Source organism: Poecile atricapillus, chromosome 5 (assembly GCF_030490865.1).
Source record: "Poecile atricapillus isolate bPoeAtr1 chromosome 5, bPoeAtr1.hap1, whole genome shotgun sequence".
Lineage (NCBI taxonomy): Eukaryota > Metazoa > Chordata > Aves > Passeriformes > Paridae > Poecile > Poecile atricapillus.
This window is the reverse complement of record NC_081253.1, coordinates 40,412,408-40,552,775: the sequence shown is the minus strand read 5'-3', so window position 1 is coordinate 40,552,775 and position 140,368 is coordinate 40,412,408. Positions and strand designations below refer to the sequence as shown.

The window sequence follows — 140,368 nt, the reverse complement described above, 5'->3', positions numbered from 1 at the left end:
TGGTTTATTCCTCTTTTCCATCTCTGGTGTGATTCCCCATCCTTTGGATACCAGAAAGTCTAAAATTATTCCTGTCTTGGGCTGCTTTGGGGACAAAAGTGTAATTTCCAATGGGCTGGAGGAGGTGTACAAGAATCTGCAGCTCCAACTCAGCATCCTGATGTTCCCTTGGGAAAAACCACATCTCCAGGTGGGAAAACTGTGCCTGGACTCCATTAAAAATCAGCAACTTGTGGGTGACAACAGCTGCTTGTCCTGGGAGCAGCTTTCCCAGCACCCAGGCTGTGCCTTGGGCTTGTTGCTGGTGCCGAGCCTGGGATGGAGGGGTGAGAATTCCATCTGCATCCGTCCCTCCTCTCTGTTTTCTGAGCAGTTTGCTATGCCCAGGAGCAGCTCAGAGCAAGGAAGCGATAGCGGGGAGCAATTAGCCCTGGACAAAACACCCTAACGAGGCCAGGCTCCTCTGTGGTGCTGGGATTCCCTCTTGCAGGAATTCCACGGTAAAGTTCATTTCTCTGTGCAATCCCCTCTGTGGTGTTTCTCAGGCACAAATCTGGGTGGAAATGGTTGGCCTGAGCAGTTGTTAGGAACAGGGCTGGTTCGGGATGACATTCCCATGGGTCAGGTATGTGAGTGTAGCCAGCTTTTTTTTGGGAAGATAGCAACTCCTTTTTGCTCCTTGGGAATTGCAGACTGGAGCTGAACATCCAGACCTGAGTCTGATGAGTCCCAAACTCAGCAACCAGCATGGCTGGAGCACGGATCCTCCTCACCAGGAGCATCCTGGAATCACAGAATCATGGAATGGTTTAGCACCCAGCTCATCCCCATCCCTGCAGGGGCAGGGGCGCTGTCACGGACACAGCAGCAGCTCAGCCACAAACCCTGAGCTCCCAAAACCTTCCAGAAGGGAGCGTCCCCAAACCTGAACCTGATAAAACCCGCTTCCATGGTTATTCCACAATATTCCTTGGAATATCAGAACACCCCAGCCCTCAGTTGGAGCACCCAAGCTCCGTGTTTGCTGCAGCCGTGATCCTGCAGGTTTGATATCGGGATTTGGAGACAGACAAGACCACTGGGAGACTTCTTAAAGTGTGATTTCTTCTTCTTCTTCTTCTTCTACAGTCTTGTGAAGGAGTGTCTCCTCCACGTTCACCAGATGTTCATGGTCAGTGCTCACAAGACCACAGGTTACAGGGTTTTTTAAAGGTTAATGAGCCAATAAACTTCTGCCACAAAAGAATCTTTCTACTTTCTCACCAAAAGTTAATTATTTTGTTTTATACGTCTTTGCCGCAGTGCAAATCTCTTTCTTAGCCAATCATATAATGACACACAAAACTATTTGCTACGCTTTAAAACTTCTTATTACTTTTATAACTACTTCTATATCTTAACTTTAAAACCTTAAAACTTTTCGCTAGTAAGCTGAATGTCTTTCTATCTAAACTACAAAACCCACATTCTTGCCCATGGTCTCTAAATCCAGAGGCCTTTTCCAAGGTCTCAGGTCAAACCCTGCACTCATCTCCAAGCTTGGGCCTGCATGCACAGGATTTTGAGAATTTTCTGTGCTTGGAACTCCCACATTTTGGTAGGAGCCCAGCGAATCCCCGGGCTCACAGCATGCTATGGATGGCTTTCCGGAGCTGGGGAAGCGCGCGCTTGGCTGCCAAGGTAGGTTTAATAACGCTTGGTTAATACAGCACTCCCAGCAAACTCCCTGGGGCGAGCTCTGCTCAGGCCAATCTTCCCCTCGCTGTGAATTAATTACAGCCCTGATGGTTAATGACGAAGGAAAGGGATAGCTGGCAGGGTTTGATGTCCCTCTTCTCCTATGGAAGCTGAGTTATTGACTCCTTCCCGGGAAGCAGCAGCTCTTTGTTTGCATCCTGAGGCAGGGATCGAGGCTCTGGAGTGTTGCTGCTACAGGCAGCGCTTCCAGGTGTTTGCTCAAAGGTACTTGGGGTTTAGGAGCTGGGTGAAGCCAATAAATTCCAACGAGATTTATTCTGTAGGTATAACATTCCTGCTTCAAAGCCAATTACCCACACAAGTGGCTCACCACATTTGGAACTGGCAAACAAAGCACTGTCGTCCCTCTGCCAGGCTCCCCAAATGGATTATTTCTGCTTCGTTTTCGGAATTCCATTATGCCAGGCTGGAATTAAAGCAGGGTGGATTTGCTCCTCCACCATTCATCTCCACAGGCATCCACCTGATTTCCTCTTGTGCCTGGGAGTCCAGAAGATTTATTCCTGTTCCATCCATCCAGCGCAATGGCTGAAGGCAGCAATTCCCTACATGATATTTTTTGCAAGCCTGGCCTCTACTTTTGCCAGAGGGTGAGATGGGATACTGGGAGGAAATCCTTCCCTGGGAGGGTGGGGAGCTGCTGGCACAGGGTGCCCAGAGAAGCTGGGGCTGCCCCTGGATCCTTGGAAATGTCCAAGGCCAGGCTGGACAGGGCTTGGAGCAATCTGGGATAGTGGAAGATGTCCCTGCCTGTGGTAGGGGTTGGAATGAGCCTGAAGGTCCCTTTCCAACCCAAATCATTCCATGATTCCATGATTCATAAATCTGTGGCTGTGTTGGTGCCAAAGGGGAAGAAAAGCTGTGGGAAGGGGGGCTGAAATCACCTGTGATCACTCCTGGATGGGGTTTGTGAGGTGACAGGAAGACACGGCCAGGTAACAGCCACCTCCCACTAATAACAAGGATTAGTTTTTTAAGCCTGATGAGGATGTGCAGAGAGCAAAGGACAGAGCTTCCGGAAAGGCTTTTAATACCTTTGGCTGCCTGACATCAGCTGGGAGAATGAATGAACAAAGGACAGCAGAGAGGTGTAGTGGAGAGGTGAAAGAGCTACAGGGATGGGTCTTGCACCTTCTCTACTCCTCAGTGTAAATCCTGCAGTGACCTTGCCCTGCTGCCCTCAGCTTTTCACACAGATCCTGCCCCCATCACATCCCTCATCCCTGCTGGGGTACAAATCCCACCTGCTGCTCACCCTGTCCTGTGGGAAGGGGTGGGTTTTGGAGAGCTTTGCACCAGCCTCCCTCCCCCTGGAGGGAGGAAGATCACTCCACATGGCAAAGTCTTTTATTATAACCAAAATCCTAGAATTCTGGAATGGTTTGGGTGGGAAGGGACCTTAAAGCCCATCCTATTCCACCCCCTACCACAGGCAGAGACAACTTCCACTACTACAGTTTGCTCCAAGCCCCATCCAGCCTGGCCTGGAACGCTTCCAGGGATCCAGGGGCAGCCCCAGCTTCTCTGGGCACCCTGTTCCAGGGCCTGCCCACCCTCATAGGGAAGAATTTCTTCCCAATATCCCATCCATCCCTGCCCTCTGGCAATGGGAAGCCATTCCCTGTCCTTTCTGGCCTTTGTTCAAAGCCCCTCTCCAGCTCTCTTGAAGCCTCTTCAGGTTTTTGGGGTTTTTTGGGTAACCAAAATCCTCCCTTTTAAGCCACCATTCCCAGTCAATCGCCCACTTCATTTTTCCTCGTCACCCTTTAGAAGCCAAGGAATCCCTGTCCTCACCTCCCACGCTGCCTGGCTGCTCACAGCAGCAAGACCCACAGAGTTAACACTGCCCTTCCCCTTTTTCTCTTCCCTCCCCGAGTCCCATCCCACGAAATAAAACAGCTTTTGTTCCCCCTGGAGAATCTCCTGGCAACAGAAGCACGGAAGCTGAAAAAAAAAAGAAATTTAAAAAAAAAAATTCCCAGCCTCAATGACAGCTCTATCTAAAACCAACCAGCAGGATGAGGCTGTTTCATCATCGTTAGGGGAGAGAGCGCCGGGATAATGGGAACAGGGAAATCATTGCTGGTTCTGATGGCTTCCCAGATGGATAAATATCCCTGGCTAGCAGAGGGGGGACGCAAAGGGGGGTTCAGTTGTTGATGCATCCTTGGGAATCCTGACATGAGAGTGACATGGCTCCAGCCTCCCCCCTTCATGTAGCAACAGATTCCAGATTGTGGGATTTCTACAGTCAGCAAAGAGGCTCCAGCAGAGTTCTGTGGGCCTGGAAAAGGCCCAGGGATTGCAGGAGGGAGTTAGAGGAGCAGAAAGTCCTGTTTCTCAGCCAAGAATACTTTTGTCTTTAGCTAAACATCCTCCTAAGCTGCCTTTCCATGCCCCTCAGAGGCTCAGAGCTGCCCTTTCTTCACCTCTTTTGGGCTGCTGATTCCCAAATTTTCCTTTCACATCTAAAGATTCTCTGGGGTAAAGGCATGGGGAGCAAGAGCCATTTAATGGTGCTGCCAAGGCATGCACCTTTATTTATTATGATCATTTGTTCCCTTCCCTCAGATCACTGCCAGAGCCTTTCCACCTTCCAGACAGCTCTGTGATAAAACAGGGGAAAAGTTTCCTTCCTTAAGCAGCGTAAGACACTGTAATTCCCCATGTTCAGTGACAAACAGCCTGGTTTTATGGCCATTGCTGAGCTCCTGCGTTAATCAGTGGGGTTAATTGAATTGATGACTGTGCTGGCTTTTGTCCAGAGCAGCTGCTTCACATCATTAACCCCATTTAACGAGAGGATCTGCCTGTGGTCATTTCCACCTGGATTTCTACCCTGGGTGTCACTGCTAGACACCAGTGTGGCTTGGGACAGGGACAGGCATTTGGAAGATGCTGCTACAAATGCAGGGCAAGCTCAAAACAAGCAGCATTTCCTACAAATTCATCCCATGAATACTGGGTGGAAGTGCCCCAGGATAAAAGCAGAGGATAAAAGTATCTGCACCCTCGCCTACCTGCTATCCACATTGGAAAAGGGCTCAGGACTCAAAAGATAGAGGAGAAAATAAGAATTCCCTGGTTTTTAGAGGCAGAGGAATGGGGGAGAGAGGAATTAGACCAGGTTGGGCAGGGATTCGAACCACCTGATCTAGTGGAAGATGTCCCTGCCCATGGCAGGGGGGTGGAAGAAGATGAGCTTTAAGATGCCTTTCCAAACTATCCTGTGATTCTCTGATCAGCCCCGTGTAGCACAGCAAGAGCACAGTGCTGAAATTTGCCAGCATGCCCATAATTCAGGGTATTTCCAGTGATTCCAGGTGATCTCAAGCCTAGCTTGAGAGGCTGAAAAGTCTTTCAAGCCCAAAACTGTGCAGAGATAAAACTGGGGACATTTATTGCCAGGACCAGGGGGACAAAGCAGTAATGCTGATGCTCAGATTTCCCTCGTTTCCCCTGGCAGGGTTTGAAATCCGTAACCACTTTCCCTACTTCACCAGGCATCCTGGAGCAGCCTCCAAGGACGAGGACAGGGTGGCTGCTTTGCCACACAGGTGCCTGTCCTGGGTGGTTTTTCCACCCTGCCAAGGACGAAGAGCATCCCAAGTGAGTTTTGTCATTCTAAAATGATGTTGAATATCCAGGTACAGCGCCACACACTGCCCTGCCCGGGGCTCTCCTGACAAAGCCTGGCTTGTCCCAAGCTCTGCCTGGCTGAGATTTAAGCCAGTCAGAGATAACCACTTGGCTGTTCCTTCCCTCAATGCCTCCTCTGGCCTGGTGGAACACACTTCCTTTCTGTGTTGCCGGATTTGCTTTTCAATGCCCCATTATGTCCCAAGGTCACGGCGGATCGAGGAGTTTGCTCGGCTGCCCTGCAAAGAAACCGAGTCACAAGAATTATATTTCTTTTTATTCCCCCTGCCCCCAACTTAATAACTGCGTGTGCTGAGCCTGAATTGCTTTCTTTAAGCATGTGAGGGAGAGCAGTGAGAACCCAGCTCTGCGTTTTTCTTGGCACTCCCTCTTTTCTAAGCCCATTATTCGCTCTCCTTTTCTCCAGCAAAGAAATGCCCAGTTCTCTTCTTTTCAAGCTGGCAAGTGCCAGGATCACATTCCCAGTGCCATGGGATTATTAGCATGGATGTTGAGACCCTCCCTGCAATAACAGCGACCGCAAACCCATAAGCTGAGCTTGCCACCAGTGCAAATGGCACGATTCCCATTTTAAAAGTGGGAAAATTGGAGCGAGGTAGCTTTTATCAGGCTGCTTCCCTTGTGGTGGGCACCCTGCGGAAAAGATTTGGGATTTGTGTGGTCCGTCCGTGCCGGGGATGGAACAGCAGATGGGAGCAGCAGGGTTTTGGGGCAAAATGTTGGTTTCTTTGAAGGCAGCAGTGAAACGCCCGCTGGCTTTAACCAGCAGCCACACACGGCCAGGGCTGTGCTGATGGTCAGAGCCAGAGCTGGAGCCTGTCTGGTGGCGTCCCCTTGCCAGCTTCTTTGTGCTATTAATTATGGCCTTGAGTCTGCAGGGTTTCCAAGCTCTGTGGCTCCAGTTTGCCATGTGGCAAGGAGCTGGGATGCAAACTCTGTTCCCCCTGTCACGCTTCCCGACAGGTCCTGCATTATTTATGCCTCTGACAGCGCCCAGATCCATTCAGGGTGGTGCTGGAGCTCTCACAAAACATCCTCAGAGCAGCTTTTTTGTGGGACACAGCATCTCATGGGGTGCAGAAAGCTTCTTCCCTCTGAACATGGTGTTCCCACTCCTGCCAAGGCTCCAGCTGCAAAGCCAAGCAGCCTGACCGGTTTTCCACCTGCGAATTTTTGGCAGATCTCCTGACACAAAGCCGAGGGCAAGCAGTTCTTGGGCCCTGGCAGCCCCCAGATATCCCTGGAAACCTCTCTGCAATCTTCCAGAGGTGAGGTTTATGCAATTCCTTCTCCGTTACAAATCTCACCTCCCTGGCTCTGAGTTTTCATCACGTCTCCATGCTGATGTTTGCTGAAGGTGAGGTCCAAGCCACCACACTTCCTGAGGAGCCTTCAAGGGTTGGAATTGAGCATCATGGAGGTCCTGTCCAGCCCTCATGATTCAGTGGTTCTATTTACAATCAGATCTGACACAAGGATAAATCTGCACTGGCAAAAATTTATATGGAAAAACATCTGTAAATGTCTTGGCAAGGAACATGAGGTGCTCATACCTCATTAAACACCAGAAAACCCACATCAACGGAGATGTAAAAGTTAAAAACATCCCCAAATCCATTGCTGGGTGAGTTTTTTGGAGACTTTGAGACATGGAAGGAGCAAGTAAACAAGCTGGGATTTTCCCTTCTGGATGCAGGAACGTCTCGAGGGCAGCAGAAAGTGCGATCAATAATTGAGTGAGAAGCCACGCGGCTCAGAGCTCTCACAACGCACAGCCTGAGCATCCAATATTTATTTTCAAGCCTTAAATAATGCATTTGCAAATGCTTCTAACTGGATATTTTAAGGCAAACAAATTTATGTCATGAAAAGTTAATTGGCAAAAGCATCTCCAAAGGAAAATCTCTGACAACCATGGGAAACACCCCTCAGCTCCTCAATGCACTGGTCCTGTTCTTCCTCGTAAATTAGGGGGCAATTCCATAATTTCTAATTAAGGAATCATTTGCTATCAATTAGCCCATGTAAGTAGATTTCACTCGTTCCCCAAGCTAAATCACTTAAGCCCTGGCATTTCCTCCTTGCTGCTGCAGCGCCGGCGGCCAGCGGAGCGGTGTGGGAATGGGAGGCAAGGGCTGCTTCTGATTCCCATTTCCCATGGGAGCTGGGTGGGATGGGTCCATCCCCATGGGTCAATTCACTCTGAAGATGTGTGGCAGCTGCTGTAGGCAAGCAGGGGGAAAAAAAATCACCCATTGTCCAGGGAAGTGGAATGGGCTGGACTTCGGTGATCCAAGTGGTTCTCTTGCAGCTGGGAATGTTCTGCAATTCTGTGGTGGGAGTTGCAAGGCATGGAGGGGAGGGATATGTCCAGGACAGTCACAGGTGGCCCTCAGAGGGGTCCTGGGGCTCAGACAGGTGGAGGTGAAGGCAATGAAGCTGCTTCACTGCCTGCTCCCAGGCACTGCTGCATCCCAAGACACTGCTCAGAGTGGGCAACAGCTCTGGAGAAATGACCTTGGCCAGAGCTGGCACCTTCCCACGGGTGTTTGCTTCCACCTTGGCAGCAGATGGAGGGTTTGCTGTTAAATCCACCACAGCTCCAATGCTGACCTGTTCCCTCCCCACCTTGTCCTTCAGCCCTGCTGTTCCAGAGAGTGAGTAAACATGGCCAGGGACACGAGGACCACGGCTTCCAGTTTTCCTGCCCCAGCCTCATCCCACATTACAAACTTGGGGAGCAGAGCTGGCTGCAGCCCCCCCAGCCACCCCAACACCCAGCTCGGGGATGAGCTGCTGCCACGTCAGGCTTCTCCTTATGAAACCCAAAGAGATAAAGGTGAGATAAGAAAGGTTCATAACCTCTCATTACAGGACAAGATTTCTCATCTCCAGCCAGATCTCCTGCCTCTGATGTTTATTTGCTGTCCAATCCAGCATCCAGCAGGAGATGAATTTCCTCCACTGGGATTTCAACTCGGTCTGATCAGAAGAAATTTGTTTTGACAGCTTTGTGATAGAAACACCTTGGGCCAAACTCACCCCTGGTTGAAGCTCTCTGGGGTCCCTGGGGCTGCATTTGGCTCTGGCTGACTGGGAAAATTAAAACCAGGAATTAAAAGCCTAGAAACAGAGTAACCTGGATCCAAAAACAGGTAACAAGGGATGGCTTAGCCCACAACAGCCTCAAGCTGTTGGGAGCTTAGAGGGTAATGGGGGGAGAGCCAGAAGGAGGGAGAGGCTGGCTGTAGCTGCATGGGCTGTGTGACATTGGTGTTATCCCCTCCAGGGCTTAGGCTGGCACAAACACAGCCTTAAAAAATCATAAACTAATCCCAAATGCTCCTGTGCAAAACGAGCTGACCTGGAAGAACCAGTGCTACCACTTCTCCAGGAGCTGTTTCTTCCTGGGCTTTAGAGAGAACCAGGGTCATGCTGACACAGAGCCCTGAACATCCAAGTGTTGCTCCTCAATTTCTTTCTCATGGCAAAATGTTTGGACTGAGGGAGGTTTCCCCACCCTGCAAGGTTTGCAGGAGGTGGGAAGAGTGGGGAAGCACAAATGTGCTTTTCGTGCCTTGCTGCCCTCAGTTCAAAAGGCTTTCACCTCCCCAGGAACACGTTCACCACTCCTATCTAGTCCCAGCAGCTCTCGTGCTCGTCAGGAGCTGGGACAAACAGGAAAGCATGGAATTACTTTGATCACAGCCTTTAATACCTCAAGGCTTTATGTTACTCATGGATTGTGGGAGCTGGATGCTGTCAACCCAAGCTCAAGGATTTTTCCTAGGAGCCTGGTTGAGGTAACAGGCCCATTTGGATCCAGCTCCACCAACCCTTTTGATTTGGGTCCAAAACTCTTTTTTCCTCCTTGGAGGGTGGGGAATGGATGACATATAAACATTCCTATGGCAAAACTGCTCAGTTTTGCTGCATGGCTTTATCTTCAAGTAGGCCCACACAAGTGCTAGCAGAGTCCTGTATCCCTATATCCATCCCAACCCATCCCAGATGGATAACCGGGCTGTGGAAGTGGCAAAAGTAGCCTGGATGTTGGAGCAGCTGGAATGAGATAGGGTTGTCTCAGATTTTTTTCAACAACACAAACTAAATTTGGGATGAAAACACCACTTAAAAATGTTTATCAGGAATTACATACAAGCATCATAAAACTTGAGGAAAGCATAAATCTAACAGGAGTTTATAGGTTACAAAAATACTCACATCTCACTCTCCTTTTCATCCCTGTTTTTCTGCCCATAACTCACCCACTCAGGCTTCATTAATGACTCCAGTAAATCATTCCCAGGGTCGGAATATTGCCAACTTGCCTACAGCTTAATGGAACCTTCCACTTGACTCTCGTATTCATTATTTGCTTCACACTGCGGGGAAATACTCAAGTCTGACGTAATATCAGAGGGAGAAGCGCAGATAATGGGAATGGGAAGTTTAGCCCTGGTCCATTTGTAATTACCACACTGAGGGCTCATGGACTTTTAGGATATGCTTATTAAGACATATATAAATTGGTATTTGTTATATGGTGGATATATTATGCCCAGAGAAGCTGTGGATGCTCCATATGTGGAATTGTTCCTGGCCAAGTTGGACAGGGTTTGGAGCAACCTGGTCCAGTGGAAGGTGTCCCTGCCCATGGTAGGGGTGGAACTGGGTCAGCTTTGGGGTCCCTTCCCACCCAAACCATGCTGGGATGATTTTTATGCACTCTTATTTTAAGGCACATTAGATCCTCCCTGTCCCCCACCAAACCCAATTGAACTTTTTCTCTTTGGGGTCACTGGTCACTCCCCAGATCTCATCCAACACCTCTGGGACCTGCTGGAGCTCCAGTTCAACAAATACACATCTCCTGGTGGATTTTCCCAGCCCTGGAAAGGAGCTGTGACCCTCATGGACAGGAGGGAATGAGTCCCTTTGAGATCTGGGAAAGATCATGATGGGCTTTCAGGTGCCCGTATCACTCACTTTGAGGCTTTCACTTGGTCCTGAAAAAGCAATCCAGCTCCTTGTTTTCCATCCCTACAGACCATCTCTTGCTCGAGTGGGATTTTCATTCAGGCTTTGTGAAAGGAGAGAGCCACCAGAGCTGCCAAACCCTCAGCAATGCTCAGCCTCCCTCCCTCTTGCAGGCTCTGCTGCACCAGCCCGGGGGAGCAGCAAATTCAGGTGATTCAGGGGCAGTCACAGATTTTAAGCAGAGCATGATCACCTTTCCTGATTAGTGTCACGCTTCACTGGCCTTTCTGACTAATTCACCATTAACATTCCCGTCATTATCCTGAAAATGCCTGGCTCTTTGGTACGCAGACCTGGTGTATCATTTACTGAGTTCATAAAACTCTCCTGGGCTCTTCCCAAGTTTTTGGGAGTGGGAAAAGGGCTGATTGTGCAACCCCAAGGGAGATCATGACATCCTGTGACAGAGATGACACCTGAACAAGGAACAGGAATGGCATCTCCACTGGATTAAAAGTGTCTTGGTGCAGTGGGGTGCTCTTCCTCCACTGGTTTAAGAGAATCTCCCAAGAAAATCAGGATTGCTCCCATTCCCTCTGTGACAGTGTGGCTCCAAAACTTTGTGGCTCGAAGGGGAGAAGTTGTGGCTACACCTGGAGTCTGCTTCCTCTCTGCCCTTGTTTCCAGAAGCCTGCATAGCTCCTTTTCCAGGGATAAAGGCTTCCAGCCTCCATTTCTGCTACCCCTGTCACTTTCATGCAGCTCAAAGGGCAATTCTCAGTTTACAAACACTCGCTCACTCCCGATGGACCCTGAAACGGGGCACGTTCATTGTTCAACGCACGTGGGCGGCAACAGGAATGCAGAAGAAATTGCAGCATGGACCCAGGATCATGAAAACTCATTAATTCTTGGCTCCTTTACAGCTGCGCAGTCCGGATGCTTTTTGGTTCAGTTTAATCTAATCTGGATTGGAAGAGCTGCCCTTGAGGACGGGAGGATCATGAACAACTGTTCTTCCAACTCTGTTTGGATTGTGATTTCTCAGAGCAGTGAGAAGCCTTTTCCAAAGTGCTCTTAAAAACCATCAAGGGTGTGAGTGAATTTGTGATCTGAGCCCTGAGGCTCAGGTGAATCTGCTCTAATGACAGTAAAACTCCTTTTCCCAGAAGGGGCAGGTACTAATGTTGCTTGACAAGCAGTAAAGTTTTACAAGTTGCTGTAAAAGGAGGCACAGAGATTGGTTTTTTTCCCCCAAAAAAATTCCCCATTAGGTAATCAGGGGGAGATATCCCCCTGGACTCCCACCCACATTTGTGCCTTAAAAACCCCTCTCCTTGAGGATTCCCCATCCATACCTGAGTGCCCTGGACATGATCACAGACTCATTAGGCTTAAATTCCTAATGTGGACCAGAGCCAGGAGAGACAAAAAACTCATTTGGGATCCCCTCATCATGTCAGGAAAGGAAAGAAAGCATCAACCTGTTGTTTTGCCCTTGCCAAGAGCCCCTTTCCTGCAGGCTCCGAGTTCCAGTCTGCCTGCGGAGAAAGGCCAAGGAGTTTTGGGATGCTGAGTGGGATGTTATCCTGCCAGCTGTTCTCCTCAGGTGGTTTTGGGGTAGGAATTTTTGTGTAGGAATCAAATGATCCTTAGACTGTATTAACTGGAAAAGGGCAGAGCAGACCAAGACCCCCAGAGAGGGTGAACTGAGCCAGCAACAGCCCCATCTGATCTATCCCTGCTCAGCAAGTCCCTTTCTAATGCTAATATCCTGCGGAGAAATCCTGCCAAAGAATTGCTCGCATTCCTCCCTGCAACAACAAACCCACAAGAGCCAAACCCCCGGCCCCCCACATTCATCCTGAGCCTGTGCTTGCTTCAGGCTCTGCCTTCTGCTGGCTGTGTTCCCTTTCTCTCCCAAACTCACAGCCTGGCAGCCCAGCTCCTGGGGCAGTTTTTCTGTGGAATTCGGTGCAGGCACTGGGTGTGCACACCCATGCTCCTTAAATCCCAGCTCCCTCAACCTCCCTTCCCCTCCACCTCACCTGCAAAGCCTCAGGTTGATATGGGTCTGGAATTCTCACAAGGAAAAAGGTTCTGAGGGGGTTTCAGAGGTCTGAAGCAGGAGGAGGTCCATGTCCTCCTTCCCCAACAAGGCTGGATTGATCAGCAAGGGATGGGACCAGCCAAAGAGCAGCCTGGGAGCAGAGCAGAGACCCAGGCAAGCCAGAGCAGTTCAGGGCTAGAATCACAGAATATCCCACAGGGATCATCCAGTCCAACCCCTGGCCCTGCACAGAAACCCCAACAATCCCCCCTGTGTATCCCTGAGAGCTTTGGCCAAACGCTCCTGGAGCTCTGGCAGGATTGGAGCTGTGGTCGCTTGGATTTGGCCTAGGTGGCAGAGGAGGAAGGTGACCTGGGCAGCCCTGCCCTGCCTCCTGCCAACATCACCTCCATGAGGACCCTGCCTTAGGGGGCTCTCCCTTCAGCTATCACTGCTTCCCACGATCAGTTAGGAAGGCCTGGACTCCTTCCTGTGAGCAATTAACTGTAATTAACACACAATTAGAGGGCTTTCCTCCATTGTATCCAACCAGTGGGACTGGGGCCACTAATCATGGCAACCCCAGGAGATTGCAAGCCTGGGGTGAAGTTCTTTTGCGAGTCCTACCAAATTCCAGCTCCTGATCCACAATTCCCTTCTCTAATTAGGGTCCAGACACACAAAGAGACTGAACATCGAGTGGCTACAGTGAAAGCTCCCTTTTAATATGTCTACTTTTCCAAAGGGAGCCATTCCTTGGCGGGCTGGAGCGTGCTCTGGATTCAGATGAGCAAATTCCCACACGAGGAACAATTACAAGACGAGCCCATGAGGACAATGCCATGGTCTGGGAGTGAGAGTGAGACACTGCACGTGGGCTCTCCATTGTAGCTTGATGGAAAAGCAGGAACAAAACCCAAGTCCTACTGAGCCTGTGTTCCTGTACAACTCCAAAAATAATTGTTCTGGAGGCAGATGAGAACATAAAGCAGAATGAAAACACTTTTATGTTGTTCAGGCACTTAATCCCAAGGAAGAGTCCATTGACAGAGCATGGCAGGGTGCACGGTGCTTATCAGCCCCTCCATTTTCTTTGGCATCAGGACCATAAACAAGAACAGAGCAGCACTGAGTCTCTGAAGTCCAGAAGAAGTCTCCTGGCTTTGGGAGGACTCTGTAAACATCAGGGCAGACGCTATCTTAAAAGGCTCAATGCCTTTGATTATGTTCCCGTGTCAAGTTTCCTCCATTTATTTTTGTCTCATCGTCTCTAAAGTTGGACTGTGTTGCCTATAGAGAAGGTTGTGAACTGAAACACCACCATGAGTTTCTTCTGATGGAGCCTGAGCTCCAGCAGAGAAATTGGCACCTAGTTTGGATTTTGTCAGTATTCCCAGCCACAGGCTCAAAAAATGATTTTTTTCCTAATGGCAGAGCTTTTGTGGCTCTGATAGTCCAAGGTCATGCCTAAAGGCAAGATCTGTGAGCAGAGTTAATATATTTTTTAACCCAGCAAAACCCTCAAGCCCTCAAGAACAAGTAAAAAATTTAGACAGGCTGGGCTTTCACAGGATCTGTCTTACTATGAGGGAGTAAAGTTTTCCCAAAAAGACTTTTAGACTTTGAAAAATGAGAGTGGAGATTGTTCCTTGTTCATGTGACTTCACAATCTGGAGCTTCCAGTGAACTTCAGGTCAGGCTGGGCATGCAGCAAAGCCATGTGAGGTGATGATACCCATGTGACTCTGATGATGGCTGTGGGACTTGTGGACTGGATAGAGAAGGACCTGTAGGTTGGGATAGTGTTGGACCTGTGGGCTGGACGGAGGAGGATCTGTAGGTTAGGAAGGTGTTGGACCTGTGGGTTGGGTGGCATAGGATGCGTAGTTTGGGTGGAGTTGAACCTGTAGGCTGGGATGGTGTAGAATCCGTGGGTTGGGATGATGTCAGACTTGTGGGTTGGATGGAGAACGACCTTAGGTTGGGGTGGTGTAGGACCTGTGAGTTGGATGAAGGAGGATCTGTAGGTTAGTAAGGTGTAGGGCATGTAGGCTGGGATGGCATTGGACCTGTGGGTTGGATAGAGAGAGACCTGAAGTTTGGGATGGTGTTGGACCTGTGGGTTGGGCAGTGCAGAATGTGTAGGTGGGTGGAGAACCTGTAGCATTGGATGGTGTAGAATCTGTGGGTTGGAATAGAGAAGGTTCTCTAGATAGGGATGGTGTAGGATGTGTGAGTTGGATGGAGGAGAAACTGTAAGTTGGGAAGGTGTAGGATCTGTAGGCTGGGATGGCATTGGATCTGTGGGTTGGATGGAGAAGGACCTGCAGTTTGGGATGGTGTTGGATCTGTGGGTTGGATGGAGAAGGATCTGAAGTCTGGGATGGTGTAGGATGTGTGGGTTGGATGGAAGAGGATCTGTAGGTCTGGATAGTGTAGGACATGTGGGTTGGGTGGCGCAGGATGTGTGGGTTGGAATGGAGAGGGACCTGTAGGCTGGGACAACCTTGTTGCTGCAGCTCTGGCTCTGACCAGCTCATTGACGCTGGTCTGGGAGCTCCTGTGCTTTGCTGTGACCTCTCTGGGCAGGTGACCTCTCTCGCTGTCCCACAGGCCACCACACAGAGGGTGGGTTTGGCCGTGTGTCCCCAAGAGGGAATGTGCCCGCCACCCCAAGACCAAGAGGACTGTCCCAGGGCCCTGCTGGTCTGATCACCTTCTCTCCAGACCGTGGCAGAGTTCCCATTGCCCTCAGGGAGAGTGGGGACCCAGCCATTGTCCAACGCCTTTGATATTTTCTGTGACTGACAGGAGCTATTTTTGGGCCAGGAAGGTCAAAGTCAGAGCAGGCCCAGGGGAGGAGGGTGGACAACTTCAAAGCCCAGCTCTGAAGTCTCTATGGGCAGGAATCCATGTGGAGACATCCAAAACACCGCTGAGCAACCTCACTTTAAAGGAGGTTCCTGAACTCTGTTTTTATGGTGGAAAGATCTTTCCAGAAGAAGGTTTCATAACCCCCCCAGAAGGCCTCAGCCACTTGGCTTGGTCCTTCTTTGCTGTCAACTCAGCCCCATCTCCTCACTCCAGGCTGTGCAATGTCCCCTGCCTGCTCTGAGGGTATTTGGGATATCAAGGCCATTAAACTCTTTCCCAAGGAAAGTCACAGCCTGTCCCACTGGCTCAACCCTGCCACTCGCGATCTCTTGCATTAATTAATGTTTGCCATTAAGCACACACTTGATAAGTTAACAGAGGGAGGAAAACGTCCCTCGCAGCCATCAACCCCGCAGCTGAGATGTCTGCTCGGCTGAGCTCTCTTTATTCCATCCAAGAAATGATTATTAGCAACATAAATTTGCCTGGAACATCAAAAGCCACCCCTCCCTCCCGTTCGCTATTGGCACCTGGATGAGTCACACTGGCAATCTGAGATCTCTAAAGGAGCTGGCAAGGCAGGAGGGAAGGGGGAAGGGAAGATGTTGCTTTCCCTATTTTTTTGTGCAAGAGAGATGTCAAAGAGTGGTTTTTTCTACTGAGGAGCGTCTGTCAGCTGTGAAGTGCTGATGTTTGGGGTGGATGTGCCAAATACCTGCTAAAACCCAGGGCTCAGTTTGTGAGGGCTGATCTTGGTGGAAATGGAAAGGAAACAAGGAGACTGAGCATCTTCCTTGGGCAGCAAAATTCCACGAATCTGTCCAATATTTACCAGCAGCAGCAGACCTTTCTGCCTGGAAGATAAATAGAAAAACAAGTGAGAGGTCCTATTGAAAACTTGTCACTTTGGTGCTGCTGTGTTGAAGGTTTGGGCTCCAGAACCAGAACACCACCACTGCCCATCCTTGTTTCCACAGCTGACACACCCCTGTGCCTCTTCTCCCTCCAAAAATATCCTTATCCCTTTGGCGTTACCGAAATAAAGTCTCACATTTGCCAGATATATTTGACCCTCCATGAACAGTTACCCAGGCATAGCTTTGGGAAATAGTAATAGCCAGAATTTTTCCCTTGGGAACTTAATTCTTAGGAAAATTAATTCCCCTGACTCTACTTTAAGCACACGATTACCCTCATCCAACAAAGGCAAGGCAAAGACCACACAGTGCTTCCTGGAGCTCCCCAGATCCCACCCAGAGCATCCAGGACCTACATCTGCTCAGGGAATGCCGGGACATTGTGCTGGGGGAGCCTCCTGGACCCTGCTCTGGTGGTGAACATTGGGTGGGAAGCACACATGGCCATCAAACAGGATGTGGGAGTGGGGTGAACAAGAGCTGGATTATCTGGATGGAATGAATTTTATTAGAATGGATTAATAGAAGCTCAGAATCATGGAATGGTTTAGGTTGGAAGGGATCTTAAAGCTCATCTCATTCCAGGGCAAGGACACCTTCCACTGTCTCAGGTTGCTCCAAGCCCCAATGTCCAGCCTGGCCTGGGACACTTCCAGGGATCCAGGGGCAGCCAGAGCTGCTCTGGGCACCCTGTGCCAGGGCCTGCCCACCCTCACAGGGAAAAATTCTTTCCCAATATCCCATCTAACTTTACCATCCCTCAGTATGAAGCTTTTCCCCCTTGTCCTGTCTCTCCCTGCCCATGTCTAAAGTCCCTCTCCAGCTTTCTTTGGAACACCTTTGGATGCTTATCTCAGTTTTCAGCTGTCTCTCCTGACATCCATAAATCCTGTGAGCTCAGCCTTGACTGAAGGCAAGGCTCTCTTCCAAAACCTCTCTGAGATGCCTGGTGAGCAAGAGGATGAGGAAAGTGAAATTCTCTCCAGCCTCAGGAAAAGCAGGGCTGAGCTTGGCCTGATTTTCACCGAGCTCTTTCCTGCTGTTCAGGCATCACTACAACAGGATTTTTGCCTTGGTCTGGACACAGACATGAAGCCTTCCCTGAAAAATCTCTCCTGGGAGGTGTAAACTGGGAATTGGGTGGTGAATTAATGGTTTGACTCAATGATTTTAGAGGGCTTTTCCAACTGCAACAATTTCATGATTCTCTGGATGGCCCAGGCCGCAGCATGGTTGGACCTCCAGGGACAAATTCACCTTTCATGGGCATCCTGGCTTTGTCCTGGCTTTGAAGCAAGAAAACAAAGAGCTTTTGGGCTGTGGAAAAAAAAAAAAAATTCTGATAAGCACAACTCTTGTTAGAAACATGGAAAACTACTCGGCACAAAAGTGGTGAAATGGGGTTCCCCGCCCCATATCTCATCTTCCTGATGGCACTGTAATCCCATGGGATAACTCACATTCCTCAGTGATTTGCTGAGCTGTGGAGTGGACTTGTTTCCTGAAGGATTCACATGCTTGGCAAGGGAGGTTTAGGAGCAGTTTCTTCTTTTATTGCATTTTTTCGCTTATTGTTCTTTAGCTCGCTAATAAATAAGTGCATTCCAGGGGTTTGAGGTCACGTAAGGGAGAAGGAATGAAGGTAGGAAATGAAAATACAAAGGGGAGCAGAGCCACAGGCAGAGGCTTTGCTCCCTGGCTTATTTTGTGGCCAATTTCCCAAATTCCAGGCTCTTTCAGGATTATCTGTATCGTGACTCAAGCAAACATCTTTCCAGTGTGTGGGTCTTGAGCAGGTAAAATATCTCAATGTCACAGCAAGCAAAGGTGAAAAATATATTTGAATAAAACATTTTTTTCTATTATAAAAAGAATAAACTTTTCAAATATTAAATAACAAGTAATGGAATTTCTTAGGAGACATCAGTGCTCCATTTCTGGCTTTAGTAAGAAGGGGTGGAGAGCTGGCAGCAGTTCTCAATTCCAGCATCTCTGATGTACAAACCTGGGTTTGGTTGTAACACAAAAAAAAAAGAAAAAAAAAGGGAAACTTTTAGAAATCGAGGCTTTGAAATCCTAACAGGCTGCAGAATGGAGGGCAGGTGTATTAGAGTTTAAATTTAAAAGTATTCTATGGCTTTTATCCATGGAAAAATCCTTTACCAACGTAAAGGAGAAGTGAACCATCACCTTCTTAGAGGTCGGAGATTAAGCTCTAAATGAGTTTTTAAAACAAGGTAAACTCCCTTGCTCCAGGGCACGAACCAGTGAAGACCTGGAAGAAACCTCAGCCAAGCACAGTCATTCCCTGCCTGCTTCCAAGATCCTTATCCCTCTTTTGCAGGCTGGCGATGCCAACGAGCTCCAGGGATTGAAGAGGTATCAAACTACGGATTGTTGTGTGTCTGTTTCTAAAGATTCCTCAGAAAGGATGATGGAAAAGCACACCTCACTGAGTTTTTTGTCTGCTGCTCCTCTCATGTATCAGCTGATGAGCTGCCACAGCCCCAGAACAGGGCCAGGCAGTTATATTTCAGTTAAATGGGACGTGAGAGCGGCGTTCTGGCACCTCCACCTCCAAACCAACAGCAAGCTATTGATCGCTGAAGGAAATCAGCTAAGTTTGGGCTTGGAATTGGCAGTGCATTCAAATCTCTAATAGCAGCAGGGTTATTCCTAAACTGAAAAGGAGGTGAAGGCTTAATTACGTGGCTGAATCCAGGGCTGCCAGCGTGGAGAACTCTGGTGTTGAATGTCAGCACGGAGGCAGATTCCTATGGCCGGTTACAAATCACTGGGATTTATAATCACTTTATAGTCAAGGAATGCTGACAGCTTTAAATATAGTGCCATGCCTGTGATAAATTGCTGGCATTTTTTTCTTGTTAGCCTTTTGTAACTAAATTTAAGGTATCCATTTCAGCGTGATCCAATTATGGAAGCGTAATCGGGAACGGCTCCCCCTGCAAGAGGCCACATCTATTTTTGCCTGCAAAGCTTAAGTCTGCATTTCTGAGCTCATGATTTATGGCAGGCTTTAAATTAATAATGAGGCATCCATCCACAGGCAAATATTTGTATTTGGAGAGCCATTCAGGCCCCAGCCAAGGCTTCCCAAGCAGCCAAGGATCAGTTACAACAATGCCCACACAGATCCTATTTCAAACATCACCTGGCCTTGCACAATTAGCATCAACTCCTCCTTGCTAACAAGAGCCTGAAATTAATGGCATGTCAGCCGAAACTATTGAACCCCCAAAGATTCATTCCTAAGACCAAGAAAAAGGCCATATTTCAGCTAAATTTCTGCCAGGCTGCACCCTCGCCTCCGTTACTGATGGATAAATTTCCATAAATATTTCCAGGGACACAATGCAGGTGTCCTGCAGACGCTGTGGGATCAAGCAGGCAGCTGAGCAGGCACAGATGTGACCACACAGAGAGACCCCAGGGGGGTGCAAAGCTGAGAGGGAAGGGATAAACCTTCCCCAGGCTGTTTCCTGGCAAAGACATGAGTTTGGGGATGTTTTGAGCTGTCACTTCTCCTGCATTAATCTATGGAAAATACACTGATTTCATCTGGAAAGTGCCTGGAGACCTGCTGGTGGCAGAAGCCCAGAGCCAAATGCTGTTACCATGGTCAGAGTTCAAGAAACCTCCTGCAATTAGTCCTGACTAGAGCAGCTTGTCCTGGAGACAAGGATTTATTTATTTTTAAACAGTTGGGGCTGTTGCAGCCTCAGGTTACCTGTGGAAATTGCAGCTCAGTTTTCTTTCTCTCAAGTCACCATAGAATAGTTTGGCTTGGAAGGGACCTTTAAAGGAGTTGGACGATGCCATGAGGAGTCACAGCAATATCCATGGATAACCTTTCCTGGTTGGCTTTGTGAGTAGAGGCTTGTGTTGCCTGCTTGGTGATCAGATATTGGGAAAAATTTCATTGTGAAAAGAGTTGTCAATCCCTGGCATGGGCTGCCGGGGGCGGTGGTGGAGTCAAGATCCCTGGAAGGATTTAAAACATGTGTGGATGTGGCTCCTGGGGACATGGGTTAGTGGTGGCCTTGGCAGTGCTGGGGGAGTGGTTGGACTCGATCTCAGAGGGTTCTTCCAACTGAGATGTCTGGAACTGTCTGAGCTGGGCTGCCTTTATGGCTGAGGACAGGACAGGAGGCCTGAAAACGCTCCCTGATCAATCTGTCCCAAAGGAGACACAGGACAAGTGCTTGCTGAATGTCCCACCACGGTCAGTGGCAGCATGGGGAGCAGGATCTGGGTGTCCCACACTAATCCCTGTGCCATTCTTCTTCTCAAAAAGTCCATTTACTCCATGGCTTGGCTCAGCCTCCACCTGGAGTACAGCTCCTGGTGCTCACCTTGAGCAGCAGCACCATCACTGGTGGACATTTTTATCAGTAGTTAATTTAATGATACTTTGAATCACATCTGTGTGTTTCTCTCTCATTGGGACGATGGAAGAGTTCATTCACTTTATTCCTGATTTTTCTCTGGGAATGACCAGCTTCCTTTAAGATACTTTTCCATGCATGCATGGCAGGAGGTTCTTTGGGAAAAATGATGTCATCCATAGAGGTTCTGCCTTGTTTGCCAGGCAGCCCAGTGGGAATATGAGCACCACACAGCCCCAGCTGAGCCTCTCCAGGCTCTTCAGGCTGCAGCAGAGATTAATTGAGTGGTGAGTAAACACCTCTTCCCTGCCTGGCAGCCAGAGCGGAAAGCTGAGCTTAGCAGGGAAGGACAGCGAAGCTGTGAGTGATTTGGATCATACGGAATCACAGAATCCCAGAGTGGGTTGGGTTGGAAGGGACCACAAAGCTCATCTGGTTCCACCCCTGCCATGGGCAGGGATACCTTCCACTGTCCCAGGCTGCTCCAAGTCCTGTCCAGCCTGGTCTAGATTGGATATTATGGAAAATTTATTCTCTGAAAGGGTGGTCAAGCACTTGACCAGACCTTCCAGGGTGGTGGTGGTGGAGCCTCCATCCCTGGAGGGATTTAAAAGCCGTGTGGATGTGGCACTTGGGGACATGGTTGGTGATGGCCTTGGCAGTGCTGAGGGAATAGTTGGACTCTGACCTTGGAAAGCTTCTCCAGCCTTCATGATTCTGTGATTCAATGATTAAAGGTCCCTTGCTCTGCCCTGAGCTCATGACCCCCAGCACCCATCAGGGTGAGACAACAGCAGTGCTGAAAGCCACTGGCCTGGGTTGGAAGATCCATGAGGAAGGGATTTCCAGCAGATCCCAGCCTGGCTGTGGCTGTGTACCATTCTCCGTGGAGGAGCACACCCTTGAGGCACCTGCAAACGCAGCCCTGCCCTCCAGTGCTCATCTCCTACACCTTACATCCCTCAAAGCCTGCTCTGAGGTGTCCTGCACCTGGGAAAACTCAGGAGAGCACCGTGTTCCCAAAGAGCCTGGAGCCAGCCCCTCTGGAGAGGGCTGCATTTTCCTCTCCCTGTGTTTCACCCAGGGAAGGGTAACAGCCACTTCAGCCAGGCAGGGATTTTATCCAGAGTCTGGGAAAGACTTCCCCGCTCCAAGAAATGCAGCTGGGTGGTGTGGAGAGACCCATTTGCCCAAAAGTCCATTCCTGTCTGCAAAGCAGGGGTAGCGCTGCCCTGGACTGTCCCCAGCTGACCCCAATCCATTGGATATAATTCATTAATCACTCCTCACTGCTTATTAACATCATTAATGCAGCAGAGTCCGCCAGTCTTCGCCACTTCACCCTCCCATCTGTTCACGGATTGCTCCCTGGTTTTCACACTGCCTCATTCCCATGGCGCTGAACCGAATGTTCTTCCCTCCCCTCCGTTCTCAGCCTGTCTGCTGACAGCCCCAAACAGCCAGGCTGATCTGCAGCAAGGTCAAAATTATCTGACAGACTTGAAAAGATGGGTGAGCCTTTGCTACAAGACAGCCTGGCACTGCTGGGGGGGACGGATGACAGCAGCAATTTGTTTCTTTCACATAGGAAACTGAAATATAGGATTTTTTCCTAATTTTTTTTTTTGTCATTCCTGAGGTGCTCCTGAGGTGATGTTTTCCCTCCCCAGCTTGTTTGAGAGTTCAACCAGAAGCTCACTTGGTGGCCCTGCCCCAATTTCTGATGGGCCCATCCCCAGTGAAAAGTCATGTCAAACCAAGTGTGATGCTTTTCCTTCCCCTTAAGGATGATCTGAGGGCTTCTCGCCTCTGCCCAGAGCCTAAACTCAGCAGCACTGAAAGAACGTGCCCAGAACAAGCTGCAAACTCTGCAGGGCCAATATTAAAGAGCAGAAAACCAAAGACACCTGAAGGCAGGAGAGATCCCAGAGCTCCCTGACTCTGGGGCACAGGCAGTGGCTTGGAGCTGCAGCGCTGAGCCCCGCTGTGATTTTCAAGTAGCTCATTTATTCTGTCCTCACTGACTGCTCAGCTCTGCAATTATTTGTCCTTGGTTTTGCCAGCTCGGGACATGCAGCCTTTGCTTTTCCCCTCTCACAAATCTTGCTGTGCAAGGGGCAGAACGAGCCCTGGCAGCAGGGATGGCTGTTGAGAGGAATCCAAGGCTTCAGGGGGAATTTACAGAACCCTGCTTGCTTTTCAAATGGTCTTTTTCCTGACCCTTTGTGGCTCCTGGTCGGACAAACCGCCCCATAAAACCCAGGCACCAGTCCAAGGCAGTCTGCAGCACAGACCCAGACTGGGCTTAATTCTCAACATGCAAAGCCAGGAAACAGGAAAAATCATGGAACCCTTTCCTTTGGGGAGGAGATTTCCCACAGACATGGCTCAGGCTCCTGCTGGAGCCCCAGTGAAGCCCTGCTAAGAGCATCCCAGGGCACCTGCAGCACAGCCAAGCAGGTTTGCAAGGACTGGGGAAGAGCAGGGATCTGTCAGCATTGGGTCTTCCCAGCTCAGGGATGCAAATCCTTCCCCACTGCATGCTCAGAGCGTTGAATTTGACCCAGGGAGCATTTATGAGACAGCCCCAGGGCTCTGTGGTGAGATGATGCATGAATGCTGATAACCCAGGCCAGTTCCATGGAATGGGGCCAAAGGAGCCCTTCCAGGGGCTGCAGGAGAAGCTTAACCTTGAATATGGGCTGAGACAATGGCACGAGAGCTCACAATGCCCCCTCCTCATGATAAAATCAGCTTTTCCCAATCAACAGCAGCTTCAAGGAAGAAGAAACCCCACAGAACAATTTCTACCCCAAGATCCCCCAAATTTCCGTAATTTCAGCATCAAGAAAGATTTCGGTGACATCTAGTTTTGGAATAACATCTGCCCCTGGGGACCAAACCCTTTCAAACTACTACAAGAAACTGCAGTATTCCAACAAATCTAACCCTGAAAAAATCCCAGCTTCCTTGGCATCTGGACAGTTGGGGGTGGGGGGGAACCCCAGCAGATGGAGAAAGCAAGCAATCAGGGCAGAGTTTATTTTAATAAACTCTTGTGACTGCAATAATCTCAGCTCTGATTAGCACTGGAGATTAAAAAATGTAAATATTTACCAGAACATCTTCACTATCCTCGTGGAGTCAAAAGGGCAGTTTCTGCGTGCGGCGTGTCAGAACCCCTTGCTCTGGCAAACTCTCTCAGACAACTGCAGAATTATGCAAAGAGCTTCAGCATAATTAATTATATTCATTACAAAGCCAAAATATTGGAGTTTTATTTGCTTTCTGTTCCAGCTCTGAGTTCTCTCTGCTTTCTGCCTCTTGTGTGAGACTTGGAAGTCTCCTTTAACAAAAGCTGTGATTCCCACTTGGCTCGAGGAGCTGCATTTAATGAAAACTAACGAGTTGCATGATGCCTGCAGTAAATTTGGGCTGCCAGACCTCCTCTAAGTCCCTTCAGGAAGGATGTCTTTGCTTCTCCTTCATTTCAGCAGCCCAGAGAAGCCGTGGCTGCCCCATCCCTGGAAGTGTCCAAGGCCAGGTTGGATGGGGCTTGGAGCAACCTGGGCTAGTGGAAGGTGTTCCTAGGCAGGGGGGTGGAACGAGATAGGCTTTAAGGTCCTCTCCCATCCAGGCCATTCCATAATTCCATGATTTTGTAAGGCTAGGACGCAGTGTGGCTCACTCTGCAGTGGGGAAACATCTCTGCCCCGAGTTGCTGGTGACCCTGGTTCCCAGTAAGCTCTGGCTGGAGCCCATCAAAAGCAAACCAGAGGCCTGGCTCCTTCCCCAGCTTGCCAGGCACCTTGTTGGAAGAGGCTTAGAGCTGGTCTTAATTAACAGAGGTGCTGTGAATGGGCTGGTGCCTGTCCTGCCCTCAGTGATAGGATTACATCCCAATTAACCCACCCTGGGCATGGAGCCCTGCTGTGCATGTTTGGGGCAGGCTGGGAATTTGAGGTGAGGCACAAGGAGCAGCGTCCCCCTGCTGGCACATTCCCATCCTCTGCTGTCTTCCCACCTTTCTGATGTGATCCCACCTTTCTTCTGCTGTCTTACCACCTTTCTGATGTGATCCCACCTTTCTTCTGCTGTCTTCCCACCTTTCTGCTGTGATCCCACATCTCCCTCAAGGCACAGTTCCCAGTTTTGGTAATGAGCAAGAGCAGGAGACAAAGATGCCACAGGTGCCACCTGCCCTTTGTTCCAGGTCTCCAAACCCACCTTCCAGGGCCATTCACACCTGCCCAGGATGGAGGGCTTGGAGCTGCTGCTTTTGCTGCTGGGGTTGGGTCACTCTGGATCTTGGATCCAGCCTGGGCATGCAGCACACATAAAGATAACGAGGCAAAAAGCAGCATCCTTCTGCCCTTAAACCTGAATTTTCTCTTCCTTGTCCCCCTTGTGCCCCCATGGCTCAGTCTACAACACCAGGTTTAAAATCTCAATGGGATTTGGTCTGTTGCTGATGCAGAGACTAAGGAGGAATGGAAGCTGTGCACTGAGGGAGTGACACAGAACAATAAATCCAAAGAGGCTTTTTATTGCTTAAAAAAAACCCAACAGATGCCATGGACTTGGGTGAGGGGAAGGAGGGAAACTTCCCTCCCTCTCAGAGGGTGAGAAATGCCAGCAAGGGCCTTTCCTGGATGCAGGGTCAATCCAACCTTGTAATTGGGGTTGTTAAATCACGCTGTGAACAAAGATGTGGTGATGACTTTGCACAGGAGATGCCTCATTGCTTTCCCTGCCTCCAATGAATGCTTTTTGAGGCAGCAAAGGTGCTTGGAGGGGGGACAGCAAGATGCAGATCTCGTGACATGGCTTTGCTCTTACGGAGTGAGAGTAAAAATCGAGTCAGACAGGGTGCAATTCTTAATAAGTGGTAAAAGCCACCAGCTTGCTGGGTTTGAGGCAGAAGCTGAGGGGCAGCCTGCAAATCTTCCTGCTGAAGATCTCACCACCTGAAAAGAGTGGGGCTGGCAGAGTTTAAAAGAAAGAGGAGGAATCACTACCTCTTCCTGACATCCTTAACGCATCCAAAAAGATCCTTGGAAATACATTTTTTTTCAGGTTGCATAAAAATCTGGTTTGAGTTGAGCTTGTTTCAAGGCAAGCAGAACAAGAAGAGGCCAAGCATGATGAGTTCACACAGTCACTGCTAAAAATGGGGGGTTATAGCTGTTAGAAACCGTGGAGCAAGAAGCCAAGCGGGATTTTTTGACCTGCTCTGTCCCTGGATCCCTTCCCACTCCAAGCCTCGGGCTGAGCCTCACAGCAAGCCAACCATTTGATTTGGACTCCGTGCTGGGGCCAGGCCCTCCTTTTAAGTAGTGCTGAGCTGCTAAAAAAGAAAATACACAGCTCCACAAAAGAAAAGGAGCAGCTGCTCTTGAACAGCAGTCAAGAAGGACAATGAGTCTCCTCACGCCGAGAGGAATCGGCTTTTCCTTCCCACCCAGCCAGCGAAGGAAGGGACAGGCCTGCCACAGGCGCTCAGAGTAAACAGAGGTGAGCTGCGAAGCTGTCCCTGGAGCCCTCAAACAATGGGGCCCAGAGGGAAATGGAAAAGCAAATATTAATGTTTTGCCATGGCCCCGGAGAAAAGAGAATGCCTTCGGGTTGGACACCACCTTGATGACTTCCTCCTCCTCCCCTCATGCTCTAAAATGTCATCTCAGGAGCTGTGATTTCTTTGGATGGAGCAAGGGAGAGCTGAGGGCACTCTGCTGCCTGCTGTTCCCATGTCAGAGGGAAGGATGGCTTGATTATAAACTTATTTCTTCATTATAAACTTATTTCTGTGCCCCCCACTCCAAGCCAGGCTCCTCCTCGTGAAGTAAAAATCAAAAGCACATGAGGGCCCCTTTGACCAGCAATGAATCCCAGCAGCTCGGTGAGAGCAGGACAAGGAAACACAGGCACACAACTCCTCTTAAACCTGGCAGAAAGCGTGAGCAAAATCCCAGGGAATAAAAAACCAGGAATGTTTCCCCAGGGAGAAGCAGAGATGAGAGCCTGGATTGTTATTTTCTTTCTTTATCTCTCCACTGGGGACAGGCTGGCAGAGCTGGAGGTGCTCACCTGGAGAAGAGAAGGCTCCAGGGAGAGCTCAGAGCCCCTTCCAGGGCCTAAAGGGGCTCCAGGAGAGCTGGAGAGGGACTGGGGACAAGGGATGGAGGGACAGGACCCAGGGAATGGCTTCCCACTGCCAGAGGGCAGGGATGGATGGGATATTGGGAAGGAATTGTTCCCTGGGAGGGTGGGGAGGCCCTGGCACAGGGTGCCCAGAGCAGCTGTGGCTGCCCCTGGATCACCAAGGCCAGGTTGGACACCAGCGTTTGGAGCAGCCTGGGACAGTGAGAGGTGTCTCTGCCTGTGGCAGGGGTGGGACTGGATGGGCTTTAAGGTCCCTTCCAATCCAAAGTATTCCGTGACTCCATGAGGTAAATGCCTCTCCTGACTTCCCCAACAGCCCCTGGCAGGATCTCTCGGCCAGGCAGGTGACCAGAAATTGCAGTGGAAATTCAGGCCAGGCTCCTCGGGCCCCTCAGGGCTGGGGGAGAAAGGCTCCGGCTCCTTCTGTGCCTGCCCGGAGCTGTGCAGCACAGCTCAGCTCTCATCCTGGCCTAATTGCTCCAGAGGCAAACGAGAGCAAGGAGGAGAGCAGAGAGCCCTTGTGCTCGGCCATTTGATTGGGGAGGTTGCCATGGCAATGTAATTAAAGCCTCCCTCTCTGCTCTTGGAGGCTTTGGTCATGCAGGAGGCTGGGCTGCAGCATTTGGGGCTTTTCAGCTCTTGCTGGCTCCAAAGTGAGGTGTCCTCTTGGAATGAAGCTGTTTCAGCAGCGGGACCTCGCCCTGGGAGAGATGTGCCATGGATAAATGTTTGTTGTCTTCAAACAGCAGCAGTTTTTGTGGCTGGGCAGCTGCCAGGGCTGTCCTGCCCTGTCCTTTAGTCCCTCTTCTCCAGGGCAGCAGGGATGAGGGCTGGCAGCCTCCCAGGACACAGTGCCGTGGAATAATGGGACAGTTTATGCTGGAAAAATCTCCCAGATGATCAAGTCCAACCTTTAACCCGCTGAATCCCATGGCCACATCCATTCGCTCTTTGGATATTGCAGGGATGGTGGCTCCACCACTGCCCCAAAGCCTGACTGTTCCTCCAGTGAAGAAATTCATCCAAGCTGAAGCATTTGAGGCCATTTCCCCTCGTCCTATTGGTAGCTTTTCCTGGGAGAAGAGGCCAGGGACATCAGGTGGAGAGAGGCTGGGATGTGCACAGCTATCTCTGCTCCTCATAGCACACTGGGTTTGAGTCCTTCTGTCTGGCACAGAAGGAATCTCTTAACACACAATTGTTTTTTCCTTCCTTTTTATACACCTAGCTGAAAGGTCAGGTTTTTGCTGGTTTGGTTTTTTTTTGTTGTTGTTGGTTTTCTTTTAATAAACCTCCCAGCGTGGGATGAATTGCTGTTTTATCATTCCATCTCTCACATTCTTCCCCCAAATGGCACAAGATAAGTTGTAACTTATTAAAATCAGACGAATAGACTGAAAAGCCTCACCAGCAGTGAGGGTTTCTTTCCCTGTGTAGCAGCCAGTAAATTATGCTCTACACTGCAACGGAGCAGGTTCATTAAATTGTACCACTTTGATGTTATCTCTTGGGCTGAGTTGCGGGAAAGTCTGGGGAAACACGTGACACTTCTGGGGGGAAAACACTTGTTTTGTTCATTAGTATGCATTAAAGCCTGGCTGCCTGGGAGCCAGGCATCACCAAGTCAATAAAGCAGCTCTGATTTCAGGTGAAAAGCAATATCCACCCTAACAAGGCAGCTGTGAGCCACCCTCAAGCTCAGGGTTTTTTTGCAGAGACCTCCAGCAATAACCTTCATGCCCAAGTGCTGCAGCCCAGGGGCAAAAATTCATCCCAGCAGCTGCTGAAAGAGCTTTGTGTGACACAAAGTGCTGCAGGTACCGGCCCGGGGAAGCCCTAGAGTGAGGATGCTGTGGTGGGAATAATGTGGTGGCACACCAAGGGAAACAGCCTTGACCACCTCCTGAAATGTCAGGCCAAGGCTGAATTGAGAAATGATGTCTTTGAGGCAAAGACTTTGGGGAAAAATGCTGCAAACCCACTCCTTCCTGAGGTGTGGAAAGGAGCTCATCCCTCTGGGGCAGGCAGGCACTAAAGGATCCTGTTTTCATAGGGATGGGAGTGTTGGCATTTAAAAAAACAGCCTACATCCCACTGATACTCATTGCAGTGGAGAAGTCTGATCTCACCTTGAAATAATTGAACTTGTCTCTTGATATCTCAATTCCAGAGCAGGGTGGGGAGAAAAGCTGGAGCTGGCTGTGATGAGCAGCTCCAGCCTTCCCCCACTCTTGGTCAGAACCAGAGGAGAGTTAATTTTTAATGACACCGTGCAGGTAGACAAGATAATTTAGCTCAAACAGGGAAGGTGGTGAGGAGAGGAGCACAGAGGGTCAGCATCTTGGATGAAATTCTCACCTGGCAAAGGCGAGGGGACAGGGGAAGGTCCTGTGAGAGAGAACAAGGAGGCAAATGGGAGAGGTAAATGGGGAAATGATGGGGCTCTCTGCCACTGCACATCCAGGGTGCAGGGTGAGGATGGGGCTGATATTTCCCCCCTCCCCAAACACTGTGCTCAGCTCCAGCATGTCTCCTTGTGTTCCCAGAAAATGCAGATGTGCCTGTTCTCTGATGGATATCTCTCATCCCTGCAGAACACTGCAGACTGCTTCAATAACAAACATGAAAAAAAGGCAGCTCCATTACCATTCCCCTCTCTCTATATAACAATTTGTTTTGCAGCCTGATTGCCAGCAGCAGAGGCAATTTTGCCATCAGCTTTACGGAGCCTCCCTGCTGGAAAAAAAAAAAAATAATATATATATATATAAAAAACAACAGCAAAAAGAACACTGGGAGGTTGCACAGTCAAGTGCTCTGATATTAAATTGTGCTGAGGCAGAGATTGCCAGCAGCAGAATTCTGGGAGTTTTACGTGGATCCTCAGCATTTCACAGAAGCAGAGACAGGAAGGTGGTGGCAGCACCCCCAGCACACCCATCCCTCCCCAGGCTCCTGCCCAAGACGGTTTTGTCCTTGCCCTGATCTCTGCAGGGCCACGGAGGTCGCTGCACCTTTTGGGCACAAGCCCTTCACACATCCCATGGAAAATGTGGAAGAAGCACATATCCAGAGCTGGAAAACTGCTGAAGCCTGGAGAGCAGCAAATGGAGATGATGTGGCTGATCCTCATGGGAGATGGCTGTAATCAGGCTGTACTGGCTTCCCTGGGAAAAGTTGGGATGCAGGCACAGTTCCTCTTACCCTCCAAGTGTGCTATCCCAAAGGAATAGAGCTCAGTTGATCAGGCTGTGCTTTTCCTTTGCAAAGCCACCCACAGCTCCTCTGGGGAGAGGTGATGGTGGAGGCTTGTCCCAGATTATCTCCTCCCACCTCACAGCTTCCCCAAACCTCTGGCAAACCCAGCTCTCTATTGCACACAAGAGAGATTAAAAACAAAAAATATTTTAATTATAATAAAATTAAATAATAATTTTATTTTAAATATTTAAATTTGTAAATTTATTTTATTTAAAATTATCATTTTGTTTTATTATAATAAAAATGTGATAAAAGAAAAGCCTTATAAAATATGGTTTAGGCCCAGCTGCTCTAGCTAAGATAGCAGTTGGCTTGTAACTTCCCATGTAAAAAAATGGTAAGAATGAAAGCAGTTAGCATAACAAACTATTCTTGTAGAAAATAAACCAGTCTACACCTGCAAAACCAAGAAATCTGTCCCATGAGAATCAGTGAGCAAAATATGTAAACTAAGCAAAAATAGAGAAGTTTAATAGATGAGTAAAATTCTGTTTACTGACCAATGAACAAATGCAACAATGACAGTGCATTGTCAGCCAGTTAAATCTAACACAGTACCTTCTGATAATCCCATAAAATAAGACCCTATAAAATAAAGTTTTGGCTTTTCTGCTTAAGGAAACTGAGCTTGCTGAAATGTAACAGCTCTCCATCTCCAAAGGGTTAAAATCAACAGAGCTCAGAGCCCCTTCTGGGGCCTAAAGGGGCTCCAGGAGAGCTGCAGAGGGACTGGGGACAAGGGATGGAGGGACAGGACACAGGGAATGGCTCCCACTGCCAGAGAGCAGGGATGGATGGGATATTGGGAAGGAATTGTTCCCTGGGAAGGTGGAAAGTGCCCAGAGCAGCTGTGGCTGCCCCTGGGTCCCTGGAAGGGTCCAAGGCCAGGCTGGACACTGGGGCTTGGAGCACCCTGGGACAGTGGAAGGTGTCCCTGCTCACATGGAACAAGATGCTTTTGAAGGTCCCTTCTTACCCAAACTATTTTGGGATTCTGTGAGTCTATTTCAGTGCAAAGGCACCAGAGATCCAAGCTTTTGGAAACCTCTGCAGATTCCCAAATCCCAGCTGGGACAGCTGACAAGGTAATTTTTGTTTTAATGCTTTGGAAACGAGGGAATGCAGCCCAGAACTTGGCTGGGTGACAGTCATTGGTGCTGGCGAGCAGGTCACAGTAGAAGTGTTTTTAAAGAGAAATGTGATTCTCTGGGTATTTCCCCGTGGGTGTTCCTGCCATTCCCTGTTATTTCCGGATTGCAGCAGATGAGTCACTGCTGGCTCTGGAGGGCTGAGAAAGTTCAGGAGGAAAACCATCAGGTCCTTGGGTCCCTGGTGACCTCTACAGAAAGTCAGAGCTGGAGTTTTGCACATGGGATGGTGAGCAGAAGGAATTTGTCAAAGACCTGAAAGTGGTCTGAGATTGATGGGAATTAACAGCAGAAAGGCTCAGAGCAGGGGTGGGAAGTGAAGGCAGAGTTGGGAGAAAGGTGGAGTGGTTCTTTCCTGTTAAAAAAGGTGTAAAAAGTGAGGGTTTTTTTGGTTTTCCACAAAAACTTGAAGCGTCTGTCCCTTTATTTTGCTTAGTCTTTAAAAACAGTTGGTGGGTGAAATTTGTGGGGAGAAGCTCCCAGTTTGAAGCTTGGAGTCAGTCCCTCAGGAAATGTGGAGCTGCTCAGGTGGAGCAGCTTTGGGGTTAAGCAGCAGTGCCTGACCCTGTCAGCTGAACAGATGCCAAAGGCAAATTCAAAAAAGGCAAATTTAAAACACAAGAAGCCCCCAAGTCGTGGTTTTCCAAGCACCAGCTTTGGAAGAGGAGAGGCTGATGGGGGCACCTCAGAAAGAAGGAGCTGCCCCAAGTCCTGAGGCTGCTGCGGCTCCAGGCCTCAGACCCAGCCAAGCCTTTCCTGTGTTATCCCATAAATCCTGAGCAATCCCAACCTGCCCATGATGTGTCCTCTACCAGCAGGCAGGGAGTCCCCAGGGTCACCGACTCATCTGATGGGTGTCATATCAAATGCTGGGACAGCTCCTGGAGGGTCCCAGGCAGGGCTTTGGTCACAGAAGCTGAGGCAGATCTGTGTCTCCTTCAGAGGGAAGGCAGGGAAAGCAGCAGGGAGTTCAGGACGTCTCTGTATTATTTTCCTTCCCAGCCCAGGCTCGGTGCCAACAGTGCTGGTATAAATAATGGAGCGTGATGACAGGGACATTTTTAAAGGAGAACAAATCACCTGACTCCTTTTCCCAGCTTCTTTGCTCTAGTCTAAAGTGATGCTAATGAGGGAGGTCAAGCCGTTTCCATCTCTCCCTGCTACACAAGCTGGGACATTTATCTCTTTTGACAAAATAAAAAATAATAATAATAAAAAAAAAATCAGAACTCCTACAGTAGATTTTTTTTTCAGCTTGCATGGCTGGTGTGTCACTTCCCAGGGAGGAGAACTCTCCCAGGAGCTGGATGATGCCCTGGGGGATGCACCAGTCTTTCCCCACTGCCCTTGCTGCCTGCAGGGATCAGCTGGAATGTTGGATCCCGTGAGGTGCTGCCTCCAGGGTCACCTGGGGGTGTGCTGGGGACATCCCAGCAGCACTGGTGACAGGGCCAGCTGTCCCCAGGGAGGGCTTGGAGCTTAGCAGGACATGGAGGGGGGATGCCAGCAGTGTCTTCCTGCAGGGATATCTGCATCCTTCTTGTAAGAGGATGGCTTGGAGTGACAGCACCTTGCCAACCCTGACCTCATATCCCAAACGTCCCCTTTTCCCGTGTGATCCAAGCGGGAAGCACTCCCATTTCCAGAGCAGCAGATGCCAGACCACACACACACCGGACTCTGCTGAGTATTTGGGTAAAACTCGATGTATATTCACATCCCTGAAGTTTGGGAGACAACCCAAATTCCTAGGAGAGTGTTGCCTTTCCTTCCTGCTGTAGCTGGAAGTGGCTCAGAAGTTCCCAGCTTCCCTGGGCTCCCAGCTCCTCCTCTCCAGGCAATCTGGATGTGTCCAAAGGGCTGGGACACAGCTGGGACACAGCCCTCAGGGGAAGATGGTCCCTCCTCCAGACAGACTGGATGTTCTCAGGGAGGATTCCAAAGGAGCAAAGCTCAAGCATGAGGAGTTGGCTCCTCCAGGGTGCAGCTCCTCATGGAAGTAGTCGATGAATATTGAAATGTTGAAATGTGGGAAGCTGAAAATGGTAGGAGAAGCAATTCTTGGGAGATCAGAAATCCCAGAATGGTTTGGGTTGAAGGAGACCTGAAAAAACATTCGGTTCAACCCCTGCCATGGCAGGGACACCTTCCACTATCCCAGGGTGCTCCAAGCCCCAGTGTCCAACCTGGCCTTGAACACTTCCAGGGATCCAGGGGCAGCCACAGCTGCTCTGAGCACCCTGTGCCAGGGCCTCAGGGATTTCTCTGGCTGTCGGGTGGAGCAGTTCAGGACAGGTGTAAAATGGCTTTTGTCACCCGTGAAAAGCTTCATTAGGAAAGAGCAGCCACTTCCAATTATCCGTGCTGAGCCCTGGTAAAATTGTCAGGGTGAAGTGAGAGCCTGGAAAATGAGGATTGGCTCCTGTTGGGCACCTCAGCATCGCTCCCCATCACCAAAACCTCTCCTCCGTGACCAATAAACCTCTTGCAGGTGGGAGTGGCTCTGGGCAAGCTGGTGGAATCCCAGAATGGGTTGGGTTGGGATGGGTTGGGTTGGGTTGGACCTTGAAGCTCATCCCATTCCACCCCCTGCGACGAGCAGAGACACCTCCCACTGGAGCAGGCTGTTCCTGGGGTCCAGACCTGCTTACAGTCATGGTTCACACTGGAATATTGCTGTACTTAATGAGAGAGCGGTGATTTTGTTCTGTTCTAACAAAATATATCCCCATGGACTGGTTTGTGTCCTCTTTCAGTGCAAATTCCAGACCAAACCATCCTGAAAATGCCATCCTCTATCCCTCCTACAGGGCCAGCAACACTGGCAACCTCTAATACCCCCAGACCCTGGCTCAGTTCCTTAAAAATGATGGAAGATTATTTTCTTACCTCTCAAATCTGCAACTCTACAAGCTCTACAAGGCTCTACAAGCCTAATTTTTTTTATTTTTTTTATTTTTTTTTAACAAGGAAAGCCAAAATTAACAATTAATCAACCTCCCCCAGGGCTTCAACAGAATAATTTAAAATATCTTAGGAAATGCAGACAGAAATAGTGGTGACACTGTCTGTCTCTCAGAAGACCTGACTTCTTGCTTTATTCTCACAGATTTCTGGCTGATAACAAACCTCTAAGAAATATTAATCTTTTCAAAGACTAAGACAGAAAAAAAAAAGCCTGAAACTAGTCTAAATTCCCTGGAGCCTTCCCATTTGGTGAATGGGATCCGTGTGCTTGACACTAATTAATTAATTTCCTCAATTTAAATTGCTTCTTCTGCACCCCCAGTCTACAGGAAAACTTACAGCAGACCTGAATGCATAAGAGGGGAAGCAGAGTTTATTTAAGGTACTGTTTAATAGCAGCATTTTTTATTTTTTTAATTTTTTTAATTTTTTTTTGGCTTTGGGGTTTTTTGTCTGTTTTGTCTCCCAGATTGGGTCTGGTGTCCCGGGATGCAGCAGCTTGGGAAATAGTTCAGCTATTTTTGACCCACCTGGAGTTGGGGATGTGCTGGGAACGAGTCTGAAGCTGCCAGAGGAGCAGCAGCCTGGGACACGGAGGTGCTGCTGCCTCTGCTGAACCACGCTGGGGTGATGGGAGCCACGCAGGAATCACACAATTCCAGCCCGGCTGAGGTGGGAAAGGACATTAAAATCCATCCACTTCATGGGCTGGGACACCTTCCACTGCCACAAGTTGCTCCAAGCCCTGTCTAACCTGACCTTGGACAATTCCAGGGATCCAGGGTCAGCCAATGCCCCATCATTCCGATATCTATAATGATTTTTAAGGGGATCTGATCCAGGATTGACCCCTAAAATGAGGCAGAAAAGCGCGTGGAGGTCGGGAGCTTTGAGGCCGGCCGTGCCCAGCGAGCCGGGGCTGCCACCACCCGGGCGGGGACAGCGGGGACACCTCGGGCTCGGCTCCATCCAGCGATCCAAGGCTTCCCTCTAGCGCCACGACAGCCAAAGAGCAGGAGCCCCGCCGAGGAGGAATTCCAGCATCCGTCGGGAATCCTGTGCTTGCACCCGGCATTGGATTGGTTTGGGATTGTCACCCTTAAAAACCTTTAAAACCCGGGTTCTGTAGGTGGAACCCCGCGTTCTCCCGCTTGTGCTCCCACAGCACCCATGGGGTGGAACGGGATGGGCTTTAAGGAGATTTTCAACCCATTCTGATTCCATTAAATTCCTGATTTGCGCCCTGGTTGTGGCAGCGTAGGGTGAACAAGAAAAAACCCCACCAAACTCCCCATGGGTCAGCTCACACCGCTCCGTGTTATTTACTTTACTTATTCTGCACACCAGCTTTTTACTGAGTGAAAATGGGAATAAAGGCATCCAGAACCCAAAGGGCACGCATTAAATGGGGACAGCGTGGAAACACACGGGGTCCCAAGAGAAAAAACCTCGGATCAGGCTCAGATTCTGAGGGAAGAGAAGGGCCGGTGCTTTGCCAGACTTCAGAGCTGCCAGGGACTTCTTCGGGTTCCCGAAATCCCAGAGCAAGGTTTGTCCCTGCGCCATCACCAGGTGGCCCTAGAAAACAGCTTTTGCCTGTCTTGCCGAGCCTCCCGAGGCTGATTAAACTCCACTGCTTTTGGATTTTTTTGGCTTAAAGGAGGTAAATGTCATCTGCATCTGCCAAGACCTCGGAGGGCAAATTTCGGCCCTGACCCTCTGGGGCTGGTTTGGACTCGGCTGCCGAGCGCAGGGGGAGGTTTCTGCACCACGGGGAATTTGTTTGGTATCAAAGTCCCTTTGGTGGTGATTTGTGGCCACGGGTGACACCCCTGGGAGGTCACAGGGGTGTCCAGCACTGCTGCCTGCCTGGCACGTGGGGAACATCCCAAGGGACAATTCATTCCAGGGAGACACGGATTGCAAGGAGAGGGGTCGCTTTTCAAACCCTTCCCTGGCCAGGGAGCACAAGCACGGCCTCTCCCCTCCTCCTCGGGAATATCCCATGGGAAAAACACCCCGCAGCTGTGCCCTTGGAGGAGTTTGCCCCCGAGGGGGGGCATCCAGGCCAGCCCATGGATCTCAGCTGACCTCGGGTGGTGAAGTGCAGGATGCTTTAAAGAAATTCCTGCTCCAGCCCTTAATGCGCTTGTCCAGCCAGCCAGAGAAACTTCTGACAACACAAAAGGCCAAAAGAGGGCAGGCAGCTTGTAGCTCAGATTGCTTTCCCTGCCCAGCAGGCAGGGATGTGCAGCTGGGAACAGGGACACCTTCCACTATCCCATCTGAACAATTCATCATTTGAACAATTCCAGGGATCCAGGGGCAGCCACAGCTTCTCTGGGTACCCTGTGGCAGGGTTTCCCAAACCTCACATGGAGGAATTCCTTCCCAATATCCCATCTATCCCTGCCTGTGGCACTGGGAAGCCATTGCCCCTTATCCTGTCACTCCAGGACTTTCTCACAAACCCAAAGTCCATCTCCAGCTTTCTTGGAGCCTCTTTAGGCGCTGGGATGTACTGGGACAAGGTTTAGCCAGTATTTGATGCTGCAGTCACAGCTCTGCTTCTCTGAAGAAAGGAAGGATCAGGCAGCCCTTCCCTCCCACCTGGCTGAGCCCGGATACCAGATCCCCTCTGCCTGCAGGGGGATAACCCTTCCCCTCCCCAGCTGGGTAAATAACTGCTCTGAAAAGCTTGAAATTGAGCTGTCCCACCCCCGGGACACTGCCCACAGCACCCTGGGGACAGCAGGGATTCTCCCTGTCCCCAGACAGCCCTGGACAAGCCTCATCCTTCCTCCTTCAAGGCTTTCTTTTTCCTCAAGCCGCTGCTGCAGGCGGAATTTGGGGATTCCTTGCATTGGTCAGATGTGGATTAGAAGCTGAGAGCTGACTTTCTCTTTGGTCCTGGTGCATTTCTTCCCCCTAAATCAGACCCCAGCTGAGCAAAGTAGCTGCAAACAACCCTGAACCTGCCAAAGAGCAGGATTTCACCCCTCTGCTCCCCCCATGGAGCAGCTCCTTTAAGGCAGAAAAAATAAAATCCAACCCATCAGCCAAGAAATAATAAAAAAAAGGGCAGGCAGCAAATAAAGTGCTCTGACATTTTGGGGGGCTAAGCAGAAATTTGTGGTGCAAATCACCTGAGGAGGCAATTTGAGATGCTGGCGAGCCCCGGGTGATTCATGAGCCCTAAATCTCCACCAGCCTTGTGCTTTCCCTCTCTCCGCAGTGCTTGCAGCTTGGAAGGAAGATTTACTGCCCTGGGAATGGGTGCTGGGAAAATGAGGGTTTTTCTAAGTCTCCTCTGCTTATCACTGGCAGCAGGGCTAATCCACTTTCCTTCTTTTTTTATTTATTTTTTTTTCTTTTTTTTGGCTTGGGACAGAGTGTCACAGAAAAATTACAGGGTGAAATCTGCGTGGCTGACTCCTTCCCCAGGCAAGACTGCTTCGGTCAGGAATTTTGCCGCGGTAGGAAGGAGCAATTATTATCCAGAATTGTTCGGGACAGGAATGAGGGCGGGGCCAGGTTGGATGAGACTTGGAGCAGCCTGGGACAGCGGGAGGTGTCTCTGCCCGTGGCAGGGGGTGGAACGAGGTGATTTTAAGGATGGTTTGGGTTGGAAGAGACCTGAAAAAACATCTTGATCCACATGGAACACCTTCCACTATCCCAGGCTGCTCCAGTGTCCAACCTGGCCTTGGACACTTCCAGGGAACCAAGGGGTCCCCATCCTCACAGGGAAGGATTTCAGCCTGTCGTGGTTGAACTCAATGATCTTAGAAATCTTTTCCAGCCTAAAAGACTCTGATTCCTTGGCACTCTTCTGAGGGCAGCAGGGATTTGGGGAGCGTGGAGTCCCAGATGCAGCAGATAAACCCAAAAAGCTGCCAACACCTCAACCCCTGCAACGCTCACAGGAGGAAATCCTGCTGTCCTCGCTCTCCACACCACAGGATTTTGTTCCAAGGAGCTGGTTAGGACATCCAAACCTGAGCACAGGTGTTCAGGGGAGAACCAGAACTGAGGTTTGGCTGGACCTGGAGTGTGAGGCAGCTCCGTGTCCCCTCCTGGTGCCCTCAGCAGCAGCGGCGGTGCCAAATTGACTCCTGACATCTCTGCAAATCTCAGGAGCTCTGTCCCTGCCTGCTCCAGTCAAAGACACAGTTTGTTCCTCCTGCCCAATTTCATGGCTTGGTGAAGGGAAAAGGGACGGGCAGAGTTGGGGCTGCAGTGAAAGGAAAGCACAAGAAAAGAGATTTCTGGTGAAAATCACAGCCATGGGTTAACTGCGAGGCTGCGCTTGGTTTGCAGAGGACATTTCCAGGCTGATTTCACACCTCTTTATCCAGCAAAAATCAGAGAGTCACGGCATTCTGCCCCAGGATGCTGAGAAGGATAAAAGCTTGTAAAGCTTCAGCATGGGTGCGAATTCATGAAATTAAAAAAAAAAAAATACCATAATAATAATAATAATAATAAAAAAACTTCTAATACATGCCTGTCCTGGTCCTGTACTCCCCCAGCTGCCTCCACTCCTGGCTGCTGGACTACCTGGCTTTTGGGCTGCCTTGGAAAGGCTTTTTTGACACCAATTCGTTCGGAGGAAGAGTTCGTTCCCCCTAGGTATGTGGCTGTTTTGGTGTTTCCTGGGGGCAAAGCTGTAAAAGTCAGCTCCGTGCTGGTCCTTGGAGGACTTTGCTTGGCCTGAGGAGGCATCTGAGGTCATGAAAAGGAGCTGAGCTGCTGCTGTGCTGCAGATGAACGGATTATTTCCCACTCCTGCATTAGGAGCTCTGTGGATTTAGTAATTTTTCCACTATGACGCTGCTTTTATCATCCCTCCAGCCCTTTTCCCACACATCCTTCCATCCTCCATCCACCCGGGAGCACCTGGAGACGCCTCTGAGCCACCAGACCTTGGTGTTTATCCCAGGCGCTCTGGGAAGGAGCGGGTGGGGATGGAGGGGAGCTCCCAGAGCAGGGTCGAAGGCTGCAGGGTGAGACAAAGCACAGGAAAACACCCACGGGAGGCTGTCTCCAGAAGCCACTGGAGAAACTTGTGCAGAGGTGTGAAGGGAGCGCTCAGAGGGATCACCTGGTGTTAAATGTGTCCTTCTGTCTCTCCTCGTTCCCCTGCCCTCCCCCATTAACCCTTTCAGGGAGGTGCCGGGCTGTGTCCCCCAGCCCTCAGGAATCCAACTCTGCCTTTCCCAGCAGGAAAGAGTCCCGTTAAATCCACGCTGCCCTTTTCCTTCGGAGTTAATATCCCACGGGAATCCCAGGCTCCTCAGCCCTTAAATGATCCCCACAGCACCTGGTCTCCTTACTCAGCGAGTGGGAAATCCTTGGAAAGGAAAGAATGGATGCTGACTACGACAAAGCTTCCCCATGGTCTTTCCCCCTCCATCAGGGCTCGAAATCTGGGATGGGCGTTCCCTACACGGTATTTCCCATTGCTGCCTCTCCCAGCTCGCTCTGTCCCGGGAACGCAGCTCCTTGGACAGAGCAGATCCCTGAAAAGCTGGGAGAAGAGGGGAAGAGCCCCCCAGAGCAGCTGGAGACCCCGATCCCGTGCCTTGTCCTCCTCCAGAAGCGCCGCAGCTCAAGCGCTGTTCCCGCATCCCAGGCATTAGATGCCATTAATTATCCCCAGGAATGGGGACAGCCCTAATTACAGCCCCGGCCCGTTCGCTTTGTTTGGGCTGGTGATTGCCTTGAACAGACAGCAGCAGATCGGGACAAGTGATGCCACAAAAAAGGAAGGAGCAGGGGAGGGAGAGAGGATCCTGCGTGCTCCAAGAGTTGGGATGCTCCCTGCAAACCCATTTCCCCCCCTCTCCGGCTCACGAGAAAGCTCCGGCAGAAGCTGCTGCTCCCAGGTTTCGCTTTGCCCGGGTGATGAAGGGCTAATTGGATGCAGATTAAAAATCACTATTAGGGATAATCCCTGCGCGGCCGTGGAAGCGCGGGGAGCATCCCTCCCTTAGCTCCGGGACTCAGGGGCCCTTTATAGTTCCCTCACCCCCGGAAAAAAAAAGAAAAAAAAAAATTAAAAGAAAGATAGTTGGAAGCCCATGATGAGCTGGGGGAAGGGAGATGGGATGGGGGAAATCTGGGAAGAAATAATTGCCGTGTCTGAAAACAGTTACTATGGCAGCGACAGCCTTGGCGCGCCTGAGCGAAATGTTGGGAACCAGCAGCGGTCCCTTTGTCACATCCTCAGCCGCACATTTAGATGCTAATGCTGCCTTTAACCTTGGCTGCTTAACCTTGATAGAAGGGGAAGGGAGGCCATGGGGGAGAAAAAGCAGCGAGAGGCGGGGTGGTTTATGGAAAAGATGGGTTTCCTCTCCCTAAATTCGCCACCGAATGGGCTTGGCAGGCTCCTCTCAGCTGCGATTAACGCTGTCATTTCTGCGTTTAATATTCCGCCGAGGTTTCACCAGCTTATTTTATGGATAGCTGGCATTAGCCGCAGCATAATTCACCGCTGAGACGCTCCCGTTTATGTCCATCCCCTGGGGATTGTCTCATCTGAGGCCGGTTTGGAGAACATCCTCAGGTTTGATCAGCCTGGCTATCTAATCTCGCCTTTATTTAGAACCGGCGCGGAAACAAAGGAGGGAAAACTCCCCGTTAGACTTTGGATGGCGGGGAAAGGAATTTTGGTGGCCTGTGTGGTTTTTCTTGAGGCTCCAAGCCGTCTCCAGCAGCGGGATGAGGGAAGAGGGAGGGGAGAGAGGGAGGGAAGGAGAATTCCCTGGGGAGCGCTACCTGGCTGAAACAGCATCTCCTGCACTCCCGGCCCCGAGCTCGGGCTCACAGCCCAAAGGGAAATCGCTAAATCCCAGCCCTATTGCACACAGATCAGCCACTAATTCTGGGAGCAGCCCGGGATGGCCTCGCTTTGGGATTATCCTTCACAGCAGCCTTTAAGGAAGCTTTTGCTGGAGCGATTCAGGCAGAAGAGATGAGAGCGGTGCCAGTGCCGGATCCGCCACTCACAGATATGACCCTGTTCTTCTCTTTCTGGCTTATTTAAAAATATTCTTCTTTAATGCTCCGGGTCCTGGACTCAGGTGATCACTTACAGCTTTCTCCACGTGCTCTCCGAACCTCATTTCTTCGGCGTGGTGGCAGTGAAGCCTGAGCTCAAAGATCACTCTGGGACAGCCCGGCTGCACAAAATATTTCCATTTTCCAGCCCATCCAGTGCCTGTGGCTCGATTTTGGATTGGCAGTGCCGCCTCACTCGTGCCAAGGAGGTTTTCTACCACCTGCATGATGCCGGGCACAGAGTTCCCTGCTTTATTTCCCGGCTGTCACCACATGGTGATTGCCACAAAACCGTGCCCAGTGTCACCTCCGAGGGCCGCAAAAGCAAGCTGCCTGCATTTTTAATGATGGCATGTGCTAATAGATAGCCTTAACTCCACACAAAGCATCCACACAAAGCATCCTCGGGAGGAAATACGAATGTGAGGAATGATCCCACTCCAGCCCGACAAATCCTCACTGCACACTGAGGGGTGAAAGCACCTTAAATTAAAAGCAGTATCTGTCTTCTGCAGTGCACTTCTTTCTCTGGGGCTTTCTGGCTAAGCTGTTGCATAAAGTCGATATTTATTTTACAATGCAAAAGATTGCAAAATATGTAAATATTTAATTTATTTTTTATTTAATAAAATAAAATAAATTTAATAAAAAATGAATAAATTTAATTTATAGATATAAATATATAACTAATATATTATATATATAAATATATTCAATTATATTATCTATTATATGTTATAGGTTATCTATTATATATTATCTATTATCTATGTTATATTATCTATTATCTATGATATAATATCTATTATCTATTATGTATGACATATATATTATATATAGATATAAATAATATCTATAGATATATAAATATAAATATATAAATATATAAAGGATAGATATATTAAATATATTTTTATATATTTATATACTGTAAATATATAAAGGATAAATTATAAATATATAATTATAAGTCATATAAAAATAAATATATAAAATACATAAACTGTAAAATTGCTGTAAAAGAGGCAATGGGTAACATTGTAGCAAAACCAGCCTGCTGCTGCTTTTTGGCTCGGGAGTAAGAGCAGAAATAAAAGTAACAGCTGGACGGGATTTGGAAGAGCCTGGGGTAGTGGAAGGTGTCCCTGCCCGTGGCAGGGGGATGGAATTAGTTCTTTAGCTGGAAGTGGATCTTGAAGGTCCCTTCTGGAATAACTGGGACAGAAGTTCCATGGCTCAGCAATCAAGCCGTGGAGACCTCAGGAGCTTTAACAGGGGTTGAGGGCACTCACAGAAAAACCCAAAAACTTTACAGAATACGAGACCCAAAAAGGCATTAACAGCGGTGATCAACATCAGTGCCAGCCCTGCCCTGGATCCAGCACGGGTTTTCCCCTCGTGGCATCACTCTGCTTTGGGATGCTGTGCCAGCTGCAGGGGACACAGATGTTCTGCTGCTTTCCAGTTCCAACCATCGCTGGTGCCAGGTGTCCCTCAAGAGCTGTGCCTGAACAGCTTCTGCTGCGGTGGAAAGTCCCTCCTGGTGCCTCACGTGCAATGAATAATCCCAGAAACCCACAATGGTTTGGGTTGGAAGGGACCTGAAAAAAAATCCCGCTCCACACTCTGCCACGGGCAGGGACACCTTCCATTATCCCAGGTTGCTCCAAGCCCGGTCCAGCCTGGCCTTGGGACACTTCCAGGGATCCAGGAGCAGCCACACCTTGGCTTGGTTACTGTTTTTAAGGGGTTTTTTTTACTGCTTGCTGCTGTCGGTCACAAACAGAGGGATAACCAAGCTTCCAGCAGAAGGGGATGGCGCTCCCGGGAGCTCCCGAGGAGCAGGACCGCAGCCAGGGCCAGGTGAAGCTCGGCCAGGGGCGGTGCAGGCAGGGCTGATCGGGCAGGACTCGGGGCGGAGCGGGAGGAAGGCGGCGGCGCGGCCCCTCCTCCTCCTCCTCTTCTCCTCCTCTTTCCCTTCCTCCTCCTCCTTTCCCTCCTCCTCCTCTCCCTCCGCCTCCTCCTCCTCCTCCTCCTGCCGGGCGGGGCGGGGGTCGGCAGTCCCGGCGCGCTGCCGCCGCGTGGAGCCGTGCTGCGTGTTCCCGATCCCGGCTCCCTGGTCCTGGATCCCTGATCCCTGATCCCGGCTCCCTGGTCCCGGCTCCCTGATCCCGGCTCTCTGATCCCGGCTCTCTGATCCCGGCTCCCTCCGCCGCCCCGAGCCGTGCCCCCGCTGCGGGCCGGCGGCGCGGGGATGGGCGCGGGGCTGTGAGCGCGGCCGTGAGCCGTGGCCATGGGGAACATCTCCTCCAACATCTCCGCCTTCCAGTCCCTGCACATCGTCATGCTGGGCCTGGATTCGGCGGGCAAGACCACGGTACTCTACCGCCTCAAGTTCAACGAGTTCGTCAACACCGTGCCCACCATCGGCTTCAACACCGAGAAGATCCGGCTCAGCAACGGGACTGCCAAGGGCATCAGCTGCCACTTCTGGGACGTGGGCGGCCAGGAGAAGCTGCGCCCGCTCTGGAAGTCCTACAGCCGCTGCACCGATGGCATCATCTACGTGGTGGACTCAGTGGACGTGGACCGGCTGGAGGAAGCCAAAACGGAGCTGCACAAGGTGACCAAGTTCGCGGAAAACCAGGGCACCCCGCTGCTGGTCATCGCCAACAAGCAGGACCTGCCCAAATCGCTGCCGGTGGCCGAGATCGAGAAGCAGCTGGCCCTCCACGAGCTGACCCCTTCCACCACCTACCACATCCAGCCCGCCTGCGCCATCATCGGCGAGGGGCTGACGGAGGGCATGGACAAGCTCTACGAGATGATCCTCAAGCGCAGGAAGTCCCTCAAGCAGAAGAAGAAGCGGTAGAAGCCCAGCCGAGGCGGGGAGGGATGGGGGAGCAGACAAAGGAACCGAGGGGGAGACAGAACCAAAGCGATTCTTTTGGGTTTAATAGTTCTTTTTTATTTTCTTTCTTTTTTTTTTTTTTTTTCCTCTTCATTTTTTTCCCCTTCCCCAAAGGACAGACAATAGTGGTGATAACAAAGCAGCTCCCGCCAGCCGAGCCCAGATCCCGGAGCTCCCCTCTCCCACCGCCCCGTGCTCCTGAGGGTCTGATCCGGACTCCTTTGGGCTGGAAACATGGAAAAACGGGATGAATCCCCCCTCTCCATCCTCCGGGACCACCGAGCCTTTGTGTGCCGGGGAACCAACAGGGCAGGACCCTGTTGAAGTGCGTTCGAGCGGAGCCCAGCGTGCTTTTGGATCTTTAACCTGGGCATTTTGGGGCGGGGGGCGTCGTTGCCGGCCCCCCACATGCATTTTGGGGCGGGGGGTGCAGATTCACCGTGGCTTGGCAAGGTCAGCGGGGAGGGGGCTTGCAGCCCTTATCCCTGCATCCCCGCATCCCTGGATTCCTCCCCCGCGGGTGGCGGTGGGAAAAGGTGTTGAAAGCTTGGAGGGGGGGTTTGGACCTGCAGAAAATGTCTTGGAGGGGTGGGTGTGATGGGTAAGGGGACATCCACACCCACCCTGGCTCGTGTTTTAGGGTGCAGAGCAAGGACGGGCAGCCTTTGGGGTTGGGGGGAGGGGGGGAGGATGCGACACTGGGGTGCTGAGCAGCTGCTGAATGGGGCAGAGCTTTAAGCTCTTGGCTCAAAAAAAGGGTGAAAGAAGGAAAAAAAAATACCCAAGGGTTTAGGGTGAACGCTGCTGGAAGCATTGGGGGTGGTTTGTGAGGCACCCCCATTTCTCAAAGGCTCGGTGGTGTCACCTTGTGCACCAAAGCTCCCCGCAGGTGTGCATGGTCCCCGTGCTCAGGCTGCTCCCAGGTGCGGCTTTGGAGGTGATCCAAACTAGGGGTTACTTGCTAAAACCCCCACAGAAAAAGGCAGAGTTTGGGGTTCTGGCCACTGTGCTGCTCTGCAGTGGGGCAGGAGGCCAAGTCGGGGTGGGGGGGGTGGTGGTTCATGGCAGGGCTGGATGGATGGATGGACAAACAGAGGTGGCCAGAGCCTGCAAAAAAATCTCTGCTGGAAAGGGAGAATGTTTTGCAGGGGGTGAAGAGGCATGGGGGAGTTGTGGTAGGTTTTTAATAAAGATTCAAAGCCAATTAAAAGCCCCTCACTTTCCCTGGTAGCCACATGGGCAAGCTCTGCCTGCAGAGCAGCCTGAGCACCCAGGCAGGGTCGGGCCTGGCCACCTCCTCCTCCTGCAGGTGAACATTTTGGTACCTGCATGGGGCTGGCCACCAAAATCCACTTGCTGTCTGTGTTTCAGCTGGATCTGGCTCTCCGGGGTCCTGCCTTCCCACAGAGCTGAAGCAGGCAGCCCTCAGGGGACAAATATCCTGAATTTGGAGGCAGGCAGAATTTTCTGGTGATTTTGCACCAGATTTCCCATTTGCAAACCCCTTCCCAGAGCAGCCAAGGGGAAAGCACCAAGCAACCAAAAGCAAAATGCCCTTCGGGTTTTGGGGAGTTGATCCTCCCCTTGCAGTGACGAGCACCTTCCAAACAGCATTTTTTGGGGGCGGGTTTGTTAGGGAACAAATGTTGCAGCTGAGTTGTTTCTTCTCCTCTTGCGGGGTTTCAGTTCCCGGCGCGAGTCCCGACTTGTGTGGGCTGGTCCCATCCGTTCAGGTGGTTCTCTTCCCGCTTCCTCGGGTTTCCCTGCTTTGTCTTCACCTCCAACACTTTGGTACTTGCTGTCGAGAGAGAGAAAAGAATTATTTATTTTTGATGCCACAGAAGCCACATGTATTAACGCTTTTTTGGGAGAGCGACCCGTTTGAAATGTAAAAGCTGTGTTGACCCCAGCAGCTCCAGAGGGATCAGGTTTTAGGAATGACACGTGCAGGATGTTAGTGGGGGGTTATTTTTTTTTAAACCTCCTGGCTGGTCTCGGTTTAGCAAATGCCAGCATTGGAAAAGGCTGTTTTTGCAGAGCTGGGTCTTTCCTGGGAGCTTCCAGCTGAGCATCCCCTTGGAGAGATGCTGGAAGGTTCGGCTGGGCCGGGTGGGATGCTGTGCCCGTGCCTTTGCCAGCCACTCTGCTTTCTGCAATAATTAAATGACTTTTCCAACGAGTAGCTCCTGGCTTCCGTGGTGTTTCCGTTCCACCACCACCTGATTTTACCCCCAACCCCATGTGCCGATGAGCGTCACCCTCAGTGGGCTGCAAGAAGAGGGCCCTCAGCAGAGCAGCTCCCAAGGGGAGCTGTCTGGGCTCTTTGCAAGGTTGTGCATCTTCTCAGATTAGAGAATTACAATGACGTGGGTTATTTTGGCAGGTCTCGTTCCCCCAGGTCCATTTGCTGTGTTCCCATCGTGATATCCCGCTGCCCGTGTCCTGCCCTCGCCTTTGTCCGTCACTCTCTGTTCCTCCCGTCTTTCCTTTTTTTTCTTTTTCTGTTTTTTTTTTTTTTTAAAGATGCAGACATAATGCTGTGAACTGAAATAAATTATTTATACAATGAAAGGGCCTGATAAAAAAAAAAAAAAACAACAAAAAAACAACCAAAACCCAGTGTTCTGCTCATTTCTCAGTATCAGTGCTGCGTTTTGCGTGGATTGAGGGAGGTTCTTGCTGCCTCCCCAAGGAGAGAGGACAAGGGGACAGAGAAGTGACCTGCTGAGGATCCAGTGTCATGGGTCTGTCACGTGGCAGCCTGCTAGGACATGGGGGACATCCATAATTTCCTGGTTAATGAAATCTGAGCTCTTTTGCAGGTCACTTAATGTCTCTGCATCTCTGCAGCTGTCTTGGGAGAAAGGAGGATACTTTTTGGTGGGGGGGAGGGTTTTGTTCCACCACCTCCTCTGATTTTAAATCCATGTTAGGGAAGCAATCACACAGAGAGAAAGTTTCCATTTTTGCTCAGCGTAGCTTTTTTTAAACGGGTGGCCTCGGGCAAGCGGTGTCGGTGGCAGAGAGCCAGGTCTGCAGGGGTTAAAACACCACTTGGGAGCAGGATGCTGCAGACAGAGCTCGAGGCTGCCTCTGCTCCTGGGTGGCTGCTGACACAGGAAACCCAGGGTGACATTTTGGAGGGGAGTGGAGCTGGGTGGCAAGTTACTTTTTCTTTTTTTTTCTTTCTTTTTTTTTTTTTTTTTTTTGTTGGTTTGTTTTTTTGGGTTTTTTTTTGTTTTTTTTTTTTGTAAGTGCTGATGAGGCAGCTGGAGGGGAAATGACGATCCTGGCTTGTGAAAGTGAGATTTAGAAGGGTTTGGGGTGATCTCACCCTGCCCGAGTGGGGTGTGCAGTGCCTGGGTGAGGGGATGTGGTGTCTGCTCTGCAGGATCAGGGATGGGGGCTCTGGGGGGTGACAGGACACCAGGGAATGGCTGGAGCTGTGTCAGGGCAGGCTCAGGCTGGATTTAGGGAAAGGTTCTTCCCCCAGAGGGTGCTGGCACTGCCCAGGCTCCCCAGGGAATGGGCACAGCCCTGAGATTACCAGAGCTCCAGGGGCTCCCAGGGATGCCCAGGGTGGGATTGTTGGGGTGTCTGGGCAGGGCCAGGGGTTGGACTTTGTAGACCTCTTCCAACTCAGGACATTCCATGATTCTTTGAACCTTAAAGGCTTATCCAGCGCTGCAGCTGCTGAGCTGCTGTCGAGGCTCAGCAATCCCTTGGAGCTGGGCTGGACCGTGGCATTCCAGCGCTGAGTTATGGATTGCTCAGCTGCCCCCTGACCCTGTGGAGAGCTTGTGGAAGGTGCAGCTCCCCACGGCCCCTTCCTCACACAGAGCATGGTCTCTGTCCCTCTGCCACACGGTCCAGCGCTCCTGAAGATGCTCCTGACCATCCTCTGGCCCCATTTTCTGTGGGACACCGTGTGCTCCTCCTGGTTTCACGGATCTGAAAGCCCAGCAGTGGATGCTGCAGTGTCCGCACCTTCCTGAGCCTGAAGGGGCTTGTCCTCACGGATCCCACCTGGCAGAAGCTGATTTTTGGGGGTTTTCCAGCTGCCCTGGAGGTGTGGGTGCTGCCATTGTGTCCCTGGGCTTATCTGTGTGCCAGGGGAGCTGGACTTCAGTCCCTTGGGGACCTCATGGAGCTGGGGGCAGCTCTCCTCCTGGCTTGAAGAGGGAACCATCCCTTTCCCTACGATGGGGGAGGAGAAGCAGCTGCCAGGCTTTGGGCTGTGGCTTTTGAGAGGCTGTGAGTGACCCTGGCTGGCTCTGCCCCGTCCCACAGAGCCGTACTGGGGGCCGAGCTGGGATTTCTCCCAGGCTTTGCGGGAAGGGCGGGAGGGGCTGTGCCGGCAGAGCTCCTTGTGCTTCCAGCGGCAAGGACGGAAAATCCTCCTCGGAGCAGCCTGTCCTGCTGGCCAAAGAGTGCTTCTGTCAGCAGGGGGGAGGCGGTGTTTGGGCCATGTTGTCATGAAAACACGGCACAAGGGGCTGCTGACCTTGCGGCGCCCCGAGGCAGCGCATGATGGATGGGGCTGAGCCACCTCCCCGGGCGGGCAGAGCGAACACGAGGGACGGTGCTGCGGGGTTTGGGGGGTTTGCGAAGTTTGGGGTGGCACACAGAGCGGTGCCCAAGGATGCTGCCCAGGGAGCAGCTGGGTTGTGGACTGCACCAGCTGAGAAGGACCTGGAACATTCCAAGAGGATGGATCAGGGCTGGGAGCAGCGGGAGATGGGGTCAGGACAGGAAGAAGCAGAGATGAGCCACCAGCGTTGCTCCCCTGCTGGTTCAAGGCCACCGAGGAGAGCTGCTGGGTGATCTCCGAGCATTCCAGTGGACAAGGGAGCCTCTCCAGCCTGGAGTATCCCACTTTTCCATGCATGCAGCTTCCTGATAGCTCCTCTACCCTGGGAGCCCCTGTGCTGCAGGTTCTGCCTTGCCTCATGCTGTATCAGCCACACAGGTCCTTCTGCCTCTTTTCCCTGCCTTTGCCTCGTTAAGCTAAATCCCTCTGCTTTATTTCAAATGGGATTTGCTTCCCCAAGCAAGGATCTTTAAAAGGATCATCCTGGTTAATGCAATCCGGAGGGCGCTGGATCCTTGGAGCGTGGTGTAGTGCACTGGCAGCTATTGCACAGCACCAGGTGCTTCTGGCCAGATTTTGGAGTGGGCTGAGGATGGGCAGCACTTTAAAATAGGCACTACCAGAAGTAAAAATAAAATATATTAAAAAAAAATCCCACAGTGATTCAAATGTTGTTTGCTTTGTTTTAGGCAGCTCCATCCTGGAGCTTCTTCCATTGGGAATTACCCCCAAATCACCAGAACTTTTTGTCTGAGCAGCAAAAGGCTGCTGCTGTGAGTTACTTCAAGCACTTTGCACACACACCATGCAAAAAAAAAGCCTCGTGCTGGCCTGGCAGAGCAAAATTGAGACATTTCAGCACGAAGATGTTTGAATATGGGGAGCTCAGCCTGGGAATATTTGCTCTAATAAACCATTCTGTTTATTTCAGCTTAGCCTGTGTTTGCTTCCCTCAGACACTCGTGTGAGATTTCAGGGAGGAAAGCTCACAAAGCCCATCAAACTTTCCAGCAACGACATTAAAACACTGCTGGAAGGTGAGTTATGGAGCCTGGACACCCCCTGGGTGACCAGAAGGAATCCCACGTGTCCCATGACCCCCCGTCCTCCCTCCCTGACAGCCCTGACTGATGGCATCCCACAGCTTCCCAAAACGCTGGAAGCACGACGGGAATTTGTGAGAAGGGCAGAGAGCTCTTCATCAGCCCACAGATTAGAAGATTAGATTCTTCTCATTTATTATCAGCCATCCTTATTTATTGCTGTGAATGATAAAATAATAGGAATTCAAATTATTATTATTATTAATAATAATATTAGCAATATTATAATACATGCATTTATTAATAAATAGTTATAAAAACAATAAATAAATAGGTGGTGAGGCATAGGGTACCCAGAGAAGCTGTGGCTGCCCCATCTCTGGAATTGTTCCAGGCTGAGTTGGATGGGGCTTGGAGCAGCCTGGGATAGTGGAAGGTGTCCCTGCCATGGCAGGGGGGTGGAATGGGATGGTCTTTAAGACCTTTTCCAACCCAAATAATTCTGAGATTCTGGGATTATTTTTATTGCTCAGCCTAAATTTTGTAGCTGGGGTGAGCTTCTCTCAGCTGACAAAGGTTTTCATGATCCTGTGGTGCTGGAGCATTCCCAAAAGATGGGGACTGGGGAAACAGGCACTCCCAAAGCTCCTGATCCCACCTGGCATTGCTTTCAAGTATTTTGCTGCCAGGAAGAGAGCAGGACACAAAGCTGGGTCTAAATGCAGGTTTTTTAGACTCCCACCTAACCTTGGTCACATCACTCAACTTGCCCCAGACTTGTTTTCCACAAGGATAAAATTAAATTTCCAGCATTTTTCCTACTCCCTAGGCTTCAGAAGAAAATTGGGGCATGTATAATTCTCAAATCCCCATGCATGGTAAAGATGCTAAACCTGCAGGATTGTCCCTTTCCTGGTGGGGAAAGGGGTCGAAATGTGAGGGTGGGGGGAGATTCCTGCAGGAGGTTCCTGCAAATCCAAGTCCTCCTGCTGTGCTGTGGGCACCAGAGCTGCACCAGTGCCTCTGCTCAGCTCCCAGCAGCTCCAGGCCACACTGGCATCATTTCTGAGCTCTCTGAAGCCCTCCAGCCGTGTCCTCCGGGCAATGGCTGAGAAAGTTGTGTTAAGAAGCCACCCTCATCCCCTGACCCCCTGACGCTGCAGGGACGGCGGTGTTGGCACCCTATGGGCAGAGGGGCTGGCACAGAAACTCCTGTCACCAGCACAGCACCATGCCAGGCCACATCTCCAGGGCTGGGAGCAGCTCAGGACTCTGCAATCCACCCAGCCAGAGGTGAAGGCCTGGCGTGAGGCTGGGAAGTGCAAACACAGGGCGATTGTTGCGCTGGTTAATGTTTAAATAGCCCTGGAAAGCCCCCCTTGTGCTGCCTTTCCAGCTCTTTGGCAGCTTCCCCACCCTTCTGCTGCCTGGGGAAAATGTCCAGGGGCTGGAGAGGGAATGGCAGTGCTGCAGGTTTCCATCCTCCCAGGACGGGCCATGCTCTTCCCAACCATCCTTGGGAAACACCTGGTTGCTTAGGAGGGAGCTGCTCAAGGGGACAGGGGGTGCTGGGGAGAAATAAATACCAAAAGTAACAACTCACCACCCACACACCCTTCTTCACAGAATCCCAGAATTGTTTGGTTTGGAAAAGCCTTAAAGCTCATCCCTTCCCACCCCCTGCTGTGGACAGGGACACCTCCCACCAGAGGTGGGACCAGGTTCCTCCAGCCTGGCCTTGGGCATTGCCAGGGATCCAGGGGCAGCCACAGCTGCTCTGGGCACCCTGTGCCAGGGCCTCCCCATCCTCAGAGCCAGGAATTCCTTCCTAAATTTTTCTCCTTGGAGCCTGTGCTTGGTTGTTCCCCATCCACAGCCACATCTCCAGAACAAATGGCCTTCAGCCTTCCCTGTGCCTCAACAGGGCCTTCTCTGCCAGGAATGGCCAAGGGGTAGCACCTGATGGTCCCAAGAGAGGTGGGGAGACTTCTGCTGCCTCAGCCCAGCCCTGGGACCTGCTGTGTTCCTTCTGGGACTTCCAGCAGCTCCAGGGTAGCACAGACTGGGAATGAGGTGGTAAGGAATGTACAAAATCATCCTCTGCCAGTTTTCCCTGCAGATTCTGGCACCAAACATCTTCCCAGCCAGGCCGGCCTCTCTGGAGGTGCTGCCCATTTTTCATCACAGGGCTGGGATGCCAAGAGTCCAAAGAGCTGTGAATTCGTCCCTCATCAGCTGCAGAACCTCCTGCAGCACAAATAACCCACCTGGGGCCCTGTCCTTCTTCCCCTATGAGGGCAAAGCAGCAGGGGGGAGGGCTAAAACTCTTTATTACACCTGAGCATCAGCATTTTTTGTGTCCCAGGGAGCTGCTGGGGTGTAGTGGGGGAAATCCAAGCATTTTTGCTGGTGAGGAAGTCCTGGTGTGACAATGTGGAGCATGAGGGGGCCATAAACCCATCAGGAGGACTGGGGGGGTTGAAAAAAGAAGAGTCCTGCTGGAGTTTTATCAGTGTGGCCTGAGGGTTTATAACCTCTGAGGTTATATCCTTAGCTCTGGATGACGGAAAGCCTGGGAGAAGAGGATTTGGGGTCCATGGGGTCCAACACCCTCATCCCACAGCGTGGGGCTGGAGTCTCTGGAAGCAGAAGGACACAGGCTGGGGAGGGGTTGCTTACACCAAGGCTTACACCAGTGGCCCATGGGAGACTTGGGTGCTCAAAGCTCCTTCATTTTTAGCTGGATCATGGAGAGCGTCCCCTGGGAGGAGGGGAGGGAGAAGGCAGGGCTGTGTCCTCTGAGACCAGGGAGGTATTCGAGCTCTTTCTTTGTAATTCCTGGCAAAGAAGTTCTGGATATCGGGGGGGGGTTTACATATATTTATGTATATATCCATGTTCTGGTTTATTTATTTATATACATATATAAAATAATATTATATTATAATATTTATATATATGTGTGTGTGTGTGTAATTGCACACAATATAGAGGATATATTGTAAATATTCCCTCAGCTCCTTCTGCCCCTCTTGGAGAGGAGCTTTAAGGTGTGGATGTGGCACCTGGGGACACGGTTCAGCCGTGACCTTGGCAGTTTTGGATGGAGTATTTGGACTCCAGGATCCTAAAGAGCTTTTCCAGTTCTGCAATTCTCTATTTCTCCTGGTGGTTGGCAATTGCAGCCCACAGCTTTTCCCCATCCTGTGCTGGGTTGTCCCTTAGCTCCAGCAGCTTTCCCCCCACCATCTCTGTGACCTAGCCATGTCCCCATTAATTTATTGCATCCCAAATTATAATTGTGTCCCAAACTATTATTGGGAAATTATTTCTGCTCTGGGATGAGAAACTCAGGATATCCCCCAGACTCTAAGCTGGAGGTGGCAGGGATGCTTTTTTGGGCTAGAATGAGGCATTTTGGGGTGTTTGCCTGGGCACCCAGATTTTCATCGAGCCCTGAAATGGGAATGTTGCCCATGGAGTGGATGTTTATCCAGTCCCTGTTCCCAGCAGACTCAGCCAGGTCAGGTCTTGGTGATCCATTAACCATGGGGGGAGAGAGGCCCCTGTGCAAACCTTGGCATCTGCAGTGGAGCTGCTTGGAAAGCAGCCAGTGCTGCTCTTCCCTGGCCATCCACAAAAAAAAAAAAAAACAAACAACAAAACAAACCTGGGGATTCATCAAAAAAAGGAGCCATTCCATGGAAATGCTGGTGGCAAAGTGCCACGGTGAAGGGGGGACAAGAAGGGAGCCACAGTGACCTGGGACCTTTGGATAATGCTGAGACAACATTGCTGGATGGGTTGTGCTTGCTCTGAGATGGCTCTCTACTGGGATTTTTGGAAGGAATTTTGCGTTATTGAAGGTGTATAATGAAATTTGGGCAGGGCAGAGGGGGTATTCTCCATGCTGGGACATCCAGAAATTTCCAGAATTGGTAGCCCAGGAATCCCAGGAATCTCTCAGAAGCGGCAGCTTCTTCCCTATCCCATTTCCCCCCCCATTCCCAACCTCCTGCCCCCTTGAAGCTCCTTTTATCAGGAAATGTGCAGGAAAACTGTTGCATTTCTGATGGTCTGAACTCCCTCAGTCAAGGCAAGAGCTGGCTTGTAAAGAATGTGGGTAATTTATGTGTAGATAATAAGGAGAGGGAGAGCAGCAGGCAAAAGGAGTTTGTCTTTCATTCCCCTCAGCCCTGCTCCTGAGGCTTTGCCCTACCCAGGGAAGTTATTCCTGATTATCCCAGGGGGACTAATTCAAGTGGGGACCTTCCTGAGTCCTCCCTTTTGCTTTAATCAATCCACTGTGGATGCAATTGCTAAATCAGAAAAAAAACCCAAAACAACCCAAAAATTAACTTTCTCCCCAAATTCCCCTTAAACCTGTATTCTTTTGCATCCTTGCAGATCCTAGACTGGCTTTTTCATACAGGCTGGTCCTTGGGAACACAGCAGAAATAAATCCAGCTTCCAGGTCCAATGTAATAAGTCACTCTCCAAAAACCCTGACACATTTTTTTGTTGGGTTTTTTTTTTTCATAGAAAAGCCCTAGCAAGGGCAAATACAGAACTTCTGAGAGGTCTCAAGGCAGAAGAAGAGCTTCAATAAACAGATTTATTACCTGAAACAGCAGGAGATTTCTGTCTGAAGGAAAAGGCCTGAGAGATTTGTGGCACAACCCTGAAAAGGAAAAAGTCCTTTAAAAGGTGCTGTTTTGGGTGAGAGGAGCCTTGACAGCTTCAGGTCTGATAGGAAAATAACACAGGGAATTCTACAAGGCTCAGGTATTTTCTTTCCCCCTCTCCATCTCAAAAGAGGACTGACCTGCGCCTTTTCAAGGCAGGGAGAGGTTAAGCCTAACCCTGAATTCCTCACTCCATCTCCAACAACACATCCATGGATAACGTGCCTTTAATTACTATTAATTACTTAATCATGCTCCCCCATGGCTCTGCTTAAGACACTGCCTTAATTGCTCACAAACAAGCTCTGGACATGCACAAGGTGTAATGGAGTCAGCAAGTCCCTTAAATCCCATTCCCTGCAGGTTTGGCCCCTCCTTCCCCACCTTTCCCAGAAGATATAATTCCCAGTGGTTTGCTCCAGGTTTCCTGTGTCAGTTTTCCAGGTGATTTTCAGGCTGACCTGATGACACAGGCTCTTGCTTCAGGCTGCTCTCACCTCCTTGGGGATTAGCAAGGCATGGGAGATAATTTCCAGCAGCTCCAGGGGGACATCCCAAGCAGATGGGATGGGAGAGTCCCTTCCCCTGCAGAAGGAGAAATGGGAAGCAAGAAGAGAGCATGAACCCCCCAGCCCTGGCCAGGCTGGGTGCAGCGAGTTCTGTGAGAAAAGAACAGCGTGAAAAAAATCAGTTCTAAGCCCAGACTGCTCAGGCTGAGGCTTGATGTCTTAGAGGGAAAGCAGCAAGTCCTCACTGCTGAGGATTACAAGGAAATTGGCTTCTAAAACAAAACAGTGGCAGAATCTCCAGTCAACACCGGCTGCAGGCAACAAAATCAATCCCAATCACATTTTCCCAGCCAGGCTGCTCATCAGACACGATCTAAGGATCCTTAGGAGGAGGAAGAAATACAAACTGGGATTCCTATGGGCAGAACTGAGCAAATCCATGGATACAGCATCAAGCACCACATCAGCCAAAACACAGGAAAGCCCCATGGCAACGATTCCCAGGATGAGACAGGAGGAGAATATCAGAATCACGAAATCCCAGAATAATTTGGGTTGGAAGGACCTTAAATCTCATCCCATTCCACCTCCTGCCATGGGCAGGGACACCTTCCACTATCCCAGGTTGTGCCAAGCCCCATCCAAGCTGGCCTGGGACACTTCCAGGCATCAAGGGGCAGCCCCAGCTCCTCTGGTGCCAGCAGCCCTGGCTCGGGGCGGGAGGCAGCGGGGCTGGATGCTGCAGGGGTGTGCAGGGTGGGATTTCCCCTCTCTGGGTATCCTCACAACATCGGCTCCATCACCCTTGATTACAAACAAAAGGCAGCAAAAGGCTCTTCCTAGGGAAGGAAAATGGGCAGGGAAGGGGGTCCCTGAGTCCAGCTGGGCTCCCAGAATGTGTCAGGGAGGAAGGAATCGCTCCAGAGTACCTGGAGATGTGCAATTCCTGCAGTGAGAGGTCTGGCAGTGCTGTCGATCATCACCACAACCCAGTCTCACCCAGGCTGGGGCACCACCAGTGACCGTGTTCCAGGTGGAACCAAACCCTCCCGAGCTCACTTCCAGCATCACAAGTGTTTCATGTCACATTCCTGTGCCAAACACCTCCAACAAGATCCTTTCCTGCCCAGCTGCATGGGGAATTAATGCAGGGAGAGTCATGAGGACTGTGCCTCTTGCCTTCCCTTAAACGCCAGCTCCTCCACCTGATGCCGGCTCCTGGGAATTTTATCCAAAGCTTTGTGGTTTAGCACAAGTTCCACATCCTGGGGGTAACTTCATGCTGAGGAGCCCTACCTTCCCTCTCAGATGTCAGAAGGGGAGCTCGCAGCCTTCTGGGTGATGCAGCAGATTGGAAAGAGGCCAGTACTTAGCATTAAAAAAACAAAACAAGCTAACTAACTAAAAACAAAAAACAAAACAAAAACAGACCCAAAAAACCCAAAGTAAGCTGAAACAAAGAACCCCAACAAAACAAAACTTCCCCAAAAAAATCAACCAACCAAATTAACCAAAAAACAAAAAAAAGCCAAAAATATCCAACAAACCCCCCTCCCCCCCAAAAAAAACCCCAAAATAACCAACAAACCAAACTAAGAAATAAAAACAAAAAACAAACCAAAACCCAAAAATAAAAACCCTAAAAATGAAACTTCCCAAACTTCCCTTTTCAGGATTTTGCAGAGGGTGTTGGTGGGAGCCATCCCAGCTGACCTAAACACTGCCTGCTCTCATTTTTGGTATCATCCCTGGCCCTAAAGCTTTGTCCGGGGTGGAAGTGCGTGGTGACAAAGCCAAGGTGCATTTCCCAGATGGAAAAAGCCTCGGGTCCCTGTGCCTTCATTTTATATCCCTGGTTGTAGTCGGGTGCTGGGGAGTGGTGAGTGCTCTGCCACTACCTGTGGATTAAATAAATTAAATTCCAGTGACCATTCCACTCTCATCTGGGAGGCTTTAACTCCCCGGGAAGCGCAATTCCCACAGACCACAGAGGAATGAGCTTCCCCACTCTTGCTCACCCTCAGCTGTCGGGCTCGTTGGAGGGAAGGAAAATCAGGGGTGATGATTAATTAATCTGTGTCCCAGCCCCAGCCTGAGTCCTTGCTGTTCCATCCCCAGGCTGTGCTTCAGCTCACGGAGACCGACAGGGAGACATCAGGAAGGGACAATCCCGGCTGCTGCAGAGGGTGCAGGAATCCCCAGGGAAGAGGAGCATCTCCCAAGGGAGCTGGACCTGGCCCACCTCCAAAATTGTCCTTTTTGTAACATGGGGGGGTGAGCTGGGAATGTGGCAGAGGCAAGGCTCGTTCATCCTGACCCCTTGGATATGGTGGGAGATGGATCCTGCCCAGGGGAAAGCTGCCAACACAGACAAGCAGGAGCACCCTCAGGAATGTGGGATATTCTCCAGCCCTCATTGTCTGAGTAGCCCTGGCTCCACCTGGTGTGATCCCTGTGTACCTGGAGGATCCTGCCCAGGGGCTGGGAAGGGAAAGGGAAGAACTGATGAGACCAGGAAAACCAAGATTCCTGTCCCGGTGTCACTGCCCTCTCCCCAACCCTCACACCCCACCCCAGGAGAAATCCAGCGCATGTCCCCTGCTCCAGGAACAGAGACAGAGGAGATTTTGGGGTGGGCTGGGGGAGCAGCACATCCCCAGGACAGGGGATGACCCTGTTTCTGCCACTCAAAGCAGGGCATCCCCCCTGGAGACTTCCCTCATTCCCCAGCCACTGGGGCAGAGGATGGACATGGCTGAGGGACCCCTTGGTGGCATCTGAAGTGGCCCAGGGATGGAGAAAGCCCCTCCCTGAGGAATTCAAGCTATGCAGGGAGCAGAGGTCACTGCAGTCAGGTGCGGTGTAAAAGGGAAAGATAAACCCTATAAATCAGGCTGTGGGAAGAGGAGGAGAGCACAAGTGCACAGAGCTGCAGGAGGATGGTACGAGGAAACCCCAGCTCAGGCAGAGGGAGGGGGGAGGTGAGGGAAAACCTGGAGCAGCCTGGAGAGGGGGGATGGCCAGGGAAAGCGGAGCTGAACGTATCCTTAGTGGGGGAGGTCCTTTCAGTGTAAAAAAAACCCACCCAACAAAATAACAAAAAAAGCAAAATGTGGGGGGAAAATTCCCAGAAACAGTGGGTTAGGCATAGGGAAAAAAGTCCTCAAAATACCATTTTACTTCAATTTTAGTCTATTTTTTTTTGTATTACTCCCATAATGGAGGATGGAAGGAGACACAAAACTCTCCTTACAGAACAGTGTTATAAATGAAGTGTTTCAAAACATGTAATTATTTTTCTACTTAGACAGGAGACCCCCCCCCCCCCCCCCCCCCCCAAGGCTGGAAGCTCCACTGCGCAAGCAACATTCTTCCCTGTGGCTTCAGCTTTCCACATGATGCTGCAGGTCCATTCATCCTGGAGATGGATGGATGGATGGATGGATGGATGGATGGATGGATGGATGGATGGATGGATGGACATCTTGGCAGTTTAGCTGGTGACCTGCTCCCCTTTCCTGAGCCCTCCAGGTGAAAATGTATCCAGGCACGTTTCTGGGACACGGGAGTAGTAATAAGCTCCTGGTGAAAAATGTGCTGGTCCACATGAAGTCTGATGGTGAGGGTGGTAAAAAACCCACACCAGATGCTCTGGATCTTATCCCACCTGGTCTGGTCAGAGCTGATGCACCCTGGGAGGGACGATCCCACCAGAATCCCAGCTTCCACAACAGGATACTGAGAGCCAGCTCCCGTGCAAAGTGAGAAGGAAAACGTGAGTCTGTGGAGGAGCAGATGGGAAATGTGACCCTTGGAGCCACCGAAAATAAAGAGAGAACTGCGTGGTCTCGTGGCTTTTAGCTTGATTTCACACACAAGGGGATCTTAAAATGCACCATTCCCAGTCCTGAGAAATTTTAGAGCCTCTGGCCAGTCTCCCCTAGCCCTGGCAGAGGAGCTGGAGCCTCGATGACACGGAGCGCCCACAAGCCGTGCGAAAATAGGTGACTCGCTGGAGGAGAAAGAGAAAAAGCTATAAATATCCTGAGTGAGGGAAGAATTCATCACTCACTCACTCAGCTCTTATTATACATCACAGAGAGCTGTTATACAAACCCCTGCCACAAAGAAAGGCCCAGGCATGAATCACTCCCTGTGAGATATCCAAGAATCCAGCCTCAGAGGTGAAACCCAAATGGACCTAGACAGCCTTGGAGCCTCTGTTTCGACCACGAGCTCCTGTTCATATTCCTGTGATCATCCAGGAGACACTCTGTCCTTTTGGAAAATATATCCAAGGGTAAAGAAGAAAGAATATCTGCTTCTGAAGGACTTCTAATTCAAAAAGACTGAAGGGGAGCAGTGACCAAGCCAGTACCATTCCCAGCCTAAAAGATCGGGGGAAAGGGCTTTTTAGGATGCATAAAATAGAAGAGAGAGTGATCAGCATCACAAGCCCATCTCCCTTCCTCCATGGGCTCCCACTGTGCCTCACCTGACTGTTCCAGTCTGCAAGGATAACTGCACCTCCCTGTTCAAAGCCAATTCATGAATTCATGGAATCACAGAACAGTTTGGCTTGGAAAGGACATTAGAGATCATCTCATTCCAACCCCGCTGCCGTGGATAGGGACATCTTACTTCTCCCTCCCTTTAGTTCCCTGAGGGAGAGAAGGAGCAGCTGAAAGTTAAAAGTCTGAAGGCCGTGGGGATGAAACCTGTTCTCCACAATCCAGGATCACAGAGAGGGCTGGACACTGAATGCTGAGATAAGGCAGATGCCTAGAATAACCCAAATAGCTGAGATAACCCCTGGTCCAGGGCCTGGCACATCCATCCATCCATCACTGACCTGGGGCTAGGAGCGTGCTCTGACCTGACCCAAACCTTCACACACCGCAGCCATTCCGCCTTCCAGATCCCAGGCTTGCTCCAGGCAGGGTAAAGGTTCTTGGGAAGGTGACAGGGGCTGAGGGTGTTGGCTCTGAGTTGTGCTGGAGGGCTCTGCTGGAGCAGCCAAGCCCCCCTGAAGGCACTGGGCTGGGGTTAAATGGGTTCTGACCAGCCTGGCACACAAGGAAAGGTTGGCAGTGACCAAGGTGGGACACAAGCTGTGCAGTGGAGATTCTCCAGTGTCTGTGCTCATGTGACACCCCTGGGCAGTGGGATGCTACTCTCCAAAAGGTCAGGAATGGGCTCTGGAAGGGGCTCTGCATGAATTTATTCTCTCTGATGAGCTCATGTCTTGGCAGGAGAAAGCTGCAGATGAAGCTGAGTAGTTTCTCATCAGTCTCATCCATGCCTCAAGCAATGCTGCCTGCTCCTTTTGCTCTAGGTAGATAGTGAGGGCCTGTTTTCCAGCTTCTCCTCACTTTCTTATCTCTTCTCCCACTTCCTCAAAGCCTATGAGGGCTGCAACCAAGTGACCTCTGTTCATCACCACGTCAAACCATTCCTCCCAATAATCATGGTTAAAGCCAAAGCTCAAGCCCCACAGCTTCCCTACCCTGGAATTCCAAGGGTGGAGAGCCCTGGGAAGGGAGGCCAGCTCTGCTGACACCACAGAGGGGATGGATGGGATGGGGAAAATGGATCAGAGGTGTCTTTGTTCGTTGTGAGCACTTTGGTGCCTCTTGCAAGCAGAGGCTCAGAGCACAGGGCAGGCATCCACAGGAGGCTGCAGGAGCCAGCAAGCTCTGCTCCTGTCATCATTCCTCCCAGGAAAAAGAGCTCCCAGCACTGGGAACCTTAATTGGGCTTCCCTCATAAATCACCCTGATGTCACCCAGGTGCAAGCATTTCCCAGGTTGGCATGTAAAGGCATTCTCTGTTTTCATCCTACGCCATTCTTCACCTGACCCCTCAGAGCCTCTGTCCCCAAGTTCCCTGGGAGATCCCAGGAGCCCTGCTCCTCCAAGAATGTCAGCTATTCCAGGTTGTCTTGCCCTGCTCGACAGGCACATTGATGTCTGAGAGACACTTGCCGTGCTAGCAGCCAGCCACAGCACCTAGTTTCCTCTCCTAGATTAGTCATTCTTCCCAAATTTCCTTCTTTTGTGTAGGGATTCCCTCTGTTTCCTGCTACAGGCTTCATTTTCCCTGTTCTATGAGCACTTGGAAGTATTTGTACTGCCAAGGAGGCTAGTTCATCTGTTCAGCTATTTTTATTCCTCCTGCTGTACCATCTAAAGAATTGTTTTTGCAGAATAATCTCTGCAGGTCAGGAAGGGAAAGAAATCATCTTGGATACAGTTGAATGGATTGAAAGCAGTTTCCTACACAACAGGACCCCATCGTCCTGCTGAAGTCTTTAATATTGATACTCCATGACTCAATGATCCTTGTGGGTCCCTTCCAACTCAGGACATTCCATGATTTAAGTGGCAGAAATTCAAAACAGAGCCGTGTTCTCTGAGACATCAGGTCCCGGTGTCAAAGGTGTCAGTGCTGGAATTGTGGGGGATCCACTGCATCTCTGAGGACTAATGGGTTTTGGTTTCTTTCCAGAGCTATTAAACCTTATCTGAGCATCCCACAAAATTGCTCTTGTTCTCAGCATGCCCAGGCCTGGCACCAGGAAACAAGCCCTGCCCATGGCAGGGAAGTTGGAATGAGGTGATCTCTAAAATCCCTCCCAAACCATCCTGCGATTCTGTGCCCAAGCCTCTGCAAAAACAGATTCCTTTGGGAAAGGATAATCAAAATATTTCTGGGCTCAGCTCATTCTCCGTGGCTGCATCAGTATTTGGGGAGTCAGGCTCCCTCCTGCTGCTCCTTGGAGGCAGCATGGCTGTGCTGCAGCAAACCCAGCCTTGCCCACCAGTGTGGGAAGTGTGGAGCATCCCTCGTGCTCTGCCTGCAGGGACACGCCTGGAATTCCTGCTCCAAGCCAGGGACTGGCTCCTTCTGGCTAAACTGTGCCAATGAGACGAAGCTTTGCCAGCTCCTTTTCCCTGGCTCCTTCCTCTGGGGTCTGTCTGGTCCCAGCAAGCCCTGACGCCTCCCCTGTGCCAGCCATCCCTGCTCCAGAAGGGATCCCTACCCAGCTCCACACAGATGGATCAGTCTCCACCTGGTGGGTAATTTCACAGGGGACAAGTCCAAATTGGAGCAGCCTTCCTGATTGCCTCTATGGGTGTTTGCAAGGCCGGGCTGTGCTGAGCCTGAGTGCCAAAATGCATTCCCCTCATTGCATTCAACCAAAAAATCCCCACAGTTGTTCCTGAGGGAACACATTCCCTTTGGGCTTGAACTGCACATCTGGGTCAGGAGGAGAAACAGCCAACATGGGGAGTTTTTCTAGAGCAGAAGAGCCTTTTCTGGATATTGTTTATGCTATCTCTCATTCATGGGACACATGTGAGGGTCTGCCTTAAACACCCTGAGCTTTCAAAACTCTGTATTTTCCCTCATAGTAGCTTTCAAAATGCTTTATTTTCCCTCATCGTTGGTGTTTGGGAGATGGCACATTCCAAAGCTTCTTCCAGCACCAGTGGGGTTTAAAACTGAGCCTTCTGTCCTGAAGAGTGTGAGCAGCCTGAAGCTGTTGGTGCAGAGGAGCCCTTCCAGCAGCCCCTGCTCAGTGACCCTTGGTGGCCTGGCCCTCTGAGCTGGGCATTGCTGAGGCTGCCAGCGCTGCTGGAGTGCTGTGCTCCAGCTGCAGCTCCTTCTTGGATCACATCCTCACTTCCCAGCTCCTCCCTGGCCAAGGGTCTCGTCAACTTTGAGGGCAGCTCTTGTCTCTTCCTCCTCATGCGCACAGCACCTCAGATCTAGCCTTGGACCAGCCTCAGTTTTGCCCTTTCCCTCCTGTTGTCACCATGAGGGGTCTCCAGTGAACATCTCATTCCCATCAGGACTCATCCCAAACCTTCTGGGCCCACAGCCCAGCTCTGGGCTCGGGGTGTGTGGCAAACCCAAACGAGCTCTCTCTTAATCCTCCTCTGGCCTCTTCCCTGTCCAGGGCATCATCTAAACCCTGACACAGCCCTGCTGCTGCTTCCCCAGCCTTTGATCATTTATTCACAGGATGGATTCTCCCCGTTACGAATTACAGGCCTCTAACTGGATTGAGAGCCAGGCCTGCACCTTCCCCTGTAATTTAGCTTTAATTAATGCCCATTTATTATTAACTGTTTTCAGCTGGGCTTAGGCTTAATATCAGATGGTTATTATCCAGAGGCCAGCACGGATTGTTTTCATCTCCTTCATTACCCATTTCAGCAATTTCCCCCCTCCCCTGTTGACAGATGCCCACAGAATGTGCACGATCAGCATAAAGGATCCCTGTGAAGGAACAACGGGGCTTTCAAAGCCACCAAAGCCCAAGGAAAGCCTCCCCATGTCCCCAGGTCAGTGCCCAAGGCACGTGGACAAAGGAAAGTCCCCCTGTGTTCCACAGGAGATACACAGTTCATATTTTTATACTGCTGCACAAAATCTGTGATTGAGGGTGGAAATTACCCAGGAGCTATTTTGAAAGAATTGGGGCATTTTCGTGTTCTTTTATATTTTCCATTTGCTCATTTCTAGCTTTAAGAAAATAAAAAAAAATAAAGAAGTAAGAACAGAAAGAGAAACCTTTCCTTCTATTTCCTTTTATCACATTTCCCTCCCCACCCCCCAAAAAAAATAGAAAAAAAATAGCAGCAGTGAAAGTACAACACCAGAAATCCAAGATAGCAGCAATATTTAGGAGAGGCCTTCAGAACCTGGATAAAAAAATAGGGAGCTGAAGAAGGAAGAGGAAAGGTTGAAAAATATCATCAGCTCCAACCATTAAACTAAATACTGCCAGCTCCACCAAAACTATGTCCCCAGGTGCCTGAACACTCCCAGGGATGAGCATTCCACCATTGCCCTGGCCAGGCTTTCCATGAGGAAATTTTTCCTGGTATCCTGTCTAAACTGTCCCTCCTCCAGCTTGGCCAAGGGCATTGAAGGGGAGTGAAGGGGACTGATGGAACTCATCAGAGCTCGAGGTGGGCTCTGGAGCCAGCACCAGACACCAAAACAAGCAAAAGTCTCACTGCAAACAGTGACAGCGACAAATTGTGAGGGAGTGCAACAGTGGCAGAGGTGAGAAGAAGAACTGAGACATGGGGCAAGACCCCTTGCTCCCCTGTTGAGGGTGGAAGAACATTTTGAGAAAGGTCAGGAAGTGTTGGAGGAGCAGAAACATCCCCAAGGATGGATGCAATGTGTAACTTGCAGGTAAAAAAAACAGTGACAACTGCTCGGGCTTGACATTTTTCCCACCCTTAGGGGATGTTTCAGTTCAAGGGGATGTTTCAGTTCACTATTTCTTGACAATTGTTGTGAAATTGGCAGTTCTTGCCACATTTAGTGCTTTCTGCTCCTTGCATTGTGCTAAGGTTGCAAAATTGGCCTCTGGTTTTTGGTGGGGAAAGAAACCAACACTCCAGAGTTTCCATGATTCCAAATCCCACCTTGCTTCCAACCTCCCTTTGCCCCAGTGGTGTGGAGGACACTAAATCTCCTTAAAACCTTGGCAGCAGCTGAGTGAGAATGGGTAGAAGTCACTTAAAGCAGGTCAGGATGACAGGGAACATGGAAGTGGGAAAATAATGGGAAGGAGGGAGAAGTGTGTGGAGTGTTAAACCATCCCATCCATCCCCACCACAGCTTGAGAGCTGCCCTGGGACAATTACCTTGAGCCAAGTGCAGCATCCAGCCAGCAGCTCTTCCCTGCAAAGGCCTCGTTTGCTTTAATTACTCTCATTTGGAAGTCAATTCAGAGCGGCTTTCCTGAAGATGCCTGCCTGGAGCAGCCCTCGAGGAGCTGGAAAACAACAGAACTGTTTTTGGTTGCATATCGGCCCCCTCAGGCTTGACGAAAAATAGGGAAAACGCATCAACAAAACACTTTAAAGATGTTTTCTAAAGATGTTTTCCTGAACTTGCTCTTACCCAGGCTTTCAGCACAGTCAACTTCCCAGCCCTAAAGGCTGGAAAAAAATCAGAGACCCATCATCATCATCAAAGGATTTGGTTTGGGAGGGGACCTCCAAAACCACCCAGTTCCACCCCCTGCCTTGGGCAGGGACACCTGCTGCTGTCCCAGGCTGCTCCAAGCCCCAGTGTCCAACCTGGCCTTGGACAATTCCAGGGATCCAGGGGCAGCCCCAGCTGCTCTGGGCACCCTGTGCCAGGGCCTGCCCACCCTCCCAGGGAACAATTCCTTCCCAATATCCCATCCATCCCTGCCCTCTGGCACTGGGAAGCCACTTGCCCTTGTCCTGTCACTGCAGGCCAGGACAGAAACCATAACTATTGAATGCTGCCCGTCCCAAGGGCTTTTTGGTAGCCTGACTGATGGTCCAGCGTGTTTTCATCCACAGCAGCTTGGGCTACCAAAGCAATGGCTGCCTGTGGCCACAGCAGTTTATTTGGGAGATCTGGAAGGCACAAGATTTAGAAAAGAACACCATACCAGCAAGAAAGGATTCCTGAAATATTTTCTAGCACTCACTATTAAAAAAAATAAAAGCTGATGTTTCAGCAAAATGTCACTACACCAGGAAAGAAAAATCCAGAGCAAGCCAGACCTGCCCCCTTCTCTGTTGACCACCTCATCCTCTCCAAATTCCTTTGGAGTTGAAGCAGTGACTGCCACGATCTCTGGCTTTCCCAGCTATAAATCCATCAGGTTTCAGCCACTTCCGAGGCAGAGTCTGCAAATAAGCTCTGTGTGGCCTTGCAGGTGACCCAGAACAAGCAGCAGAGCAGGGTTTGGATCACAGCTTTTAAATCCTGGCTCTGCTCCTGCCAGCAGCCCTTGTCACCAGCTGATAACCAGAAGCAAAGGGCTGGATGTGGCACCATTTTCCAGTGCCCTGGAACAGCAGCCTGTCCTGCGGGGAACAGATGGCCAGCGTGGGTCTGGGCATCACCTCGGCTTGTTCAAAGCATTCCATGTCCAAACCCTCTCCTGGCACGAATGGACACATCCCGATGGTTTTCCTACACAGCAGGAGCTCTGCAGCAGCTTTTCATGGTCTTTTTTTCCCATCTAGGTAAAAACCAGGAGCGGGGGAGCCGCGGTTCCCGTCTCCTGACGCCTTGTGCCACAAGCACGTGTGGTCCCGCCATCCCCGCAGCGGCAAGGATGGAGCCAGGGGATCAGCATCCCCGGGAAGTGGATTTTGGAGAGTTGGAAACATGCCTGGGGGCACAGCCTTGCTGTCTGGAAGCCTTCTCCCACGCTCCTCCTCGGGGAAACAGCCTGCCCGAGGCGGATTTCTCACCTCACCAGCCCTGGGAGGGGAAAGGCACAGACGGCAGCCGACGCTGGAGCTGCTTGGAAAACTGGGAATGCTGGCACCTCGCAGGGTTGCAAGGGCTGGAGGGTGGCCCAGGCACCTGATAAACCCAGTGCCAGTCCTCCAGAGGAAGGGAAGTTCTGGGAGCATCCTCCTGTGAGGCTGCAATTCCTGCTGGCCTTCTGTCCCAGCTCCATTTACCATTAGATGCTCCTGGTGACCAGCAGGAAGATTTTAAAGCCTTGGCATGTGACTGGGAGGGGCTGGAGTGGGCACAGGCAGCTTGGAACCCACCCTCACTCTGCAAACAGAGGTGTTCCCCTTCCTCGGAGCTCCCAGCCCTTCCCAGAGCCTTCCTCAGAGTAATTTCCAGGGTCAGAGTGGCTGGGTTTGGGATATGGAGACAGCACAGTCCCTACATCAGAGATGAGGGGAAAAAGGCAAGAAAAACAACAAATGAAAAGGGCAGTGAGCACTGGCACAGGGTGCCCAGAGCAGCTGTGGCTGCCCCTGGATCCCTGGAAGTGTCCAAGGCCAAGTTGGACACTGGGATAGTGGAAGTGGGACTGTGCCCATGGCAGGGGGTGGAATGGGATGGGATTTAAACATCCAAATTATTTAAGCAACCCAAACTTTTCTGGGATTCCATGGAAAACAAAGCCTGGCTATTCTGCCACAAAGGCAAGCAGGCATGGAAATGTGCCCTCCAACCTTTTGGATCATTTCCCTTCTCCAAGGCAGGTGTGGTTTTGTATTCCACTCCCTCCACCTCCCCGCCCCTGCCCTTGTGCAGGGAGAGCTCCTGAAATAGCTGCTCCTGAGCCGCTTTATTTCGGATGTAAATCATTGGTATTCAGCAAGAAGAGCTCTCTCTTGGAGAGCTATCCTGCCAGACCTGTTCCAGCTGATTTCCTCACAGACCTGAAGCCCTTCCCATAAAAACCTCTGGCTGCAAACCCAGGGTTTGCTCCCTTTCCTTCTTTATCATTCCAGACCCGTCCCTCTCCTCGTTTGTCTCCTTTTATTTCCCTTCCCTCACATCTGTGTTGCTGCAGAGCGTTGTTAATAAGATTTATGGCTGAACATTCTCTGGCATCCAGGTAATTCCATAGGCACTTGCTGGTCCGGTTTGAAAAGCAAACAGCTCCCCTCACCATTCCCCTTTCGGCTCTACTACCTGAATTCCCTAAGACAAAGCCTGGAGAAGGTAAATATTTGGTCCTGGTCCCAAAGCTTTAAGGTTCCCCTCTCCGTGGGGGGATCTGGGCAAGGTTAGGGATGCCCTTTTCCCATGCCATGGGTTCACTGAGGACCAGCAGAGCAGGGAGGAGGGAGAAATGGGAACACCTTGGCTCTGCAGGAGACTGGGATCACCAAACCAGAGTAATTCCATGTGAGAAGATTCCTGGAGGCCACTGCTCCAAACTCTTGTTCAAAGGTAGGGCCAGCCAGGTCCAGCTGCTGTTTAACCACCTTCAGGGATAAAGTGGATTTGGAGGAAGATGCTGCTTCTCAGGGAGGATTTTCTCATGTTTTCCTTAACTCTGCACAAGCAGGAGACATTGAGAGCTTGTCCAGGAGTAAATTAAAACTAAGACATCCTTTGCCTGCAGCCAGGAAAGCAGAAAATGGGGAAAAATAGCTTCTCCAAGAGTAATTATGCAGCAAAGTGACTGAATGGGTGAGACAGCCGAGGTTAAATCCATGCCATGGATCCTGTGGTGGCAGCACTACCAGGAAAACCCTTATGGGCTGTCCAAGCAAGGGAAATCCGAGTTTCATCTGCTCCAGAGACTGGGAAATGGGAATTTGAAGATAACAGAGCAGGAATGTTTCAAAGAGCTGTGTTCATGGGATCACAGAATGGTTTGGGTTGGAGGGGACCTTAAAGCCCATCCCATTCCACCCCCCTACCAAGGGCAGGGATACCTTCAACTATCCCAGGCTGCTCCAAGCCCCAGTGTCCAACCTGGCCTTGGACACTTCCAGGGATCCAGGGGCAGCCACAGCTCCTCTGGGCACCCTGTGCCAGGGCCTCACCATCCCCACAGGGAACAATTTGTTCCAAATATCTCATCTATCCCTGCCCTCTGGCAGTGGGAAGCCATTCCCTGTGTTCTGCCCCTCCATCCCTTGTCCCAAGTCCTTCTCCAGCTCTTCTGTGGTGCTTTTCTGCATGTGGGCCACAGCAAAGGGATCTTTTTTCACCAAACCACATCACCCAGCTCCCCAAAGCATGGTGATAACTCACAGGATCATGGTGGCAGGACAGGAACTTTTCCCTTAGCTCCAGATCCTCCTGGAAACTTCTCTGTGAATCAACAGAAGGAAAACCAGCGCCAAAATATAAGCTGAGGAACCACCCAAATCTCTCTCTAATCCATGCACACATCCCAGGTCTGCCGTGGGATGGGAAATTTATATCATCTGCCAACAAAAAGCAAATTGAAGGGAACTCTGTTTTGCACCTTGCAGTTTCTTCTGCTGCTGGCTGCTGGGCTATATTTTTTTATTTTAAGGTTGGTTGTGCTTCCCAGAGAGTAAAGTCTTGCTCCTTGCTCTGCTATCCAGGGATTCCCATGCACTTTCTCCTTCTTTTCTCCGGGTTGCAGACCTTGTGGTATTTACAGGGCATCCTGGGGACATGGTTTAGTGGTTGCACTAGAGCTTAGAGGGCTTTTCCAACCTTAGTGACGATTCTGTGATCTTGGAAAATCCTGTCAATTTTATGCTCTGCACCACCTGCCCCTTTGAAGGGCTTGCCCAGAGTGGGCCAGCAGAGGATTATCCATCCCGGAATCTTCCTGCCAGGCCTGCAGCCGGGGATCAGAGGAGGCCACTGGGAATGGCACGCTCCAGACAGCCCATCTGCAATGCAGTGCAATCAGACAGAGACTCTGAGCACTCCACGGGCAGTTTTCCCTTTCATGGAGGGCACTCCCTTGGAACGAGCACTTGGCAGCAGATGAGTGAGGAATGAGATGGCTCTAATCCCATAATTTAATTAGAGCTGTGTAAAAAAGTCTATTTCCTGAGCAGGCTGCAGTGCTGGGTGTCTGGGACCCTCCTGCTCCCGCTCTTCCACACTGCAATGCTTTCCCACCTCTGCCCTATCTCCTGGTTTCCCTTCCCATGAGTTTTAGTCTGGGGCTGGGACTCCCCTCAGCTATTCACCCTCACATTTGTGAACACAGGACCAGCTGGAGTGGTCTGGTGTGGAGGGGCGGGGCAGGAGCTCTGGTTTTATCCCACAGAGGCAGGAGGTAGCAGTGGAAATCTAAGCTCCAGGTCTCCTTCCATGTGGGAGAAGTCCTAGGCCTCCTTCTATTTTGCAACGGAGCAAAAAAAAAACAAGACAAGGATCTGCTGAAGGAGGATGCTGGGGGGGGGCGGGCAGATCCCATCTGCATTGACCCCATCTCATGAATTTTGAAAAATTTATTATTTTTGAGATATTTATTCTCATGTCCCACGAGCAGAAATCTCCTTCAGGGTCTCCCCAGCAGCTGGGGAACACCGAGCAGCCATCCCTGATTATCCCTGATGGAGCAGCTCCTGTATAAATGGCAGAACAAGCTGGGATGGCATGGCCTGGACATCACTTTGGAGCACGATCAGGTCTTCTTCCAACTGGCCTCAGTGCCCAGCTTCCCCTTCACCGCCTGTACATGTCCTACAGGGTGGGGAGGCCCTGGGAAAGGTTGCCCAGAGAAACTGGCCCATCCCTGGAAGCATCCAAGGCCAAGTTGGAAGAAGCTTGGAGCAACCTGGTTTGGTGGAAGGTGTCCCTGCTCATGGAAGGGGGTGGAACACAATGAGGTTTAAAGTCCTTTCCATCCCAAACTATGATGGAGCAAATGGATCTGGGAATGAGAGACCAGCAGCCTGAGGGACCATTTGGTGAAGGGAGGGATCCATAAACCCATCCCTCCAAGAGGAGAGCAGCCTGTTGATACCCCTCCCCATCTCAGGAAAACACTCATCCTGTCCCAAAATCCACATGGGATCATTTCAGCAGGAGGTTTTGGTTGGATTCTGGCTTGTTCCTGCCCCACACATTCCTGGGCCACAGCTCCCAGCAGCCTCCCAGGGGCTCAGCCAGACACAAAGCCCCCCTGGTGCAAACAAATTCCTGCACAGCAGCAAAATCCCAGCAGCAAAATGCCTGATTAACAATCACTGGCTCCTCGCCACCGTCCACCAGGCCCAAGCTTGCAGCAGTAATTGCTGCCTCATTATGTTTCCCGGATGCTCCAAGGTGAAAGGGAGCTTTGTCCCAGAGCCCTGGGAGAGCCAGGGATGCCTCAAGCTGGCAAGCAGCTCCTCCTGCACAAAGTCCTGATGCTGGGACAAAGGCAGGGATGGGCATCCCATTCTGCTCCTCAAAGACTTGGCAAGAACTCCCAGCTCCAAGGGGAAGGGGGGAATTCTGGTATCTCACTAAAAGTCCTGACCAGTGTCCCTGGTGATGCACTGGAGACAACTCTGGAAGTGCATCCAGGGGATAACATTATCCCAGTCCCACAGAAGTGTCCTCAGGTGATGTCTCTACCCCAGTGCCACAGAAATGTCCCCAGGAGATGTCACCATCCCAGCGACACCAACAAATGCAGCCGCAATCCCGCTCCCCTGGCACGGGAAGAGCCCCAGGACAGAAGTGATGGTGCTCCAGGGCTGTGGCTTGGGGGCCAGGCTGCTGCAGGTCCCCAAGGGTTGTCACCCCAGCTCTGAGGAAGGTCCTTTGCAGGCAGCCAAAGGAAATCCCCAGCACTGGAGAATTTCCTACCTCTTCTGCTAAGCTGTTCAAAGCTGCACCAAAGGTTTTGCTGCTGGACTCCCGATCTTTTCCTGACGCTGTTGTGCAGGATGAGAGCTGCAGCCCAGCCTGGAGGGAGCATTTCTTTGTGGCTCCCTGAGGAATGCCACACACACACAGCTCTGCCTGGATGTGGTTGGACAGGGATTCCCCTGCTGCAGAGCCCACCTTTTCACTCACCTGCAGCTGCAGGAGGGATAGGAGCCACTCCAGTATTTGAGAGCTTCAGAGGAAGCAAAACAGGCAGGAGAAGATGCTGAAGGCCAGAGGGAGATGGGAAAACTTGGCTGTAAGGACAGCTCCTGGGTTACAAATGCAAACAGGAATGAAGTTTCACAAATCCAGGGCCAGCACTGTGCTCCTTTGGCTCAGGTGTGGTGATGCTTTTTTGGGCTGTGCCTGAGCCACCCTGTCTCTCACAGCCCAGCCCTGCCCCAGCCTGGAAAATCAGCACCAGGCACAAGCCAGCCCTTGTTATTCCAGGACAAAGCCTGGAGAAAGCTGCTCTCATGCCATCTCCCCAGATTTCTGGGTCCTCCTCAAGGACCATTATCATTCATATCGCATTTCCCCAAAGGATTGCCTTCCTTCCTTTTCAAACTATTTAGGCAAAGAGTAAATCATGGTTTGCTAACCCAGGCAGAAGGAAATTGCTCTTATTTATGCAAGGCTCTGAACCTTGGTGAATTCAGCAGCCTGATCTCGGAAGAAAAGCAAGCCTGACCAGTGCAGCTGTAGGAAACCACCTCAGTATGTTTCGATCCCACTGCTGGTTCCCAAGGGACTCCTGGGTGAGGAGGGACTCTAAGGGTGGCCAGCTGCTCCAGCCAAACCCAGATCTCTCCCAGCTGCTCTGCAAAGCACCAGGCAGGGCTCTTCCCACCAGCTTCCTCTTCTGCAGGGAACTTGCATGACACAGAGCAGCTGCAACTTCCCGGTTCTGAAATCCCCCCGGTGTGCCCTGCAAGCAAAAGTTTTGATCCCATAAAATCCCCTGTGGGATCAGCCCAGCACATGGGGATTTTCTGGGCTGCAAATGCACTCAGCTGGGTCCTGCTGAGCTTCTCAATAAGTCCTTCTCCTCAGGCCTGCTCTCCATCCACTCCCCACCCAGCCTGTATTTCTGCTTCTCACTGAGCCGTGCAGCACCAGGCTGTAAAATCCTTCTTCCTGCCATGAAACAAGCAGCAGGATTGAGGGATGCAGGATTCCCAGCCAAATCCCCTTAATTCCGTCCCTTCTTCCCACTTGGAGTGCCAGCCAGGTGGAGAAGCACTGGGATACCAGACTGGTGGTGCTGGGATGTCCTGGAGACATCTCAATGTGGAGCATTCCTCCACATGCATTTCTTTCTCCAGGGAATGCAAGGTGAGGAGGGAGTTCAGGAGATGTTACAGCACCAGCTGGAGACAGAGAAAATGAGATTTATTACCCTGCTGTGCTTCAGGCTTTGGATGAATCACAAGTGACTCAGCTGCTTTGAAGCCGAGGGCACTTGGGTCTCTGAACAGCTGAGGTGACTTGGGCACTTTGTGACCCTCAGTGCTCTCTTCTGAGAGTTGTCCCCTGATGGTGACATGGGTGGGAATTCCGGTTCATTTCCCAAGGGAAGAAATCCCTCCAGGCACCTGCAGCAGCCATGAGATGGATTTGAGCTCATGGTCATTCCAGCACCCACTCCTGGGAAAGGCAATCCTGTGAGCAAGCAGCGCCTTTGGAGCCTGCAGCACCTAATTATAAGGGAAGCTGAGGAGAAAGAGGGGGGGAAAAACCCAGACCCACCAGGAAAAGAATGGACATTTCTGAGCAGTGGTTGGTTTACCACAACTGCATTTTCATCCAGCCTCCAAAAATTCTGGAACAATTCCGCACGTGTGTCATCTTGTCTAGGTTCTGGAGCTAAACAGCTGCTTTTGGGAGGGATACTGCACTATCCTGGTCCAGCAGGAAACCAAAACAGTGGATTTATCCTGTCCTTTTCTGCAGAAGGGACAGTCCAGTGGTTTCTGGCAGCAAGGAGGAGGTGTTTACACACATCTGCAAAGCCCTTCCAGGCCCAGGGAGCAGCCAAATCGACAGGCTGGCAGGGAGGCCTGCCAGGAAAAGAGCTCACAGTCCTCTGGGATTGAAAAGGGCATTGAAAAGGTAAAATGGGAGATCCAAGGAGAGAGATGCAGCTGTGGATGGACTAGAAAAACATGGAGAAGGAGGAGGGAGAGGGAGGTAGTGAAGGAAGCGTGTCAGAACCGAGGCAGTGATGTGATAATTAGCCTGTCTTTCCCAATGGAAAGGTGTTCCCATCAGGAGGATTTCCTTCTGGCACCAGTCAGGGACAGCACAAAGCGTCCATCCAGGCCCAGTGCTCCCAGCACAAGATGGGCCACGGAGGAAGGTGCTTGGGCAACTGAGCTCCAGCTCTGCCCCACCAGAGCTTTCCTGCAGGAAGTTTTGCAGCCCCGAGGGAGGGGACGAGGGCAGGCAGCCAGCCCACCTCATCAGCTGCCAGGGGGAGAAACAACAGTCCTGTCTGAACAAGAAACATCCGAGGGTTTCCAAGCTTGCCTGCGAGATCTGGGAGGGTGTGCAGGGATATTAGCACATTCCAGGCTGCAGCAGCGTGGCTAAGCTGATATCCATCTTCCTCCTTCACCGGGTCTGACCTCAGGAGAGGCAGTGGCTGTGCCTGCTCGCTTGGGATAACTAAAGTGAGGTTTGATCCAGCTTTTTCCAGCTCAGGATTGTACACACACCACGCTCCTTCTCCAAGAAAAGGGCTGGGAGGGATTGGATTTTGCCAGCTCCTCTTTCCCCACATCAAGGGCAGTGACACCCAGGTGAAAATCACCTTGTTTTATGGCTGTACAGAGAGGTTGATGTTTTTTCTCGGAGCGTGGCCATCCCATGCCAGGAAGTTACACCACAGGGCTTCAAAAACAGACTGGGAAGATCAAATTGCATCAGCATTTAATGGGGTAGAGAGGGACAGGGATAAGCCTATATTGGGTGCAAGGAAATAGACCCCTTGATTTTCAGTGTTCCTTTCATGCTAAAATTCCCTCCCTGAGCAGCTGAAAATGATGTTTTTACAGGATAACACCAGAAAGTCAGTTCCTGCAGATACGGGATGCCCAGAAGATGGGAAAGGTTTTTGAGCACTGGGTTTTTACAGCTCCCACTTTCATAAGTCATGTCTTAAATATAAACCAGCCAAGACCTGGGGAGTGCTGGGCTATTGGGTGACTGTTGGGCTGGACTGGTTCCTGTGGGGAATGCACTAAGGGAGAAAAAGATCCTGGGCAGTGTGCAGGCCAGGGTCAGCCTGGTGATAAGGCAGCAAATTCCCATTCCAGAGCCTGCTTGGGAAAAGGAACTCAGGAAGAGCTTACATCAGACTGGGCTAGAAGTGTCTCCATGACTGAAAGAAGAGCTCCTGGCTTGTGACAGGAGGCCAAGTGACTCAGTTGTGGTGGGTGGGGGCAACAGGAGAAGGGGATGTGGTCAGGGAGAAGGGCATGAGTCACCAAGGAAGGGCAGCTGCTGATAACAGCTGGATAAACTCAGGGCAGAGACATCACGTCTGCTCAGGAGAACATCCGAGCTGGAAGCCAAAAGCTGGAGACAGCAATCCCGACAGGCAGAGCAAGGGAGAGCTGTGAGAGCCTGGCACAGGCTTTTCCTGCTTGGCAGCTCAGCCAGGGCTCATGAGAAATGAACATTTTACACCAGGTAACACCATGGCCTCGTGTCTCGCATTCTGTGATTTCACCGTTCATCTGGGCTTAGAGGCAGCCTCGGTCCCTGTGATGTTCCTGCAACCTCACTTCACCATGAGGGACAGACAATTCCCTCCCACCCCACACGACAGCAGCCCTGCAGACTCCTCTTTGGAGCAGTTCCCCACAGGAATGCTCTTGGGCAAGAGGCAGGAGCATGGCTGAGCTGTGGGATGGCACAAACCAATTTGCACTCTGCGACTGCCTCCTCTCCTCCATCACCCTCAAAACCTCAGCTCTGAGCAGTCAGGTACCCCACTAAAGAAAATGTGGGAAAAGGAAAGGCACAAAGGAACCACCTTCACCTGGTGGGAATGACACAGAGAGGGCAACCTCTGGGTCTCAAAAACCCCTGGCAGCAGGTGGGGAACCTTTGGCAGGAATAGGGGCCGACATGTCCATGGAGGAGACCGTGGCACTGAGGATGAGAACTCACTGCCAAGTCCCTGGTACACTGTGGTGCCCTGTGGTGCCCACAGGCCTGGGAGGCCATGGAAAGGCACACACTAGGGACAGGATTCCTGCTGGATTCTTCGCCACACATTAGTCAGCACTGCAGAAAATACATGCAGCCAGAGTGGGATCGTGTCTCCAGCTCCTAATCCCTGCTTCCCACCAGCATCCAGCTCCCATGGAGCTAAAATCCTCCTCCAAACCTATGCCCTCCTCGCTGGGAGCTGACTAACAAGATGTGTCATGGTCACAAGGCTGCCCCTCTGCATCCATCACTGCTGTGGAACTTCCCCTGCAGCCGGGAAATCAGAGAAGCAGTGTCCACAGGAGCGGTGGGGGAAGAGGTGCCTGACTGCAAACAGCAGCTCCATCTCTCTGTGTCCTTGGGGACTCATCCAGATGCTCCTGGTGCTGTCCCACAGCTCTGCCACCTGCTGGACCCATTGCCAAGAGGGAGCCAGGTTAAACAAGGGATGTGCTCTCTGCTGGTGGCAGTGCCAGGGAGAGGGATCCTCATGGGAGAGGCTGAAGATGAGGCCATGGAGACAGGAACTGGGGGGAGACCAAAATTCCTGAGCATGTGGAAGCCACAAACCAACCAGCTCAGCCAGCAATGCATGGGGACATCAGTCAGCTTCCCTGCAGGGAAATCTTATCTCCCCACAGTCCCGTGGCAAGGAGGAAGGTATCCACTGCCAGGAGATGGGCTTAAAAGCAAGCACAGCTGAGGAAGAGCTCAAAAAGCACAGCTTTTCCCTAATTCCTGTGCCACGGAGTGCAGTCTGAGCACATCTGTGCAGCTGTGTCATCCCAAGCACAGAACCCAGACACTTCCATTGCCAGGAGGTTTCTTTCTACTCTCCTGTGTCAGGACCTGAAGGGATAAACAGGAGGCCTCCTAAAACTCGTGACCTGCTGACTGTACAGGCACTTTATCCATCCAGGGCAGATTGCAAGTCTTTGGTTTTTTTCTCCATGCCTTGCCGTAAACAGAGGAATGATCTGTGTCTTGGAGCAGTGAATCCTTTAGCTGTGTATCCTGAAGCACAGCAATCCCCCATTAGCTTCCAGAAGTTGCTAGTAAAGTTTTTCCTGAAGAAAAAAGCCTCTTTTCTGCTTCTGCTTTTCCCAGTGCCTGAAGTTCTCTACCTGGATGGGTCCATTGGCCACAGAGACCCAGCTACATCCTGATCCTCCCATCTCAGACTGAATCCTGGAATCACAGCATGGAAGGAACTTTAAAAATCACCCAGTTCAACCCCCTGCCATGGGCAGGAGCACCTTCCACTATCCCAGGTTGCTCCAAGCCCTGTCCAACCTGGCCTTGGACACTTCCAGGGATCCAGGAGCAGCCACAACAATCTGGGCAGAGGGGTCTCAGTTACTCTGAGGATTAATCCCATTAAACACCACACACCAGGAGTGAATTACTTTATGTCAAGCTTTTTTTGCCAACGTGTGCTGTAAATAAATATTTGATTAAGGTAATAACCCTGGTGCAAATAAAAAAAGATATTTACATTACCACCTTTGAGCTGAACACAATATCTGGTGTCTGCATGTTGGAAAAATTCGACCCTCCCTCCAACCACTCGGAAGTAACAGGAATCACAATTGCACTTTGTGGGAAAGCCCATGGGGCAGAGGGAATTGCCAAGCACTGCTGAGAGTGCACTTCTCACCCCAAAGACAAAGGGTGAGCAGTCCTGATCCTAAACCTCCTGCAGAAAGCAATCCCACCAGTGCAGGGATGCTCCAGCATTACTCCTGGCACCAGGAGCATTGAATTACATAAATTAATTACTCTAGTATTAGCCTAACTCCACAAAAAAACCCCAGGAGGATTATTTGCTTGCCTAGACAGCCTCAGTGATGCTCCTGTGTGGCAGGCTGGGAAGGGAGCAAACAGGGAGATTGCAGGTTTGGAGAGGCTGGAGTTGGAGCCAGCTGAGATGGTTGGAGGTGTCCGTGCAGGCAGACGAGCGTGGGCACAGATGTCAGGCTGGCAAAGTGAAACCAGCAGGGTGCAATCACCTCCTCCTTGCCAGCCTCCAGCCTGCTCCAGGTGTGCCCTTACACCAGGGCAGTGGTTTTCCTGGCTGGGAATGGCAGGGCTCCCATGGCACTGATGGATTCCCAGCCTGCTCCATGCCCAGCCCACGCTCCCATCCTGTGGCACGGTGTCCTAACACACTGAACTCTGCAAACTGTACCCACAATTCTTAATTCCAGCATCCCTCTGTTTGGCATCCCTCTGTTCTCCACCGCACCTCTTCCACTGGCAGCTTGCTCTCCCTGAGCTATTTGGTGGACAAGCTCTAACCAAACCTTCGGAGGGAAGCAGCAAAACTTCTCTGTCTGCTAAATCCATCTCCCAGGACTGCACTAGCAACATCCTCCTGTGCCTACAGCCTTCCTGCAATCAGCTTCTACCCCACTTCCTCTTCCTGTGGCAATTCACACCGATGAGAGTCCAGCAAATGGGCTAAGTTTTATTAATAGGGAATAAAGAGATGTTGTTAGCAGATAAAAGATACAAACACGCTACCTGCATTACATCAGCTCACATCGCTTCTCCTAACAGGCCCCAAGGTCGCTCCAGACTCCCTGTGGGACATCCAGGTCCTGTCCCCCCTGCTCTCCACTGTCTCAGCTGCAGAAGTGGTCCATATGCTCCTCCACGAGAGCCCAGCTGATTAGGAAAGATATTTATGAAGTCAGTTCCATTAATGAAGTCAGATCCAAGCTGAAACCCTGAGCACTTCTGTTCACCTCTGAACACATCCTGCTGTTCATCCTGTTTCCAACCCACCTAAAATTTCTACAGCAATGCTCAGGTTGGCTCCCTTCATTGGAAAGGAAAAAGAAATCCCTTATCAATAAAAAGCATTTTGGCTCCATCTATTCAAGCTTGTGATATCAGTTAGATATTTATTGAGTTTTTCACTTGCTCAAGACAGTGTTGTAACTCACCTTGACTAAAATCAGTCCTTCTGTCTAAGGAGGAGGCAGAGGAGCCCAAGCCAGGGGGTAGAGGCTCAGATTGGACATCAGTCCATGGCTTAGGTTGTGGGTGGCAGCACCTTTGTGTAGGAGTCAGTGGTGCTGTTGCATTTGGGCAAGAAAATTCCTCGTTAATGAGCTTTTTTTCTTTTTAAAGACAAGCATGAAGCTGGGTCTATAAATGGAAAATAAATTAATGGGCCCCATTCAGGCACAAGAGCCTGAAGATGTGTTTTTGTGGGAAGATCATCTCTGGCAGAGCCAACGTCACCCCATCCAAATTAGAACAGGTCCAAAACTCAGCTAAAAGTCAAACCAAATCTCCCTCAGGCTGGCAGTGACAAGTACTAACACGGATTGCTGTTCCCAAGAGAAAACTAGCCCTGTCCTGCAAGGAAAGGAGAATCATTTCAGGGAGCAAAAGTCGGGATTTTGACTTTGGAGGTCAGCAGCACTGCTGATTCGTGTCGAATAATGTGTGGATGTGACACTTGGGGACATGGTTTAGCAGTGGGTTTGTCAGTGCTAGGTTGGATTTTGTGGACTTGGAGGGCATTTCCCAAACTTCAGTGATCCTGTGATTCCCAGAGAACAAGAATTCCTCACCCCAAACCCTCCAAGATTAAATGGTGACATTGAATAGGGGTGTATTTAACCACAGGTACATTGATTAAAGCCCACAGGCATCATCCAGAACGTGGCCAAAAAAGCTGCCAGGGACAAACCCATGTGAGCCCCACGGGGCTGCTGCAGCCATTCCTTGGAAAAGGGCAGGGATACGAGAATGGCTGGTTGGTGCAGGACAGGAGGTTTCACTCAAGGGCAAGCGGATGCAAGGTGTTCTGAGAGCGAATTTCCCAGGAATGCATCGCAGGACGTTGGAGGCCAGCACTGCCACCCCAACAGCATCTCGGAGGGGTCACAGTCGGTTCCTTCCTCAGGCACCACTTCCTGATCACTCACAGCTCTCAGCAGGAACTCCCACTGGACAGAGAGACACTAACTCAGCACCTTGGAGGCAAAAGAGAGCTTTGAAAACGCCTGCAGTGCTTTGCAGGAGCTCCCTGGGTCGCTGTGCTCCTCGTGAGGCGCCACAGACGAAGGACCAGGAGCGCTTTGTGCCTCACACATCCCACGGACAAACAGCACATCCCACTGCTGTGATTCACTCACACCCCCTAACCTGGGAAGGTGCAAGCGCTTGGGTGGCTTCCAAGCTCTGCTTATCTGTGCCTCGGCATCAGACCTGACTGGAAATAATTTCTGGAGACGGGGAAGGATTTGCTCCAGGCAAAATTTTGGTGCATTAAATGTCTGGCGAAGCCCTGTGAGAGACGGAAGCCAAATCAATTAGAAGTCGAGGCCTGATGTCCTTCTTTAGCTTTATGAGAATTTCCACCAACCTGCACTAGAAAAACTATCTTCTTAGGAGTTGTTATAAGAGTCAGGATAGAGGAGAGAACTCCCAAATATCTGAGGTGCCTCAGAGAGGAAGCAGCTTGTCCTGCTTTGTTTGATGGTTTTAAAGATGAACAGCAATCACTCCATCCCAAAGCAATGCCCAGATTGGGAGACACCATCCCATAAAGACCGAGGAGGGCAATTCCAGCAGCACAATGCCAGCCTTGGCAGCCTTTCCCTGGAGTTTGATCCAGAGGCCATTTGAGTTCAGGACACAGAGACCGCAGAGATGATGTATTCCAAAGCACCCATCTCATCTGCTGTGGGCTTCTGGAGCTGCTGAAACGCTCAGTCCCTCCCTGATCCCTTCTAGCACTCAGCTCCAGAATCCACAGGCTCAGCATCTTTGACTGCCAAAGGCCAGCATCCAAAAAGGATAACCCAGCTCTCCCTATACATCTCCATGAAAACGGTCCCCACAAACTGCTTGGGATTAATCCAGTGATCTCAACCATCTGCCAGCTGCAGCTCTGGAAGCAGGTGAGGCTTGCAGTGGGTTTGCTGCCAGCGCCTTGCTGCGATCCCACTTGACTCTGCAGCTTCAGGAGGCTGGACAGGTTCCCCCTGCTGCAATGGGAATACTGAACAAGAGAACTGCAGTGTCTCATCCCGAGCACAGCGTGGAGGGCACTGTGTGAATCCCCTGTCTCTGCAGGAGCTGGGAACTGTGGGATCTGGGCCCTGAAAGTGCATGACAAAGGGACAGGTGACAGCAGGGAGGATGCAGCCAGCATGTTCTGTGTCTTCAGATGACAGCCATGAGAAAATTCACCCTTGGTTGCCCATCTGGAGAGCTCCTTTGGCTGCAGATTGGGCTGACACAAAACCCCAGCTTGGGACTGCCGGAGCCTGAGGGATGGTGGAATTCCAGAATGGTTTGAGTTGAGAGGGACCTTAAAGCCCATCCCATTCCACCACCTGCCATGGGCAGGGACACCTTCCGGTAGGCCAAGCTGCTCAGAGCCAGTGGTGGTGGCTACAAGAAATATCTGTGAATTGGGCCCAAGCTGTTCTCCTTGGGAATCACCAAGGCATAGCAATGGGATTCCAGCAGGCAGGGACCTCTGGGAAAGGTGGCTGTGCCCTGTGCTCCTGCCACCAGAAGCCATCACCTCCCAGAAAGAGGCTCTGACTTCCCAGGAGCCACATTTTATCCCCATTTCCAGAAGAGCGGTTGCTACAGCAACAGAAATGGTTGGCATTTTTAAATACTTCCTTAAGGACACCCATTAAGGAGGCTGATGATCAGGAGAGCAGAGGGAGGGCCCCCAGCCCTGGATGTGCAGGTCTGGAGCAAGCCCAGGTGTCCATGCATGCAATACATGGATATTGTGGAGTGCATTCCCTTCACACTCCCCCTGCAGAGAAGGCCGCTTGCATGTGCATGATGGAAGAGAAGATCCAGGCAGGAAAACTGTTACTGGCAGCTTGACACAAAGAGGGAAAAACAACCACAGCCTCCCAAAAGAAAAAAGGGGGGCGGGGGGGATAGGAAAAGAAAAAGGTCTTCTTCTCCAGAAGGTACTAAAATTGACTCCACTGTTCTTGTTTAAATGGACAAGGACGTTGAGGCAGCATTCGCCAAGTTTCCTTCCCGAAAAAGACTTACAGAGAAAGTCCTCTGAGGGATAATTAACTGGCTGACAGACAGGAAAAGAGGATAAAAATAAGTGGAATATTTCCGCCATGGAAGGAGATTATCTGCGGGATCTCTTCCCATGATTGCGCAGCGACTCGCAGATCACAGAGCTGCTCCCAGCCAGGCACTGGAACATGGGTTTGGAAGCCACCAGTGCAGGAAGGAGATCTCCCAGGTCATGGGAGAGACCTTAAAGTTCATCCAGTTCTATCCCCTGACACCTTCTACTGCCCCAAGTTGCTCCAAGCCCCATCCAACCTCCAAGGTGGAGCATCCCTTCTTTTTTAAAATAAAAGTACTTACAGGACACTGTGATGAGTGGGGGGGAGAAAAAAAAAACCAGTAACCAGCAGTAATTTATGCTTCTAATTGTTTTTAAATCCCCACAGTATCCTGAACATGTTTTGCTCAGGTGAGAATCACTTCAGCACATGTGGGATGAAGGCAAACAGTGCAGATTGTCCGTGTGCCCACCCCAGCTAGAACGAGCGGCCTGCTTCTCTCTGAAGTCACGGATGCCTCCCACTCTGGCAGCTTTGGAATTTTCTCCTGGCTCTCAAACCAAGCTGAGCTGGTGCAGAGAGTGTCTGTGAAGCCACACCCGCCATACGTGGACTGTATGGTGCTGCCAAGGGCTCGGTGGCTTTCTGTGCCACTGGCTGGACCAGCGGTGGCTACAATAATTACAGGGGAGCATGTGAACCTCAGGGGAGGCCAGAGAGAGACTCAGTGGAAGAGGAGCTGCATGTTGTGGAAATTAATCATGCAAAGGGAGAGCTGGGTGTGGAGATGGTGCATGGGAAAACCTGCACAGCTGCCAGTTCCTGGCTGGAGAGTCACAGCCATGCAAAGGCACCTGGCAGGGCACACTGGTGGCAGGGAAGCCATGGCCAGGCAAGGAAAGGTGTGGGACAGCTGGGCATGCAGCAGGAAAAGCACAGCTCAGGCAGGAGCATTTGCATGGAGGGAGAGCAAGTGCAACACAGGGAGGAAATGGAGAGAGTCCAGAGGGAGCCACGGAGATGCTCCAAGGGTTGGAGCTCCTCTGATCTGGAACCAGGATGGAAGAGCTGGGACCTCTCCCTCTGGGATGGAAGCACCTGGAGAAGAGAAGGCTCCAAGGGAGACTTCAGAGCCCCTTCCAGGGTCTAAAGGGGCTCCAGGAGAGCTGCAGAGGGACTGAGGACAAGGGATGGAGGGGCAGGACACAGGGAATGGCTCCCAGTGCCAGAGGGCAGGGCTGGATGGGATATTGGGAAGGAATTGTTCCCTGTGAGGGTGGGCAGGCCCTGGCACAGGGTGCCCCGAGCAGCTGGGGCTGCCCCTGGATCCCTGGAAGTGTCCAAGGCCAGGTTGGACACTGGGGCTTGGAACAATGTGGGATAGTTGAAGGTGTCCCTGGAATGGCAGGGAGCTGGAAAGAGATGAGTTTTGAGGTCTCTTCCACCCCAAACCATTCTGGGATTCTGTCATCCCCAAGCCTGACTGTGGAACAGGCCATGGTGGGAGCTGTGGTTTGGAGTTTTGATCCTGCCAGCCACATGCATTGAAGCATTGGGAATGTCTCCAAACACTGGTGGTTTGATGGAGATGCTTTAACTGCTCTCAGTTGTTTATTTCCTTCTGTTTTCTAGAGTTCCATGGTTTGAAAGCTTCCTTCTTGACCAGCAGCCCTGGTGGCAAACTTTTTTCAAAAAAAGACCCTTTTGAAAGGTCTGAAGCAGATATTCTCTGCAGTGATGTTATTTCAGAGCTGAGGTTTAAAAGCCAAGCAAACAGACAATGAGCTCTTGCTACAGACTGGGAGCTGTGGAGTTTGCTTCTGGAATGGGCCTGGTATGGGGGAGAGGAAATCTTCCTCTACCAGTGAAATCCCAGGTGCTACAAGTAAGCAAATTCCCACCCTCCAGCCCCCAAAAGATCCCCAGCCTCCAAACACACGTGTTTCTTGCTGCCCTGCTGCAAAGCTCCACATCTTCCCTCCTCCCACCCACCGGCTGTCTCTGCTGCAGCTCCCAGCCTTTCCCCAGGGCCTGCTCAGCAAAGGATGCTCTTCCCCAGAAGAGCTTCCCACAAACACTCTCCCCTCTGCTGAAGAATGCTCTGACACCAGATCTGCTGTTTTCCCAACCTCTTGGGATCACCAAAGTTGGAAAAGCCCTCTAAGATCATCGAGTCCAGCCTTGCACTGCCGAATCCATGAATAAAGCTTGCTACCCAGGCTCTGATTTTTGTCCATTTTTTACTTTTCATTCTCCATCTGCAAAGAGAGAAGCACTGAAGCAAAAATTTTGCCAGCAGGTCAGTTGTGTTGGTAACCCCACACCAGAGATGTTAGTGGAGGTGAAAGGGTTAAGGCAGGCTGGGAACAAAAGCAATGGATTTACTAAATGAAGCAGAAAATCCTACTGTTTTCTTTCCTGCCCTTGGTGGAAAATATTTGCCTACTCTCCTCCCGACTTCTATCAGAAGCCCTGCAGGAAATCAAACTGTTCAAATCTGCTTTTCTGGTTACAATGGTTTCTAACAGGTCAAAACACTCCGTGGCCAGCAGCAACCTCCTCTTCTCCCTCCCCCCACACCTGGCATGGCAGGGTTTAAACACTCACCATTGATAAAGATTTTTCCCTCCTCTTGCTGATCTCCACCTCATGTTTTCCACCCTCAGAAATGCCCTCAAGGGTGCCTGAGGCAGAGCAAACAACAAGAGAAATGTCCATGAAGAATTCCTGCATTCCTGCCTGGCTCGGCCACCAAGTTTTCCCAGAGTTTGCAGGAGAAATGGAAAGTTCATTTTCGAGGAAAAGCAGCAGGATGCCTCACTCCCTGAGTGCTCCTTCCTCCGCAAAAGGAGCCATATGGCAGCGCTTAACTGCACTCACTGTGCTGGAATGACTTGGCCTTCTGGCTCTCTTCTCCAAGGCTGCCCAACTGTACAATTGCCACCAAGCTGCCACTTGCCTTGCCTGGCACACGCTGCTCCCCCTCCCCGGGCTCCAAACTTCTTCAAGGCAGCTTTGGAGAGCTGCAGTTCATTTCCAGTCTTGGATTTTGAGAGGTCCTAGCTCAGTGTGACCACCCACAGCAGCATGGTGTAGGCAGGTGTGCTCCTGCTGGTCCCCTCCAGGTCACGGCCTCTCCTGTGCTCTGTAAACCAGCATTCCAGGCCAGCTCCTCCTCTTCCTTTTCAGGCCCCATCCATGTGAATTCTTGTTGTCCCCTTTGGGTCAGAGGCCTGAGAATGATTTTTCCCCTGTGTGGCATCTGCCCTCTCAAAAATGAGTGAAATCCCAGGCAGAAAGAGCCGAAAGGAAAACCCAACAAACCTGAGAGTGAGTTCAGGGGAGCATCAAGGTCTGGCAGATCCGTGTCACATTGTGTCACACCTGATCCCACGTTCCAGCTCAAACCATGCGATGGACACCGTGCTCTCCTCTGCTCCAGGAGCCCGTCAAAGTGGCCACAGGGTTCTTGGGTAGCAGCTGATGAAGCAGGAGCTGCTCTTCTCCTTTGGGTCACCTCCTGGAGCCAGGTCTGTTGTGAGGAGACTGGTGGAGGACCTCTCACAATGAGATTGGCACCTCTCACAATGGGGTGTCCTGTGCAGGATCAGGAATTGCAGTTGATGATCCTTGTGGGTCCCTTCCAGCTCTGGCTATTCTTTGATTCTGTTCCTGCCAGCAGAGCTGTGTTTGGGGCAGACAGATCCAACAGGGATGGTCACAGACCTCAGGAGCTGGAAACAGCAGGAAAGGGGAGCCTGAAGTGCTCCAAAAATAAATTCAACATCAGGAAACATGGTACGAGAAGCCAGGCAGGTGTTAAATCACAGCAGCAGCTGCTTTAAGATCTTTTACACAATGGTGTCAATGATAAAATCCAAGTTTCTGTTTCCCTATCAGACAGAATAAATGCTGGAGCCACTCACCATTACAGCCCAAGCAGGGAGCAGGGTCTGGGTGGGCTGGCAGGGGAAAGCTAAGATTTTACATGGGTGAATTAAACAGCAATAAGATTTCATATTAAAGAAAAATATCGTGTTTGGTCTGAAACTCGGTATAGTTGGAAGGTGAGGCTTGCTTCACTCCCAGGAGAGAAGACCCATGGCAGGTTTATCTGCCAGCTTAAACAGATCACTTCACAAATTAATCCATTTCCACTGCCCTGGGGTACCTGGGATTACTGCAGTGCCAGGCTGGGATTGTCTGTGCTGCCGTGTCAGCCTGAGCTCTGCCTCAGTGTCTGACACATCCTCCTGCTTTAGAGAGAAGGATGGGACTTGGGAGGACCAGAAACATGCACTAGGCAGCTCCAGCACAACCAGCTCCCTTTTCCCTGGGCTCTGCATGCCTAGCTGCATTATCAGGGCTCATCATTCCTGCCCCAAACCCGCAGAGTCTGTGGGCACACGGTCAGACCACCCAAAGGGAGAGGAGGAAACTCTCCCCATGTGGGTGAGAACCACGCTCAGCCCTCCAGAGAGGTGGTGGCTCAGCAAAGCTCTGCAGGATCCCTGCCAAGCACTGAGTGTGCCACAGGATCAGGGGCTGCTTCACAGACAATGTGAGGAGAGCACCCATTAATTCGGCTCGCTTTGCACAAAGTCTTATTTTTAGTGCTCGCGAGCGGTGCCAGATTGGCAGCATTATAAATAGAAGACTTCTATTTATCCTACAGTCTCGGTACCGCCGTGCTAAGTCAGTCTTACGACCTCAATAAATCCAGATTAGGTGCTCTCGAGGCTGTGTCACCATAGAAATGGCATCTCCTCTGTGCTCTGACACAGCTGGGGGTGCTGCTGCCTCTGTACCCCAGCCTGGTGCCCTCTGATGTCTCATGACGTGACACAAGCTGGCATTCAAACAAGACATGGGATCCTACCTTCAGACCCATCTCAAAGGTGGTTATGTTCCTTACATTGTGGGGATCTGAGGCTTTGCTTCCCAGGACAGGGAGCATCACACTCTACCCCCTGTCCCTGAACAATGGCCAGATGTTCTTCTGGGTTGGGTTCAGTCAGCTGAGGAAATCGTGGTGCCTTTGACCATGTGTGACACTGGGGCTGGGAGTGAGGGCAGCCTGCTGTTCTGGACAGGTGGGGAAGAAAGGGGTACAGCAGGAAAACAAGTGTGGTTTGAATGTATAGCTTATATGCAATAGTAAGATGCTGCTTTTCTGACAAGCTGACTGTCAATAACAATTAGAACACCAAATCAAAATCACAGAATGGTTGGGGTCGGAAGAGACCTTAAAGATCATCTTATTCCATGGGCAGGGACATCTTCCAGCATCCCAGGTGGATCCAAGCCCCGTCCAGCCTGGCCTGGGATACTTCCAGGGATCCAGGGGCAGCCACAGCTTCTCTGGACACCCTGTGCCAGGGCCTGCCCACCCTCACAGGGAAGAATTTCTTCCCAATATCCCATCTATCCTTGCCCTCTGGCAGTGGGAAACCATTCCCTGTGTCCTGTCACTGCAGGCCCTTGTCCAAAGTCCCTCTCCAGCTCTTGGAATCTCTTTAAACACTGGAAGGGGCTCTACAATCTCCCTGGACTCCTAATTATTCTTCCCCTATTAAAAAAACCCACCCTCTCCAGTCCCCTTACACTCATTTTTTTCCTTGCAGTGAGTTGTTGCCTGATTTAATCTGTGGCATTATGACAATTCCCAGCATGACAAGCATTTCCTAGTGGTCACAGACCTCCCTTTGAACTGGTTGTGCTGGTCCCAGGGACAGGGAGTGCTCCTCCTGCAAAACCCAGCCTTCCAGGATGCCTGCTCCCAAAAATGCCACCTAATTATGCATCCACCTGAGCCCATGCCCTTTTCCAAACCCCAGGCATGCTGCATGCCTGGAGACTGACTGGTCTTCCTCTAGGCTCTCAGCCAGGGAAGGGCAAGGGGAAAAGGTTTGGAAGCCTCCAGTTACCCTGGAATTACCTATGTGGGAACCAGCCTGTCTGGCTGCTTTGGTCTCTGCTGGGAGCCCAGGGAGCAAACGCACTGGGAAGCGAAGCGAATCAAAGAGCAGAGGAATTCCAGCAGCTGGAGGTTTCTGATCCTTTCATCCTCTGGGAGATTTCTGCATTTTCCAAAGCTGGAAGCCTGCACCAGTACAAGCTGCTTGGCTCAGGCACAGTGCTTTGTCTGGTCAGCTGCTTGGCAGCAGGAGGAACACATTGGTTTGGGATGAGCAGCGAGCCTGCTCCAGCTGCCCACGAGAGCTTGATTCTCCTCCTCAGCTGACCTAGAATAGGGTCTGGAAGGAGGGAAAAAAAACCCCAAAAGTGTGAAAAGATGACTGTGGAAAGGAACAATATTATTAATTTCATAATATCATCAAATGGGTTGGAAGGGACTTAAAGCCCATTTCATTCCACCCCCTGCCATGGGCAGGGACAATTTCCAACATCCCAAGTTGATCCAAGCCCTGTCCAGCCTGGAACACTTCCAGGGATCCAGGGGCAGCCACAGCTGCTCTGGCCACCCTGTGCCAGGGCCTCCCCACCTTCACAGGAAATAATTTCCTCTTAATATCCCATCCATCCCTGCCCTCTGTCAATGGGAAGCCATTCCCCCTTTAAAGCCTGGATCTGGAATGGCTGCTGGAGCGTCTGGAGGTGTGAGCTGTATTTTGTGGGCAGGGGAATGGAATTAAAATGCAAAGTGAGACAGGTTGTAAAGGAGAAGGGAATTAAAAAAAACCAAAACAATATACCATTAAATAAAAATAAATTAATAAAACATAAAAACCCCCGACAACAACAAACAAAAAACGAGATAAAACAAGCCAGGCTTTGTGAGTTAATTGCCATGAAATGCTGTCCAGGTTTAGATTCACAAACCTGGGCACTCAAACCACCACAGAATCACCACAGCCACCTGTGCTGCTAAACAGGGATTTCAGCCAACTTCCAGTGCTCAGGATGTGATTGCACCAGGATGGGGTGAGGATCTGGGATGAGGATCTGGGATGAGGACATGGGTGCTGGAGCTCCCTGGTGGGCAATGATCCCATTCCATGGCAGCTCCAGAGGTTTCAGAAAAAGTTCCCTCTGCCTGAAATGAAACCAGCAGCGTTCAGATGCTCTCAAAAAATTAAAAAAAAAAAAAAGAAAAGAAAAAAAAAAGAAAAAGAAAAAAGTAATTTTGTTGAAATGTCTATTTTGGGATTAAAATCTTCAGTCTTTTCAGGACAGAGAGGAAATTGTGCTGCATAAGGCAGTGGTTGGGAGGGTGAGGGTCCCATCCAAGCCACCCCAGCTCTCACCCCAGCAGTTTGGTGTGAACACACCAAGCTCAGCAAGAACAGCCCTGTGGCTACAGTGCCACCGAGCCAGAGGGACAGCACAGGCAGCTCCTCCGTGCTTCCCCCTTGGAAAGGGAAGTGGAATAAAGAGCTGAAGCCACCCAGATGGAGCTATTAATGGTTTGGCAGGAGGGTGGGGTGTCCTGTGGTTTGTTAGCACCCCCACCTGGTCTGTCATCGCTGGCTGCCCTTCCAACACAGATCCAGCTCCTAAGGACACGCTGGATCCTGCCAGAACAACAGTTTGTGCCTTGGATCTCCCAGCCCTGGCATCCTCTGCCTGCAGACAGGTCTCCTGCTGTTTGCTCCTGACATGAGGAACCTCTCACCATAGGATGTGGAGGTGACACTTTGGCTGATTTTCCATGAATTCTGCCTGAGTGGAAGCAACTTGAGACTGGAGAGATCTCCTGGATCCCAGCTCCCAATAGCACACCCCGCTCTGGGACCATATTGTGCCTATCCAAGGACAAGCAGGGCACTCAGCAGCAGTGCCTCTCCCTCTGGTTCCTCCCAGACACACGCCAGGGTGCTCCAGAGGAGGAGGAAACAGGCTGGAAAGCTGACAGCTTGGTTGGCTTCCCTTGGATCTCTCCCTGAGCTGCCAGCTAAGCCAGACAGAAAGCTGCTTCCTTATTTATTTCATAATTAAAGAGAAAGGCATCTTCTAGGGAGCCCATTTTCCTCATTTACCAAATGAGGTTACAATAGTCAGTGGTTTGCCCAAAGATTTATGCCTTCAGGATCCTTGGGATCCTTGCAAGGGAGCTGGAGTTCTCTGCTCCACCAGTCCTTCATCACTGAGGCTGAGGACGGCACACAGCCCCTGGAATCAGCTGGAAAACACAATTTTTTTTTGCTGGAACTCATTTCAAGCCTAGCTGTCCCACTGCAGTGACCATAAACTAGCTGCAAAGCAGCTCCTCCTGCTCTGAGTTGTCATACTAAAAAAATAAAATTAAAAAAAAATAAAATCCACAGAGCAAATTCTACTCTCAACCTCAGCCCCGCTCCAGCACCAGCTCCCCAGCCGGGGTAAGTCAGTGTCCAACCAATATGAAGCAGTTTAATCCATTTATGCCTTGTTCAGTGGGAAGACAACCCCTTCCCAGACCTGAGTTTCCTGCACAACCACCATGTGCTGGGAATGGACAGAAAAGGTTGGAAGAGCCTCCTGTCCCACCTCATCCCACAGAGCCTTGAAGGCAATCCCAGGACTGCCCCCACCCCAGAGCTGAGGCAAATCCTGCCAACCATGAGGTGTAAACGTGACACTGAGCTCAGTGGAGAAGGAGCACAATATTCATCTTGGCTTTCTCATTTCAAACCCTTGGAGATGAGCTCAAATCATCCCTCAAGCTGACCACAGGCTATGTTCTTCCTCATGCCTCAGTTTCCTGCCACAGTTACAGGAAGGAATTGTTCCCTGGGAGGGTGAGCAGGCCCTGGCACAGGGTGCCCAGAGCAGCTGGGGCTGCCCCTGGATCCCTGGAAGTGCCCAAGGCCAGGCTGGACATGGGAGCTTGGATCAACCTGGGATGTTGGGAGGTGTTTCATGGCAGGACAGTGGAACTGGATGATCTTTAAGGTCCCTTCCAACCCAAACTGTTTGAGGATTCCCTCCTGACTGGGCCCAGAGGAAAGAGCTCTCTGGACATGCTGGCTTTGGGCCCATCCCTGTCCCCATCAGGAGCAGCAGTTTGGTGTCACTAACTCGAAGCAGCCCCTGAGCGTGCAGTTTATGTATTTCTAGTTCATTAAGCCTTCTCCTAGCGACAGTGTTTAAAAGCCATGATGACGCTTCATTCCTTCCCCCCCCCCCCCCACCTCTGCTGTTTGGCTCTTGAAAATTAAAAGATAAGCTTTGTAAATCTCACCGAGAAGAGGGAACTGTCACTTCAGCTTTAGAAGAAAAGCCAGCAAAGAAACAAAATTCCTCTTTTGGCAGAGGAGGAAAAAAAATCCATTATTAAAGGCTTAGAGACAAAGGCTCTCGACACAATTAAAGGCAGACCTAAGCCTTTGAAAGCAGAGGGCATGACACTGGAATACACACAAGAGGTAGAGATGAAAGCCTCCATTGTGGGGCTGCTGAAAAAGTTACGGAAAAAAATAAAGAGGAGAGTTTCAATGGATGAATTTGCCTAAACCAAACTGGATGAGAAGCTTCCTAGAGAAGGGCTGGAGCCTTCCCTTGTGTTTACACAATGCCAAGAGCCACTGGGCTCAGTCTTAATTAGGATGCTGGGGCATTACTGGAATAACCTGGAGGAGCGAGGGTCACAACATTCATTAAGCGGAAAGAAAACAGGGCTCCAATATTTTCTGTGGGAAACTTTCCACCTGGGAAACCTGATCCTCCTCTCCAGCCTGCTAAGCTGAAGCAGAAGATGTTCTGGTGTCACCAAGACATTCGTTTCTCGGGAGAGCTGGTTGGGGACGCGGTGCTGCTCTCCAGGCACACAGATGACTCAGCCCAGCAGCGGTGGGAGGATGTGGCCACCTCTGGAAAACACTGAGCTTTCCTGGCTCTTCCAGCCTCTAAATTAAGAGCACCAGATCCAAGGACAACGAATGTCCAGGATGACAGAAACGTTGTTGAACTGCTTTGCTCCAAAACCTGCCCCTTGCTCTTGACCCCTCCGTGTCCAGCCAGCAGCACCACAAGCCGAACACTCACTGTGTGATGCTCCCAACCACCATGGAAATGTCCAAGACCCCTCGCTGCCATTTGTCAAACCCTGTGCGGGTAAGAGACCACCAGCACCACTCCAGAAAATCATTAATTTGCCATCCACCCTCTGCTGCAATTGCCCAAAGCCAGGGTGGCCTGACCCTACGTGGCTGCACCACGCTGGGGAGATGATATTTCTGCTGCCCTGAACTCTGACTCCTCCCTGAGAGGCTCAGATGGCTCTAAAAGAGAGCAGCTCCCTCTTTGCTGTGGGTCACACGGGCTACAGCAGCTACGTGTCCCTGGAAGGGGATGCTCCAGTGGTGGCTGCTTTTCCCCACCTGCTGTGTTAACACAGGCAGTTTAATTTTTATTAATGCTGGGTTTAATCCAGGGCTGTGCAGGGAAGGCAGGAGTTACTTATACCCAAACTTAGCACCATTTTTGGGAGGTTGCAGGGGAAGACTGTGTGGTAAGGACACACAGTGTCCAGGGTCCCCTAAGTGCACAGGGTCCCAGGAAGGTCTATCATTACAGGTACTTTTTAATCCTAATTCTCCTCTCCAAAGAAGCTCCTGGGATAGCTGAGCCTGTTTTTGGATGACTTGGGTAAAGGCCAGAGCCATGCCAGGCACACTTACATCCTGCTCATAGCCACAGGCCAGACTAATTCACTGTCCTCCACTCTGAAAATAAAAGCAAGGTCCAAGGATGGGTTTAGATTCTTTTTTTTTTTGTGTTTTCCATTGGTTGGTTTCGTCACCAAGGAGACCGAATTCCTACACTTGCTGTTTTAGACATTTTGCCGGAACGTAAATCCCGGCTCCTGTGGCAATGGCCATCACAGCACAATTACATAAGGAACGTGTTGTGTGCTGAGCTGGAGCTTTGCTCGCTGCACCTGTGATCTGCTGGGTTTTTACAGCCATCCAAATGGGAAAACAACATCCTCTGGGTCTGCTCTGAGCCCAAATCCCTCCTGGCATCGTGGCCCGGAGTCACCTCGAATCAACTCGCCTCATATCCATTTAGAAAGTCCTGCATAAAACACAGCAAGGCATCAGGGAAAGGAAAGGAATTCCTGTGCTCCTGCAACAGCAAATGAGGAGTGAATCCAGAAAATACCACTGCTACCAGGCCTTTTCCTGTCCTCAGTGAGCAGTAATGCCTCTCTGTGCCCTAATCCTGGCTGATTTTTGTCCCTCCACCCTCTCAACCCCGCTCCTAAGGGTGAGATCAGTTTTCAAAGCACTAACCAGCAGCACCATTGGATGGTGTTAATGGGAATTCTGTGCCAGGGATGCCTTTCAGAGGGCAGGACTTGCCGAGTTTATCCTGAGTCCCCCAGGACACAGACTGTCTCATGTTGTTTGCCTGACGCCTGCCACTCTGGCCTCCATCTCTGTAGCAATCCCGAAAATCATGGACCTGACCAGAAAATGGGAGGCAGAGCTCCTGCAAGGAGGGAAAGGGCTGCAGGATGTCGAACCAGGAGATAAATGGGGTGCTTGCCATGGGTCAGAGATGCCATCAGGGCTCTCAGAGCTCAACACAAACCCATGGTGGGTCACTTATATAAATGGTTACCTAATGATGTGTCTTCCCAGATCTGCATCTCAGGGAACTGATCCGCAGGAGAGGTGGCTCAGTAACGCATCGGGGAAGATGTGTCAGGAGGAATTTGTGATCCCGGGTGCTGGAGGTTTTGGAGGTGAAAGTGTTGCCTCTCTGAGTCCCCCCCAAAGCAGCCCAAAAGAGGAAGCCAGTGAGCTGTTGTGCTTTGCAGCAGAGAGATGCCCCCATACACTGCTCAGCATCTCTGCATTTGACCTCCTAAGCTCCCAAAATGAAGCCCAAACACATCTGGGTCTTCAGGACTAGCTTTTTACATCAGCCCCTATTCTCTCCTCTTCTAGAATCAGCAACAAAACCCTTCTTGAAACAACAGCTGGTTTCCATGATCTTATATTTTCAAGCCAGCTCCTTAACAGATACTCCCTTCTCCTCCTCCCCCCACCCCAGTTTTAGCTGTGTTACTGCTCCATCTGGTCCCTCCGTGCTTGGAGGAATGCCAATACCTCCTAGGAAAGAAAAAAAACAAAACACGACTCCTCTTCAGTTTGGGATTGCTGGGAAAAACGTGAGCAGGGAGTGGCAATGTCCGTGTCCGTTTTCAGTTCTGATTCTGGAGCATCCCCGGAGGCTTCCAGCAGCTCTGAGCCTGTGTCTGCTGCCAAGTGAAGGTGGTCCCAAGTCCCCTGGGTGTCTCTGTGTACCCCCCCCCCCCTCTTTCTGAGGTGCAGAGAGAGAAGCTGAGTAGCTGACACTGCATGGAAAACCATTCCACCGGGGTTTTAACCTGTTTGAATCTCAGGCATTCTTTTCCTCCTGCTCTTCTCCCCACCCCCCCCAAAAAAAACCAAAAAAAAAAAAACAAAAAAAAAAAAAGAAACAGCAGCTTCTAAAGATGTTGGTGAGGGCAGAGAGAAGTCCTGAAAGATTTCTCTGTAATCTGGGAGGCTGTGGCACCATTTCTCACCTGCTGCACAGAAACCTGCTGCACCAACTCTGCTTTCCTGCTCCTGAGCCAAGCAGCAGCAACACTTTTTCAGGATTGGTGAGTGGGAATATGTAGTTTGCCGTTTTTGGCTAAACCAGACCAGACAAGCATCCTGGAAAACATCAGGAAGCCCAGTCCAGGATGAAGTAAAGGCTCTGGGGTACTTCCTATTGTTGCTGGTGCATGTGAGGAAAAGTTCCTTTGTTTTTAGGACAATAGCTTCCTTGCCTCCAGGGATCCTGGTTCCAGCTCCTTTCTTGCCTGTGCTACAGCTCAGGAATGAAAAACAAAGAAGGAATTGAGGAAAGCAAGTGCAAGCAACCCCAGGAAAGGGTGGGTTTGTGCTCCCCTGAGCACGGGCTTTGTTAGGGCAGCCAGGGAGGTGTGAGATTATGGCAAAGGGGATTTTCCCTGCTGGTTACAGCCACCTCTTCCCGTGGCAGAGACCCCTGCTCCCCTACAGTGGCTGTGGCTGGGTTTATCACAGGCTCTAGGCTAGTGAGACCCATAAGGGTCAGGGATATAAAATCTCCAGGGCTCAGGGCCATCCTGGGAAGCTGCAGCCCCAAAAGCAGGGCGAGCCAGCTCAGTTTGCCTCTCTGCCAGTGGGCTGTCTGCATCCAGCTCCTGTCCTCAGCTGCCTAATCCAAGGAGACAGCAAAGACACTCACACTGACAGGCGTCCTCCTGGGAGTGTGACTGTGCCTGCCAGGGAAGTGTCTCCACGGCGGCTGAGCATTCCGAGCTCCGGGAAGGGGGTGATGCCAAGGCAGGGGAGGAGGCAGCTGGCTCATGCCACAGTGACTTGCCAGGAGAGCGAGTTCCCCATTTAAATCAGCACAGCCCAGAGAGGTCTCAGGTGGAGAAGGTAGCCCAGGTAATTCCCAGGACCAGCAGAGCTGGAAAATGATTGTCCTGTGCTTAGAAACACATCGTGACACAAGTTACGCTTTTCTTTTAAACCAATAAAGAATCATGGAGTTGTTAAGGTTGGAAAAAACCCTCCAAGATCATCAAGTCCAACCATTCCCCCAGCACTGCCAAGGCCACCACAAAACCACATCCCTGTGGCAACGTGCAAGTGCCTTTTGAGCACCTCCAGGGATGGGGACTCCACTGCCCTGGGCAGCCCCTTCCAATGCCTGACCACCCTTTCCATGAAGAAATCCTTCCTGCTGCCCAATCTAAACCTCTCCTGGCACAGCTCAAGGCCGTTCCCTCTCATCCTGTCCCTGTTCCCTGGGAGCAGAGCCCGACCATCCCAGTCCTGTCAGGAAGTTGTGCAGAGCCAGAAAGGCCCCCTGAGCCTCCTCTTCTCCAGGCTGAGCTCCTTTCTCAGCTCCCTCAGCTGCTCCAAAACCTCACAACCCTGCCTCACAATGCACACAGGCACATTCTTAGATCCAGTTGAAAGGGATTCTGGATCAATCCCAGCCATCAGCAGGGCCTTGGATCCCCACCCTGCCTCCCCACCCTGGCACTGGGGATGTTCCCAGAACTCCAGGTCTGGCTTTGCTCTCAGCCTCTGGACATAAAGCCAGGTTTTAGAAGGTGTTTCAAAACCTTTCTCCTATCAGGAAAGATTAATAGCCCCAAAAAAGCTTTTTCGGGGTGATATCCATCTCAGTTTTGCAAAGTGAGGGGGACAAATCCTTAAAAAGAGTCAACAGTGATGATGCCATGGCTTGGGAAGGTCCTGATGAAAGGAACAGAGAGGTTTCTACCCCCTTCCACAAGGGTTGGAGCAGAGAATAAGTTAACAGCCCTCTGCACCACTGATAATTATTTGTGAGGAATCAGTGAAAATTAATTAGATGTTAGGAAGCTTAATTAGGCTTCTTTCCTTGAAAGGAGAGCAAAAATTAGGGACTCTCACATCCTCCAGTGCCACCATCCCAGCTTAGCTGAGCTGAAGGCACAAGTTACACCTGGTCAACCATGGCAATGCTTCCTGGAAAGGACCAACAAGGATCGAGTCCACCCCAACAATCCCACCCTGTGCATCCCTGAGGCATCATCCAAAAGCTCCTTGAGTTCTGGCAGCCTTGGGAGTGAGCCCATCCCCTGAGGAGCCCATTCTAGGTGTAGGAAAGCAGCCCCAAGTCTTGCTTTCAAGACTTCCAAGCACCAACCTCAGCCAGGGAAACCCTTGCTGTGCCTTGTGCTGCTCAGCTGTGCAAGGCAGAGCATCCCTTCCCTTCAAACCAGCTCCGAGCACCCCTTTCTGCTCCTGGAGACACATGGATGGATGGGCCTGGATGTGTCACACAGCAAGGTGAGAGGCAGACCCTGGCACGTGGAGCAGGGAAGGAATCCTTTCCTCTCCACAGAGCCTGCATCTGGATTTCATCGAGCTCGTGGCAGACCATTCCCAGAAAGGGAAACCCAGAGCGAGCTCCGAGCTGATTAACAGCACAGGTCTTGAGGGATTGAGTTATGTGGGGGGATTCATGGGGCTGAACAAGCCTTGCTCAGCCAAGTCATGATTAAAGGAGTTAACAGCCAGGAGGGTTAAAAAATCCAATGGCACATCACTGTGGGAGAGGCCCAGAGGCTGATCTGGAAGTGTGGAGATAAGGAAATGGAGAGGCTTGGCCTTGCCAAGGATGGACTTAGACTTGCAGAAGTACTCACAGGGCTGAGGATGACACAAGGGACAAGAAGGGGAGGACCCACTCTACGATCCCAGAGGGGCTGTGTAGCTGCATGAATCCATCAGGAAGGGTTGGAAAGGTTGCCTTTCCAGCAGGACAGCAAGAAACAGGGCTGTCATCCAGCTGTGGGTCAGACCACAGGTCTGGATGAGCTCTCCTGGATTTTCTCCCAGGGTGGTGTCCCCCGAACAGCTGCCCAGCTGCAGATGGGCACTGCCTGCTCCAGCAGAGCAAGGATTGAGAGATCCCAGCAGCTGCATGGGGCTCCCTCTCCCCAGCAACCGATGCAATTTGCAGAGTGATTCAGCAGGGTATCGATTGAACTCTCTGCAGACAAATGACCTCTTTCTCTGGGCTTTTTAGTGCAAGGGCTTCAGTCTTCTGCATTAATATTTTAATAGATTTACAGTGGAGTCACTTCACCTCAGCAGGGAGAGGGAGGGAGGGAGGGAGGGAGGGAGGGAGGGAGGGAGGGAGGGAGGGAGGGAGGGAGGGAGGGAGGGAGGGAGGGAGGGAGGGAGGGAGGGAGGGAGGGAGGGAGGGAGGGAGGGAGGGAGGGAGGGAGGGAGGGAGGGAGGGAGGGAGGGAGGGAGGGAGGGAGGGAGGGAGGGAGGGAGGGAGGGAAGGAAGCGCAGGCTGGGAGGTTTGGGGTTTCTGTGAGCAGGCCATGAAATTGAGGTTTTTCAATATAAAGAAGTTCCTACTGCTCTTAATTCCCATTAGCACAGCACCAAAAGCAGCACACTTGTCTGCAGTTCTCCAGTCTGCAGCTCAGAGAAGGATGAGGGATCAATCATGGCATCATTTGGGTTGGAAAAGTCCTCCAAGGTCATCAAGCCCAGCCATTCCCCCCAGCACTGCCAAACCCACCACTAACTCACATCCCCAAGTGCCACATCTACATGGCTTTTAAATCGCTCCAGGGAAAGGGATTCCACCCTTGCTCTGGACAGCTGTGCCAGGGCTGGACAACTTCTTTCCATGAAGAAATTTTCCCTAAAATCCAATCTAAACCTTAACCAAGATGAGCTACACTGGGGGCAGGGGGGCACAGCCACCGACATCCTATGGCTTGGGTGAGGCACACAACTCACCCAAAAGTCCTCTCTGCTCTCATTCAGCAGCACAAGAACTCCTGGCAAAGGGGCTTCTCAGTGGTTGCAGAGCACATTTTCCCTCCAAAATATTTTTTCCCCCCATTTTTCCCTGTACAAAGCATGCAACACACAAACCACAAACCAAGACCTCAGCCATCACAGCCTTGGAGGAATCCAAGCTGATTTATCCCAGCTGGGAGGAGGCATCTCCAAACTGGAGATATTTCATCACCACGTGGCTACTGTGACAGCTTGAAATGAAATCCTGCAGCATCAGGGATCATCTGTATCCCAAATCCAAACAGCCTGTGTCATCCCCTACAGCAGAAAGCAACTGCTTTTTGGCTGTGAGCTCTGAGAAGGGGAATGCCAGCATTCTGCAAGGAGCAGCCATCGATAGGATAACGTGTGGAAATGGTGCCAGCCCAAACTCCCTCCCTGCCTCTCTTTGTCTCCAGAATCCCACCCTTACACAGAATTACTTCTCCAATGAGTCCTTCCCTAACCCAAAAAGTTTGGGGTTTCCAGGCTATTCTTGAACAGCTTTCATCTCCCCTGCATTGTGGAAGGAAATCAGAGCTGCTCTTTTCTCCCACAGAATGGGAATCTGCCACCAAATCCAGATGCAACTGAGACCTATGGTATAACAAACTTCATTTCCAACACAGCCACTGCTACATCCCCTGCAGACCTTCAAATTCGGCAGGAATTCCATGGCTGCAGAGGTTTCAGTCATCTTTAAAGGATGAGCTCATCTCAACCCTTTTCTTACATTGAACTGAAGGTGTTTTCTCGCATCCAGGACAAAACTACAGCATCCCACCTCTATCCAATTCTCCTGAGCAAACTTCAAAGTTCAACAGAGAGCTCTGATAACAAATGAAACACCAAACCCACAGGGAGAGTTACAAACAGCACCTATTGCTCCTTGGAGTTACCCAGACAGGTTTTTACTCCTTTCTAAAGGCCGGTGATGAAGAATCTCTCCCACCCCACCAGGTAGAACACATTTCCACCACACAATAGTCCTGAATCCACAGCACCAGGAAGGCTGCATTTGCTCAGAGATTTCCAGGAAATGAGTCAATCAGCAGAGGAGAAACACTGCATTGAAAAAGGGAACGGGAATTTAAAGGGATTCTTTTCATGTTAACCAAAAGAGCCGTCTGAGATGCAGAAGCCACTGAATTTGCCCTTAGGCTGTGGGGAATGAGTCATTTTCTTTTCTCTCTCCCTATAAATGTCATTCCTTAGTGACTTCACCTTTTTCTCTGTACTTCTGGGAGTGTGTCGGGCACTGCTTAAAGGTTTTTAACACAGGGAGAGGGTTGTTGGCTGCCCAGCCGGGTGTTTATTATAATTATTATTATTTTTCTCCTGGGGCTGGAAGCAGAGGGGCACTGGGTCTTCTCTGCTGCTTTGGCTGGCTCAGCTAGGGATGGGTGAAATGTGGGGGAGACCTTGGAATCTGGTCTGCAGAGCAGATGGCTCCAGCTCTCCACTAAAGGGCTGCCTGTATCTAAGCACCATTTAATCCCTACCCACAACTTCACGTTTTCGAGAAATGAATAACAGGAGGACACTTCTTCTACCCAAAGATCTCAGAGGGAGCCTGAACCCTAGGAAATAAATCAGCCAGGAAAGGGAGCTGAACCACAGCAGCAGCACAGCACCAAAGTTAGGAGACCCTAAAACCCTGACACATCCAGGTCCCACACAACAACCCAGGACTCGACAGCCCCCAAGGTGGTTTAGATCTCTGCACATCCCATTTAGCCCAAGGAGTAACCCAGGAACTTGGGAGGCTCTTTCTAACCAAACTCAAGGGACTAAGAGGAGCCTGCCTCCAGCAGGAATATGTGGGCCACAAAGCTGCTTCAAGGGCTGAAGCCCCTCTGCTCTGGAGCCAGGATTCAGGGAGAACTCAGAGCGCCTTCTAGCACCTAAAGGGGCTCCAGGAGAGCTGGAGAGGGACTGGGGACAAGGGATGGAGGGGCAGGACACAGGGAATGGCTTCCCAGTGCCAGAGGGCAGGGATGGATGGGATATTGGGAAGGAATTGTTCCCTGTGAGGGTGGGGAGGCCCTGGCACAGGGTGCCCAGAGAAGTCTTGGATGCCTCACCCCTGGAAGTGGCCCAGGCCAGGCTGGACAGGGCTTGGAGCAGCCTGGGATAGTGGAAGGTGTCCCTCTGTATGGCAAGGGATGAGATGGTATTTTGGGTTCCTTCCAACCCAAGTCTCTCACTTGTGGAAGGAAAGCACAGCACAAACCATTACAGGATGGCACCTCTGCTCTGAACTGCACTGCTGGAGCTGGGGCACAGCTGTGGGGACTGGGATAAAATGTGGGGTCCTGCAATTTAACAGAAATCTAGAAAGGCAGAGAAAATTGGTCCATGAGATTTCCTACCAGCCTGTGTCACCAATCTCCTGCTGCTGGATGTGTACAGGCCAGCAGGAAAGTGGAAGAGAAGGATTTGGAGCAGTGAATGACATAAAAATTCCCCTCTCTAGCTGAAGCCTGCACTGATGGCAGCCCTTGCATTCATGCTGCCATCTGAAGCTTTGTCCTGCTGTCTTCCCACTGTGGCAGCACAGGAGCAAGCGACAGGAGCACAGAGATGCCCCCATGTCCAGGCCTCACCCCTGCCCCAGAAGCCCTTTTTTTAGGGAAGCTGTTAAATCAGGCTTCACACTGTCTCCTGCCCATCCATCATCCCAAACAATTCCTGGTGAGGGTCAGGTACCAGGAAGAAGGAGTAGATCAGCCTCCAAGGAGCTCTGAGGTGTTCACAGAGCTCCAGAGCCCAGCTCTGGGTCCTTCACAGGATCCTCCATGGCTGAGGAAAACCTTTGTGCTTTGGCTTCCAGCAGGCTGAGCAACTCAAGGAGCTGCTCTGCAAAATATGTGTGTAATTCTGGAGAGGTTTTTTCCAGCTGACTTTTAATGAGATGTGGTCTCCCTCCTCCCACCAAGCTCCCCTTCAGATTAACTTTGTTCCCTGCCTGGCTGGTTGAATCCCCACCAAAACACATCTCAGAAGCTGCAAAGGAAAGGGAAAAACACACTTTCCCCTCTGGAGCAGCAGCACAGCAGAGAGGCAGCTGCACCCTGTGCTGCAGGGATGTGCTGGGCACCTAATTGCACACACACATTCCCGCTAGTTCATCCCCTAATCCATCCCACATGCATCTGAGCACGGAGCTGGCCCAGCCCAGCCTTTGATGCATCCGCCTGCCCGAGGAAGCGGAGCAGATGTGGAGTTATCAGCTCCATGAGGACTCCAGGCAGCCAGGGGAGGAGGTTGCCTTTGGCTGAGGATGAAGGCACCTTTCTGCTTTGGACAAGGACAGCTGAACTCAGCCCACGTTCCCCCAAAACCCCGCTGGGCCAGCGGTGCTGTCTGTACTCAGCAGGGTCTGACCTGCGCTTCAGCCACAGGCCCTCAGATTGCCTCCTCAGCAGCCAGGGCTTCCAAAGTGATGGTTTCTGTGTCTCCATGCACAACTGCACTCCCACATTTCCACCTGGGACACTCAGTCCCTTCTCAGAAGGCCCTGTAGTGTGTCCACAAGCCCGTGGCCTGCTCCAGGCTCTGCGTCTGCAGCATTACCTACGGAGAGCAGAACATGCTGTGATGATTTTTGGGACACTTCCAGGGATGCTGACTCCACCACTGCCCTGGGCAGCCTGTTCCAAGGCCTGACCACCTTTTCAAGGAAGATGTTTTTCCTGCTATCCAATCCAAACCTGGCCTGGAGCAGATGGAAGGAACACTTTCCCTGCCTGGCTCTGAGCTACAGCAACCTCTGCTCCTCCCCATCAGGGAGGGTTCTTCCATGACATGCAAATGGTGGGATGCTCCCAAATCTGGCACAAATGGTAAATACAGGACTGACGTGCTCAGGTGAGGCATAAATTACAGCTGCAATGGTGCAGAAGTAGTTTTGGCATAGGAATCAATGAATCATAGCATGGTTTGGGTGGGAAGGGGTTGCAAAGTTCATCTCACCCCTGAGACGGGGGACAGGGGAGGGGACACCTTCCACTACACCCCAGATTGCTCCAAGCCCTGTCCAGCCTGGCCTGGAGCACTTCCAGGGGTGAGGCAAGACTACTCCTGTCCAATGGGAATACTCTGGGAATAAAGGCCTGGGAGGAAAGCAAAACAAGAGGTACAGAGCTCCCCATAGAGATGTGACTTAATTGCAGCCTGGATCTCTTTGAGGCAGCTGTCCTTTGCACATAAACATGGTGGACATCTCTAAAAGCATTTTTTTTTTCTGTCCTGCCTTTTTCAAGAGAAGCTTTAGTTACAGCAGAAACTTCACAAGAGTTTTCAGTGGGGTGGAGAAAGTGCTTTGCTAAGGTCTGGGGTAATTACAGTGTTCAGTTTACCCTGAAGCTCCTTGAAGGCCAAGGAAATTGCTATGGGCAATAAATAGAAAAGGGTGGTCTGAGGGCCTGGTCTCCAGCACAAAGTCCATAATTTCAGACTGGAAAGGAGATGTTAATCTTTCTCCTTTTATTATTTTTTTTTTCCTTAGCATCATTTTTAGTGGTTTTACTTAAAAAAAACATGTCAAACCTAGCCCACTCTTCACTCCAGTACAAGATTTTTTGCCTTGATGTGTCCCTGAGCTGTTGTTCCAGCCTAGGGGGATGGTGGCTCACTGGATACCTCAAAATAAAAAAAGTAAAGTCTGAGCTCTCCTTGGACCACCAAAAATTCACACTACCATAATGATTTCATTAAATTGATGTTACCACAGTAATATCATAAAAATTCCCACTAACCATACACATGCAGGAGCATCTATGGACAGGACATGGACACAGGAGCACAGCACAGCAGCCCAGAAAACCTCACAGCTCCAGAGCTCAGTGACCTGTAGGTTCCCAGATGCTGCTGAACGTGGGCCACCCTCAATGGTGGATCCCAGTGCATCCCTATTTTACAAAGGATGGGAAGAACCAAGGGGAATTTCTCAAGTTTTGTTCCACTTCTCCAGCTTCCAGCAGCAAATCTACCCATGACATGAGACTGGTTCCTCAGGAAGAAATAGGATGCATCAGAGCAGAGATTTTCCCAGGCTCAAAGTGCTCTTTTCACCCCCCATATTGCATCCTTGGGTTCCCAAGCAGGAAGGTGTGGAAGCTGAGGAGCCCACATTTGGACTTTCCCAGAACCAGCTCAGATTTCAGCCTCTTTCCCCTAAGACACTGAAATCTGCAGCAGGTCAGAGCCCAGCCAATGCCTTCAGGATGGAAAGGATGCCTCTTCTGCTTTTGTCAGACAGGAGCCACTCGTCTCCACATGGCAACTCCCTCACGCCAGTAGGAAAGGCCTGGAACAACATCCCAGCTTAGAGCTGGGAAGGATTATCCATTCCATCTGAAGGAAGCAAAGCAGCTCCACCATTACTGAGCAGGCTGTATTGTATGGCACAGGAGAAATAAAAGGGATTAATTAAGGCATTGGCAGCAGAAAGAAAGCACTGACAGGTGCCAGGCCAAAACACACATCACAGGGATTTAACTTCCCTTCTGAAGCACCACCTCACCTTTCAGCAGGATGTTTTGTCACCTTTTAACTTCTCCTGCTTAAAAATTTGGTGGCCACTCTGGCTGATCATGCCTCCAGCCACGAAGTGCTTCACCTGCTGAATGTTTTCCAACTTGCCCTGTCCTGATCCCACTGAACTCCACAGGCATTCTCCTTTCTTTGTTAGAGCAAGCTGACAACACTTCTTAATGACTCAGAGTGCATTCCCCCCCTCCCTCCATTCCTGACTTTTCCCCTTCTATTGATCCAATTCCAGCATCCCTCACTGATGCCAGAGCTTACAGATATGAGATGTAACAGTGAGGCAGCACTTTATGGCTCAATATTTGATATAAAAGCTTAAATGAGCTGCTGTAACAACAGCTGGCCTGCATTTCATCTTCCTTGAGACGTTTACCCCAGTAAACACCTAGAAGTAAATTACCTAATACTACTGAAGCACAGATAGGAGCTCAAAACCCACCAGAAAAAGCCTAAAATATCCTCTGGTCCAAGCCAGTTCCAGGTGTTTTGAAAGCAGGTCCATGCAGAAAGTCTTGGTGACACGGTTTAATGCTGGGCTTGGCAGTGCTGGGGCAGTGGTTGGATTCTGTGATCTTAGAGGACTTTGCCAGCCTTAATAGTTCTTCTTTTACCTTCAAGCCTCCCCCCAGAGGCAGCTGCACTGTGACTCTGCCTGGCTTTAAAAATCAGCTCAGCTGAATTGATTTTAAGCCAGGCAAAAAGCCTCACAAAAAGTAAGCATGGCTTTTAGTGAAAAATATGACCCTGTTACTCGTCATCTGAGGATTTCACTGCCTTAGAGCCCCTCAAAAGTCACAAAACTTCCAAGCCCACTCAGGTTTCACTCCAATTTCCTAGAAATTCTTGCTGATGCTTGGGTAGGAGTTGGCCTACCAGCGTCACTCTTAATAAGAACAGGTTTGATTAGACCATGCACCACCCTAGGAAGGACAATCAGACGTTATCATTAATCTCAAACAGCATCACAGAGGAAAAAGCCCTGTTGAGGGAGGCATCATTAGCAAGAGCTGCATTTAAGCCCAGCAGTGCCACTGCTGTGAGCATTTAAGGCTTGTGAGCACTGCTGGGAATGTTTCCCGTCCCCCCAGGAGTTTCCAGACTCCCTGGACCTGCAGGAGGGGAAGCCTCCTCCGGAGATGCTCTCTGGCATTAAGCATTTTGACACAAATCATAAAATTTGCCATGAATTTGATGTCAAAACAAAAGCATGTTAAGGATTTAACAGCCTCTGTTTATTTAATTGCACTTAAACACATTGCAGGAGGGACACCCGGCCCCTCTGCTCTTACTGTGCTCGCTCTTCCCTCATCCTCTGACTGCAGCATGGGCAGAACACGCTTTTGGTAAAATTTTTGTTCAAGATACGAGATGCAAACACAGAGGGCTTTTTGTTTGAAGCTGCTGCAGCAGAGTGGCAGCGAGGCTGGGCAGCAGCACCGGGGCAGGAGTGGCAGAGGGCCTGGGCTGGGCTGGGCTGAAGGAAGAGGGATTTATGTTTGGCCAAGGGATAGCCAGCCTGGTTTAGTCCCACAGGGAGGCAGCCAGCAGTGAGGGAGAAGAGGAGATGCTGTAGGGGTATCCCCAGGTACCTCCTGCTGCAGCAGGGCACTCTCGACTGCCCCACAGCTGGTACAGGGCAATAGGGGGTAGATTTTGGGGACAAGCAAAGAGAGTCACACAGGGAGTCCCTCACAGCACCTGTGTGAAGAGCTGAGGTCCTGCACCCAAGCCCAGCCCTCTGCCAGCAGACAACAATTAAGCAGATGTTTAATTAAGGTGTGCACATCTTTCCCTGCCTTCAAAAACTGGATCTTACAGAGCCCAGCTTACAGGTGCGGCCTGCAGTGTCTCCTGATAAAACACACACACAAAAAAACATGCCAGAAAATGCAACACTGACTGGAACTATACCCAAATGAACTCACAGAGGCTGAACTCAGGCACAGAAAGCAAACCAGGGTTGAGGCTGGCCAAGGCAACCCAAAATATTGGCAGGAGCTGCAGCGCTGCCGTTTCCTTGGCCGAGGAGGTGGCAGTGAGGGATGCTGGTATCACCATCAGCAGGCACCATGCCCAGCTCTCCCATCCATCAGCAGGGCCAGGAATTGCACACACAGATGTTCTCATCTTCCTCTCAGTGTTCCTTATCAACTCCACCACCTGCATTCCTCCACCTTTCCCCTCAAGAGCCACACCTGCTTCTGCAGCAGGCAGTCTTAAAAGCCACTCACCTCCATAATTCCTCTTGACTTACAACCAGAAATAAAACTTCTGATACCTCAAGGCTGCCCTGCCTATGGCCAGAGTTCACATTTGCTATATCTGGCCATAAAAATGACCTTTTTTTTTCCACTGGAAAAAACAATTCAGCTGTCAGATATGATGACCAAAGTACTGTTTTTTTGCAAACAGAAAAGCTTTTAAAATCTGGCCCCTGGTTTAGGCTCCTGGGTCAGTATGAACTCCAAGGATGACGGGGGAACTGCAAATATTTCATGAACTCTGGTGAACTCACATTGCACATTCCTTATTCGTTCCTCTCTACAAAGAGCTGCTCAAAACTTTTGAAAAGGTACATTTAACTTACCTGAAACTCTAAACTCTTGCAAAGAAACAAGAACGGGGCAGATTTCAAGAGCTCAGTCTGGAGGATGCTGACTCTAATGAACAGTCAAAAGGCCTGCTGGCCAACCTGGGCCTTGGGCAAGGAGAGTGGCAGTGCCAGAGGGCTGGATTAGATGGAATATTGGGAAGGAATTGTTCCCTGGCAGGGTGGGCAGGACCTGGCACAGGGTGCCCAGAGCAGCTGTGGCTGCCCCCGGATCCCTGGAGGTGTCCAAGGGCAGGTTGGACAGGAGCAGCTTGGGACAGCAGAAGGTGTCCCTGCCCATGGCAGGGAGTTGGAAAGAGATGAGCTTTAAGGTCCCTTTCAACTCAAAATATTCTAGGATTCAATGCACTGAGACCCACGGAGTGGCAGAAATTCAATTCAACCCACAGAGCTCCTTCTGCTGACAAGGCCACATCAGCTTACAGGCAAATTGTCATCCATGCACTTTGAGAACCTCGGCGCTGAAACATGATCCAATCCCCTGAGGAAAACACTGATCTGCCGAACGAGAGGGAGGTGACACTTGCCTATGGCCAATGGCAAAGGGAACACACAGCCAGTGTCACTGAGTCCTGCAACAATCACAGCACAGCCACCACGCTGCCATGCAATCCTCACACACAAAAGGCAACTCCTTCATGCCAGTTACATTTAGGATTAGATTCCACCCCCCCCCATTTTGCCTTTCTCCAGGATCTCTTGAGACTTCAAAGGCACCTTTTGCATCACACCAGGATGTTTTCTCATTACAGGGAGCAAGCTTATCAAACAAGTGCTGCTTAATTCCACCCTTCAGCCCATAAGCAGTGACCCAGATTCCTGATCTCCATTAGGAGAAGCTGGCCCCTGAGAATTTTGGGCTGGATAACCAGACAGGAAGACTGCCAAAACAAGGACATGACGCAGTGAGAGGCAGAATGAGCCAAAGCAGTCCAGGAGTTTGGCCTTCACCGTGGTCACGGCCGCATCAGGCACATGGAGATGGGTTCATTCCCTGAACTCCAAGCACCAGGAAGGGATATCCCACCCTCACAGGCTGCTGTAAGCTCAGACCTAGCTGGAGGGCTGCAGTTAGAGTGTAGTGACCAGAAGAATATTCAAAATGACCCAGGAATGGCACCTACTGGCTCTCGTTGGCCAAGCCCTCCCGGAGTCCCATTTCCAGACTGCCAGGCTCAACAGGGGAAGTTGAAATGTGAAATAAAACATGGAGAAGTTACAAAGAAACCCAGGAGGAGATGAGTACAGAGAGAGGCAACCAAATGCTGCAGTCATACTGGGCTGTGCAGCTTCATCATAAATCACAGTTCCTCCTCCAAATGCGTTTTACACACTCCAGCCAGATCCTGAACAGTTCCTCTCTGCTGTGTCACACTAATAGAGCCAGGCTACTGCTGTCAAACTGCGCCCCACATCTGTCCCCAAAGAGGATTTGGGATTAAATCCCCATGTAATGGATGCTCCTGTCTCTTGCCAGGAGGGTTTGCAAGTTGTACCTCCTGAGCCAGGTGAGAGAAGCACAGCTGGGTGGCCCTGTGGGAGCACCTGAAAGATGGGGACAATTTTTTTAGGAGGATCTGTTGCCGTGGGACAAGGGCTAAGAGACAGAAACCTGTCCAACAGCACCTTCAGAAGACTAGAATCATAAAATAGCTCAGGCTGGAAGGGACCTAAAAGTTCATCTTATCCCACCCCCTGCCATGGGCAGGGACACCTTCCACTATTCCCAGGTTGCTCCAAGCCCCATCCAGCCTGGTCTTGGACGCTTACAGCTGTGTTTCCTTTCCAAGTACCAGGCATAAGTGATTCTGCAGCCAGCTGTGAGGTGCATCTCCCACAGAATTCAAAGCAAACCCCTTGTGCCCAGACAGGGTGCTGTCTTCAGGGAATAACTCATGCTGAACACATGGAATGTCTGCTGCTCCTGGCTGTGACTCTGCATCCAGGGAGCTCTGTTTGCTACCTGAGCTACCAGAGCACCCAGGCTGGAGGCATCACAGTTTATCCTGACTCTAATGGATTGTGGCAGCCCAGATGGGCCAAATACACTTGGATTTGGCAGCATAGCTGGAGCCAGGATGTAAAGAAACCAAATCCTGTGTGTCCATGGAGGATCAGAGCTCAGCCCTGCAGCGAAACAGATGTACAAAGCTTGGTGCAAGGACAGGCAAGACACATCAAAGCTTTACACAGCTTTTTTGTTATTGTTTTTTTTGGCTTTTTTATAAACCCAGTCGGCTGCTTAATGCCTCAATATCCCTCCTGAGGCACAGGCAGGGAAACCCCTCTCTCCAGAGCCAGCAGGTTCAATCCTCTCCATCCCACAGCCCTGTCACTCCCCATGCTTGTAGGCACAATCATGGAGTATAATCATGTTCCTTTTCAAGGTCAGGCCAAAATTTGGGGTGGGAAGTTGGCACATTATGGAAAACAGAGAGGCAGGTCTCCACTTGGCATCAGCAGCTCCAGTTGGATGCATCCAGGTGCATTTCTGCCAACAAGCCTTGGAGTCCTGCTTCAAGGAGAGCTTCCAATGTACCCCAGCCACTTCAGGAAGGCACAAATGCCAGCTTCTGACACCTGATGGCTAATTTTATAGGAAAACTTTTCCTGTGGAAGAGGCTACACAGGGATCAGGAACTGTAGGATTGGTCCCTTCACAGCTGAGCCCCAGAATATTCCATCTGCTTCCCTAATGGCTTGTCTACAGCAACATTTTCTTTGAAGGCTGCTCGTTGAAAGAAGCTAATTGCTTTAGAGCAGCCAGAATTATTCATTTTGAATCCTTCAGTGCATAAACACCCTTTAAAATTCAGAAAATAAACCACCACCCCACTTGTGACTGGCTAGCAGAACGCACACAGCAGCGAGCGATCATCTCAAGTGCTGCAATCCCTGGGGATCTAAAGCAGGGATGTGTGGAAATCTGTTATCCTGAGGGAACACAGAGCTGCTTCTGGGGGAGGAACAGACTGGCTCTGGAGGAGCTGGCTGTGGATCCATGCCTTTGTTGATGCCAGTTTCCCCCTGCCCTTCTCACAAGGACAGCCAGGAGGAGCAATCCTCCTCCCTGCACCACCACGCATTCCCCAAAAGTCCTGTAGCCAAGATTCCCTCTGGAGCCTCAGTCTCCCTTCTCTCCCCAGGAGGTGATGCCACTCTCCAGCCCTAGGCCAAGCCCCTGATATTCTTCCAGAGTCCACCCACACTCTTCTCCACAAGGCACTTGAGAAGCAGAAAGCTGAACAGAACTCACAGCAGCAACAGAACTGGGCAATTCCCACAGTTCCCAGTGGTGCAGGACAAGTTCCTAGAGGAATCAATAGAAATTCCAACATGACTTGGATTGGAAGGGATCTTAAAGACCATCTAGGCCCAACTCCCTGCCATGGGCAGGGACATCTTCCACTAGACCAGGCTGCTCCAAGCCTGGTCCAATTCAGCCTTGAATATTTCCAGGGATGGGGCAGCCGCAGCTCCTCCAGGAAACCTGTGCCAGGGCCTCACCATGCTGCCAGAAACAAAAACAGGCAAGCCAGACCCATACCAGGATTTGTCCCTCCAGGTAAGTGTCCCAGAGAGTGGGGTGGGGGGGGGGTTGGAGCAAGGAAGATGCATCCTTGATGGAAGGGGATCAGATCAAGGAATGCTTAAGCCAAACACGTGTACATTTGTCTGTTGACACCAATGAAGGGACAAAAATATTCAAAACAGAGGTGACATTTCATGCCTGGAGACTGAAGTCAGCCAGGACATCAGAATTCTCCTCAGCAGCTGATTTCCCACATTTTCAATGGTTGTGCTAAATCATTAATAGAGGTTAGTGCTGAACTCACCCCAGGAATGCTGAGCTGAGTCAGTGCTGCTCTCCCAGCTCCGGTTTATCCTTGCAAATCAGCTCGAGATGGATGGCTCCCTTAATTCTGCACCCAAAAATAAAACACATGTCAAGGCTTATTCCAGGAGTTTGTCAAGCAGGTGCTGATTTGTGGGATCACACAGGTTCCAATGGTTCTGATGCATTCAGCCCTTCACAGGCAAAACACTCCACACGAACCAAGGCTTCCCAAGCAACAGGGGAGGCTTCTCACTGGGAATCAACTCCAGCCCCTGGAATTTGCCTAGTGAGCCATGCAGCTCCCTCCCATCCCACTGGCATCCAGGAAAGAATAATTCCCTCTTCAAGGGGCTCTCCAAAGGGTTTGGCATTACCCATCCACACTTCATGGGTGATAAAGGAGGCCTTTCTATGGCAAACCCACTTCAGAGGGTGAAGAAACAGGATGTGTCCCATCAGCCATTATTGCTGGACAAGTTAACCAGATGTGGGGGGACAGGAAAGGTGACCTGGAGAAATCAGCCTTAGATAGGAAAGGAGATACAAGCTGAGGTCCTATAAAACCAAAAATTGCTGATGCACAGGCTCTTCCCCTCATTTACACCTCTGTCCCTGCCCCAAAGTGACAACACAGCACCCAAAAGGAAAAAAAATTGCAGTAACTTCCCCAGTGATGATTTTACAGTCCTTCCAAGGGCTGTGGATTGCTTTGGAAATGCAAACTTCTCAGTTCTGCAGGTGGAAAAGTTGTCCTGCCATATGCTGAAGATCAGGAAGGAATTCTCCCCTGTGAGGGTGGGGAGGCCCTGGCACAGGGTGCCCAGAGAAGCTGGGGCTGCCCCTGGATCCCTGGAAGTGTCTAGGGCCAGGTTAGATGAGGCTTGGATCAACCTGGGACAGTGGAAGGTGTCCCTGCCCGTGGCAGGGGTGGAACAAAATGTGTTTTGAGGTCCATTCCAACCCAAACATGATATGCATGGATCATGTTACAACAGCATCACTTTCACAGAGCCTTTGGGGAAAAAAATAAGAAGTCTTATTAGCCCCCAGAAAAATATCTGCTGTGAAATCATTCCCTCTGAGGATAATGTTATGGAATAAGTGATCATCAGCCAAAATTACTGCATGGAAATCATCGATTACAGAAATACCCTGACATTCTCAAGCAGTCACTGCACAGATGTTACACCAGAGCTGCTCCACAGGCTCCTCTCTGAAGGAAAGCTCTGCTGTTGTCATGGTTGCTTCATTATTACAAGTCCTGGGTGACTATCAGAGCAAAAGTCATAAGATATGACTTCTAAACACTTGTAAGAGCAGGAAAAAGCCCAGTACTGGGGCAGATTTGGGTTGCTGATAAGCAAACCATCCTGCAAATTGCTTGCACTGCCAGTCTGACTCATGCTTCTGTAAGAACAGCTTATTTTTTCACTCATCTAAAAAATAAAAATGAATGGCTAAACCAAACACAACACAACAAAACCCCAAAAACAAAACAAAAATCAAAAAAAAACCCACCAACAAGCAAGCTCCAAGTGGTTTTTCCATCAGGCAAAAGGTCTTGGGACACAGAAGGAATTGCCAAGATGGAGCTGGCTCTGTGAGAGATTCCTGCACCTGGAAGGATGTGCAGAGGACCATCCCCCAAAGAGGTGGTTCAGCCCCATCACTACAGTCCAGGCAAACAGGCACTGCTGGAGGGACAGGACAAAGGGCTTTCCTGCCTCTCTACATCCTGGTTAGTGCAAGTTCAGCACCATCTGCTGGCTTTCCCTCCAGGAGCCAGCTCCTCACAGACTGGGCAGCTGTCACCCAGGGCCAGGGAATTGAGCTGGGGACAACACACCGTGAGACGTGGCCCTGGTGCAGCACAGTGTGAGCACAGCTCCAGGATTTCCCAGGAAAAAGCCCATTCCAAAGCAGCTTTCCAGCAGTTCTGGTTCACCTGCTGTGGGTCCATGTCCAGGCAGGTCTTTGCAGGAGCCCATGGGCTGGGACAGACTTGTGGTGCAGAGCATCCAACAGCAGATGGGAGCCGGGCCACAGGGGAATCCCAGCAGATTAAAAAAATCCCACACAGGAATCCCAGATCCCTGTGATTTTGGCTCAACTTGTTCACCAGGCTCTGTGAGACACCGATTTCACTCATTTGAAAATCAGCCCATCATTAACTGGAAAGAGGAGGAGAAGCAGGATTTAACTGCTGCTTTGGAAGGCACAAGTCTGATCCCTGCAGAGAATCCCAGAATAGTTTGGATGGGAAGAGATCTTAAAGACCATCCCATTCCATCCTCTGCCACAGGCAGGGACACCTTCCAGTAGACCAGGTTGCCCCAAACCCAACCTGGCCTTGAACACTTCTAGGAATGGGACATCCACCACCTCTCTAGTGGCTGCTGGAGAAAAAAAACAAACCCTGTGCTCATCCAGAAGCAGGCTGAGAGTGGAGTGGAATTATCATTGATGTGCTGTTCTGCACAAAGAGGGAGTTAAACCATGATCTGGCACATCCCTGCTACAGCCAAGGCTGCTTTCCACTCAAAATAACTACATTTATTTGTATTTTCTTTGAGAGCAATGCTCAGAATTAAGCGCACAGTCCAGATAAAGAACATTCTGCACTGTTACACACAGGGGTCTGAACCAGACAGAAACCCTGGGATATCCAATCTCTGCAATTAACCAAAACAGCCTGGGAGAACACCAAAAGACCCTTTGGGAACATGTGTCTCAGGAGCAAAACACCTTTGAAATGTTACACTGAAAGGAAGAGGAGGAAGAAGGGCAGGCATGCTGCCTTTCCTGGCCATCCTGAATATTTTAACTGTGATCCTACAGAGATAATTCAGAACTCCACATTAGGATATTCCAGGACTGCAACTTGAACAGGGCTGGGGTTTTTAGTGACTTTTTGGATGGGACACATTGATGGCTGCCCTTTGAGGCAGTCATTCCTCACATCCAGCCTCTTCCTTTTATACACCCACCCAAGGTTTTTGTTGGAAGATGAGAAGAGAAACTCATATTTTGCAGGATTCCCTCCACAGGGATTATGTTGGAACAAGCCAAGCATCACTGGCTGTCCACTGATGAGTTTCAGGTCCTCCTAACCCAAAATATTCTGTATGTTGAAAAGACAGACAAATGTGCTACCATGAGGAAGAACCACAACGAATCCCAGATCCTGTGTCTTTCCCTGCTATTATTCTAATTCTCCAGGCATTTATTATGCTATCGATGGCCAACATAGCTTTACATTCCAGTTCTTGTCAACTCTTGGTGTTGACCTGAGGCAAACGCACGTGTGAATGGATGCAAACTGAAATTCACTGCTCTTCCCGGCAATGATTTCCACAAGATACCTCTGAACTCCCATAAAAATGATTAACGAGTTTAAAATTGCAGCCAGTCAAATGGAAAATCCTGCTGAAGGCCTGGTCTGTAGAACAGAAATAAAGACAGCAGAATTACAGCTGCAGAGCAGAAAACCCTGCAAAAGAGAGCTCTGGAAGCATTAAAGCAACTATAGAAACAAAAATAAAATAAATATTGCAATGCAAACAGTTGGCACCAGTCAAACCTAAACCACATTTGCTGGGTGCTTGTCCTTCTGCTGAGCCACAGGCAAGTGGGAAAACCATATCCAGCTGTCAGGGTGGGACAAAGGCAGGAAGGGACCCTGGGAAGAGCTCCCTGATTAAACATCGGCCCTGAGCAAACAGCCCCGGCCTCGCCTGCTCCATGATACATCTCATTCTCCAAATGGGAAGAGGACAGGAGAGAAAACATTGCTCCCAGCTCATTATTTCCAGGCTGTTTCAGCTGTCAAAACACTGCACAAGATCCCTGTCACCTGGGAAAAAGGCTGGAGAGTTCATATCCAAGGGCCAGGTGTTGTAATCAGGCAGAGCTGGAGCCCAGGATATTGGGATATCCCATCTCCCATGCCTCCATAGTTAACAGGGATGTACATTCCTGCATCCACTGAAGCTCTGGAAATGCTTCTTTGGTGGGATGCTTGATTTCTTGCCCCTGAGGTCGCTGCTCCAACATCTCCCAAGGTCTCAGCAGAAACAATTCTCAACAAGGAAAAAAAAAGAAACCCCAACCAAAAAACCTGGGATAAAAAGACATCAAAAGATGCTTCAGCAACACAGGGTTTTCCACAAGTCCTCCAAGCTATTTTTAGTCTCTCTTTTATGGTGAGAATACAACATCCAGTTTCACTGCCCCGTGTCCTCCTCCTCCCCTGGGAACAGGCCTGCAACAGGGCAAGATAAGGGCATGTAAAAGTTCTGTGAGCTGAGAGCTAAAAATGAAATTTGGGCTCTGATAGATGGGTTTTCATGGCTGATTACATCTCCATGGGGATGGGGTGCTCCTGTCCTCTTATCTGCATGGACTTGTGGGAAAAGTGGAGTCAGTGGGAAGTCAGGGAAGGATTAATTCAAGCATGGCTTAGACTAGAAGCACTTTTGTTTTGAGCTGGTTTATTCCAACTCTTTTAGCCATGAAATGCTCTGGGCTGGTGTTCAGGACTCAGGATAGACAGAGGATGAAGCCCACAGCCTTCCCAGTCCTGCAGGCACACTGTGGGAATTCTTGGGAGTGTCCTGTGCAGGGCCAGAAGCTGGATTTCAATCCTCATAACTCAGGACATTCCACATGGAATATCCTGACATTGAATATGAATATGGAAAATCCATGTTCCTGGAGCAGCTCCCTGCCTTGGATAGGAGCTTCTCCATCCTCCTTTGGAGCTAAACACCAAGGTGGGCATGAACAAGGTGATACTCAAGGATACCTGGCTCAAAGACAGATGCTCTTCCCAACTCCCAGAACTCCTGGAACACACCTGGGGCTCCATCTGGATCTGCTCGGCTTCTCCTGCTTCCTGGTGAATAGCACATCCTCTGGGATCAGTGTTGAGCACTTCTCTTCCCAAAGCTGTAGGTGTGGATCACCTCTCCATTAGCATGGTCTGAGGGAATCAAATGTGCTCATCTGGAATTCATGTCCCCACATCCCTGTGCCAGATAGGCTCTGACAAGCTGGGGGGAAAAAAAACAACCCCAGACTTTAAAGATACAGAAGAGATTGTGTGGGACCAGTTGGTTCTTCTCCAGTGGCAGCAAGGCTGGCAAAGGATCAGGGATATCTCCAAGGAAGCTGCAATAATGCAGCAGGATGCTGACTTGCATTCAATATGATGGACACAAGGCCATAAAAGAAGAAATTGCAAACACTGACTTTTTCCCACTGGTGAGAAGGGCAATCAAAGGTGGAATATCTGGAGAGGGATGTTTGAAATTGAAGGTTTTAGCTCAGAAGAAACTGGTTTGGGGGGTGTCTAGACTTATTCACAGGACATGCCTGACATTTACACCCAGATGTTGAGATCCCAGGGCAGCTGACAAGCCTTGTATTAACTTAAGACTAATCTGGACCATCTGTCAAAGTCTGAGGGGAAAAGAGCAACTTTTCCACTCTGGAGTTGGATTCTCTTACTGCTGCTCTGGCTGGATTAATTTGCAGAAGAGAAAAATCTTGGTTTTTATGAAATCTTCCATGAAAAGGTGACACCTACACTGAAGGACACACTCCATGTTTTGAGCAGCCTTCAAGGCCTCCATCTCTTGCATGTGGCTACTTTAGAAGGAGGGAACAGAGCAGAGATCCCCTGGCCACAGCAGCATTTGCAGGTTCCCAGTCTCAGGTTTTTGGGAGAGACAGGAACAGCTGTACCAGGATTTCCTGTGGTGTGGAAGAACTGTTCTGCCCACTGAGGCAGAGGACCAGAATTCCAAATTCAGGGATTCCAGTGTCACTGCCAGACACGAAATGATTCACACAGACACAGCTCTAAGTGTGATGAAATAAGAAAGTTTATTTGTTCTTTCAGTATTTATAGATTTTTGACAACAACCAGGGATTGGATAGTCAGGTCACCACCACCTTCCCAACCTCACTGGCCATGAGAGAAGTCCATCAAAAGGCAAATCTTTAATGGAAGGTATAAACACCTATGTTTATAGTTACTTTCCTGGGAAAGTGGCTAGAAATTATGATAACGGTATCAAAAGGCCTGATTCTCAGGGCAACATTCCAGCTCTTCACCTGCATCTTAAGGATGCCTAGAAGGATTTATTTTAGGACTGCCTGGAAGTTTTTCAGTCCACAGGATCTAGATAACCACCCCAGGCCCACCTCAGTTGGTCATCTGCCAAAGACACTGAACTCTAGAAATCTTTCAGCTCCAGAGACAAAAGTGAGCATAAGAAAAAGTCAAGTATCAGCAAAAAATGGTCTTTCTCTTCTGACAAGCATTCCTGGCATGGGAAAAACAGCAAAACTGATTTGTCCCCTATGGGGCCTGAGATTCTCTCCCCTTCCTGAGGGATCTGGACCCAGGATCTCCTTATCTGTCAGCATTTTTCATATCTTCCTGCCAGTACCCAAACAAATCCATGCATTAAAAGGAGCTATGTTAGGCTCTTTCACCTTGGATTGAAATGCTTCCACCTCCCTTCTCCCACAGATCTGTCCTTCCCTGAACAGGGAATACTTCAGGTTGGATGGAAACCACCAGGCCAAGGTGTATCTGCACCCAGCTGTCTGTCACTGATCTGTGGGGGACCAGGAACATCCTTCAGGCATCTCTCAGCGGGGTTCTCATCTCTGCACTCAGACATGCCCAGCAAGGCAGCCTCCAACTGGGGTCTGCATTCCCTGGCTGGAGCCAGAGCTCCTATTCCCATGCCTGCCCTAGTTTCTGGTCATAATTCAGTGGTGCATTAAGATCAAGGCTGCTCTGGCTACCTGTGCATTTAGAGAGAGAGGATTTCCCCAGGGGGAGCTTTTAAAAGCAGCAGTTCACCTGGGTCAGGAGCCAGCTCAGGTATTAAAATTAAAAAAAAATCTCCACCACTAAGCTACAAAAAGTAAAATAAAAATATTAAAAAAATAAAATAAAAAAAAATCAGAGGAAGTTGTAAAGAGCAACCAGCAACAGAAAGAATTCTAATATTGGTCAAGTGAAATATGTCCCTGGGTCTAGGGGAAGGTGTTCCTGCTCATGGATGGGGTTGGAGTTATGATCCTTAAGGTCTCTTTGCATCCCAAATCCTTCCATGGTTCTATGATAATCACCACAGGGTACCACATCCCATGTGGAGCATCCTGGAAAGTGATCTGGGCAGGAAAAACAGAAACAAAACAAAAAGGAGGAAGTTTCAGGAAACTTGCTGCAGAAAGAGGTTGTGGGGGACAGGCTGGGTTATTGGGCTCCTCTGGGAGCCTGTGAGGGGGAAAAGGGAAGATTTTAAACAGGAGAAGCAAAAATGAGAGGAGAAAGAGGGGAGGGGAAGGAGGAGGAAGGGAAGAGACAACAAATGACTCTTCATTTAGCACAAAGAAACCAAGATGTCAAAAACAACATTAATCAAGTCACAGAGGGATGAGACAAAATTCTGTAATTGCCTCTACCCTGATGCAAGAAACCTGGGTAATAAACAAGAGAAATGGGAATTACTCATTTACAGAGCGTAAATTTGACCTAGTTGGTATCACTGAAACCTTCTGGGAGGCATTTGCATGATTGGAATGCACAAGGAAGAGTCAGTGCTCATAACCTGTGTGGGAAGGAGGGGGGAAGCCCTGCCATGGCTTGATCCTGCAGTCACTGGTGGCTGGAAGGAGAATATCTCCAGTGAGTCCTGCTCCTGAGCTTTGGGATTGTCATTAAGCTCCTTCCCCACTAAACCCTCACCAGGGGAGCAGTGCCAGACATCCACCCTGACATTTCCAAAGCTTCCTTCCCCAGCAAAGTCCTATCTAATTTTTTTTATTATTATTATTTTTGGTCAGAATTTACCAAAAACGTCTCTAAAGCGGCTTCCCCCTCCCCATGCACAGACTTTTGTCTGGGCAGGGAAATCGGGAGTGACAGCTGAACTGGAAGGCAGCCTTTGCTTCAGAGCAAGCAATCCCACTAATCTTTTAATGCACAGACAAAGCAAATGCCAAACTAATGAAATACCGGCTTATGCCTTCAAAGGGGAAAATTTCAGACCCAGCATAGCCAAGGGAACAAAGTTACGAGAAGTTAACAAAAGTCAAAGCGAGAATATTTTCCCCAAAAAACCCCACAACCTCACCCCAAGAAAACCCAAAAACAAACAGAAAACTCCACAAAATAAAAAAAAAAAACAACAGAAAGTGCTAGACAGCCACAAATACCATGATTCAAGGAAGGCTCTTTTGAAAGGCCTGGGGATGAAAGCCTGGAGTGAGTGATGTGAGACATGTAATCGTCAGAAAGGGGAGAAGGAAAAGTAAGGAGGGATTTGATGCAAATCAGCTCTATCATTCCTAGTTTATATTCATTGGGAAGGGACTCCAATAATTCAACATCCAGACAACTTCACAAGAGCTTAAGGAATCTTTGCAAGAGCGATGCTATTTCTGGTATGCCAGGAATAATCCAGAGATTAATTATTTCTCCTGGGTTTAGGCAGGCACAAGAACTTCCTTCTACCTTACCTCCTTGGGGAATATCTTCTGTGCTCTTTTGCACCTCCAAAGAAAGTCATGGATTTTCAACTTATTCTGGGGCCTTTTATTTCAAATAGCATGCAGGATCTTCTTGGGAATCAAACTATTTTAGCAGCAGGCACATCACATAAACCCTCTGAGTTCTTGCCACCCCCAGCAGCCATTTCAATGTATTCCACAGGGAAACACTCCAATATTGACAATCAAAATCCTATTTCCCAGCATTTCTCTGCTATATCCATCAGAAACCCCCAAAGATCTCCATCACAAAGGTGACTTTTCTGGCCACAGCAGAGCAAATTTATTTGAATATATTTTTTCTTCTCCATCTACTTTATAAGGAAAAAAATAGCTGGAAGGGTGTCCCAACAATATCTTATCTCAGTCTTTGCTGTGGCTTAGAAGTCAGCAGACCATCTGCTCTTGGAATTATAGAATCATTTAGGCTGGAAAAGGCCCCTAAAATCAGAGTTAAACTATTGCCACCACTAAATTGTGTCCCCAAGTGCCACATCAGCTTTTAAATACATTCATGCCCTCTGCTGCCTCAAAAAAAGGTCACTAGGCAAGTCTGCTCCAGCTCCACATTCCCCTAAAGCCCTTGCAGCTCTCCAGTGATCTCTTATCTCCTAACAAAAATCTCCCATTTCTTCCTCTTTTTTCATCCAGTCTCCAGCTCAATATTTTATAGACCATCAGAATCAATCCTGGATGCACTGCAAAGGTCAGGATGAAACAAATTCAGAAATATTTAAAAGGATGGCAATGTTTATCAATGTTAATTATGTGGGTTTCATTAAAATAACATGGTTTTTATAAGTTTTGATTTTTAAGTTAGATTGAGAGATCTCATAGTTGTTCTGAGCCCCAGAGGTCTGGGAAGCAACAGAGTCAGGTACCACGATTTCAGGTGATATGCTATAAAAACATTAACATAAGCTATAAAACAAAATTAAATTGGTTAATTAATAGGTCTCAAAGTCTCATTATCAATGGGGAATCGGCATTTGAAGGGGATATGTCCAGGGAATCACAGAATCATAGAGTGGTTTGGGTTGGAAGGGACCTTAAAGCTCATCTCATTCCACTGTCCCAGGTTGCTCCAAACCCTGTCCAGCTTGGCCTTGGACACATCCAGGGGTAGGGAAACCTGGGGGTTATTTATCCCAATCTTATACCCCAATATTTTGGGATTAACCTGTTTTATGATAACTGAAGCTAAGCTATGATTAAATTTGAAGATTCTATTAGAGAAGGCTAAATAGAGAAAATTTCAAGGAGATCCGCTGCTAGACAGAGACATATCCAAATAGAGCCAAAAAAAGGTCACATCCAGGAACTAAGAAAGCAGGTCATTCCCACAAAATGAGACTGTCCCAGACATTCCAACAAAGGAACGAGCAAGATACAAATTGCCAGCTAAAAGCACTTTCCATCTGAGAAAATTTTCAGTCATTTCACGCATAACCTCAGGACAATGAGGGGGCAAGTCCTCCTTTTTTAAATCATGACTCATAACTGTCCCAAAAGCAGGGCAAAACCCACCAAAAAACCAAATTCACTAAAGAAAGGACTTCTGAATTCACCAGACAAATGTGAAGTTTCCCAGCCTTTCACTAAATCCAGGGTAACAGATCAGGGAAACCCACCACGGTCACAGGGGGCTTCAGCCTTTGAGCTTGTCACGTGCAGCATCAACTTTTAACTACAAACACCACTGTGAAGCTTCTTCTGGAGTTGAAGAGAAACCCCAGCAAGATAACACTGTGCCATGCTTAAATAATCCCAGTGATCAGAAATCCTTTGATGCTTAATGCTCAAGTAGAAATATTTTTAGAAAAGTGCTGGCTTTGGCTAAAAAAAGACCCCACTCCACACACTATCAGTCAACTGATCAGCAGATAGTATCTAATCCCTAAATAATGCTGATCTGGAGAGAGGCTCCAGCTTTATGAAAAGACACTTGCCAGCTGATTTAAAGGTGCAGAAGTGAACACAAGTAGCAGTAGCTTAAGGGAAGATGACTACAGAAGCTTGAAGAATCAACGTCTTGAAAAGAAAGCAAAAGTCCTGGATATGTCAGAGAATAAAAAAGTTTTAAAAGGAATATTAAGCCAAATGAAGGCACCAAGCTTGTATAATGCAGTAAAGAAGGTTATCCTGTCTCACAACCAAACGCCTCCAGCAGGCATGTCCATATTGTCCATGTCATCCTGGAATTGTGTTTACCACAAGCAGAGGAAAATGTATTTGCCCTCCAAAAGCAGCAGATTTTGGAGTCTACTTAAAATCTCTCTCAGCCTCAACACTCCTGGAGGATCCCTCACTGCAGGCTTTGCTTGGTGACAGCAGCTCTGCACCTCCCGTTGTCCAGGGGATCACACCAGGTAATGTCCTACCTTCAGAGCTGCAACCTGAACATCCTCCTGACCTGAAAATAACTTCAAAGAGAAAGAAGACAGAAAAGTCTCTTCTTTAAAAATCATTCATCCCTCATGATCCTGTTAAGGCAGCTTCAGGGCTCAGTGCTGCATTGTTCACCTCCAGAAACACTACCTGCTGTCTCTTCACATAAAGAGCTGGTGACAGGAGGGGGTTTATTACTCTAATCACTTGCAGAAAAAAGTTACTGCACATGCACTTGACTACTCAATTTGCTTTATGCAAGTTGTTCGTGAACGTGATCATTTCTTTCAGCTAGAAGATTGTTTAAAGTGCTCTTATCTCTTCCTTTCCATTTTATTTTTTTTTAAATTTTTAATTCTATTTCAGTAACATTGAGAAAGCACTCAGAGAAGCTGTGGCTGCTCCTGGATCCCTGGAAGTGTCCATGGCCAGGCTGGAAAGGCTTGAAGCCACTTGGGATAGTGGAAGGTGTCCCAGCCCAGGCCAGGGGCTGGGAATTAGATGAGCTTAAGGTCCCTTCCCACCCAAGACATTTGGGATTCTGTGATCAGCCCTGGGCAGAAGGCTGCAGGGCAGCCAGAGGATGACACAGGATTTCAAGTGGAAGCACAGAGTCACCAGGAGCTGACTTGTGGCACGGAAACCCCAAAGCTTGAGGCAGCTGGTTCAGTGCACTGAGCTTGTCAGGGCTGTAATAGCTCTGATTAAAGGTGTCAGCAATGCCAGATCAAGAGCAAGTGCCTCATGAGCAGCAGCACCAGGGCAGCCAGGAAACAAAAAATCCATGCTGCTCTTGATCTGCAATTCAGGCTACCACTGACTAACAAAATGGGCAAAAAATCCCCCCAAACCAACCAAAACAAAAAGCAAACCACAACAGGGAGGTGATGAGAGGGAACAGAAAAACAAAAACACTCAGGGTACAGAGTGGCTTTAGGTAGAAGGCCCAAAGAACCATGAAACTATGACCATGGAGCTGTATCTACAGCAAGCTTCCTAAGAAAAGCCTGTTCCTTCATAATAGCTTTAAGCTGAAGGAGGGTGGATTTAGACTGGATATTGGGAAGAAATTGTTCCCTGTGAGGGTGGGCAGGCCCTGGCACAGGGTGCCCAGAGCAGCTGGGGCTGCCCCTGCATCCCTGGAAGTGTCCAAAGCCAGGTTGGACACTGGGGCTTGGAGCAGCCTGGGACAGTGGGAGGTGTCCCTGCCCATGGCAGGGGGTGGGAATGAAACAAGGTGAACTTTAAGGCTCCTTCCAACCCAAACCATTTCAGTCTTCCATGATTCCCTAAAGAATTGTTTTCAGGAGTGCTTTTCAAAGAGGAACATCAAGCACCTCTAGCAGGAGGAACGTAATCACATTCACCCAAGCTCAATCTTTATTTAGACAAAGGTCCAGCTATAAGGAAAGAGCAGAGCAGGGTTTCCTTTGACCATTCTTAGAGCCAGCATCTAATCTTGTCTCTGGAGACAGGTTCCAGCTGTCCTGGAGCCAGCAGCATATCCAACACGCCTCGGATGGGGCACCTGTCAGGAAGGATTCAGCTGAGGGGTTCAAGGGCCCCGCTGTAATTATCTCATCACAGTGACACACACTGCGAGATGCAATCAGCCTCCAGCTAATTGCACAACATCCCCAGCGCACTCAGTAACAGCACAGGAGCCACATTAGCTGGAGCAATTCCATTAAACCCTGGGAAGCACAAGCCCACCCGCGCCTGAACAGGTCCTTGAGGAAGAGACAGAGGTTGGAAAGGTACCAGTGGGAAGGACAGAGCCTTGGGAAAGCCCAACAAGTGCTTCAAGAAGAAGGTTTTGAGACAAGTACACTTCTTCGGTGAGTTTTCTGGGGGGAGCACCAGGTCCCTTCCTATCCCTGCTCCCAGTCAGCTCCATCCTTGGTTGTGGCAGCTCCCCCAAGACAACAAAGAGCAGCAATTCCAAGACAGCAGCAGCTTTTCGTGGAGATTTTACCAGAAAGACAGCAAAGAGAATAAAACCTGAACTACTGTCCCTGCTGCCCTGCTTGTCCTGGGAATACTTTACAATCCTTACAGACAGATCCCCCAGCCTGGCAGCTTATCCTCAGCATCCTGGCAGGTAAACACACAGCTACACTGATGCCTTCTGCCAGGAAGGCAGAAAAGCCACAGGGGCAAGGCAAGTTTTTATTTCAACCTTTGGGCAGCAAGTCAAATCCATTCCCTGAGAAATCGGCACTTCCCCCCCCCCGCCACCCCTCCCCAGGACATATATTCCCACCTCCATCAAGGCATTTTTAAACACCACTATTCCATACTGTATTTAAGGAAAGTTCCTCCCTGAAATTCACAGCTCCACACCCCCACCACTGTGAGGGTTTTTGGGGCACTTGCTTAGGGATACAGCAGCATAGAACCCCCAGAAGTTTATCAAGCACAGCAAGACAGCAAGGCTTAGAAAGAATTAAAAAATAAAGTCTCAACAAGAAAGCTCCTTAGAGGAATGCAATTGATTTTCCAAGTCTTTCAGACCACGTATTTTAATTAATATTTATCCTACCTACTTAAATGCCATAATCTGTGCCGTGTTGGAACTGCAGCATTCAACAATTGATGCTATTAATTCTGCCCACCATGGCATCTCCCTCTTCCAGATGCAAAGGGAAGCACTCAGCAGAGAACAGAGGGATTCTTGCAGCCTTCCACGTGTGCTGGGAAAGCAACAGCAGCTGCAATAATGTGCTCAAGCAGATAAACATTCCAACAACGCTTCTTGAAGCATCAATTTTGTCTTCCCCGAGTTTGCAAGAAGTGCCTGTTGTCAGTTTAACTCAACAACTATTTCCAAATAGCAGACAGCTAATGGGCCACTGAGAAAAGCTCTTAAAAATTCAGCCTGTGCTGCTACTGAGCCGAGCTGAAGCTGTACAACCCATGGAAATAAGGGACTGGAATGATGGGCTAGAGCAAGCATCAGAGTACTGGCACAGAAGGGAAAAAAAAACACAGGAAAAAGAAATTCTGCTGCCACAGGAGAAGCTTTCACTGGAGAACCGGCTCATTTGGGAGCTGTTAAGGACCAAAACCACTGACTCTGCTTTTGGGGAAGGAGGCAGCTTTCCACACAGACAGCCAGAGCAGATGTGGGAGGCATCATCACACTTAGTGCATCCAGGGAGACCCGTGAGAGCTGACAAGAGACATCAAAACCACGGATTCTGGCAGCAATCCTCATCCCTAAGCTCAGAGCACAACCCTTACATTTGATATGAAATGCAAACCAGCCATAATCCCTTTCAATTCCTTGGGAAAGGAGGAGAGGCTACAGAGGGCAGAGCCTTTCGGGGCAGACTCCCAGGAGAGCAGCTGCATGCCACGGGGAAGAATTTGCTCCTCCATAACATTTTACACAACTTTCCACCTCAGCCAGGTGACCAAACTAAGCAGTGCCTGGACCCATGGCTTCTCCACCACTGGCTCCTCTGTGGTACACATCTGGGGAGAATGAAGGGTTACACTCCCCCGACACTGCAGAACTCCAAGTGTGTCACCACAATTTTTACAGCACACCCATCTTGGCAAAGGCACAGTTTGTCTCAAATTCAATTATTCTACACCAAAAGGTGGTCAAAGCACTCAGGGGGAGAAATCAGAATAATCCCCAAAACCCAAACACCCTCAAGTTTCAAACTACAGAGGTTAAGAAGTAGAAGACTCCTGATATGTATCAGGGGGCCCTATTAAGATCATTATTTGCTGTCAGACTCTTTAAGCAGCATGCAGCCTGCTCTAAATATAGACCCATTTAAAGCTTTTCTGGGGGGGGGAAGAAAAATTTTAGAAAACCCTGAGTTGACTTAGAATCAAGAGTGACACCAAGACAGAGCCGCAGCAGTGCAGACAGACTGCACCAAGGTGATTTTTAAAGGCAAACCTGTGCACCTGCACTCCCTGGGGAGATTTTCAGTGGAGAGCTGCATCTTCAGTGCTCTGCTGCATTTGCTGCTGCGACACCATCAGCGATTCCTCCTCCCTGTTCTGGGAGTTACCTGTCAAGCAGGTTCCCAGGAGGGAATCCTTTGTTAGGGGATTTACAGGTGATGTACACCTCGGCCAAACCCAGATTATCCCCCAGGATCTCTGCACTGCAGTCCCGAAGCACCCAAGGGTCTGCCAAAGCACGAGCAGTTAAAGCTGGCAGAGCCCCAGGCAAGAGGGTTTTATATCCTTTCCAAAACTCCACTCCAGTTTTGTGTACTCCAGGGAATATTGCCGTTTGTGCACTTAATCCCCTTGGGAATCCTGAAGTCTTGGTGATAAGTCCCTGGAGCTGCTTATAAAACACAGGAGTGCTTTTGATCACGGTCAAATGCCAGCATGAAGTGGCGTTTGTTCCCCCTTTGTTCTCCTGGCAGAAGGGGGTACAGGGATACAGGATTCTCTTTCCCTTTTGCCCTGATGGTGTTGGAGCCTTTTCCTTCACTCTTCCAACCTCTCCTGCAGGATGGTAGGAACAACTCCTCCACTCTCAATACCTGCTGCAGGGGAAGGTGTGATCTGCACCACTCACCTCCTAGAGCATCCCAGCTGAGGGCAAGCCTGGAGGGCAGTTCTCTCCATTTCCATGGAATAACATTGCCAATAGGACTGCCCTGATCCCAGGAAAATCCAAAGGACAGAGGGGAAGGGCTTGCTGGGAGCACACAGACAGCGTGGGCACAAACACCCTTCAGAGAACAGCCACTTTGTAAGCCAATTAAACAAAATCAAACACAAAGCTCCTCTGATTCCAAAGGAGTGACTTTAATCATGTTTATTCTCTTGAATTAATCCAGATTAATTTCTACTGCATACATAAAATACAGTATCCTTACGTCAGCTGAAGATCTTTATTACTGTAGCATTCTTCTCCTGCAGCCACATCACATTTAAGCTTTTCCTGCCTTGTAAGGTGACTCCAACCTCTTCCCTACCAGACATCCAAACAATTTCCCATCAGACCAAGCCACCTGGCAGCAGGAGAGACTTGCAGCAGGATTAGGATGCTCTGTAGGGATGCAGGAAAACAGCTCCTCTTTCTCCTGAGAGAAACAAACAATTCTAATTTGGAAGCTGCTTTTTAATGCAATTGGTTGGGTTGTGGTGTTTTTTTTTTTTCTCCTCCTGCTTTTTAGAAGGCTGTTTTGAACATAAATGGGAGGTTTGAAGCAGCACTGAATCTTAATGGGGCTCTCACGTGCACAGGCAGCTGCTCACTGCCAGACTGGAGCTGCTTTGGGGAGCTGCTCAGAAACATGTACAGACTCTTCTCAACAAAAGAAACTGGGAGCAGCCTTAAATGCTTCTCTTTTTTTTTGTTGTATTTGAAACAACTGACTCCACCAGTCAAAGAGTGTCCCCTCCATTGCAATCCATCTCCCTAAAGGGGCATAAAACCACTGGATGAAAAGGAAAGGCATCGAGAAACTGGCAGAGGAAACCCGGGCAGCTTTGTGGCAGAGACAAAAGCAGCAATACAAAAGCTCAGCCCTGCTCCCTCTCTCCAGGAGGGTCATAACCAACTGGATCTCTTTACCAGAGAAATGTTAAGGCTGTGTCCTGTACCCAGAACCAAGGAACAGCCTCTCCCAGGAGGGCTTCACTCTGAAGGGAGGAACACACAGGTAGTGAAGCCCCTGGTCCGGATCTGCCGGTGGCAGCAGCGGGGCAGAGATGAAGCAAAGCTCTGGGAGAGTAACCAAAGCTTCCAGGCAAATCATGAAACCTATTTCCTCTTCAGGAGCTGCTCCATTCCTAGGAGCTGACACACTTTTCCCTGCATTAGCTGCACTGACTAAAAAAATCAGTTCCCAGGAGCAACCAAGGTCTGTCCAGAGGGCAAGTGAAGGAGCTTGGCTGGGTCACCTCACCTGCAGAGCTCACCGTGTCTCCATCCCATCCTGTGTGAGCTCAGCCTTCAGCCACCTGGATTCACACAGTCCTGGAGTGGTTTGGGTTAGGAGGGACCTTAAAGCCCATCCCACCCCCTGCCGTGGGCTGAAACACCTCCCACTGTCCCAGGCTGCTCCAAGCCCCAATGCCCAACCTGGCCTTGGACACTTCCAGGGATCCAGGGGCAGCCCCAGCTGCTCTGGGCACCCTGTGCCAGGGCCTGCCCACCCTCCCAGGGAACAATTCCTTCCCAATATCCCATCCATCCCTGCCCTCTGGCACTGGGAAGCCATTCCCTGTCTCCTGTTCCTCCATCCCTTGTCCCCAGTCCCTCTCCAGCTCTCCTGGAGACCCTTTAGGCCCTGGAAGGGGCTTTGAGCTCTCCCTGGAGCCTTCTCCTCTCCAGGCTGAATCAACATGTTAAAAGTTAATCTACCAAAGACTTCCACACACCTTTCTGGATGCTCAGTGGCAGTAAGGGACCCTCCCAGCCCACCCTTTCCTCCCTACACATCCTTTCCTCCAAAAAACCCTGAGAAGTCAAATTTGACACGATGAAGGATTTGCCTCCTTTGGGACCAATAGCCTGAATTTTGTGCTGACAGTTCACAGGAGGGAAATCTGTTGACACAGGAGCTGTGATGCTGCACGTGCACTTTTGCACAGCGGCTGTTTAAGGGCAAGGTTTGGAATGTAGGGATCACCCCAGAGGAGGAAAACACTGAGGGAGACACCTCAAGCTGCCTGAATAAGTAGAAAAAAATATCAGCAGATATCAGCAAAGACTGCTGGGACACTTGATGCTACTCTATGCCAGTCAGATCACCGGCTTCTTCCACTTTACAAAATAGAAACTTCAGTCTCAGGCAGAGATATTTGATTACAAAGCAGATACGGGTTAGCAGATATCAGCTGGAGTAGAGGAAGAGAGCCAAGCCAGGGCTCTGAGCCCAAACAGCCTCGCTACAGCAAACTGCAAAGGAAAGAGAAACTGCTCTGATACACAGCCCAGGACACAGCTTTTCTCCTCACAGCTGTGAGAAACCCCAGCCTGCAGTCCCCTGCTCTTCACTTTCCATTTGCTAAGCACATCCCACCATTGACCCAGAGCATTTCCAGTAAGGCTCTGGAGAGGCAGCATTCCTGGCAGCTCAGCATCCCTCACTGCACTGGGGAGCGCAGGGATTGGCACCACGGGCTTGGGACTCCACAGGAGAGAGCAGAGCTGCTGCAGCGCTGCCCAGACAGGTGGGAAATCAGGGTCTGCACCTCAGCCAAGCCAAGAATGGCAGTATCAGACCAAAGAGGGGAAGTACATTTATATTTTTGGCTTGTGACATCAAGGTCTGTGAGGGGCCACACGCTGCTGCCCAGCCCCTCAGCAGGTTATTTTAGGGCAGTGCTTTAATGTGATCAGAGCCCCTCTGCTCTGGAGCCAGGCTCAAAGAACTGGGAATGTTCACCTGGAGAAGAAAAGGATCCAGGGAGAGTTTAGAGCTCCTTCCAAGGCTTAAATGGGCTCCAGGAGAGCTGGAGAGGGACTGGGGACAAGGCATGGAAGAACAGGACACGGGGAATGGCTCCCACCAGGGCAGGGATGGATGGGATATTGGGAAGGAATTGTTCCCTGGGAGGGTGGGCAGGCCCTGGCACAGGGTGCCCAGAGCAGCTGGGGCTGCCCCTGGATCCCTGGCAGTGTCCAAGGCCAGGTTGGACACTGGGGCTTGGAGCAGCCTGGGACAGTGGGAGGTGTCCCTGCCCGTGGAATGAAATTATATTTAAGGTCCCTTCCAACCCAAGCCACTCTGGGATTTCACCTCAGGGCCATCATAAAGGTAACATGGGTCATTCATGAATCAGCCCCTGGTGACTGGTACAACCCAAACTGAACAAGTTTACAGACACAAAAAGCAGTTTGAGGCACATCTTGGTTTCAAGCAAAACACTCCCTCAGCAGAGGGGCAGAGGTAAGAGATCACGTGGTCCAAGAAACCATTAAGCAAACTCTTCATGCTCAACACAAGTGTCAAGGTTTTGAGGATCTCAAGCTCAAAGGTCCCTGCACATCACATGTAACTCAAGCGTAAGGGATACCCAGCCAAATCCCACTGATGACATCCAATCCACCCATAGATCAAGAGTCTAATGCCACATTTCAAACCCCCCAAAACACAAGAGGAGCTGAGTATTTTCTTATACTCGTACACAATAGAATTTATGAAACAGATAGCAAAAGCCATCCATCTTCATTTATAAGTCATGGCTTTTGCCTTTGTTAAATTTAATTGCTTCCCCTGTGGCTTCAAATCAAGGGCAGATTCTATTAAAAGTAATTACTTTGCTGTGCAGCTGGCATAGCAAAGTTGCTTGATAAAGGTTAATCTACTAAGTGATGGCAGCTTCTAAATGAGGGTGATGATTTTCATTAATAGCTTCACAGGAAAGTTGATGCTGGAATTTACACAGGCACTGATATGATAGCCACAGCTCCAGAAGGTCCAGTGTCCTCATCCATGGCCAAGGAACCAGGACAAACATGACACTGGGACCATGGGGTCTTGCCTCAGGTGCCAAGCACTGGCAGCTTGTTCCCTGCATCACCCACAGGGTTTCCACTCCACTCCCTGACTCGTCCTCAGGGATGCACAGACTGTGCTCTGCTCCATCCCTGGAAGTGTCCAGGGGCAGGTTGGACTGGGCTTGGAGCAGCCTGGGATAGTGGAAGGTGTCCCTACTATGGCTGAAGGTTGAATGTGAGGGGCTTTAAAGTGCCTTCCAACCCAAACCCTTTTAGGCCGGGGTAGAATCAGCACCCCCACACGATGAGCTCACGCCAAGCCATTTGCTTTTTAGGATTCTTTTTGTTCTCCATGGTTCCAGCAGAATGAAAAGCAAGGGCAGGAGATTCCTAATGACCACCAGACAAAGAGGGACCAAACTCAGGAGGAAGGCTTCAAACAAACCCCTCATTTTAGTTTCTTTTCTCCCTCCCACTTCCTCCTTTCTCCCTGCAGAGCAGCAGCCCAGAAATGCAGCCCATCCACATGTGCTGCTGCATTCTGTGCAAAAGGCCACTTGTGACACACAAATGGTGGAAAAAAGGCTAGAAGATACAAAAAAAATACACTTCTGCCCCCATATTTCAGCTGCACTAGGGGATTTACTTTTCCCACTCAGAACCAGGGCGCTCAGTTATGCAGTAAAAACAGTGACACTGTCTCCAGACTGATCTAATGATCCTTTGTGGATCTCTTCCAACACACAATATTCTGTGAATCCTGTGGGTTTAGGCACCAGGACATGGCAATCCAGTGCCCACTGTGGCAGATTTACAAAAAACACCCCAAGCATTTTCACGTTTTTAACCATCAGAACCTGGTTTTATAAGCAAGCTGTAGATATTTCACAGAAAATTAGACCAGCTCTCTCAACCACAGGAAAGTTTTACACCAAAAATCACAAATGCCTCTGAAATCAAGAGCTTGAGGGAAAAAAAAAGAAAAAAAAGTTAAGAATTAGAAGCTTAGCACCAGCTATTTTTAACATAATACTGAGAGTAACACCCTGCAAGCAACATGCACAAATGCTCTATGAATAAAGTAAAAATTCAGCCTTCTGCACACGCCTGCCCCTCTGTGAAGGGAGCTGCCATCTGCATGTTGAAAGGATTATTTTCCACGTGGGAGGCCAGAAAAGGGGAAAAAATATAAAAATCCCAGAAACCTGCTAGGAAATGCAGTCTAAAGGGCAGGTTGTCTCCTGTTTCAGCAGGCAGAGGTGGTCCACATGGAATGGCTCTGGCAGAGGGGACTGCTGGTTTTCCAGCCTCACACCATTAATTGCTCTTCAGGGAATTAAGTAACTTCAGGGAGAGGATTGAGACTGAACGTTCTGAAAGGGGTGACTTGCTGGATCCCCAAATCTTTCATATTAACCCTTGAACCATGTTCCTGCAAGGTGGAAACATCTCTTTGCACCTTTCTTCCAACCAAACTGCACATTTTTCACCCCATTAACCACAGCCATGTAAAGTTTTTGCTACCAGGGTTCAGTCCCAGTCTTGGCCAAGTCCCAGATGGGACTCCCAAGCTGCAGTTTTTCCTCCAGTTAATGAAAAGGCACTATGAGCACCTCTGTTCCTGCTCTTCCAGCATGACAAAGCCCTTTCAGAGCAGCAGGGTGCTGCTTTTTCCTTGCCTGCTGCACTTCACACACCTTGGGCTTCATGAAGCCACTTGTGGCCGTCCCCATCTCCCAAGTCCGTGGTTTCCCAGTGGAAGCAAAGCTCTGCCTTCCCTTGTGTCTGTGACAAGGATTTGTGCTCAGGGGGTTTCAATTTCCCCTTGGTAGTTATCACTCCAGAGCAATAAAAGAAATCTCCTTGGGTCAGATGCAAACAACACGTGGCTCCAACTGCCTCTAAATCAAATTTTACTGGAAAGTCACAGGAAGCTCAAATATTCCCAAGACTAGAAAGAGAAAGGAGCTATTTATTCTTGCAGTTACACCAAGCGAGAGCTGAAAAGGTGTTACATTGCTGCTAGCTTAGCTACACATTCAAAAATAAATGTGTTTTCTTGGTGATGGTGAGAGTGCAAATCTCCAGGGAAAGCAAAATCAGAATGGAAAGGCGGCAAGGCAAAGTTATTTATTCAGACTACGGCTGTCAGAAGGGTCTGCTATGATCAAAGACTGTTCTGCTGCCCAGGGGGAAAGGTAAGCAGCTGTACCTGCAACTGGCAGGTGAGAAAAGAAAAGAATTCCTCACTGGGAACAGGTGAAGCAGCCCAGCAGGGACATATGGGGTACCCAGGGCATGAGCATCCAGCACCACTTGTGTGATCCAGCAAGGCAGGGCAGCAGCTGTGTCAAGGCAAGGGCTGTGCCAGGCTCTCCTTGGGCAGTTTTTGCTTGTAATTATGTGGGGGAACAAGCAGCAGTTTCACCAGAGTCCTCTTGAGTTTAATCAAGCCTTTAGCAGACAAATGGAGCAGTCACAACCATCCTGCCACGGTCTCACTGCTCCAGAGGAGAGGATGGATCCCTCAGGAAAAGGACTGGAAGATGCTTTGAGGGGGAAAGGATCAGGCCTCATGTCAGTGCTCAGCAGCTGCAGCAATCTGGGACCAAGGTTAACACCAGCCAAGATGGATTTCTATTCTGAGTCAAATTGCACTCTGTAAAAGAGCAGAGATTTTTAGGGCAGTGCTTTAACATGACCACAGCCCCTTTGCTCTGGAGCCAGGCTCAAAGAGCTGGGAATGTTCACCTGGAGAAGAGAAGGATCCTGGGTGACCTCAGAGCCTCTTCCAGGGCCTAAAGGAGCTCCAGGGGAGCTGGAGAGGGACTTGGGATAAGGAATGAAGGGACAGAACACAGGGAATGGCTCCCACTGCCAGAGGGCAGGGATGGATGGGATATTGGGAAGGAATTGTTCCCTGTGAAGGTGGTGAGGCCCTGGCACAGGGTGCCCAGAGCAGCTGTGGCTGCCCCTGGATCCCTGGCAGTGCCCAAGGCCAGGAGCAACCTGGGCTAGTGGAAGATGTCCCTGCCCATGGGAATAAATGGCCTTTAAGGTCCTTCCAAACCATCCAGTGGAATATTTTGGGAACAGGATCCATGCTCCCACACGAGGCCAGCTGGGCCCTACAGCTCCATGGACTCCTGATTGGCACGTGGCAGAAACGTGAGATGCAGCTCTAGGCTTTGTAGGAGGCTCAGTAAAACCCAGCCATGAGCACGCCTGGGAGCGTGTGACCCTCTCTGGGTATTTTTGGTAATTTTTGGGTAACAATGTGTACATTACACTGCAAGTCACACCAGTGGAATGCTGCCAAATCCAAGGCAGGAACTATTCCTAGTGCCTCCAGCTTGAGGAGATGTTACATTTCCAGAGCAATTTGATATTAAGAGCTTTAACATAAAAGGAGAAAAGAGGAGCTAAAAGTGAGTTATTTGTTTCTTATTCTTACAGCCACTTTGATTCTTTAGCAATATTTACCACAGAGAAAAAAAGAAAAAGCACACCAAAACCCTAAAAAAAACCAACTACCCTTCAGATTTTTAGCTAAAAATAGGTTATTGGATGCCACAGAGCTCCCTCTTCATCATTCTCTGTATAAATCAGACTGAGAAAGAGCACAGCCAACTTCACAGTCACCTGCAGAGTGGGATGCTCATGCACACAAAGCCAAGATTTAGAGCTAACCCAAAGGCAGAGCCTCTAATTCATCACAGTTTTAATTGGTTTCTGTCCCCAAAGAAATACTTCAGTAGACATGAACTGAACCTGGCAGCCACGCAGGGATGGGAAAGAGGCACACACTGATTCTAGAGAGAGATCTCTAAACCACAAGACCGAGCCTTGGACACTCAAATTGGTTTCTGTGGAAAAGCTGTAATGAAATTTTATGGCTCCTTCACAGCCACAATAGAACTGGTTCAATTTGAGCAACCTTCAGTGAAAAACACACATAAAACAAACCTTTTCTTCCCCCCTTTTTAAAAAGAAAAATCTTGCTGCTTTAAAAAAATGAGGCAGCAATGAGAAGCTAAAGAGAAATTGGATAAAAAATGCCCCCTTTTTTTCCCCCTGCTCTTTAAAATCAAAGGTATTTTACGTCCCCCTAAGGCAGCAGAAAGTAAAGATAATCATGAAAAAGCTGAATGAAGCAAAAGTTTTGTGGAGGTTCACGTGTGGATTTGACCTAGATACAGTGAACGTTCTTGTGATTAATACAGAGGTTATAATTTTATACCAGAATGCTCCAACTCCAGCTCTAAAACAAATTGGACAGAGTGTCTTATTACTCCCTCCTTCCCCCTGATAGATCACTAAACATCTGTGTGCTTTAATTATTTGAAACAGACCACAATTCGTTATTTCCCCTTTGAATTCTGATACAGAGCTGGATTTTTTCTTTCATGCCCTGCAAACTGCATTAGGCTATAAAGGGACTGGGATGCTAAAGGAATATTAAACCGTTTGCCCACATGCTTAAATCTGTGGGAGGTACCAAATGCTCATACACTGCCCGCTCCACTCCACCAGAGAGATGCTTAAAGTTCTTAGAGATAAAAATAAACCAAAACAGGTGAAAAAGAAAATTTGAAGGGCAAAATAAAAGCAGGTGAACCAGGATGTTTATTCCTGGTTTTCAGAGCAATTGGGTTTGTTTGACACCCCAAAGCAGGATGTTACAGAATGGTTTGGGTTGCAAGGGACCTTAAAGATAATTGAGTCCCAAGACCCAGAAGTTTAAAAAGCCTTTAGAAACTCCAAATAAGCATTACTTTTCCACTTTTGGTCCCATATAAAGTTGGGTTTCTTACTCTCAGCAGGGTTTATAGCCAATCACCCTTTCACTGATCCACATGTGATGCCCTCCAGGGCCTGCCAGCCATGAGAACACAGCTCCCTGTCCTGGTCTGACCCCACTTTGGCTCAGTTACAGCAATTAAAAGTGACCATGGATGTCTTCACAGCATCAGCTGACACCTGCACCCACCCAAAACTCATAGCCAGCTTCTCTTAACAAACCAACAGCAGGGCAAACATTTGCAGGGGATACATACAGGAGTGAAAAAAATACTGAGGGGGAGCTTTATTAGAAATATTAAACCTCCTTAGACATATATTAGATTTCCTATGAGACACAGTGTCCAAGATCTGGGAGGAGGGAAAATACTCTGGCCTCCCTGACACGACACATCCCTGGGGGATACATTCTCATCACATCTCACTCAATTAGATGGAAAATTATAAACTACAGCATCTCTGCCAGGGCAGAGCTAATCTAAGTCTGGTTTGAGGACTGCAACCCCTGCTCTGGCTTGTCAGGTGTAAGTATCTAATCACACCTCCATTCTTAACCTACTTCTGCCAAGGTTTCCTTCATTTTTCACCAACTAAGCTTCCCCAGACCGCCTTTCTCAGCTTTAATTGTTTAGTGAGCATTCTCCTGGTTGCCTGACTAGCCAGGGCTGATTTATAACATTCTCCAGGCAATTAATCCACTGATGCCAGCCTGAAAAAAATCACACAACAAGTTGGGCTGGAAGAGACCTTAAACTCCAGCTCATTACAACCTCCCTCTTGCCCAGCCCAGGTTTCTCCATTTGTGGGGACAAAATAAAATGTTGCTTTGGGGAGAAGGAGACAACACAGGTCCAACAGTAGCTATGCAAATATCTGCCAGGAGATTTGCAGTACCTGGTCAAAGAAGCAGAACCACCACCTCCAGTAACTCCCTCCTAACCCTCCAAGCCCATCACTTGCACTGCTATCTGGCTAAGAGATGCAGGCAAGCCACAGAAAAAGTCTTTGGATGTTCCCTCCAGGGGGGAGGAGGGCAAGGAAACAGGGATATCAAAGAGCACAGCCAGCTCACTCAGGCATCTCCATCCGTTTCACTTTCATCCCACGCAAATTCATCTTGCCCTACAGACAGCTTTTTAGAGAGAAGAGAGGAGAAAGTTTCTGTTCTTCCTACTTTGTGCCCAGAAGGCCAAAATCAACACATCCCTGCAAACAGACTGGGACAGGTACCAAACAGCTGAAGAATGCACTTTCTCCCCTAGGCTACATATGTCTAAATGACATTTGATTCCACTAAGAGGCAGATTCATTTGTATCTGGGAAAATCAAGCACGGAATGTGAGCTTATTTTGAAAAGAATCAGCATTGTGGTAGCCAAAGCTCATTAATTATGAATTTTATCAACTGTTCACTGAAATTTGTTCTGCTAGCACAGTGCCATTGCCTGCAAAAGCAGTGCTTTCTAAGGAGAAAACGCCAAGCTATGGAATAACCCACATCCTCCCTTTTGCAGGAGATAACCCTTACTTGTTCCTGAACAATTACAATGCTGGGAGAACCCTTGAGGTCCTCCAAGCATCTTACCAGAGTATTCATTGCCAACAAGAAGCGCTGAAGGACATAATTGGGTGAAACGTGAACATGGAGCACAGGTAGGAGCTCTGCTGCTTGCACTGCTGGGGACCCAGCAGGGTGCTTAAGAAATTCGTCACTGAACATTTCAAACCGTGTTTGAGGCGTATTTTCTGCCATGAAACAAGGAGTACCAGCAACACCACCCCACAGCCCCGGGGTTCAGACAGTGAGTCAGCCCCACTCAAACACAGCTTTCCACTCACTCCCAAGGAGCCCATTAAGTGCTGCAGGAAGAGAAAACATTACAGGGCAGCTCTGCAGGGCACAAGCAGCACTTAACATTACAATTATTTAGAGACACTGATTTTAATCAGCAAGCAGAGCCGCTCAGTTTCACTTTACACGCACACGCACAGACCCACCCTGGCAAAGGCAGAGCAGTGGTTTGGAGGCGATGCAGAGGATCCTCCTCCACAGAACAGCACCTTTGTGAATGTGCAAAATCAGCACTCCCAAACACCCCTGCTCCTGGAGGAACCGGGTTTGAACTGAACCTTCCAACCCAACTGGCACCTACAAACCCCACACTACCATCCTTCCACAAAACATGTCTTTGCCTTCCTCCTTGTAGTCGTTGCCCTTCCTTAAACACCATTTTTGCAGAGCTGCCCCACCTGTGGCTGATGGGCCCAGCTGTGCCTCATGGAGATCCCACTGGAAACATCTGGGACCTTCCCTGGGAGCTTCCCTTGGACCCTCAGGAGATGCCCCTGCACCGGCACACCTGCCCCCAGTATCCACCACCTAGCACTTTGTCTGTGTTTGTTGGAACTGGATGGTCTTTAAGGTCCCTTCCAAGCCAAACCAGCCCGGGATTCTGCATTCCTGTGTGTTCAAAGAGCAGCTGTTGGGCTAAAACACACCCCTTCCATCTGGGAAGCAATGAAGGATATGAGATGTTCTCCCAGCAATTAAAATAAACCCGAGGAACAAAGATGTGGGAGTCCTGCAGGAACCGAGATCTTCACAGTCCACTTTGGGTCTTGGCAGCAGGGAAGCTCCAAGTGCCCAGCTGAGGTGAGAGCAACATCCCCAAAACTGAGGGGTGACCTTCACAGTTCCATTTCTGCTACCAGAGCCACTGGAAACGAGGTAAGACTTGTTCCCTTTGTCACCCTGATGAAAGCATTAACTCAGCTGATAATTAGAGAGGCCTCAGCCAGGTATGTTAATGACTATGTAGAGTTTCTGTTAATCAGCTGTCGGTGAACAATGGTATTTCTTGGATCGTTTCCAGATGCGAAGCTGTTAGAGGGTATTTTCATCAATGATCTGCATTACATTTCCTCCTAATCAAGTTCCCAGTGATCCTTTGATTGGGATGAAAGGAGATACAGAAATACTACTCAAGTCTAGAGTGATCTATTTCTCTTTGTTAACCCCTTCAGGTAAAAGCCATTTAAGCAGCAGGAGATACTGGCCACGGCTTTACCAAATTTTTGGTAACACCAAGAAACAAATCCTGCCCCAGCACTGGCAGGACTCAAATCTGAGCAGCCAGCTTGGTGTCACTGCAGAGGAAAACTCCAGCAGCCCTTGCCTGGTGAGAGCACAAGCCATAAAATGTGCTAAAACGAGATAGATTCACAAAATACTAGCGAGCTACAACGACTTGGAAGGAGTGAGTGCAGCCATCTGTGCCTGGCTCCCAGCAGCCAGAGCCTGTGATTAGCACTGTCCAGACAGATCTTCTCCTGTCTGCTGTCAGCAGCACTGTCTGCTCCAGAGCCTGCCCGTGGCACTAACAGATGTCCTGAGCAGCTCAGACGCTTGCACAGAGCTCTGAGTTTGCATCTCAATTCCCCCGGTGTGAGCTCTGGTGCTGGAAGACATGGAAAAGGTGCAAATAAAAATACAAATATCATTAAAAAAAAAAAAAAAGAATCCTCTTCCTAGGGGTTCAATGAAGCAGCTAAAAATGCCCATTTAGCATCTTCTTGCCACTGGAGGAAACCTTAGCAGAGGTACCAGCAGGTGGGAGGGAGCACAGAAAGGCAGGGCCAGAGCTGAGCTGTCAACCCTCAGCAACACTCCCAACTGCTGCTTTGGTAAAACAACAAAGATTTTACCTCTTATTTCCAATCTAGGATGTCTTACAAGGTGCATTGCTGTTAAAATATCCTGGAATATCTCCCAGGATTCATTTTTCTAACTACAGAGGTCTCAATTAGTGCTTTTCAATCTGTTGACACAGCCTCAAGCCCAGCCAGATTAGACAATCTGAGCCCACATATCAAGCCAGAATTGAAATTCAGCTATGCTCCTCCACTTGCACTTCCCAATGAGAATTTCTCTCCAAATAAAACAAAACCCCTCCAAATAAATTTACAAAAAAAAAAGAGAGAGAACAAAGAAAAACAAAACCCATCACAAACCAGACAGTTGAGTAGGAAATAAATAGCCCAGAAATACAGCAATAGTTTATGCATATTTGAAATACCCCACAGCTACAGGGTGTAAACTGCATGAAGAGGTCTGAGTAAAGCCTTTGGGGAGCACTTTGAGTTGTGGTAGCTCGGAGAAGCAATCACTGGAGCAGTGTGACAACAACCCTGCCTAGGAAAAGCCTCTCCAAAGACACTGAGAGCTGTCAGATTTGAAAGGAAGCAGCAGGAAAGCCAGGGGCAAGCTTGAGCTGCTGGAAAAGCAGAGTCTTCCTGGCAAGTGTTTTGTTAGGCAAAATAATCATCTTACAAGGCAACGGTTATCATTGCTAATTAATAAGTGGTGTGCTTAATGTAAAGCTCTAATTTGAGTGGTGAGACAGAGCATTAAAGAGAGATTTGGCAAGTGGAAAAGCACCCCCAGCTCCATGGGTTATGGGGCATCGCTGTCCAGGTACACACAGGGTGGCCACATTAGTCTTATCCCAAGTCATGGAATCGTATCCCAGAATCCCAGAATGGTTTGGGTTGGAAAGGACCTTAAAGCCCTTTTTGTTCCACCCTTGCCATGGGCAGGGACACCATCCACTATTCCAGGCTGCTCCAAGCCCCATCCAACCTGGCCTTGAGGTGCCCATGAGACAGCATAATTTTGGTGCTAAATAATTTGAAAGGACACCCAGAGTGCCAGGGATGCTGAGTTTTGCTCCTTCCTTCATGACAGCTCTCAGAAATCTGCTGCAAACCATATCAGAGGTGATTTCAAGACTCATTTCAGGCTGCTCAGCATCTGCAGAATCCAAGTTCCCACAATTACTGCTGCAAAGAGAGCTTTCAAAATCCTCATCCAAAGGCATTTTATCACTTTGGCTGAGCAGTGACAGGCAGCAAGGCTGATCCTGAATTTGGAACTCCTGGTGAAGTTTAATGTGCAAAACTTCAGGGAAGTTTTTTATGCTTTTTGTTTATTTGGGTTTTTTTTTTTTTTTTTTTTTTTGTGAATTACTGGAAAACCAGCAGGGGCCACATAACCCAAAGTAGAGACTTTACACGTGACAAAAAACTCTTCGCTTTCCAAAAGCTGAAGTGGGATTGGGACTGCACGTGTGATGGGACATTTGACAGTCACCCCTCAGCAGCCTTCCCAGATATGAGTAGTGACAGGTCCTAGAGCTTGGCTTGAATCATTCCTCACAGAAATGAGCCAGGAATGTCAGCAGGGGATGGTGTTGGGTTTGCCCATGGGAATTAGCATCAAACATTCCCTTCCCCTGGCCGGGGGGTGGAATCAGATGATCTTTAAGGTTCCTTCCAACTCAAACAGGTCAGGGACTCAATTCTCTACCACTACCACAGCACCACCGACTTATATTTGAAAGTCATAGCATTTCTAGCATGGTACCAAGGTTGGACTCAATGATCTCAGAGGTCTCCTCCAACCTAAAATATCCTGTGATTCTGTGCCATACAGGGAACCAAGTCTGGGGTTTGCAGAGGTCAATTTTAACTGGTGCATGACTGAGTGGAAAAAGCACTTCTGGAAACCAAGCTCGTTAAAGGGTGAAACAGGAATTGCCAGAAGCTTATATATGCATGGTCATGTTCTAAATGATCTCAACACTTCACAGAAAGGCTCCTGCTGGGAAGGCAGGAAGCCCTGGACAGGGGCAGTATCCCCTTCTTCCCAGCTGGAGCGTACAGAGGGACAGGTAGATCCAAGTGATGTTTTGCCCCAGACTTGTGTTGGCCTCACCAGGATGTGCCTGAAGGCAAAGAGCAAGGACTTGGATTTTGTGGCTTTGCTTGCTTTTTTAAGGACACAGCTGACTCATACTACAAGATAAAAATTAATCTTGGGGCAAAAAATAATCCTGAAGGTTGCTGAAGACAGGCAACCTGATGATTTGATAGCTCCAGTGGAATTCTGGCATCCAGCCCTACTCTGTCCCAGCTCTTTGTTGAAGTCACACCACTTGTGGTTGGACTTCATGATGTCAAAGGTCTTCTCCAAGCTGAATGATTCTGTGATCTACAGCAGCATCACCACCCACGCCCAAAAATCTGAGACACAAACACCATTTAAAAAGACTGTGAATGCTGTGAAGGATCAGCTAATGCAGGAAACCTCTTGGGGGTGCAGTAGGTCAGCCCCACCATCACCCATCGCTGCCCACATTTGGTGTGAGAGGGACAGGAATAGGAAAAGCTGTCACTGTGAGGCTGGAGACCAGCACCTGATGCTCGGTGCCATCTGCCACCCTCACCAAGTGGCACTTTTCCAACCACGGGGCTTCCAGAACTCCAGAGCCACATCCCACCCCCAGGTGTGACCAAGGTCAGCAGCTCCTGCTGAAGGCAGAGGCTCGCTCCCTCCGTACGGCCCAGCTCCTGCTGCCAGCACACAAAGCCT

General features: G+C 49.9%; 1 protein-coding gene and 1 long non-coding RNA gene across 3 annotated transcripts; one reads left to right on the top strand and one right to left on the bottom strand.

Annotated features, from left to right (window-relative positions):
* Positions 1 to 43,253: 43,253 nt before the first annotated feature.
* Positions 43,254 to 46,758, top strand: ARL4C (ADP ribosylation factor like GTPase 4C). 2 transcript variants are annotated; one of them, XM_058839446.1, is made up of 2 exons: positions 43,254 to 44,116; positions 44,279 to 46,758. In XM_058839446.1, the coding sequence occupies exons 1-2, from the start codon at positions 43,542 to 43,544 to the stop codon at positions 44,283 to 44,285; spliced, it is 582 nt and encodes a 193-aa protein (XP_058695429.1). In that variant the 5' UTR covers positions 43,254 to 43,541; the 3' UTR covers positions 44,286 to 46,758. The 2 variants fall into 2 exon arrangements, with proteins under 2 accessions (XP_058695429.1, XP_058695428.1); XM_058839445.1 differs by having other exon boundaries at positions 44,274 to 46,758.
* A 12,196-nt stretch (positions 46,759 to 58,954) lies between these two features.
* LOC131579473 (uncharacterized) lies at positions 58,955 to 109,817 on the bottom strand. The gene is made up of 3 exons (XR_009277716.1): positions 109,748 to 109,817; positions 64,659 to 64,789; positions 58,955 to 58,999 (listed from the first exon to the last, which is right to left on the bottom strand). It is a non-coding gene; the product is annotated as an uncharacterized LOC131579473 (long non-coding RNA).
* Positions 109,818 to 140,368: the final 30,551 nt, after the last annotated feature.

What these genes read in the sequence shown, in the direction of transcription:
- ARL4C (XM_058839445.1), top strand. Translation starts at nt 43,542, where the DNA reads ATGGGGAACATCTCCTCCAACATCTCCGCCTTCCAGTCCCTGCACATC. An exon ending in CTCAAGCAGAAGAAGAAGCG is followed by an intron (nt 44,117 to 44,273) that starts GTAGAAGCCCAG and finishes CCTTCCCCAAAG; the next exon opens with GACAGACAATAGTGGTGATA.